Source organism: Electrona antarctica (genome assembly GCF_951216825.1).
Source record: "Electrona antarctica genome assembly, chromosome: 20".
In the NCBI taxonomy this organism is placed as follows: domain Eukaryota; kingdom Metazoa; phylum Chordata; class Actinopteri; order Myctophiformes; family Myctophidae; genus Electrona; species Electrona antarctica.
The window spans coordinates 15,846,638-15,977,143 of record NC_136801.1 but is presented as its reverse complement, the minus strand read 5'-3'; the positions used below and the strand labels follow the sequence as shown (position 1 = coordinate 15,977,143).

At 42.8% G+C, this 130,506-nt stretch overlaps 9 protein-coding genes and 4 long non-coding RNA genes across 20 annotated transcripts in view; 12 read left to right on the top strand and 1 right to left on the bottom strand.

Annotated features, from left to right (window-relative positions):
- Nucleotides 1–9,033: 9,033 nt before the first annotated feature.
- Nucleotides 9,034–14,800, top strand: LOC306912723 (V-set domain-containing T-cell activation inhibitor 1-like). 4 transcript variants are annotated; one of them, XM_079489161.1, is made up of 8 exons: nt 9,034–9,139; nt 9,739–9,895; nt 10,045–10,142; nt 10,782–11,108; nt 11,389–11,658; nt 12,045–12,380; nt 12,739–12,837; nt 13,090–14,800. In XM_079489161.1, exons 3-8 carry the CDS (start codon nt 10,076–10,078, stop codon nt 13,194–13,196), a joined length of 1,206 nt encoding a protein of 401 aa, XP_079345287.1. In that variant the 5' UTR covers nt 9,034–9,139; nt 9,739–9,895; nt 10,045–10,075; the 3' UTR covers nt 13,197–14,800. The 4 variants fall into 4 exon arrangements, with proteins under 4 accessions (XP_079345287.1, XP_079345288.1, XP_079345286.1 ...); XM_079489162.1 differs by lacking the exon at nt 9,739–9,895 and having other exon boundaries at nt 9,056–9,139; XM_079489160.1 differs by lacking the exon at nt 9,034–9,139 and having other exon boundaries at nt 9,583–9,895.
- A 206-nt stretch (nt 14,801–15,006) lies between these two features.
- Nucleotides 15,007–28,720, top strand: klhl15 (kelch-like family member 15). 3 transcript variants are annotated; one of them, XM_079489425.1, is made up of 9 exons: nt 15,007–15,257; nt 17,697–17,806; nt 19,309–19,447; nt 19,978–20,166; nt 22,559–22,783; nt 23,591–23,752; nt 24,877–25,086; nt 25,570–25,760; nt 25,962–28,720. In XM_079489425.1, the coding sequence occupies exons 2-9, from the start codon at nt 17,787–17,789 to the stop codon at nt 26,860–26,862; spliced, it is 2,037 nt and encodes a 678-aa protein (XP_079345551.1). In that variant the 5' UTR covers nt 15,007–15,257; nt 17,697–17,786; the 3' UTR covers nt 26,863–28,720. The 3 variants fall into 3 exon arrangements, with proteins under 3 accessions (XP_079345551.1, XP_079345553.1, XP_079345552.1); XM_079489427.1 differs by lacking the exon at nt 17,697–17,806 and adding an exon at nt 15,951–16,038; XM_079489426.1 differs by lacking the exon at nt 17,697–17,806.
- A 3,261-nt stretch (nt 28,721–31,981) lies between these two features.
- On the top strand, nt 31,982–44,459 carry apoob (apolipoprotein O, b). The gene is made up of 9 exons (XM_079489151.1): nt 31,982–32,061; nt 32,453–32,572; nt 33,811–33,936; nt 35,038–35,070; nt 35,828–35,882; nt 37,201–37,296; nt 38,420–38,511; nt 41,866–41,955; nt 43,215–44,459. Exons 1-9 carry the CDS (start codon nt 32,044–32,046, stop codon nt 43,257–43,259), a joined length of 675 nt encoding a protein of 224 aa, XP_079345277.1. The 5' UTR covers nt 31,982–32,043; the 3' UTR covers nt 43,260–44,459.
- A 3,395-nt stretch (nt 44,460–47,854) lies between these two features.
- LOC306912680 (diamine acetyltransferase 1-like) lies at nt 47,855–51,139 on the bottom strand. Its single transcript, XM_079489086.1, has 6 exons — nt 50,878–51,139; nt 49,876–49,927; nt 49,620–49,694; nt 49,307–49,408; nt 49,101–49,141; nt 47,855–48,990 (listed from the first exon to the last, which is right to left on the bottom strand). The coding sequence occupies exons 1-6, from the start codon at nt 50,941–50,943 to the stop codon at nt 48,814–48,816; spliced, it is 513 nt and encodes a 170-aa protein (XP_079345212.1). The 5' UTR covers nt 50,944–51,139; the 3' UTR covers nt 47,855–48,813.
- Nucleotides 51,140–51,758: 619 nt separating this feature from the next.
- Nucleotides 51,759–68,607, top strand: acot9.1 (acyl-CoA thioesterase 9, tandem duplicate 1). Its single transcript, XM_079489551.1, has 16 exons — nt 51,759–51,865; nt 53,314–53,393; nt 54,646–54,672; nt 55,987–56,032; nt 57,190–57,360; nt 57,990–58,027; nt 58,368–58,451; nt 58,877–58,980; nt 59,420–59,493; nt 60,369–60,436; nt 61,136–61,247; nt 61,352–61,442; nt 62,018–62,103; nt 65,786–65,873; nt 66,775–66,925; nt 67,458–68,607. Exons 1-16 carry the CDS (start codon nt 51,852–51,854, stop codon nt 67,511–67,513), a joined length of 1,290 nt encoding a protein of 429 aa, XP_079345677.1. The 5' UTR covers nt 51,759–51,851; the 3' UTR covers nt 67,514–68,607.
- LOC306913042 lies at nt 63,041–65,346 on the top strand. The gene is made up of 2 exons (XR_013788468.1): nt 63,041–64,854; nt 64,983–65,346. It is a non-coding gene; the product is annotated as an uncharacterized lncRNA (long non-coding RNA).
- A 9,679-nt stretch (nt 68,608–78,286) lies between the features above and the next one.
- LOC306912791 (acyl-coenzyme A thioesterase 9, mitochondrial-like) lies at nt 78,287–87,725 on the top strand (the record flags this gene model as incomplete). The annotated part of the gene is made up of 8 exons (XM_079489247.1): nt 78,287–78,324; nt 79,043–79,110; nt 80,647–80,758; nt 80,863–80,953; nt 81,527–81,612; nt 85,326–85,413; nt 86,380–86,530; nt 86,961–87,725. 8 exons carry the CDS (start codon nt 78,287–78,289, stop codon nt 87,014–87,016), a joined length of 690 nt encoding a protein of 229 aa, XP_079345373.1. The 3' UTR covers nt 87,017–87,725.
- LOC306912975 lies at nt 82,351–84,886 on the top strand. The gene is made up of 2 exons (XR_013788458.1): nt 82,351–84,392; nt 84,521–84,886. It is a non-coding gene; the product is annotated as an uncharacterized lncRNA (long non-coding RNA).
- Nucleotides 87,726–93,257: 5,532 nt separating the features above from the next.
- Nucleotides 93,258–103,390, top strand: LOC306912887 (acyl-coenzyme A thioesterase 9, mitochondrial-like; the record flags this gene model as incomplete). The annotated part of the gene is made up of 8 exons (XM_079489341.1): nt 93,258–93,271; nt 95,184–95,251; nt 96,232–96,343; nt 96,448–96,538; nt 97,112–97,197; nt 100,955–101,042; nt 101,930–102,080; nt 102,626–103,390. The coding sequence occupies 8 exons, from the start codon at nt 93,258–93,260 to the stop codon at nt 102,679–102,681; spliced, it is 666 nt and encodes a 221-aa protein (XP_079345467.1). The 3' UTR covers nt 102,682–103,390.
- On the top strand, nt 98,025–100,515 carry LOC306912733. The gene is made up of 2 exons (XR_013788434.1): nt 98,025–100,025; nt 100,154–100,515. It is a non-coding gene; the product is annotated as an uncharacterized lncRNA (long non-coding RNA).
- A 6,900-nt stretch (nt 103,391–110,290) lies between the features above and the next one.
- LOC306912886 (acyl-coenzyme A thioesterase 9, mitochondrial-like) lies at nt 110,291–118,990 on the top strand (the record flags this gene model as incomplete). Its single annotated transcript, XM_079489340.1, has 8 exons — nt 110,291–110,304; nt 111,530–111,597; nt 112,328–112,439; nt 112,544–112,634; nt 113,208–113,293; nt 113,440–113,503; nt 117,631–117,892; nt 118,179–118,990. The coding sequence occupies 7 exons, from the start codon at nt 110,291–110,293 to the stop codon at nt 117,793–117,795; spliced, it is 600 nt and encodes a 199-aa protein (XP_079345466.1). The 3' UTR covers nt 117,796–117,892; nt 118,179–118,990.
- LOC306913184 lies at nt 114,121–116,584 on the top strand. The gene is made up of 2 exons (XR_013788505.1): nt 114,121–116,092; nt 116,222–116,584. It is a non-coding gene; the product is annotated as an uncharacterized lncRNA (long non-coding RNA).
- Nucleotides 118,991–123,587: 4,597 nt separating the features above from the next.
- Nucleotides 123,588–130,506, top strand: part of pdha1b (pyruvate dehydrogenase E1 subunit alpha 1b) — a 20,748-nt gene continuing 13,829 nt past the window's right edge. The window contains exons 1-4 of one of the 3 annotated variants that reach the window (XM_079489063.1): nt 123,599–123,786; nt 125,000–125,020; nt 127,000–127,149; nt 128,293–128,352. In XM_079489063.1, coding sequence (XP_079345189.1) covers nt 123,727–123,786; nt 125,000–125,020; nt 127,000–127,149; nt 128,293–128,352 — 291 coding nt within the window. In that variant the 5' untranslated portion in view covers nt 123,599–123,726. Of the gene's footprint in view, nt 123,787–124,999; nt 125,021–126,999; nt 127,150–128,292; nt 128,353–130,506 lie in introns of those variants that run through there. The other 2 variants (XM_079489061.1, XM_079489062.1) reach the window with 2 other exon arrangements.

The window sequence follows — 130,506 nt, the reverse complement described above, 5'->3', positions numbered from 1 at the left end:
TCGGTTTTATGTTCTTACTATCTGATATCACTTCCACACATTACAATGCCCCAGTTCAATGCAGCACGCTCAAACCGCCTGTTCTCTCAGGGCTTCAACTCATCTTTCTACTGTGAATGGTACTTTAAATATGGTCTGTTGAAAGCCTTTGTACACAACACATTGAACAGTGCAAGTTAATCTCTTCTGTCCCTTTACCACATAGTCATTGAGGGGCCAAGAGAGCGGTTTGAGGACAGAAGAAAAGTTATACTCTGTGTACTGAGATGGATGACTGAGCTAGTTCTAAGGGAAGCCATTGGTGTTTGACATGGGCTGCAGAGCAAGGGTAATGAGTGCAAGGTCTCAATCTGGAAAGAATGTTAAGAGCTGCTAAAACTTTTGATGCCATTTAATGTAGTCTTCCATTTCACTTTGTTAACATCATGTTACCTGTAATGAAAATGGAAAAGACAAAACTGACTTTGATGTCTACTCATGCCAACTGTGCATCAACATTTCCACTCCATAGTGTACTTAAAATTATTTGTAGTTTTTTCATATTGCTGAATATTTCCGTTACCGAAGTGACATAATTTGAGCTATTTTAGTGTCCTGCATGCCCTTGGTTCTGCTGGTTGAACTTAGTCAAGTAAGTCCCATTGTATGTGCAGCCAACATGATGAGACGATCAAACAAACGTGTCTGTAGCCAAGGGTCAGTCCCAGCACTAGGGGATTTCATAATGGTGAGGACAGAATGAGCAGCCAATGGGATTCATGAGAATGCCATGGCATTCATTCAAGAGCCCCGTCTCTGCCCCCCCCCCCCCCCTCCACGGCCCAGTCCACTGCTTAGGAATAATCACTGCTTTGTGCAGGCCTGTGGAATCCAGGACGAAAACGCAAGACTCAATTATAGAGAGGGAGTCCAAAAAAGCCCGGTAACCGCAGCAACCACGGAGGGCCTTTAAAGGGAAGGCAGAAAGCCGACCCGTCTTTGCAAGAGCACGGTGCGTTACAAACAGAAACCAGCACTGTGGTATACACCCACTCCTGAGGCAGCAGCTGCAACACTGTGCACATGACTGTAAGGGCCAAACCAAAGACATGTCAAACGGCCAACTCCAGTGTCTTTGCTGTATCACGGTATCCCTGTCTCTGATGTCAGTTCTACACATTTATTTCAGTCTGCTTTAGAAGCAATAAGATGCATTTGTATCACCAACGTTTATCAGCATAGGTTAGTGAAATCCTCACCTACCTAACGTTAGGTGAGGATTTAAGTTTCCATTAAAAAATAAAACGACCAGTGTTTGAAACATTTAGGAAAAGATTATGTTTTGTAAATTGTTATAGGCCTATATATAAATGAATACAGCCATAATGAAAAGAAGAAAAAAAAATCAATATTCTTCAGGGACAGATTTAATATCTTGACGAACATGCCCCAGTTTTCTGCTGAAACCCAACCATGATGCCGTGCTTGCGTCCAGGGCAGTGACACACGACGAATGCTGCCTCTCCTCCAAAGACAATAGGAGCTGGGACTGGGAGGAGTGTAGTAGTGTCTGCGAAAACATTTCCAAGCCTGGAAGGCCTGGACTTTATTAGCTGAGAGCTCCAAGCCGCCGCTCCCCGGCCCGTAACTCAATGCACCTCTCTCTGCATGGGGAATGAGTGGGAGGGTGGGGGAGGTGTATTTGAGGTTCTGGCAAACACATGCAGGGCTTGGGATGAGGAGGTTGTGTCTGTGTGTGTGCGTGTGCGTGTGCGTGTGCGTGTGCGTGTGCGTGTGTGCTTCAGCTGACAGGCCGCTGATCATCATGAGATACAGCCCCTGCTGGGTGAGTGCGGGCCGAGGTCCAAGAGCTTGTGGGAGTGCTTGGAGAGAGAGAGAGCAAGTAGAGGCCTCAGAGCAGCTTCCATCTCAAACTGATTGGAGGTGAGTCGTGCTCAAAATGGCCACCCACTCTCATCTCATCCCAGGCCCAGCCCAATTCATACTACCAAATTCATGTTGTGAGTTGACCCTAAATATGACCTGTTTTCCCTCTATACCACCAACTATCTCAGGCCAAAATGTAAACCACTTAAGCCTTTATACTTGGTAAACTCATTCTTAGTTGACCTGGGCTGGTCAACTAGGACTTGGTCGGCTCTTTGCTGAAAATAGTCGATCTACAAGTTTACAACGTGCCGCAACGTGATGCATTGTGAGCTTATAGATTAGTTATTTTCAGCAAATGTTCCCCCGTGAATAGAGATGGTAAGTTCCAATTGAACACTGCACACAATATATATCTTATCTCATAAGCTAATAGGCAGATTGCAGATGAACCCTTCTGACCTTGGTGACGCCATGGCCTTCCCTCTAGTCTGGTGCCACTCATGGCACTATAGAGGGAACAGGGTTTATTGGGGGAAGAGGGTTTATGGGGGCAAATTTGTTTCACCTCTCATATCATATTTCCTGTAGCCTAATAACCAATAACGAAAGTAAATAATTAAAGTCACTATTCTTCTTAATAATAAACAAAATTTGTAAAGTGATATACTTTATAGCAGTGACTGAGACAACAGGCTGAAAATGTATTTACGTCCACCCAAATGGTTGTGGCACTGAGTCAAGTCACCTTTTGTGCAATCTGGTTCTCGAGTTTGACACCTCTGCTAGAGGTTGGCTTCTGTAAGCACAAACAACCGCTATGATTCTGTTACACACTTAGTGATTTGCCATCCATCCATAAGCCCTCTGGCACCAATGCACCTACTCTGTTTACCTACCAGTCAAACAAGACCTTCCTGTTGAGATAAAGTGTTGAGACACTGTGCAGTGTGCACGTGACAAGCACGGTAAACAAAACTATTCCACAGAACCCTTGTGTGGTGTGTGACAAAAGAGCTCGACATCCACAACAAGATGGATCAACTCTGTCCCTCCTCCCAAGTCAATGACCTGCTGAAGACCAACATTGCTAACCTAGAGATAGTAGCCTACTGTTGTGTGAAAGAATTGCAAGATCGAGTCCCAATGTCATATCAAATTATCTTGAGCCAGGGACCCCCAGAAGCAAAGATTTGAGTTAAAAATGTTTGCTTTAAAAATATATATCTGGCTTCAAAGATTTGCACAATTTTCTTTTAAATAGCGAAAGCAACCTAAAATGGCACAGATGCTTTCCCAAATGTTGATTTTTTTTTTTAAATAGCGAAAGCAACCTACAATGGCACAGATGCTTTCCCTTTTACTGAACACGGAATAATAAGAGAACAAAGAACACTGTCTCTCTGTACAGTCAGTAGCACTTATCAAACATTAGCCTTAACATGCTAAGCACCAGCTAGTATGTGTGTAAAGCCCATATGGCCTCATTTGTAAAGAGGCACATGGCTATAAAATCATCTGAGTTGGGTGATAATGTAAACCAGCTGGCCCTGCATGGGAATAGTTTCATTCCATACAGTGGATCATGCTCCCATGCATATCGATTACATGACCACCAAAGGTGACGATTGGAGCATCTACTTTAGCTCGTCATCAGGTGATATTGTTCTATTTTGTTTTCTTTGTCATGTGTTTTTCTGCCCTGCACCTAGTTTGAATGTTTGTGCCTTTGTAAACCTTTTGCAGGAGATAGTCTACAAACTTTATCAACTACAAATTACTTACTTGTATCTCTTGAGCGTAAATGCCTGAAACTGGGTGAGAGGGGGTAACATATAAGGGGAAGTGAGCAGAAGCGGTTGTAAAGGTACTAATTATTTTCTTTAACCAACAATAAAAACTAGTCTTGTACCATGTACCATTTGGAAATAGCAGATCTACAAGCTCACAACATGCCAAAATGCGACGTGTTGTGAGCTTGTAGATCTGCTATTTTCAAATAGTCAACGTATAGGTGGTTAACGTACGATTTTGTAATAATAATAAAAATCTACAAAATAACTTAGTAGCTAAAGTTTTCAAATGTGGTGAAAAAGTACATTTTGCTTTTGAGATGTAGTGGAATAGAAGTATGAAGTATTGAAAAATGGAAATATTCAAAATAATTAAATAGTCCCTCAAAATTGTAGTTGAGGTACTTGAGTAAATGTCCTTAGTAATACTTTCCAGTCCACCACTGGAAGTGAGAAAGGGTTCTTTAAAGGGGAATACCACTCATTTTCAACATTTTACTATGTCATTATACCTTAGAGCTGTTGTGTGGAAATAATAAAAAAAAAAGTCCCCCCATTGGTGAAGTACATCTTGATGACATCATCAAGATGTACTTCACCATGTAGGTTTCAATTGTGAGTTGTGACGTCAGCTCAGACACACAATGGAGTCACTATACCTCCAATGTCCTCCATGTTAAATACCTCAGGCCATGACTGGTGAAGCAACACTTCAACTGTTTAACTGCCAATTAGCGAGCACCAGTTCTGACATATAAAACCCCCACGGCAGAGCCGGATTTACCTTGCTGAGGGCCCCCGGGCTGGAGCAAATTTGAGGGGCCCCCTTGGGGCGCGCGGCGAAGCCGTGCGTCCCGCGATTTGGCCGAGCGGCGCAGCCGCGAGGCCGAAAAAAATTTGGGCTATTTTGTTTTCATTTTGGGGTACCCAGGCCCCTAAAAAGAGAGGCAGGCAGGCAGAAGCTCTCAATGGTTTAACCATAATACAACTAAATACAATAACAATACACACATTTCACTTGAATTGGATTTCACTTTACAATTAGGGGGCCCCCTAGTCGGGGGCCCCCGGGCTTCAGCCCACCCTAGCCCAACGGTAAGTCCGGCTCTGACGGTAGGTATAGAATGTAAAGCACGCACGAATGAGGGTGGTTATCTAAATTCCTCCATCCAACATATACCACGCAGATCTTTAGACAGATCATATCTATCTTGATTTAATAACCTGTAAGACGCCCTGAGGGCTAGAAGCCCTAAAAAGGGCGAGGTCGTGTGCACGCATCCGCCTGGGTGACGGCAGACTGCTGGGCGAGCGCTGGCGCTTTGGCATGGGGGGTCAGATCAACATATGGAATGAATTCTGTACTGGCCGTATATGGAGCGTGTCTTGAGTGTACAGGGTTTGATGAGGTCAAATCAACATATGGAATGTCAGAACAGGAAGGTCGGATAGGGAAGGATCAACATATGGGATGTCAGAACAGGAGATCTAAGGGTTTGAGGTCAGATGTAGAGTTGCTGGCCGGCTCCATATATGCAGATCTAGGTGATGATCCAGTCTTCTCCATGTATGGTTATCCAGGGTTAGATGAGGTCAGTGTCGTGATCTTCATATATGGAGATGGCTATATTTGGAGGCGTGATGCCACAAGGCGTGAACATATTTGGAGGAGTGATGCCACAAGGCGTGAACATATTTGGAGGAGTGATGCCACAAGGCGTGAACATATATGGAGGCGTGGGGTGTCTAACGGGCGGACGACAGATGCAGGTTTTCATAGTAAATGCGACCTACAGTCGCAATCAGGTGCAATATGCTCTTTCATGAATGACGAGCTAAAAATAATGACCTTTTATGTAAGGCGGTCTTATGAAAGGGTGATGAAAAACTGTCCATGCTGTAGTGTCACACGGATACATTTGGGTGCATACAATGAGAAACCCCTCCAGCGTTCTCTCCCATGCTGAAAGCATCCATTATCCATTTGGGCAGATATTTGTGCCAAATGGAGAGCGGGCCAGGTAGACATTAAGCCATCTGTCTAGCTACAGACTGAAGAATCCAACACAAACACCGGCTATAGCAACAGTCAACCCCACCCCACCCCACCACCCCTCCACTCCACCCCCACTCCTCGCACTCCCCTGGTCTATGTGTTTTCTTTCCACACCTTTCCACAGAGAGCGCTCTGTCCCTCTCCAGAAGAGCTCCTTTCAGTGGCTTTTGTTGGGGGATAAATCTGGCCACAGCGCTTTAGCTGACCAGTTGAGCTCTGGCTGATGAGTCTGCGGAAGGTTAGTTCCGGTAGGTTACGTAATCCTCAGCTCCATGCACTTTCACCCATGCTGCACACATTCCATTACATGTATACACACACGCGCACGCACACACACACACACACACACACACACACACACACACACACACACACACACACACACACACACACACACACACACACACACACACACACACACACACACACACACACACGCACAGGCATGTACATATACAAAGAGTATTTGTTTACAGCTCAATTCCAGAATTAGCTGTGGAAAGGCTTGGCAGTCGGGGCTAGATTGAGTCATCGTTCCTGCAGTTCTAAAGTGGCCTGAATCTATTGCCATCAGATGGATGTCATCTGACAAATTTATTGGATGTTGAAATCAGCAAAGATCTGACATGGCATCGTCCACCTGAATTAAATTATCACATTGACCCTATCCCTGACCCCTAATAGAATAAACTGTAACCGATGTTCTACCATTTATTTATCTCATTAATTCAGCAAGACAGCGTCCAAGTGTCTCTGGGCAGTGCAAGGGTTGAGTTACAATAACTTGGGGGGGGGTGATATTGGCAGTTGGCCTGCATGAGTACAACCATTATCTATTACAGAGGAGCTATTATCCGTCAAACTACTGTCCCTTTTCTACGCTCAGTAGGCCTATAATTGTCAAGCATTGACAGTACTGTACTGAATATTGTCAATGCTTGCACAGCAATGGCACACCTAAACTATTATTAATTTCATTGCAGCTGCCTTTCTTACATCACAGTGTTCTATTGGGTCACCCTGCCATGTTTTTACCCTTCTGTAGATTCTGTAGAAGTTACTACAACATTAGATGATGAAGATTAGGTTTAGCAGCACTTAACTGAAGGATCTCCATCAACATGATTCACACGTCTTTTATTCTGTTCCTTTGAAGTCTGACTAGGGAATATGTACAGACACTCTCTAATGTGTAATGTCACAACAAGTCTGTGCTTGTGATGTTCAGTCTCATGATGGAGTTAAGTCTTGACGACTTAACACTGGACACTTCTGGCCTAAGTGAATAACATCATTATTTTGGACAGAATTAAATGTTCCTCGAGTCTCGTGAGAGATAAATCGGAAAAGGAGGAAAGAGATGAGCAAAGGGCAGAAGCTTTCCCGGCAGGCACTAAAATGGATCTTTCCTGATTCCACTTTTTGAAGTTCAACCAAAGCCAACCATATCAGCCTAAATAAATATCAGCATGACCAATAAATTCATTCCATCTACAGTAGTATCCAAATTAAATGTCACCGACAGAAGCTCGTTCATCTGGCTGCAAGCTCATCTCTTCCACGTCTGACAGAAAAAGACACTGGTCGGGGAGAGAACGAACGCTGTGACATGGATGCCACAGCTGGGGTCTCCACGTTGGGTGCCGGGGTGTGGTGGAGACAAGGCTCCTCTTGTCTGATGTGGATGAGAGTGAGAGAAAGAGAGAGAGAGAAAGAGATGGGGCGCGGCGCGAACGATGTGGGTACAGTGATTCATCACAGCCTGTGTGAGTCAGGGAGACTGTGGCCCCTGTGAAGTCTGGGGTCAGGGTGCATCCCGGCACAGAGTGGAGACAGAGAGGCACTGCAGATAAGAGGCACTTTGATCCACAGCTCTCTCACAATGCCATCAAAGTGTATCGCCGAGTAGGCTTTGCCGTTATTCCAAAGCGCAGTATGAGAGCATGACGGCATACATCTACACAGCATGAATCAATGGACACCCGTCAGCATTTGGCACCGCAAACACATAAGGACTGTGTTTTACAGTATACTGTCTGTGATTTTCTGTATTAATTTGATATGTGGTTCCATTTGGGTCCACATTTACAGTGTTATGTTTTCTCCCCTCCCCCCCTTTTTTGTAAATTAATGCCCCACTTGATAATACTACAGTGTCACACAAACGCATACAAAATATAAGATCTACAAGTTCGAAACGCGGCACAAAGCGGTGCGTTTTGAGCTTGTCGATCTGCTATTTTTTGTCTAGTGGGAGGGAAAGTACTGATGTACTCAGGCCAGTACTGAAAAACCTCAGGCTCTGAGGTTTTTCAAGGTGGACACAGTATAATCCCATGTTCACTTGTAACGCTGTTAGCGTACAGTTGAATTAACTGTATATTGCATTAGTTTGGGGGCAGCACAGTCAGCAATGTGTGCAGTAGCATGAAGAGGCCATAGCGTCTATGAGTGGCAGCATTCCTGACATTAATCTAATAGAGAAACACAGAAAACGCACTCTGGGCTCAAATTGTCAGCCTACAAGGCCAAGACAGACACGAGCAGACCAATCAGAACCAATCAGAACCGTGATCTGTCCTGGTTGAGGGAGGGCTCCGCGGAGTGATTAGACAATGGAAAGTTGTTTGGCTGGCCACAGACAGACAGAGCAATCACGTTGGGTGATTTATACTTGATGAAAACCAACATCTTGTCATTTGTTGATCTGGCATCCTGTTTGTATAGATAGTTATAGTTTTTTATATATATTGTGTGTCTCTCACACTCCATTAATGGAGTTATATGTGTATAGATGTGCACATTGTCTCTCAGAGACAATTTCCACTACCACTACCATAACATCTTTGTTTCTGTTCTAACGGGATTACTATTAATACCTCCTTTCTTGGCAGTCTGAACAATGAACAACGGCAGTTTTGGCCAACATCGTGAATAATAAATAATATGTGGACATTTTGTACAAAGTATAATAAACCATCCTAATGTAAAGCACATTTTATGATGTGTTAGTTAAAGCATAGTTTTTGTATCCTGTTCAATGAGTTTCAAATGTATTGGGGACCAACACAGGTGTTTCAATTTGTGTAACAGTCTGATTGACGTAGAACTAATTAATTTGTTTGTAGCCTAACACCTGTTGGTCCCCAACATGGCAGGTGTAGGACTACATTTGAAACTCATGAGTTGATGGTAGAAATCACTGAGAGCCAGAGGATTCCAGAAGAGATGCAGCTTGAATGTTGGAAACAAGCCAACAACTGTTAATCAGCAGAAGAAAGAACAGTCCTGTCCTGAATAGCAGCATTGTTCTGGCGCAGGTCTGCAGTCAAACGTGTGTCAACACTGACCCCTTGTGGACTTAGAGCCTAATCACTGTTTGGACGTTAGAGTTGCATGAATAAAAACATTGGGATTGAGAAAGGTGAGAAGCCACCAAAACAGTAAGGTTTTATAGCATGAAATTAAACATAGGCCTATTACTATTTCAATAATGTTTTTCATGGTTTCCGAAGATGTATTTCTGTAATTCCCCACACTGACTTCTTATAGTTTTACAAAACTATGGCATTACATTCTATGGCTACTTTCTTGAAAATAATGTATGTCTGCATTTGATTTCATTAAACAGTAGGCCAACTGCTGTCTAGTAAATGCATGTGCCTCACCGGTTTTACAGGTTTATAGGGTGATATCAGGGCCTGTGCTCAGCTACTATAGAGATAGCTCTGGTCCATAGCCTTCTACTGCTTCTACGATTCTGCCCTTATACTGCAGGGCAGAATCGTAGAAGCAGTAGAAGGCTATGGACCAGAGCTACTATAGAGACAGCTAAACTGATACATTACTAATTAGAAAAGTGTGGTAAGGGTGTGCAGATCGCCAGGCCAGGTTGCCTGGCATCTCGTTTTTGTATGTTTTGTTTTGTTTTGTTTTTGTTTCTGTTTGTTTCTTGTCTTCATAGTATTGTCATTACAAGATTTTAAATCTTAAATTGTATTTCTGAATGGTATTTGATTGAAGATTAACAATGAGCAATGAGGGGTAGGACTAGACACATTTTAAACTTCATCGTATGCCATCTTGGAGTACTTTTCCACCACTGCATTGTGCTACCTGGAGCGACAGCTGAGGAGCAGCATGCACCTGTTGCATGTACCTGCATAGCCTAGAGGAGGAGGTGTGTTTCTGCTACTTCTCAGCTTTCATGTCCCTCCCCCATAAATAAATGCCATTCATTGGATACATAGCCTACCACAGAATGTAGCAAGCAAATATTTACCATACACCCATAAGCGTCTAAATTGAACTAAGCATCTTGTCCCACAGCAGAATAGCAGTGGATTTTTCCATTTCCATCATGGCATCAGCAGGTAGCATCACGCTCTGGACACTCCTGTCGGTTCTCGTGCTCACCGAAGGGAAAGGTGAGTGGTCGGATATCATGGTGACATGCCATGGTGTACTCTACAGCCTGGTTGCGTCCGGAACTACTAACGTAGCCTACTAAAGTATGCTATTTTCAGCCTACTATTATCTACTAAGCAGTAGGCTTTTACTTCGGTCATACTAGTATAAAGTAATTTGGCATACTAAATATGGCCTATGTAGCATGAGAGATGGCGATAAAGACCATATTAAAGCTCCAAAACAAAATAGCCTACTACTCACAGTAGCCTACTTAGGCTACTAGCTATTTTTGCCCACATGCCAGAGGAAAATACAATAGAGCACACGCATCCACTAACTACAGTAAACACAGGTGCCAGGCCGAGGCCAAAGATAGAAGAAAAAAGATAGGGTCCGCACACTGAAGTGCCTCAGTGCCTCACGGCTCTTCATCAGGTCTGGTGAAGAGCCTTTTAAGCTTTGGAGCTTTCAGTGTGTTTTTTCTTCCCACATGCCAGATGAGCCTCAAATATTGAACACAAATCGCCTATAGAAAATCAGACCCGTCTGAACTGAGTGGTGCTGTGTGTGTGTGTGTGTGTGTGTGTGTGTGTGTGTGTGTGTGTGTGTGTGTGTGTGTGTGTGTGTGTGTGTGTGTGTGTGTGTGTTTTTCTCAGAATTCATTGTAACATGTACACAGTCAGAAGAGTGCGTGCTGCCTTGCCAGTTCCAGTCTGACGGCAAAGGAGCGAGAGTTATGTGGTACAAGAAGAAGGCGGTGGTGAGCTGCACCCGCTATGGCGACACACATTTTGTCAACGGACACAACTCTCCATCGGATCTGTTCAAAGGCAGAACGGACCTGTACGCCGACCAGGTCCTGCAGGGCAACGCCACACTGCTGCTGAGGAACGTCACTCCACGTGACCAGGGAAAATACTTCTGCATCACCATGACAGCCCCTCGCACCGACGAATCTGGAATCATCTCTCTCATAATAATAAGTGAGCTTATCATTTCATTTTCATTGCTACAGGTTTCGAAACTGACTCATGTCTCTTAAGTGTTCTTTAGTTTGTTCGCTTTGAGTTAGTAAAGTTGAAACACTCCAGCAGTGAACTATAGGAGGACTGGGACTTGATCGTGGAATCTCTTTGCTGAAAGTCTAATGATTAGACCACTACACTACTACTCAGCAAAAGGGCTTTAGTGCTGTTGAAGCCTTATTTGTATGTTAGCCTTCAGTTAGTACATTTTAACTACTGTATTGTGCTTGCTTTGCAGGTCCGGTTCAGAACATTGATATACAGATGACAGGTGACACAATCTCCTGCAGTTCCAGGGGAATATATCCAGCTCCTAAGCTCATGTGGTCAACCAATCCCCCCTCTGATATCCAAGCCCTCCAGAACTCAACAAAAACCTTTAAAACCCAAGACGGATTCTATGACATCACTGGTTCTCAGAGGATTGTGGGGAACAATACAAATGTTACGTACATTTGTGCGATTACAAGTGACACAAGCACGAGAACAGCCGTTTTGAAAAACCAAGGTAAATAGTAGAGATATAAATATGAATTTCCTGTGTGTTGTAACACTGACACAATATACATAGATACAGCTTTGTCTGTATCTATGTTTGTGTACCTGTGTACGTGTCCGTGCACAGGTGAGCATGGTTACTATGGTCACTGACATTACGTCAGACCACAGCTGATCAGGCTAGATAAGACCTTGCACCACTCAGTTCACACGGGTGTGATTTTTAAATTAACCAGTAAGACACCCTGATGGCAGACTGCTGGGCTGGGATATATTGGTGTCAGAGCAGTCAACAACGGAAGACTTCTTTTTATGAATTGATTTTGTGTGAATTTTAGTAGTCTTGTGTTATGTTTTGTTAGTGTCATGTGAAAAATGAAAGTGCACTTTTTTCAGGTCCCATTCAGACATACCCAGCAGATTCTAGTGTGGTGATCCCCTGCAGCGTTCCCGACTCTGCCCTCCACAACTTCAACCTCACCTGGAGGTTCAGGAGGACCACCTTGAACCTCGACGAGCTCATCCTAACGGTGAACGTGTCCAGACAGACACTGTCACCGGTGAGTGTCGAGGAGAGGTGGAAGGCTTACGTTTCTCTGGGCTTTCTGACGTTTGGCCACCTGCAGCTGCGCGGCTTAACGTCAGAGCACCAGGGCACATATATATGTGAGCTCAGCACTGCCGAAGAGACGTATGTGACCTTGACCAACGTCACCACCACCAACAATGGAGGTAATCACCGAGTTGTTAAAGAAAAGAAGGGGTGGGGGGGGGATTAGCCGGGTAGCAGTATCATTATGACTGAATCTGAAAAACATAGCCAAACTCTATTGCTATTGCTATTAATTGAATGCATACTTTTATGCACTAAATTACATTTCTGCAGTGCAGAAAATTGTTACCAGGCGTTCAATGATCAGCATTCTTCAAAATGCAGCACATAAATTATCAAACAAACATATTTGACTTTGATTTGGATAATAATCCATAGTCTGTGTTCAAAGCTTCAATAGCAGATGGACATAAATGTGTGTGCCACACGTCATTTTGGAAATGAAAGATCTAACTTTACCTGGACTTGCTTTTTCAGATGGCCGAGACGATACGTTTCAATATGTCTTAATAATTGTTGTGATGGCTCACTTCCTGCTGCTCGCCTATGCCACTCTTGCAGTCTTGGGCTTTAAATGTAAGTAGGCCTACTACTACGGTATGTAGCCAAACCTGTCTGACACAAACAAAATGTTCAATAATGAACGTGTCTATTCTTCCACCTGAGTATTTAACTCAATCAGGAAACGATGACTATTTTGAATATATGGTTGTTAGAGATTTGGGTATAATTCTTATTGATCGAACATATAAACATAAGTCTAATGTCTTTTTGAAGAAGTAAACTGTTTCTATAACCTTTTTTCCTTTTGTATCTGTTCATCAACAGTAAAAAGGCAAGAGACATCAACAACATCAACAACTCCCAAAGAAACTGAAAGTCTGAGCGATCTCAGTGAAGAAGCAACTGTTGGAGGAGTGGACATACAGCAATGACATGCAGATATTTAACATTTCTAACTGCCTTTCTATATTATAATAATTATAATAACAATAATAATTATTATTATTATCATCCCCATACCTCAATGAGGCCTTACAACTAGAACTTTAGTCTAAAGTATAGTGGTATTAAGCGACAAATTGTCAAGGTTTATTGTGTTGATGACTGTTAAACTGCACTATGTAACTTTCCTCTTCTGCTCCGGATTTGAACCTGGTTTCCTGCGCAATTGCTGACATTTCTACCACCAAATATAGCCTGCCATGCACCAAGTTGTGTATTTAACTATTTATCCATAATTGTGGCTTCGCTGCAGAAGCAGCTATGGATCAAGAGAAAGGACCTCAACTGGGCTGCAAAATTAACATTGAGGGGTAAAAGCAGAGGGGGGCACACCTGGGACACCAGGTGTTGCCGTTGAGCCCTTTGGAGGTGTCGTGGGCCTATCAACAAAACACCAAATAGATGAAGTGCCCCTCGGGGCACAGGTCTCCACCAGGGCAGGTCAGGTTGTGGCCTCCTGGTGGTGCTATAATAGGCCAATGTGAAAAGGGTGCCATTTCTTCTTACGCTTTGGATGGCAATTGGATGATTTGAGGCATTTTGTTCCAAGAATGTGTTTTGCAAAAATCCACCTGTTGGTGGCGCTAAAACAGGCCAATGTGAAAAGGGTTGGATATATTCCTGAGGCTTTTTGTTCAAAACGGGCAAATCCTGCAAACTTTGAAAGCCAATGTTAGCCAATTAGGATGGAATATGAAATATCGGACAGATCGGTCTTGAACACAGGACTATAGAGATACTGTGTAACGATTTGCGTAATATCAGAAAATGTGTTTTACAAAATTCGGCCTCCAGGTGGCGCTATAACAGGCCATTCTTGATAATTTGGGGCAGAGGTTCATCGTTGGCATCGCGCTGGGCATCCAGGGAGTGTGTGTGCAAAATTTGGCATCGACCGGGTTAACGGTGCCGGAGATTAGCTGGTAACAGACGGACGGACGGACGGACGGACGGACGGACGGACGGACACACACACACACACACACACACACACACACACACACACACACACACACACACACACACACACACACACACACACACACACACACTCCCCATGCCTTCGGCCTGGTGGAGACAATGAAGGAGGGGCCGCTCAGCCGCGGCCCAGGCCAGCAGGCCTTATAACTGATTATTGTTGTTGACGGGTGTATATGTTTATAACTGAAGTATTGTTGATGAGTGACATGTGTATGTTTATAGTTTATAACTGAACTGAAGTATTGTTGTTTAGTGCAGATGGGTGTGTATGTTTATTGTTTATAACTGAAGTATTGTTGTTCTTGGGTCCGCCATCAGATTGAAAATGGCCTAGCCTTAATAATCATCATGAGGACTGCATCTTTTAAAAATATTAACTGGGCGGTACCATACAAAGCATCATATTTGAAAACAACGTTTAAGGAACAACAGCGTCTTCAATCTGTAGTTCAAGACTGAATTATTGTTGTTAATAGTGTTTATAACTGAAGTAGTTTTGTTGAGTGACACTGAGTGACAGGTGTGTGTATTAAAGCTTTTCTTTTTTTCTTTATTGCTCTGTAAAGCACTTTGAGCTGCATTTCATGCCATGAAAGGTGCTATACGAATAAATAAAGTTGCTATTATTATTATTATTATTATTATTATTAAGGTATAACTGAAGTAGCCTACTGCTTTTGAGTGACAGGTGGGTTCACTCACTGACTGCGGCGCAACGCCCTTCCAGTTCAGTTCCGCCCGAAAGGGAAATGACGCCGGTGCAGAAGATGGCGACCGCACAGTGTATAGACGGCTGTGGTTTGTTATCCATTTAAAAACTACGGCCGATTTCACGGGCTTCGAGGTGGGGAGCTGGCGAACGTCTCGCGGACAACATGTCGACGCTCTCCTGCCTCCCGTTCCCTTGATCCCGGGACTCGAACCAGGCAGCAACTCGATGTCTGACGGCTCCAGATCCGTCTGGTCCAAGAGGGGTTGTGGTGGGGATTCGCTGCATTCGCATCGCCGAGGTGAGACAGAGACGAGCGAATTGTTAGCTTTAATTTATTACACCGGTACTCTGTCGCAAGGCGGTGTCGCCGGCCGACAAGAACAGATCTCCAACGCGTGTCGGATGCGTTGTTGGCTTGGAGATCTGTCCTTGTCGGCCTGCGGCACCGTAGTACTACGGATTATAATAGGCATTTAGCAGCTTTAGCTGCTTTTAGTATAGGTAGGTTGCTTTGGTGGGAACCTCCACCAATACAATGAATAGAAATCAATGCATCTGAATTGCTCGCGTGAGTCAATAATCACACATATTTTATATTATAGAGAGCAGCTATTTTATATTATAGAGACCAGTTAGTAATGCAAAACCATTCATTTGAGCTGAGAGAGAGCTGTGATTATTATTTTTGTTCTGTGGAAAACAAAAACCGTTGTTCACTGAATGAAAATGTACCTCACATTGTGAGATGCCGTTTATTTGACCTGTTCACTAGGAAATAACTAAGCCCCCACTTATTTGCCGCGTCAGTGTTTTTAAACCTCAGTTTCATTTAAACATTAACATGGCTACAATAATTCTGATTGTGGGAGCACTGCCAACAATAGTAGGGTGCACGTTTGTTGTTTCTCCTTCTTGTCCTCTCCTCATTCGCCCTTTTTTCCTGTCAAGTTTATGTTCGCTGTGACGCTGTATGTCTCTCTTAACTTAACAGAACTAGGGAAACACAAACATAGGAAATGTGCGCGGCCCCTTAGCGCCCTGCTAGAGAAGCCTGTGATTGTTGGCCCAGGCTCCAAAAGGTAGGACCGTCCTTCCACATCACAGAGTGGACAACCCCGCTGTCACTTGTCCCCATCTCACCTGTCACGGTATGAGTCCCTGTCACTCATTGTCAGCCTCACACTACTGTATTGCAACTTTGTACTTGCAGCAGGGATCTTCAACGTTTTTCAGTCCAAGTACCCCCTTAGCTGATAGAGAGATGGAGCAGGGACCCCCAACAATTTGTTGCACAATCAACTTTTGCATAGGTTTCATAGATGTCTTGTCTTCATAGACTATAATCAGTGTTGTGTAAATCGATGTTTTCTATTTATTTCAGACTTTTGACAGCTTAAACCCTCAATACTTAGGCTCTGTACTTGGGTTTCTTCTTTTTTCTCTCTCAACAAACCTCTGTCGAAAGGCAAGGCTTTGTGAGCTTGTAGATCTGCTATTTTTGGCTAATGTTCATCTCGGAACAGAGTTAGGGTTCTAGTGGATAATGTAAAAAAAGGTTCCTATCACACAAAGATGAGTGTGATAGGAACTGTCACTGTAGTAACGCTGAGGACCCCCTAGGGGTCCCAGACCCCCTGTTGAAGGCTCCAGACTTAGAAGGTTAATTATGTTTTAGCTGTATTCCCTGTCATGTGTTTATGGGAAATTGGAATTGACTCAAATGGTTTTTTTTTAAACCAATTATTATTATACAATCATAATTTGAATTTGAACCTTTTTGATACACCTTGGGTTTGAAACCACAGCCAATACTGTATGCCCACGCAATTTAGGAGGAAAAAATCTACCATGTTCCATCTACAATGATTCTATCAGGTTCCCTGCCTGTTCAATGAGTTGGTAGCCGCAAGCAAATTAGATGCTATAATGCATTCGGTATCGGGTACGGTCGCCCCTAAACCATCTCGCCCCTCGATTTTTCCGCCGACCGCTCGGTCCGACGGTTCTTGTATTCTTCATTTTGTTTTACTGAGAATAAGGTTAGAAATAAGTTAGGGTTAGGCAAGGATTTACTGGGGTTAAGTTTAGGTATAGGGTTAGGTTTAGGCATAGTTTTATTGAGGTTAAGGTTAGGAATAAGGTTAGGTTAGGTTACTTTAGGAATACCATGCCCCTTTTGGGGCGAGTTGGTAAAGGGGCGAGTCGTTTGGTATTTGGTATCTGCATCTAAGTTGCAATACCAAACAGCCCATTCATCAACTTTAAACTATCTGTTTCAAAATTGCGCATACTGTATGGCTATGCAGGAGGTAGCAGGATGTTGAGTAATTTCCAAACTTGCTTCCAAACTCGAACTGACCGAGACAAAAAGGATAACCCAAGCTTTCCATACAGGTTCAATATTGGTGAGTTTAATATTGTTTAATACAATCAGATAAGACTTTTCTGTTGGATGAATGGCATGTCAAGGTTTGGTATTGTAACTTAGATTCAGATATATAGCATTATACAGTAGCAAGTTGCTTGCGGCCAACACTGGCCACGTGATTGCAACGTCCCAGATTCAAAACACCTCGCTGTGTTTCCTGTCTCCCTTCACTTACCTGTCCAACAATGCTGAAATGAAAAATGATCATCAATAAATGAATGATTAATATAATCATACAATGCCTTGCTGTTTAGACTAGCGTGTGTGGTCACACTTTAACGTGAGCATTGTTTTGGCTACGTCGTCTAGGTGATTGACCCCTCAGAAAAGGGATTTTGTTAGAATCTCCTGGACACAAGGGGCACTGTCCTCTGATTGGCTCGGACAACCCCCTCTGACATGCCCGTGGCCAATCAGAGGTGAGTGTGCATTGTGCGCGTGCTGTACTGTACGTGCGCGATTGTGGATAACTGTGCACGCCTCTGTGTACATTTTGTCTTTTTGTTCCTTTCTGTGGTGTGGTGCATGCGTTTTCATTTATTATGTGCAAGAAAATGATTTGAAATCGGGTTAAAGGTAGAATTGGTGCACATTTGAACATGTGTGTTGTCAGTGCATGTATGTCACAGTATGTGTAGGTGTGGAGAGAATTAGTTGAAATTAAGTAAGGATGTTTGTGTTGGGTTTCTGCGTGTATGCTTGCACTCATTCACGCATGTGTGTGGGCATTAGGCAAGGCATGCTGCTAATTATTTTGAACATGTGGGTGGGGTGGGGTTATTGTGTTCAGATGGTCACATCGGTTATGATGGTGTGTGGGATGGAGATGTTTTTATTTATATCAGGAAACGTGCATGTCCACATGTCCAGTGTGGAAAACCTCATATGTCCAAAACTAAAAAGTCCAAAAGTAGCAGATCGACAAGCTCAAAACGCGGTGCGAAAGAACTTGTGGATCTGCTACTTTATGTGACGCTGTAATATGATCAAGTATGGCGTTAATTTACGTAAAAACACAAAGTTTAAATATGGATAAGTAAGTGTTTTTTTTCTGCCCGACAACAACAATATGTTTATGTAAGCAATGAGCAGAAAAGGCCAATTACATCATACAGCGTATGTGTGAATTGTGATGCATACGGTGTGCATTCGACTCTCCGAGATGACTAGCTTGATCTGCTTGCAGTAGCTGAAGTGCTGAGTTGTTAAAACTGAATGTCCTATTGAGTGCCCTTCCGGACCTCATAGTCACAGCCCACTCCAGCACACCGTTTTTCTTCTGAGAGAGACTCTCCTTGTTTGTGCTGAAGTCATCTCTGTAGTCCCAATCCAGCCACATTTTCGTACCTTTAAACAGCACTGTCTCTAAACTTGTGCTTACAGAGAGTCAAGGGCTTGCAGTTTCTCATCACAAGTTAAAGCCGAAACAAGCTGATTTAACTAATTAACACCTTCAAGCCAGATAAGGGGAAATAAATGGACCTTTGTGACAACACTGGCAACTGTAGCTATCCTGCGAGTGCAAGCTATTCCTCTCGGCACTCAACAGCCCTTATGTTGTGTTATTTGGCACTGCCACATGAGTTGTTTTATAGTGCTGGATGGGCAGGGCAGTTTGAAATGATAGTAATCTTGATGACACATTTTTTAAGGGTCAGTTGGCCTTTTGTTTGTATAACACATAACACTAGTAACTAGTATGTGGTTTGCAGGAATAAGAAGAAGAATAAAATAATGCATTCCATATTGCATGTTTTAACCCATTTAGGATGGAAGGGAACCGCTTTTGAGGTTTTTACCTTTCAAGACGGGAACACCTTTTGGGTATTTTGCTATGTACAGTGATATATGGCTCACTCTGGCTCCCTCTCTCTCTCGCCATCCCTCTTCACTCCATCTGCTTCGGTGGCCTTCCTCCCAGGTGTGTTATGTCGGGGGGGGATGTGGAGGTGTACCTGTCACAGGTGCATGATGGGAGTGTGTCGTCAGGGTTCCGGGCCCTGTACGAGGAGCGGCTGCTGCTGGATGTCACCCTGCTCATAGAGGAGCACCACTTCCAGGTACACACACACACACACACACACACACACACACACACACACACACACACACACACACACACACACACACACACACACACACACACACACACACACACACACACACACACACACAGTGTGTATTACTATAATAGCCGAAAACAATGTGAGCTCGTATATATCATTTTTGCTATTTGTCTTAACTATAGAGTGTAGAGCTTAAGGTGTTCAAGCATGGCTTGATTTGAAAATGCAAACTAAATTAACTAACTAACCTGAATTCTAACCTGAATACAAAACTCTAGCTCTAAAGTAGCTCTAGTCAGGAGGACCAACAAAATGTCCTCATTTGATCTGTTATGAACCTAAGTTCTCGTATCAATTGATCCGCTTTGAACATTCGGTTCTCGTACGAGGATCGATGTCCTAATGCACTGTGTGAGGCTCACTTGCACAGACAAATATGAGACATTATTGAGGTGACTCTTCCCAACATTCTGGTGGCTGGATGAAGTTGAGTCTTGACAGCATTTCTTCTTTTTCCTCCTAAGGCCCACAAGGCCCTCCTGGCCACCCAGAGCGACTACTTCCGGGTCATGTTCACGGCGGACATGAGGGAGAGAGACCAGGACAAGATCCACATGAAGGGGCTGACGGCCGCCGGCTTCGGCCACGTGCTCCGCTTCATGTACTACGGCTCTCTGGAGCTCAGCATGCCCACCGTCCAAGAGATTCTGCAGGTAACTCAAATGTACAGCTCAATATGGGATGGTGGGGCACCTTCCTGTCAGTGGTTCTCAAACTTTTTCATGTCATGTTGGACCCCCAAATCGATATGTATTTGGCCACGGACTCCCATCTTAAAAGGTATTGTGCCAGGTGTTGTCACGGAAACAGTCGACAGCATGACGTCAGGCCATGACATCACGTCACCCTATAAAGTATGGCACACAGAGCATTAGAGCAGAGTTAGTACATCATTAAGAATATAAGAAAGCATAGGAAAGGAGGTATCTATTTTGTTATTATTTTTCAACAAATATCTTGCAAACATGCTTGACCTTTTCATGCCTATTTTTATCTCGATGTCTGACTTTATGCACATTCACTGTCTTGTCTTGTATTGTGTTCGATATGTTAACCTATGACCTAACTGTAAAGCACTTGATGTATGTCCTGCCTGTGAAGCACTTTGAGCTGCAACCCTGTATGAAAGGTGCTATATAAATAAAGCTTATTATTAGTATTATCTAGAGACAGGCTTTAGACTCAAACGTAACCAGCTCCGTTCCCTCCCCCGCTCGTATTCGGAGAGGCCTTATAGCCTAAGCCTTAGGCTATAAGGCCTCTCCGAATACGAGCCCTTATAGACTCCTCTGACGGTTCCTTATAAGTATAGGAGATCTCAGTTACACCAGAGACACCAGAAGAGAAGATATATGTAAAAGAAAAAAAAATCAAATTTTCAATACTTCCAAAATGATGTTAAAAAATATCTGCTATTTTTGAATAGCCAACATATAAGGGATAAAGTGGGGAAGATGATTTGTGATGCTACATTAACTACTTTTGCTGGGGACTCCCTGGATTCCTCCCCTGGAAAGGCAGGCAGCTCCAGTGACACTGGAAATAGTTGATCTGCAAGCTCACAACGTGTCGCAACTTTGTAGATCTGCTGTTTTCAATGTGAAATACAGCACGCATAAGGCAGTACGGCGTACAGGCTTTAGTTTAGACATACTATTGGTCCGACTGTCATTAGACCGACAACCTACCTCAAACACTAACCTAACCGCAAGCACGGGGGCAGCGCATGTTCGACCGCTTGTCCGACCGTTGTTTCCGCATGTTGGTCCATGGGTGTGTCTAATCTGATTGTGCATCCCCTCTTGTTTTAGCTTGCATGTCTAAATAGGATGCATTGAGGAAAGTGCTGATCATACAGTAGCTACTGCTGTTGCTGTGCCAGTATTGAAAACTAATTTTGAAGCCACTGCGCTCTTTTGGTTTCAGGTTGAGAAAATGTTATTCTCCACGAGCTCTCAAGCGCTAAATGCATTCTAAGCTTTTGTCACTGTCAAGAACCTACGCCTCCTTTCTGCACCTCCTTTCCACTGCAAACGGCAACAAAAGAGGCATCCAATATCCCTGCATACGAGGCTAATCCCTGGCCGTCACTCCACTCTTTTACTCTCTCACTTCTACTATGCCTCTGGGCTTTCTGTGTGTCTCTACTTCAAAAGGAATACTTCACCCAAAAAGCCAATCTAATATCTGTGGTCCCCGCTGCAAACCAAAGCAAAAACTATATATAAAGGAATTATATAAACTCGAAAACAACTCTCACAGTTTAATCAATCTCCATTAATTGTTTGGGTGAAGTATTCTTTTAACCCGTGTTTCTCCACCTACAGTATGCATGCCTGTGTAATTGTTGCCTCTCCTTCTGGTTCCTCTCCCTGGGCCAGTTAAATCCATGACTCCAGCTATCCTATATGCTTAACCAGCCGCTGTGGCACCTTTGCCCAAGACAAATAAGATACAGGTTTACTTCCCGTATCTGCATGAAGTAGGTGGCTTCTTTTTAGGACACTAGAAGCAGGTTGAAGTCTATCTTATTTCCAATTGAAGAGTGAATGTGAACTTCTGAGCAATTCTTTAGCCCTGTGGTCACTGAACTAAATATTGAACCCGATCGTCACAAGCCACACAATCTTACCCAAGATTTTCATTTCAACTTTATTATCAACATTTCAATGTCCCAGCCTTGCTGTGATTGGCCAGTAGTCGCTGTCATTGACAGTTCCCGTTTTTGCAACTATGCCTAACCCTAACCTCAGTAAAACTATGCCTAAACCTAACCTTAAAGGGATATTTCACTTTCAACTTTTGGTCATTTTATCGTCTACTCGGGTTTATGTGAGCACCGCAAACAGTTTATCAAATATCTAAATACTGATATCAAGCAACCTAATATTAATTTTAGCTGCCCCATCCGGGCGCCCCCTTCCTGAAATAATCCCTTTAACCCTAACCTCAGTAAAACTATGCCTTCTCAGGAGCCAATCATAAGGCGGGTCTAACCTAGAACATTGGTGGGATTCATAATCACGCGCCGCTCGCCCCCTGCAGGCAGCCATGTACGTGCAGCTGACGGAGGCGGTGGAGTTCTGCTGCTCCTTCCTGCTGGCCAAGATCTGCCTGGAGAACTGTGCCGAGGTGATGCGGCTCCTGGAGGACTTCAGCGTGGGCGTAGAGGGTGTCCAGGAGCAGCTCGACCACTTCCTCCTGCACAACTTTGTCCCCCTCATGAGCCGGCCCGACTTCCTGTCCTACCTCAGCCTGGAGAGATTGCAGGTGTGGTACATGGAAATGGTAGTTTTGAAAGTAACTTACATTTTCAGCGTGTCTTTAACTCATTAACTGCCAAATTTATTTCACCCCCTGTTCTCCCCTTGCCTGTTTTTTCGTACCTTTTCAAGACATGCGGCGTGCTTATCGTGTTTAGTTTTTATTCAAATTAAAATATAAATTTTTATTTTAATTATCGCTCCCCCGGTCGGGGGAAAAATATTCCATTTGGACCTGGCGTTCCTGAGCCGTTTGAAAACTGCATGCCTTGCTGAAAAACACAGTGGAAATCTGTTTCAGTGAAAAAAATAAACGGGGAGCAGCGGATCAGGATGTGATTTTGCGATTGCGTCTAGTTCCGTTTCCTGTGGGACTGAAACTCTGGTGTTTTTGATTGATTAATTGATTGAAACCTTTATTTATTCTCAAAGAGCATTGAGGTTCACCCTCATTTGCAATGCTGCCGAGATCACATACACAAAATCAACAATTAAGACATACAGATATAAAGCACAAAAACAAATCTACGAGTAAGGCATATAGATATAACGCACAGAAAAAGTGAAATAAAGCAACTGAAAGTGCATACGTTAAAAACAATTACATATTGAGGTAGGGAGATTTAAAAGCAGGTTATTAAATTGTCCATAGGATGTTGGGGTATTAATCTTTAGTGTTCCATGAAGTGGTTTACATAAGATGGTGCTCTTCGCTGACCTATGAAAACACACAGCTCAAGTTAACTGTTGCACTAAGAAGCAGTGTTTGGTGGATGAGGAGACCCATCAATGTGTGTGTGTCTCTCCCACCCAGGCCTACCTGGACAGTGATGCTCTGAGTCGGTTTCCAGAGATCGAGCTGTATGATGCCGTGCAGACCTGGCTGAGACACGACCGCCGCCGCTGGAGACACACAGACACCATCGTCCAGTCACTGCGCTTCTGTCTCATGACCCCCGCCAACATCTTTGAGAAGGTGAGGAACATGCTGCTGTTAGGTGTCAGGTGAAAAGAACTCCTCGTGCATAGAAGGAAGCATAAGGTCAGTCCGTTGCTCTCCCCAGGTTGGCAGAGGGAGTGTAGCGCCCAGGATTACATTAGATAATTGACACTGGGTGAAAAAAATGGGTTGCAAAATCGTGGGATTTAAAAAAAATGAAAAATCATGATGCTGTTTAATGCCAATAACTACTACTATAATATCGGTCAGATTTCTGATTTTGGCTGTTGGATAGTATATTTTGTCAAACAGACAGAGCACATGCTTTGAATAATTCCTATAAAAAGGGGCTTATAAGAGGACGTACGGGGTGTCTGTGTGTCAAAGTGGTGAACTCGTATACTGCCAGAGGAAATAAATATAGCCCCTTGCCAGCGTTTTTTCGTTCGTGGACCAGACACATTGCAAGATGCTGTACTCGGTCATCAACCTTAAGCCATTCTAGCCTGTCAAAATGGGCAGGGGTGAGGTGGGTTTGGGGAGTGTGGCCAAGTAGTAACCTTACCAGTTTGTTTTGGGAAGTCTGGAGCCTTGTTTTTAGGGCCTTTTGAGGTGTCCGTTGTACCTACCAAGAGGTGCATGCATACTAGTCGAAGAAACCTTGTACAAGGGCTCCTGTTAGGGTCTTCAAGGTGTTTTTGTTGACAGTGTATAGGAATCTTGTTCTTTGGTTGACTTTTTTAATTACGTTGGTGGCCATTTTAATATCACCGGAAAGATTTGCCCCCAGGATAGAACCTAGGTAGGTAATTTCACCTTTCCATGTGATAATATTGTCACCCACTCTAACCAAGAAGCCATCTGCCTTGCTGAGATTACTATTTGAATGGATTCAGTTCCTTACATTTCAAGTAGTCACAGAATATTTATCTACAGTACGATTGACCCAGTGATAAACACAGAGGTTTTCTCTGTTCTTGAGTTTGCGATCATGTGGTCTCCTGTTTCCTTGTATGACCGAGGGTTAAATGTTGACTCATATGTTAGAGAAGAGCGCCGTCTAGCGTGAACACACAACACGCATCAAAACAGGATTGTTGGTTGTGTGTCCACCACAACCAGCACACACTTGGCACTCAGGTTGTACGTTGCTTTTGCAGGTGAAGACGTCGGAGTTCTACCGTTACTCCAGACAGCTGCGGCAGGAGGTGGACCAGGCGCTCAGCTACTTCCACGACGTCAACCAGCAGCCCCTGGTGGACACGCGCTCCAACCACATCCGCTCGGTGCGCCAGCAGACCGCCGTCTTCCGAGGCATGATCGGACACAGCATGGTCAACAGCAAGATCCTGCTGCTGCACCGACCCAAGGTGCCTGCGTGTTTGTAAAAAATAGGAGTTCATGGATTAAAGCTCTGTCATCACGACTGATTTCAGTCATGTGGATTCCAGTCAAGCATGTCTTCTATGGAAGATGTTGCTCGGCTATGTAGAACAGCAAGAAAATGGGTTTCGATAATACCTAAACATAATTAATAATTTTTGGCTTTATTCCATGGGAGTTCTCGGAGAAATTGGGAATTATACTCATACTCTCTGCAGGGTGGAAACCTCACTTTTCAGAATTCTAGTTAAGAACAGCAAAGGTAGTAGATCGACAAGCTCGAAACACGGCGATGCTCGAAACAATGCTTTTGTGTGTATTATCAAGTAGGGCGTTAATGTACAAATAAACGCCAAAAGTTAGAATATGGAGATCGGAGGTTTCTGCCAGACAGCAACGAAATCCTGCTTATTGTGTGTGTTTTGTATGTAATCTAACAGGACCACTGTGCCTGTGTCGTACTGTTCTAGGTGTGGTGGGAGCTGGAGGGCCCTCAGGTTCCACTGCGGCCGGACTGCCTGGCCATCGTTAACAACTTTGCCTTCCTGCTGGGTGGAGAGGAGCTTGGGCCGGACGGGGAGTTCCACGCATCCTCCAAGGTCTACCGCTACGACCCGCGGCAGAACTCCTGGCTGCGCATGGCCGACATGTCTGTGCCCAGGTTAGAGGGAGCCTCACATCCCTGTCTGTATGCCAGACCTATTGCTTCGTTTAGAGCAAAGGTTCAAATTGACTTCATACGACCTCCATTTGTTGAGGAAGGGAAGGATAGGATTCACGCCAATATCATGTAATTACAATAAAAGGCCACCCTTTTCCCAGTATACGTAAACAAAAAAATCCTGTTTTTGTTTGTCTCCAGGTCGGAGTTCGCTGTCGGCGTCATCGGCAAGTTCATCTACGCGGTGGCGGGGCGCACGCGAGACGAGACCTTCTACTCTACGGAGCGCTACGACATCACGGAGGACCGCTGGGAGTTCGTGGACCCGTACCCTGTCAACAAGTACGGCCACGAGGGCACGGTGCTCAACGGTAAACTGTACATCACCGGCGGCATCACCTCGTCCTCCACCTCCAAGCAGGTGTGCGTGTTCGATCCTGGGCGGGAGGGGGGAGGAGGAGGAGGAGGAGGAGGAGGAGGAGGTGGTGGTGGTGGTGGTGGTGGTGGTGGTGGTGGTGGCAGTGGGGGAGCTGGAGGAGGCATAGGGGTGTGCGGAGGAGGTGGAAGCTCCGTGGGGAGCACCCCGGACCCGCTCAGCAGGACGCGCGGTGGCCGCAGCCCGCTCCTCCCCTCCTCCTCCTCCTCCTCGTCGGGCGGTGGTGGTGGCGCCGGGCACCACGCCAGCTGCTGGGAGAATAAGTCCAAGATGAACTACGCCCGCTGCTTCCACAAGATGATCTCGCACAACGGCAAGCTGTACGTGTTCGGCGGCGTGTGCGTGGTCCTGCGCGCCTCCTTCGAGTCGCAGGGCTGCCCGTCCACGGAGGTGTACGACCCAGAGACGGACGAGTGGACCATCCTGGCGTCCATGCCCATCGGGCGCAGCGGGCACGGCGTGGCGGTGCTGGACCAGCAGATCATGGTGCTGGGCGGCCTGTGCTACAACGGCCACTACAGTGACTCCATCCTCACCTTCGACTCCGACGACAACAAGTGGAAGGAGGACGAGTATCCCAGGATGCCTTGCAAACTGGACGGCCTGCAGGTGTGCAGTCTGCACTTCCCCGAGTACGTGCTGGAGCACGTGAGACGCTGCAGCTGAGCCCCCCCCCCCCCCCTTCCCCCACCTCCCCTCTTCATCCATCCTCGCCATGCCTCAGCTCCTTTTTTTTAAGATAGAGGAATGCCCCGCCCCACCTCTTCGTCCCCAGTGGTGGACAAAGTACTCAATCTCAGTATTTGACTCAAAGTAGTATAGATACTCCTGGTCAAATATTACTCCACTACTAAGTGAAAGTTGCTCTGTCAAATTTGAGCACTTTCTTAAAATAATAACAACAATAATACTTATGTATTAAAGGGATATTTCACTATCAAACATGTTTGGGGTCATTTTAACATCTACTCAGGCTTTTGTTTCACCCCAGACAGTTTTGAGGTTGCTTTATTCAGTATTTAGATATTTGATATTCATTTAACAAAACATTATAATATATACTATATATGATATACTATTCCTATACAAACCCTTTGTAACTTCAAACTCTATTTTAACCATGTTAGACTAATTGAAAACACATGTTCTTGGTTCAGTGTTAATTTTGTTGACTAAGACTAAAAGACAAAGAAAAACACGTTCTCCGCACGTACTAGGACAATATCAGTCACCAGAACCAAGGACATGTGTTTTCAATTCCTCTAACATGGTTCAACTGGAGTTTGAAGTTACAATGGGTTTGTATAGGAAGTGGGTGTGTCAAATATCGAAATACTGAATCAAGCAACTTAAAAAACTGTCTGGGGTTCACAAAAGCCAGATAAGTTAAAATCACATTAGAAAGTGAAATATCCAAAAAATAGTAAAAAGGCATGCGCTTTTGAATGAAGTATTCAAAAGTACAAATTACACGGTACATTTTCTTTTTAATAGCAATGCATTGTTTAGATAAATGATCACAACAATCAATAATAGTGAAAAAGTAGTATCTCTACCAGCTCAACACGTACCGATGTGACGCGTTGCAAGCTTGTAAATTGCTATTTTCACTACATTTAGTAACAGTAACAGTTGGACATCCGACAGACTATAATGAATTTTGGACTATCCACCACTGGTCTCCCCATCACCCTGCTCTCCTTTCAGCGAGGACTGACTCCTTCCAGTGGGAGGAGCCCAGGTTGTTTACAGGTGTGAGACTATAATGAGCTAATGTCGTGCAAAGCTTTTAAAACTAGAGACCCTGTGTGCTTATTTTAGGGTGAGGAGGAGGACATGGTCCTGGCCTGTCGCAGCAGTGTCCCTCAAACAAAGGGAAAAGTGGGGGTGCGTGCGGCGTCCGTGGCTTGAGGTCACGCCAAACGGGGTCAGAAGAACATTTTCGCATTTAGCTTTCTCAAGAAAAATAAGGGAAAAGAAGAAAAAAAATTGAGGAGTAAAAAAAAAGGAAGTCAATTCTGCTGGTATAATTCTTGGACTTACAGTCAAGTTTCCTGTTCTCATACTCATCTACTATATATTTAAGGCTATCAGACAGTCTTTTAGTCCTCACTTTTAATGTTAACTTCCCTTATATTCACCATACTGTGCTCATGTTCACGTAAAAACGCCATGGCGTCTTGTCTGTCCCGCCCAACCTTCCTTTCTCTGTCTCGGTTCGAAACGCATTTGTGGGTGGGTGTGTGTGTGAGTGAGTGAGCGAGCGTGTTGTGTGTGTGTCTGCATATGTGAATGTGTGTATGCACACACCTAGGCAGCTGGATGAACATTTGACAAAGCAACACTACTGTTTTCCTTTCTTATTTTAATTTTGTTTAAAGGGGTGAAGAAGATGGTGTTTGTGACGATGTCCTGCACTGCAGTTACACTGGTCTGCCTCCTGTGCTGCTGACGAGGGACATAATCTTGCAGTTTGGCCACAGATCACAGAATAAGATATCATTAATTGTGCATATCATTGTTGTTAATTGTGCATTATTATCGTCGTTGTCGGGCAGAAACCGATCTCCATATTCTACGTTTTTGTGTTTTTTCCCCCCCCGTAAATTAACGCCCTACTTGATCATACTACGGCGACACACAAATTCATAAAACCAATTGCACATCTGCAAGCTCGAAACGCTGCGTAAATCAATGTGTTTTGAGCTTGTAGATCTGCTATTTTGTATTTGAATCCTGAGAAGTTTTGGACATATGAGGCTTCACTTTCCACCCGACAGACGATATGGAGATAGTTTTTGGGGGACTACACGTATGCAGTAGAACTCAACCCCTAGCAAACCAGTTATTGCTATGGCTTTATACAGCTATATTTATTGTCTACACAGCTAAATCCTCAGCGTGAGATCAACCCTGAGATATAAACTGACACTGAGGATGTTGTGTACATTCTCTGTACTTGCTCACTTCTTACGGTGGCTCTTGGGTTTGGTCTCGTTCAGGATCGCTGTTTTTTTTCATCCAATAATTGTGGCATTATTACAAGATGTGGTAATAGACATAGCAGACCTGTTGAAGTGCTCTTCTTGTACAACTACTGTATGTAAGAAGAGTGCTTCATAGCAAACACAACTTGGCGATGGTGATATATAGGCACCCATAGAGCCCACATGTCCAAGCAATCAAGTTTTTTGCCGGTGCCTTGATCCAGCAAAACCCTTTTTGATATCCAGCTATGTGTTTAGGACCTAGTCGTCGTCATCTCTCTGCCTGTTTTGTTTTCCGCCACTATTTATTTATTTATTTGTCTTCTTTTCATAAGCCAACTGTGAAAAAGGGCTAAAGCATTAACTCATGCAGTTCAGTCTTTCAGCCATGCTTTTTATTTTATTTTTTATTTATGCATCTCTTTCACCAAGCTATGCAGCAAGTACAGCAAAGTGATTTAATTTGATATGATTTGCTATGTAAATCAAAATTTCCTTTTTATTTATTTTTTGCATTGAGGGAGACTGCGACTGTTATTTTGTGCTTCTAATGTCTGCTGTTGCCTGTTATCTGCTCCTCTGTCTCAACAGTGCTGCACATGGCTGGTAGAATCTAGTCCCTGTCCTCTCCAACTCAACAATACAACACACAGCTATTAGAAGGAGGCCTGTGTTTTTATCTCTACTCCTGTCCTTGCGTAGGAAACTTGCGTAGTTCCCTGGCAATTAATAGAAGGGGATACATATTACAAAGCCAGGGTTTATGCTTTCAGTTGAAAATGTTACTTTTGCCGAGTGGCACTTGGTCGTTGAGGCAGACTTAAGAAGCAGGCCGTACAAACCGAGCTAACCTACATTGGGTATAGTTTAGTGCAGTGGTTCTTAACTCTAGTCCTGAGAGCATACACTTATGATAGGTTTTCACTTATACCGTCTATTTAATTGCTAATTTAAGGCTTCGTGTTCCCGATCTAAATTACCACCTGTGCCTGATAAGGCAGACGGCTACGAGGAAAACCATGGATCACCAGCCTGCACATGATCAGAGTTGAGAACCACTGATCTAGAAATCTTTATATGCTCTGACTATTATCAGCAAAACAAACGCTTGTGTACTTTTGACTCCTGGCTAACTATACCAATGATGTCCCTTTATGAACAAGTTCTGCTTTCTAGAACTCATGAGTCCTGCAGCAAAGCAGTGCAGTGTTTATGCAGTAGTAGATAGAGTTATGGCTGGAATGGTCATTCCAGTCATGTTGCTACATATCATGACCACGATTATTGCTGAGGACTAACTGGTCTCTGTGAATTTGGATAGAGAAAAACAAATTGAATGTGTCTGCCTATATTTATGGCCAAATTCTAGGGTTATTGAATACATTTGTGACATACACAGGATTAATTGTGCAGCCCCGGTAGTAGCACGTTAACATGCCTATCTGTGTGTGTGTGTGGATGTTCTAGGTGGGTCGCAGGCTCTCTGCACTGTCATAACTGTTAGAAACAGTTTGTATAATGTTTGCACTTTGCAGGTAAATGCTCTCAGTTCTAAGAAGGCCTGTGTTGATGATGATGCTGTCTCAGATCACATGGGAGGGCTGTCACGATAATTAATTGTCACACAACTAATTGCAATTTAAGTGTGTCTTTTCGTCGAAACACTGGGGCATATTCGAATGATAGTTAATTACATTTCCGTTTGGCCTTTTAGGCTTTGAAGTTGCACATGGCAGATATGAGAAATAACCTAAATATACAAAGAATTGACTGACATATTTAATCATTTTATACTTTCATAAATGTTTAAAAAATAGTGGAAATGGACAAATAGTGGAAATCGGCTATTTCCCCTATCTTGAAAATGTTTCAAAATGTATGATCATTTTTCATATGGGAACAATTACGACGATTATTACGATCTCAAATAATTGCTACTGGGCCATTTATGTAATAATTGTGCCAGCCCTAATCATGTGTCACGGAGGACATGAGGTGTGCATGGTCATGTCATTTTGTTGCACCATCAAGAAAGGCTTTGACAAATCAGGAATGAAAACATGCACGAATCTTGTTACTCCACACCATGTGATCTGGCACTGAATGTTGTCAAAGGCACGTTGGGTTGAAGAAAAGTGGTCTCTTTTCCATGTCTCTGTCTGGAACGTGTCCTAGTACGTTTATGTCTGATCTCTACACTCAATATCTCATGAACATTTGAATATGCCAAAATGTTGGGAAAACGTGTAACTGATGCTGCTGTCTTCAGTCTCTAGGCCCATTCTGGCATAGGCTAGTGCAGCATTTTTTATTTGATTTGTATTTATTTTTTTGTCACCAGTCTTCAATCTTGCAGTAGGATTTAAAATATATATATATAATATTGAGGTTACAAACAATACTGTTACAACGCCTGTATCTGGAAAAAAAATGAACTCAGATTTGCATAATAACCACAATCTGAGCAGTGACTATTTGGAACAATTTGTAATTTCTTTTAAAAGAAATAAATGTTCATATTGTTAAACTTTCACTGTGTGTGGGGTGTGTGTGTGGGGGGGATGTAACGGGTTATGTGAGCACCAAGGAAGAGTGTACACTTATGTGTGAAATTGGCTATATTTGGAAAATGTAAGATTGGAGCATTCTTATTCGACAATTATTAATATTTCTACAATTGTTTCAAAACCTTTATATCCAGTAATTTGGGGGCATAAACAAGAATTTGAAGGATACATTTAGGTCTGATAATGATGCAACACGTATACTTCTCGTGTGTGTGTGTGTGTACTGTGTGTTGTGGTCCTCGTGACTTACCATACGTACGTAGATAACCGATAGTCGTCACTCGTGCAAGAAGATGTCAAATGTGAAAGTGGTGAGTTAAGCTGATTCATTCAACCTTTCTGTTTGTCAACGGAATGTCCTTATAGTGACACAGGTGAATGTGGACAACATGATCCATTCCGCCTTTATACGTAGGGACATGATGATGGAACTGTTGAAATGAGTAGATTCAACCTTTGGCTAGCCTTTCGAGCTAACGCTAGCAATGTTGTCAGTCACTACCACAGTGTTAGTAACACTACGTGTGAAGGCTCACGTGCTCATCATCACACGAAGGGACTGCGAAGTTGTTGTTGTTTTTAGACCGTTTTAATGATATTAACATTTATCTTTAGTAAATTGATTCACAATACTAGTGGTAGCATCATTCTATGGTGCGTCTATCAGTAAGGACTTGTTCTGTTTTATCAACTTGCCACTAGGTGTCGCTGCCGCTCGTGGTTTCTGGTCTGATGGGTTTGACCAGTGGAACAGTGCTGGCTGCCAGTGTCAGTGAGGTGAAGAAGAAAAACAACATAGTGCAAGCTGTCAGCATCCACGAGGTGGGTTCCTGTCAGGATTAATGGACTTGTTCCTCTTCACGGTATCACTAAGCTGTATTATTTGTTTACTCTTACACCTTATCCACACTGAGCTATAGCCTACAACAACATCAATGAGCATCGATTGACATTGATGGACACCAGCGACGGCTCCAGAAAAGTGTGACTGGGGGTGCTATGGGGGGGGGGTGTTATTTAGAGGGGGGGCTAATGAATCTTGGTTTACATTGAAGTCAGTCAATTGGGCTTGTTTTGAGGTGGGGGTTAGGGGGGCTAAGCCTCCACCAGAGGGGGCTAAAGCCAAGAATCAAATGAAGAATGATTTTGGGACATGTGTGTGTGTGTGTGTGTGTGTGTGTGTGTGTGTGTGTGTGTGTGTGTGTGTGTGTTTATATGTCGTGACGTGAAAACCGGTTCTGGGGGAGTGTGAATTTTGTGAAAACACCTTCCAGACACGCAGGGCACAGAGAGAATAGATGTGTATTCATCTGTCTGATACACTGTCCGTCAGCCTTGAATAAGGCAAAATACATAGCAAATAATACACAAAAAGCTGCTTGATTGAGGGGAGGCAAAATTGTACAGTAAATCTGCTTTCAAGGCTGAAAATGAGGGGCTCTCCCTTAGGGTAACTGGGAGACGGTTCCAGTCCAGATTGTGGGGCTCTCCCTTAGGGTAACTGGGAGACGGTTCCAGTCCAAACAACCATTGATGGAGAGGACTTTTTTTAATTACGTTTTTTTAAGATTCATATTTGGGGATTTTATGCCAGTAGGCATAAAAGCCCCGGTGAGATGGGGAGTGACACGCAGCAAAGGTCATCGCGATTGGGATTTGAACCTGCGACGCGCTGTCAGGCGACATTTCAGCCAAGGTACCCGGTCCTTCACGCTGCCGCCTCCACTCGGCAGACCCCAGCATAAAAGACAACACTTGCCACCGCCGTGTGATAGAATGTGTGGCATTTTACTGCACACGTCAAAGGATCTGATCCTCCTCAGGGGACAGGTGTGTGTGTGTGTGTGTGTGTGTGTGTGTGTGTGTGACCATTTTAATTCTAGTGCAAACAAGATCTGATTGAAGTATTTATTAACAGTTTTCAGTATTACAGTACATTTCAAGCACAACTCAATACAACAAACTGTGAGTGGACGACCAATAAAGCACTAGACTTGTTTACAAGAGGGTCCACATTGTTAAATTCCTTGTTCAATTCATCGTGTGTGTGTGTGTTTCAGCTCCCATCACTGTACACTGCTCCAGAAGAAGCACATTCCAGCTACTTGGAGCCCAAGGCGGGACCAGTAGAAGAGAGCATGTCATCGCTGAGGAAATGTGCTGAGCCCTACACAACACTGGGTCTGGTATGTTTCCATCTGGAAAAACCCCAAGGGACCAGCAACACAGCCCTGATGGCTAAATATAACCATTTAGGGGAGGGTTTTTAAGGAGTGTTTTATTTCAGAATCGTGAAAACCCCCTAGTTTGACACATCACATGCTACTTAAAGCACAATGAATCCCTTTATATAGGTTATTAATGGTATGGTCACATATGAACCCCAATTAAAAAAAAATAGACAATATTTTAGGCCAATACAATATACTATACCAAATTTCCCACTCCATACCCCCGACTGCCGGACTACTATATCGTTGCTATCGGGCAGAAACTGCTTATCTCCATATTCTAACTTTTTGTGTTTTTTCGTAAATTAACGGCCTACTTGACATACTGCAGCGTTACTCAAACAAAAGTATCAAAAGTACCATATCTACAACAAGCTCGATTTGCGTTGTGAAGTGACATGCTTTGAGCGTTTAGATTGCCTACTTTGGCTATTTTTTAAATTAAAATCCTGAAAGGTAACAGTTTTGGACATGATTAGGTTTTCACCCGACAGACGATAAATACTATACTTGTATCGGATAGCTAAAGTTCAAGCACAATGACAAAACCCTACACAAGAATAATGTGCAACATTGGATTATTAGACACTATTGGCCCTATTTTGCAAGTCTCGCGTACCAGGTCTTATTTGGCTGTTTTGAATGGCCAAACAGCATTGGCCACGCCTCCAGGTCTTAAAGCTCCACTTCACCACTTTTCAACCTGTCTTCTTCATATAATTGGTCCTCACTAATGATCATGATATAAAAAAAAATCTACTCAGTCTGTGTCTCAAAGGAGGGCTGTGGGCAGTTCAGAAACCCGTCTTTTAAGTGAAGTCATAAGACATGGTACATAAGACACGCATCAGCCCTATATGTCACTTGGAGTAATTGGCTAGTAATTGGCTAGTAATATAGAATACTAGCTATTAAACGTGTTTCTTCTTGGCTGTTTTGGATTGACTGTTATACACCAGCCTCACACTCACAACTAATGGGCTTATATGGAAAGTTCAATTACAAAATGATGAAGTTAAAAAAGAACCTGTAAAATTGTTTTGGTTTTTCTTACAGGAAACATATGAAGCTGCCATGAGGAAAGCTCAGGTATGACTTTCACACCCGACTCTAAACCTGGCTTTTTTGGTGCATGTCATTATAGGCAAAACATTTCCAACACAAACATTCAATATTAAATAAAAAAAAAGGCACATCTACAGGTTTATCACCTATCGCATAGTGACGCGTTATGAGCTTCTACAGTATATCAGCTATTCGACCCACAATGATTAATGCTGCATTCACATGGGCTCATGGGAAAACATGCAGTAAAGGCCGTCGGGATCGGGAGTCAAACCCGCGGCACACTGCCAGACTGGATTTACCAGCCAAGGTGCCTGGACCACTGAACCATGGCCCGGGCTAAATGATCAACTTTTCATTGTCGATTTCGACCTTTGTTGTGCTGCTTCCTATTGTGCGTGTGTGCTGCTGCTGTTTTCCTTTTTTTTCTGTTGAGATTTGTCCCACGTTATGGAGCTACATAACATCCGGTTCTGGATTCCGTCCGGTACTACCATAAAAAAGATAAAACGTTTTTATTTTGAATGGAAATGCCATCTGCTGTTACGTTACCGGTTCTGGCTGCCGTGCCGTCACGTCCCAATTGCCGCCCTGCTCCCGTCCACTTAAATGACTCCTGGTTTGCTGTCTACCGCTTTCTTTTCTTCCTTTTTTGTATTTTTTATATTGCAAACATAGAATGGAAAATCAAGATGAGAGGAGTACTTTTAGAACAAGTCAAAGAACTGCGGGCCAGTGGAACTGACTCACTGTCTCTGTCTTGACCTTCAATCCACCCCAGGAATTATACACAACAGCCGAGCCTACTGTGAGCACATCCATTAGAACAGTGAGAGGTGAGCACACACACACACACACACACACACACACACACACGTTACAATGTTAAAGGCAAAGCCCTACATCTTACAATTATATGAGAGGCATAGCAACATCTCAAGGGTCGTGGGCGGTAGCTGCAGTGTAGCCTTTGTGGCAGTATGCTGCAGCTAGCCTGGATGGACCTAGACCATGGGTTTTCAACAGGTGATCCGTGGACCACTGGTGGTCCGTGAAGGTGTTGCATGTGGTCCCTGACCATGCATTTAGTAATGTAGGAAAGTGAAGATTTGAATTTATTGTATTGACCACAAGTTGAGAAACAATGCAGTAAATGATCTGGTGACAAATGATGACGCGTCGATGTTGTCAGTTACTGGGAAGTCGGATGTCAAGAACTTCCACAGAAAAGTGAGTTAGAATCTCAAGGGAAACCGGATTGCCTGGTTGAGTCACCATTAAGGAAATGTGCCCATAATCAATCGCAAGTGTCTGCTTACTCATAGAATAAGTTACACTGAACAGAAACATGAGTTCAATATGGAAGGTTAATTTCTTTCCCCCACACCACGACCATATCCCCCTTCCCAACACAACAATGGCTCCCAGGTTCATTCTCAGTCAGGGTGGTGTTCCCCAGGTTGATTCTCAGTCAGGGTGGTGGTCCCCAGGTTGATTCTCAGTTCTCAGTCAGGGTGGTGGTCCCCAGGTTGATTCTCAGTCAGGGTGGTGGTCCCTGGTTCATAATCTGTTGAAAACCCCTGACCTAGACTATAACAGAGGCGGCTCACAGAAGCCTGCCGCTGGCAGTTACAGGTGTGAGCATGCATCCAGCTGATTGACGCTCATGTATAATACTGCACACACACACACACACACACGTCTCACACACACACGCTCGCACGCACGTGTTCTTTAGGGGACTTTGCCAGTCACTTTCAGTTCAGCACAGCAAAGGGATGTTAATGTTACTTGCATCAAGGCAAGTAGGCCATGTTCTGTTTCTGCATCAAATAGAACTCACTTAATCTAAGATACCATCAAAGCCAAGAATTTCTACAGGCGACCCTCTCTGGTATTAAATATATATATATATATATATATATATATATATATATATATATATATATATATAAAATTTATTTTACACGATATCAGTGTTCTGAATTAAGAGATACAACTGATTTTTAATTGAATCGTGACCCCAAGAATCAGAATTGAATCGTGCTTATGCTATTTCTGATATTTGGACTATGTGTTGTTGTGACATTTTCACAGTGGTTATGAGTGACAAACGGGTTGCAGGTTCACATTCACTTCCTCTTTTCTTGTCAGGTGCGTATGACTTCATCAGTGACCCTCCACCTGAACTCTACGCCCCTGTTGGGGGAGTCGGTTTCTCCGGATTCCTAGGGCTCTATCTGGCCAAAGGTAACGCAGCATTGTAAAAGCTCATTATAATTGAGTATTTTTAATTCTATGTACCGCTATGTTCTATCGCTCTGACTGTACCATTTTTGCACCTTTCATCTATTTTCCTAACCATCCCGAAAACATCTCATAATCCTGGGCAAAACAGAACTTTAACCCATTTTGACCTGAGATCAGATTCTAAAAATGTCTTCTACATCCTGACAGTTTTCTGAAAAAGCTATGTTTCTATGTCAGTCGTTCTTCGATTTTTCAAAAATAGCAGACCTAGAGGTAGGAGCTTGTAGATCTGCTATTTTTCAATAGCTAAAGCATAACATAATGCTAACACGAAAAGGGGTTCCCGCCCAAAATGGGTTAAATGAATAATAATAAAATAATTGAGAATGGAAGTATGTTCCATGGTATGTTTTCGTGCTTTTATTTTCTGTGTTATTGTTTTATGCAAAATACCAGTAATTTCTACTACTGGTAGATGGAGTGAATTATGTACTACAGAAATCTGACTATTGGCTTTATGCTAAATATGTCGGTAGTATATTGAATTAGCACTTTACTATACATGGTGTATACTAGTTACTAGAAAATGAGGACAGATTTTGAATAGCCTGTGGCGTTGTTCCTGCAGTTTATGGCCCTCCAGACAGTATAGCCATGTGAACTTCATAGAATGAGTTAATCATTAATTCACCTTGATCTACTGAGAAATAAGACTCAAGTGTTCCTTACAGTGTTAATTTTGTTGACTACCTTTTTTTACGGAAACTAGACTTTCGGGATGGACTAGTGGAGAAGTAGAACTAAGATAGGTGATTTTATGAGTAGAACTAAGATAGGTGATTTTATGTTCGGCTTGCGCTCGGTGTCACACTCCGAAAATAGCTGATATTACAAATTGTAGATCAGCTATTTTGGCGCACATCAACGTATAAATCAGGCATTACGACGCCATCATGGCCCGCCAAAATAAAATGTTGTTGACTAAAATCATATGATATCTAGTCAACTAAAAGTCAACTAAAAGTAAAAACATTTCTGATGACTAAAATGTGAGAAACGAAATTGGCATTTTATTCAAAAGACTGACTAAAACAAAATTAACTTGTTGTCACATGGTGGTCAGGTTCCAGGGTGAAGAGACTGCTGTTTCCTGTTGGTCTGATGGCTCTGACCGCCTCCATGTTTTACCCTCAGCAGGCTGCCTCCTTATTCAAGGTGAACAACAACACAGCCATCCTAACATCATCATCATCATCATACAAATACATTCTACATGGATTAAACCAGTGGTTGATTTGTTCCCAAACTTTTCCATGTCAAGGACCCCCAAATTGACACTAATTAGCCCGCGGACCCCCCCATTTGAAAATATATGCCATAAGAGAAGATTTGTACTGCTCTAGCAGTGATTCTCAACCATTTTATTGTCGAGGACCCCCAGTTTGACATGAATTTGGCTACGGACCCCCATCTAATGACATTTCTATCTCTGGGACCCCCAATTTACATTGTAAAATCTATGTTAATTTAGTACAGACCCATAAGGGTCAATTTGGTTCCAAACTATCATTTAGCTGGGGACCCCCTGGAACTCCCTCAAGGTCCCCTGGGGGTCCCCGGACCCCACTTTGGGAACCACTGGATTAAACAATGCAGCAAACTTATAACAACACCATAAGCTCAACAATCAGTGGTTCTCAAACATTTAGAAATGGTAGTATCTGGCGATCTTGGAATGCTGGGAATGAAGAAAGCTCCAGACAAGAAGAGGTAGGTCCCAGCAATGTTAATGTTGTTGACTAAGACTAAAAGACTAAGATTTTGATATTTTGTCGACTAAAAGTAAATGGTGTGTTCAAAAGAGAAAATCTGAATTTGCTGTCAAAATTAACACTGGGTCCCAAGCACTCCGAAAATGTGCAACATTCTTTTCTCACTCAACAGTATACAAACTAACACAGTAAGTGTATACATTAGTGTATCTATTCTGTACGTTTCTACAAGCTCACAACGCAAACTTTGAAAAGGAATTAAAATGTGAAAACAAGTAAAACTAAATGTTATGCCTCCACTCCACTGCTTGTCAGGTTATGGTGTGCTCCCCAGTTCAAATATGATTATTTTGGGGTGTCCGGTGTCCCCAGTTCAAATATGATTATTTTGGAGTGTCCCCAGTTCAAATATGATTATTTTGGAGTGTCCCCAGTTCAAATATGATTATTTTAGGGTGTCCCCAGTTCAAATATGATTATTTTGGGGGGTTGCTGCCTGAAACGGTTTAACAACCACTGACCTCGATAACCTACTGCTCCATATTTAAGGCGTGTGTCCACTGCCCTCTACACTAGTGTACACAGCTTGTGCGTCATGTGACTGTCATAGGTGGAAAGCCTCAGGACAGCAGCATGTAAACAATGATGACCTTTATGTTTAAACAAATACTGATCCCATTCTATAAAGCCCCAGGGTACAACGACACGCAGGCAGGGAAAACACTATCTTAATGTATGTTTGGATGCATGACCTGCGGGTGCAGGTCATGCATCTAAACTTAGGATGCATGACCTGCACCCGCAGGCGTGGGTTTGCGGTTTGTGGGTTGTCGTCTTAACATGCTGTGTTAGACACATACTAACTACAGTAGGTTAGCAGGGCAAATGGCATGCTGTGTGTGTTTGTGTGTGTGTGTGTGTGAGAGAGAGAGAGAGATTAACCTCTCTTGCCCCCCATAGGAAAGGGCTGTGGTTTCCTTTAGGAAGCTCTGGCTGTGAAACACATTTCTGGGCCGAGTCTGCTGTACTTTTCCTCCCCCAGAGGTTGTTTGGTATTTCACCGGGATGGGAATGTTTGGCTTGGAAATGAAAAAGGTTTATAATTTTAGCTCCAACATTTTCACCGGCCATCTGTGCCGTTTTCGTTTATGCGCACCCAGACACCGGACACACACACACACACACACACACACACACACCTGCAAGGGATCAAACGGATGGGAGGATGAATTATAAAAACACAGGAGCTGAAGATAGACCGAGAAGGGCGTCAAAGTGATGAGTGTGCAGGATACCACCACAGAGAGCGTGCAAAGGTTTCATCTTTTCGTCAAAACACAGGAGGACTGTTTTTGAGTTGTTTTTTATGTGATGCTGCTGTGCCGTTTAACGATGGTATTTTGGGGATTTATTGGTGTAAAATCATTCACCTGCCAGTACATCTGTCAAGACAGCATTGTGTGTTTAATTATGATGAAGCTAGATAATGTTTTCTTTTCTACCAGCCACAGCAGGTGCTTAATGTAACATAGTCTATACCTATAAAGATGAATACATAAAATAAATTCCATAATGGGAAACAAACTAAATACTATTTTAAGCTTGTCATTATAGACTAAATAGAAACTCAGGAGGAGATAATGAGTCAAACAACAATTTTTCCTGTTAGTGTACCGAGTGACCGTGGCCATGGCATCAACAATGCTTACTCGGATGAGAGTAAATTGCTTAATTGGTTCTAAGATATCATATATCGGTCACCATTCAACAGTGGACTGAATGTACTGCAACTACATGTTGTACTTCTGTGGTCGAGCGGATAATGGTGAGTTCGGGCTGGGAGCTGAACGCATGGACACGCAATATAGTTTAGTTTTTCATCGCTGGTGATGTGTGCAGGGGTGTAGCATGCAGATGAGTTGATGGTAGGGTGGTAGGAAGACAATAGAGACACACAGGGATTACAAATTTAACGCCCCCAAATGAGACGGCGGCCCCACTTCTGGTCCGTTAGAACGGTGTACTGCAGGCCAGCCCATAGAAGTCCATTGAAATTCAAACTAGTTAGCCTACTTTTAAAATAATACGAAATTAACTGAAGACCATGATTTGAATAAAAATATGTTTCCAAATGTATGAAGTGTCTTTGTCAACATATATTGTTGTTTTGAGGATGTATTTCACATTTAATTTACCAATTGAATGAGTTACCCATAATGTTAACGGAGCCGAGTGGAGACGGCAGGCAGAGAACCTGACGCTTTTAAGGGACGTCACTGTGCGACCCTTTTAACTTGAGATTTACAATGCTAGCACTTTTGAATCTCTGATGGAGTATATTATAGTAATTGTGGGTTGTATATTCAGATGGCAGGTATGTGACATTGAAAAGGACAAATCAAATGTATGGAAAACTTTATTAGAACACAATAAAATCGCTACAGCCTCAGTAATGGACCAGCGAAATTAGGGTATTTTATGATGCCTCTCATAGGGATTGCATTGACAGCTGCAGTACACCATTGAAACGGACCAGTAGTGGGGCCACTGTCTCATTTGGGGGCGTGAGATTTGTAGTCCGCGTGTGTCTCTATAGCCAGCAGTTAGCGGTACTTCACTCCCCATCAGAGGTGCAACCCAACCTCTGCCTGGTCTCTCCATTCAGTAGAATGCGTTGATACTGTGCGTGCATGCGTGCACGTGTGTTTTGAAGTGAAACTGTCTGGGGGCATTGTTGTTGTCAAACCACAGCCGCTGATGATGATGATGTTCTCTTCTTTGTTGTTGTTCTGTCAAGGTGAGCAAGGACTCTGTGAACTCCTGGGCTCAGCAGGGTCGTGTTGCCGTGGACAGCCTGTGGAACCAGCAGTTGTTTGGTAAACAGGAGGTCAGTAATTTGAGTCATTATATGATGTTATGAACTGTTTTATTAGTGTTTGACCGGATCAGCCAGTTCAGCAGAGTTCGCCATGGTTGTCCGTCTGCATTTAAATGGTTAAAACATACCGGTAATAATAAATGGTGCATTTATATAGCGCCTTTATCCAAGGCGCTTTACATAGATTGTGCATTACATTCACCCGTTCATACACCAGTGGCAGAGGAAACCATGAAAGGCAACAACTTGCTCATCTGGAACAATTAGGGGTTCAGCATTTTGCTCAAGGACACTTGAGCAAACCTTCCGGTTCCCAAGTGGCCGCTCTACCCCTGAGCCACTGCCGCCCCATGCCCCATAATGGCGTCTGTGACTTGGTTAGATAATTGGGTTGAAATGCTTTTATTTATTTTTAGCCGTGGTCAGCATTCAGCCATTAGACAGTATTGTTGATAGATGAAATGCTATTAAGCCGTCAGTCACTCTGTAATCTTAGTTCCCATAATTGTTTTGCCAGCTCTTGCATTGCAAACGGAATGTAGGCACTCTGTAGAGTGTAGAATGATTGATGTCCTCCCAGATAATGTATACCGTATATATATTTTTTTTAATAAAAAAGATAATCTGTTGCAAAGGCTATATTGTCATCCAAAACCTGCCTATAGTAACTACATTTTAGAGGATTTCTTTGTGTTAGCTTAGGCCTACTGCAGGTGACTTGAATGCTAGGTGCAATGTTGAGTACAGGGCTACAGGCCTACCAAAGTGTGCCTGCATTATTGATATTGATGGTAATGGTATCTATTATTAGCCTGCTTGAGGCAACATTTATGTTGATGGATAACAATAAAAGATCCATCAAAATTCATTTTGGACACTTACACATCCCTAATAGAAACGGTGCCTAAGTAAAAGTATTTAACGAAACCATACACCAAACCCATGCCTAAACAAGCTGCAAGCTATAACTACAGTATTTGATTTGCCCTCCACCATCAAATGGCGTAGAACTCGGAAGTGTCTTACAGCTGAATAACAAAAGAGTGAGTCATACTTCATATATAGATAGTCATATCGTCTCTGTCGGGTGGAAACCTCATGTGTCTAAAACTATTGATTAAAATTTCAAAAATAGCCAAGCTCAAATCGAGCTTGTGGCACAAACTTGTGAAGAAACGATCACTCTTATTCATCTCTGAGTTTCTGAAACGTATTGGAATGTTCCCGCTCACTCAGTCTGCACTTGCACTGTCTTATCTTTTTTTTAGTCTGACAAGAAGGAGAAGGCAGAGAGCAGCGACAGCACCAGCTGAGGCAACAGAGAGCATCTCGTATCAGATATGATATCGTCCTGCTGCCACCCTGACCTGTAGTTACGTACAGTAGTACACACCATTTCCCATATAACCTGCCACCTTCCACAGTCATACGTAGAGAAAGTATTTGATTTATTAGATTAAATTGCTGTGTATATATATATATCTGATGGTGCCAAAGAGTTGGACGGTTTGCATCTCTCCATATATCAGTATATGAACTTGTGAGCAGCAGTGTCAAATTAATACACATATTGTTCAAAAATGTGTAGCTTGCGGTACTCTAATATATAACACCATATATCTATTATGAAAGACATATTTTGCTTGTCGTTTTGACCATGTTAAAAAAAAACATGTATTTATTTACCGTTATGTTTCTGCCGATTAGAATTTGTCACATAATGCACTGAAGTATGTTATTTAATGTCTTTATGTTGCACTTAACCTTGACTGACTGAGTAAACCATGTATTGAATGACAGTGTTTAACCATCCCGTGTATAAAGAGATTACGTTTTGGTCCCAGTACCATGGAAACAAAGATTATGTGTGTCCAGTGTTGTTTTTAATGGTTTCATCTTACTGGCTGGTACAATGTAACATAGTGTTTGGCGGCCTGATCAAACACAAGGCATTTTATAGCAGCTTTTGTAGTCGTTCTCAATGTGAGTGAAGCGTTTTGGTAGCGTTTGTGCTGCTTGATGCCCCGGGACTACATGAGACGAGCGGTATCGTTGTGTGAAATTGAATATCACTTGACTCCACCCAAAACACCACAACCACCGAAACCACCGTCTCAGTAGTAGTGTGAATTTGTTACATCAGACACATGAAAGGAAAAAATAAAAATTGCAGCAAGATGGCAGAAAAAAAGTATATTGTTGCTGTCGGGCAGAAACCTCTTTATCTCCATATTTAAACCTTTTGTGAATTAATGCCCTACTATTCCAGTGGTATTTAACCATTTTCATATCAAGGTCGATTATTTATTTACCATTTGAGCCACGGACCACCGTTTGATGAGATTGAGCCTCTCGCACCCAAAACTAAAATATAGTAGTTATAGTGCTCAGTGTGAATGGCCCTTTAGGCTGCTCCCCAGACAGACGGGTATATGCATGCATAGTTGCATACATAAAGTACCTACATGCATAAATATATACATACACACTCGGCCAGTCATTGGAGTGGTGAGGTACCGCTCAAAAAACTATATGCAATCACTATGTTTTTATTTGTTTTCTTATTAGATCCACATTAGCTACTGTAACAGCTACTTCTCCACCAATGCACATTTATACGTACTCTTAACCCGGAGTGGAGTGTGCTAAACGCAGAGAAAACCGAGGTCATAACCTATAATATCCACCCCTAACACTAGAAGGGGGGTCAACTCCACACAGAAGGACCTTAAAGTGAGGAAAGCGCTGGCATGGACCAGTGTGTGGAAATCCAACCTCCCCCGACACGTCACGATCAGTCTCTTCTCTGCTACTGTGGAGTCCGTTCTCCGTTACTCTTCTAATTGAATAATATTCCTATAGAGATGGGCAACCACACGGTGGACCCTCTTGTAACAAGTGTAATGCTTTATGGTGTCGTTCACTCACAGTTAACAGTTTTTGTATTGAGGTGTGCTTGAAATGTACTGTAATTCTGCAAACTGTTAATAAATACTTCAATCAATCAATCTCTTTGTAGTTTTTGTTTTCATGAAGAGAAAAAGAGGATGGGGGACAGGGAGAGAAAGAAGAAAGAAAGAATAGTGGAATAGTCGAAGTACATTTTTGAAAATTGGAAATATTCCAATAAAGTAAAAATACCTTAGAATTGTACTTAAGTACAGTACTTACAGTAAATGCATAGTCAGCAGAAATGTCAAACTTGTCAAGTAGACTACTACACGAATATGAGTTATAGATCGTCAATGGTATGGTCCCTCATGCTCATGGCACTAGTTGATGTACACAGGAAGCCAGCCTGGCTTTACCACATTGACATTTGTGCAGCCTTGTTCATATAACCAATATTCCAACACAGTTCTTATTGATAGGTAAAGATTGACATGGGAGTTGTCGTAACTTTAAATCATGTTACTGTGTGTACAAAATACAAATCTTGCCTCCTAACCCGTTATGTTCTGCAATGCATTTACAACAGGGATCTCCCATGTCTCACAATAATTAAAGAAGTGCTATGTCATTGCTGTCAGCGTTTAGAATAGAATACTTTATTGGCCACTCTTAAAAGCACAGTATTGCCAATTAAAAGTGCCCAAATGGATCGATCACACAAAAAGAGCTGAAGCTAAGTTTCCATTGTGCTCCATTATACAAGCCTGTGCAAGACACTGAACAGACACCAGACACCGTACAAAAACACAATAATTATGTTAATGACTAGTATTTCTAGAATGGATAGTATTCGATGCTCTGGCAAATTGCATAGGTGGAGCTAAAGTTAACCCCCCGGCCCCAAGGCATTTGTACAAAACAACAGAAGGAATGGAAGCAGACAAAAACAAAGCCAAATAGCCCACTGTGTATTTACCCCTCCCTTAATCATCATAAACACATGTTAAACAACCATTAAAACAAGTCCATACAAGCACGTCTTCGTGTATCCTGAAGTCACCTCGGGTTTGTATATCGTTGCTGTCAGGCAATAACCTCTAATCTCCATAATTACATTTTTTCGTTTTTACTTTTTTCATAAATGAATGCCCTACTTCATACAACAGCATCACACAAAAGTAGCAGATCCACAAGCTCGAAACGTGGCATGAAGCGACATCTTTTGAGCTTATAGATCTGCTATCTGAATTTGAATCCTGAAAAGTAGCAGTTTTGGACATGAGGTTTCCACCAAACAGAGATGATATACTTGTTAGTAGTAGTACAGTAGTAGCCCCCCTGTCGCCATGGGAGAATGGTTCATCTTTAACCAGATTCTAATGGCTTGACATAAACAAAACCCAGGACAGGATCAAAGGCCACGGTTTGAATAGTCTAGACATGCTATAAACTCACAGATTTCTCAGTTTACCCAGTCTACTGGGAGTTTGGGTCAGTGCACTCAAATGATCATAGTCTGTCAATGTTGACACCTAAATGGCATTCCTGAAGTTTGGCTTGAATGAGATTAGGTTAGGCAGGTAGGGCATTGGTTCTCAAAGTGGGATCAGGGGACCCCCAGGGGTCCATGGGTATCTACAAGCTACACTACGAGCTTGGACATCTGCTATTTTTGGAATGTTTTGAAAAATATGTTTGGAAAATGTTGAATAATATAATATATATATATTTTGTTTTTACATAAATCTCTTCGGAGGGTCCCTGGCACAAATAATTTTCAGATGGTTTCCGCAGCAAATACAATATCAATTTGAGGGGTACTTGACACGAAAAAGTTTGAGAACCACTGGGTTAGGGGCTTTTTTAATGGGATAATCTTCTCGCTATATCTAACACAATCTGTTGTCTTGGTTTAATTTCTATTAATATTTTAAACAATGTTCAATATGACTCAACGGGATGGGGTTCATACATCAGAGGACGCCACTGTCGCCAAGTAGCCTAAATCTGTTGTGAAAATTCAACTCAGTACTTTCCCGCTGAGGACGATCTCTAACCACTTTGACAATCTGAATTTGATGGTGACTTAATTCAGTGGTTCTCAAACTTTTACATTTCAAGGACCCACAGTTTGATATGCATTAGTACATGGATGCTATTTTTAGCACACAGCTAAGTATAAATCAGGCATTATGACACCATCACAGCCTAAATCAACTATATTTAGTTGACCAAAATCTTAGTTTTAGTCAAATAAAACATTTCAATTTGACTAAATCGGGATTTTATTCAAAAGACTGACTGCCTAAACTGTTGCTGTCAAAATCAACACTGCTCTGGTGTTTCTTTTAATGGAAAGAGCTAGAATGAGCGGTGGTGGCTGTCCTTAATATTTTGGTCTTTCGTTTTATGGTGAATAGTATAAATGTAATGGAGTTGTGGCAGTTCTGCACCAATTGTTTTGGCACAGAGGATAACCTGCTCCAGAAATTAAACAATCGGCAATTGTTATGAATCCTCGGGGCATATAGTCCTGTTTTGACTGGGTTGAGTTTCAAGTGCTTTCAAAACAGTAAGTTCAGCCAAATGTAGGACTACTTTGAAGAGAACATTGTGCAGTTCCGTGCACACGTGCAGTCTGGTTCTGAATGAGGTTACACCAAGGTTGGGATGTAAATTTAGCTGTTATACCCAAACTATGGTGAGAGATCAGATGTAGTGGGGAGGGGTGGCTGGGTGGGGATGACTTGTTTGTGACTTATCTACCAACAGACTCTTTTTAGAGGCACAGGACACGTTACAGCTTATGCATGCTCACAAGGTTTAGATTAGATGCCATTGCTACATAATGTTTATACTCTTAGATGTCGACACCTTAGGTGCTAGACCATCTTTCCCCTAATGGTTTTGTATATGTTGCAGTTGCTGACACTGCATTAGCATTCACATAATCATGGGTCTTTCCACACATGAATTGATCAAAAAGTGTTAGTGTAATGAATTACAGTAAAAGATGTGTTGATCAGTTTCCCCATTTATTAGCCGTAACAAAATGAAAATTATTCAATCATGTTCAAAAAGAGATTCAGGAGAGTTACCAACACACAATATGAATCATCGCTGTGATAACAGCAAGACATTACGTTAATAGAGAGGCTTACATACTCATAAAAATAGTTAATATGCTTAAAGGGGAATACCACTCATTTAACATTTTACTATGTCATTAATATACCTTAGAGCTGTGTGGGAAAAAAAAAAAAAAAGTTAGCTCTAAGGTATATTATTGAAAATGTGTGGAATGCCCCTTTAACTACATTAGCATTAGTGCATGCTGAAACCTACCAAAGTGATACAATAAAAATCTGCCTTTCACACTAAACTATGGTAAGTCAGTTCTGACACCCTTGTTCGACAGGCACGAGTCAGTCACATATAGAGTTAAGCCATGCCCGTGCAAATGACCAACTCCATTATATGGGGAAGAAAGGTGGATACTAAGGAAGTGTGGGCACCTCAATCTAAAATTGGCCATTTTGTCCAAAATGTAAAAAACGTATATAAAAAAACAAAAAGTGGTCTGAAATGTATACATGTACATACAGTATCCTTCAACTTCTTGTTTATGATTGGATAAACAGTTGGATAAACATATTTTCCAAATATTTTAGTTTAACATTTGGGGGGGGGGGGGGGGGGGGGGGGGGAAATTGCCGACCTTTCCTTAGTGCCCACCCTTCTCGTTACCCACGGGGGTACATAACCAGGTATCCAAAGACACAAATCTCAGATCTGCCCGTTTTAACAGATCATCATCAAGCCCTGATTGGAAGCCACTGAACAAAGCCAAATGACAGACACATCAGAACAGTGCCAGGTTTGAACGACGTCGCTATGCACTTTCTTATCACACTCCCCCAACTTTGAACCCGCGTGTGACCTCCAGCAGCGCTGCTCGAGCCTGCAGGGGCCAGGTCACTCCTCTGCGGGGGTGGACATCTTCACGAGGCTGTCGCTGTCGAACCTGAAGAGCCTCCAGCCCTCCTCCTGAGAGAGATCCTCGGCACCGCGGCGCTTGTAGAACTCGATGGACTTCTTGTTGTCCTCGGCCACGATGAAGTGCATGCTGCTGCAGCGCGTCTTCATTGCAGTCTGGAAGTTTGGACAGAGGACATTAACGAGTCAAAAGGTGCAATACCAAGTCACGGTTGTGCAATACGTAATAATGTTAATACAGTACAAATAGATAAAAGTATACTCACAAGACTGAGGTGCTTCAACACCTCTGATCCGATTCCCAACCCTGGATGGGGGAAAGAAATGGGGGTGCGGGGGTACGCAAGTTAACAAAAGCAATTAAATGGCCACTGGCAACCTGAGACAAGTGTCAGTCAGATGGTAAATATGTATTAGAGTAAAATATAGATTTACTCCATGGCAGGTTATAGACAATTATGAAAAGACTCGCCTCTGTACTCATGCATGATAAAGAAGTCTTCCAGGTAGAGCAGTTTGCCGATCCAGGGGTCATACGTGAAGTAGTACATCGCAAACCCAATTACCTTTGGACCTGAAAAGAGGACCACATACACAGATTACACACAAACATATCAGCTTTGCTGCTACCGGTGCTTTTACTCCTCACATGATGCATGCCTGTGTGTGTAGATACCATGTGGGTTTTTTAAGGGTACTTGAATAATTGTAATTAGTTACTTTCCACTGTAATGGTGGCTGCAGTTTACTATGTGTGTGCAATGTGCATGTAGAGATCTCCTTACCGCTCTCCTCTCCTTGGCTCTCTGCCACAATGCAGTGGTAAAATGGCTGGTCACCGAATCCATCCTCGAGAAGTTCTACAACAGCCGAACAGCGACGTTTGTAAATACTTTGACACGTGTGTACAGGGGTGGGCGACATGGTGATAAATATTGTTGAGACGATATATACACACACACACACACGATTGTCACATGTTCCATTTGTTTACATGTTGCTTAAGTTATAGATGGGGGAGAAAAAAATGTAAACGCTCACCTTTCTCAGTCAGACGAACTTGATCTTCCATATCTTCGTATTTTGCAAGTTCCTAAAAATAAACAGAAATCCAGAACACCCAAATTAATCCTGGGAACCTCAATATCATGCATTGTTGTCTGTGGTAAATAAAATACGTTTATAAAGCTATATACCAAAAACTAACTTTAAAAACTAAACCTTAACCTGGCCTTTTGGCATTACATGCAAACATTATTCATTTAATTGGCCTGTAGTAGGCCCAGTATTTCTCGAAAACACCAGATTTAAATGGTTTAAACCTAGCTGCGAGATTGACCATATTTGGCATTCCTGTATCCGGGTAGACCGGCATCATAAATGAGGAAATGAGTCAGTTGAGGGCCAAGGCAGCAAAGAGCTTCCTCAAGCATTCGTCATCACATCATAGTACACGTCCGCCGCAGTGTTGCCAGATTCTGTGCCACAGTGCCAGGGACCCAATACTGTGTAGCCTAGTTTCATTATATATATTTTTTTTTTTAAATATTTATTTTAAAAATAGCCGACTACAACCAAACAGTAACAGATGCACGTGTTGTGAGCTTGTAGATCTGCCATTTTCAAAGCAAATCTAGGGGGGAAATATTTATCAGGTTAATAATAGGCAACTACTGGCTTAAACATTAGGAAACAAGCCAAAATAAGCAACAACACTTTAGAAACACGCCCAAAGTAGTTTATAACAAGCAGACATGGCACCACTGGGTGGACCAGTGGCGTCGAACGGTCCCCTGTGGGTACATTTCTTCATCATGGAGGATTAGAGGTTTTATCTTATCTCATCTCTGTGACACGCCGACCCAACGGCAGGCAGCCATCCATGCACTCGCAAACCATAGTATGTATGAACTTCCAAGATGGGGAGGACAACTTGCTAGACCGCCTCCTCCAAAATAACCTCACATGATCACATCTATTCCAACTCCAGACCTCAGCAGCAACAGCAGCACCCGGTCCCGACTCCTCCCGAGGCCTACTAACCTTTATGAGTCGCAATATGTCAGGCACGTCCTTGGGTTCAGCTTTCCGTAACTTATACTTGTCCATTTTCTTCTTTTACTTTTTTTTCCTTTTCTTACGAGACCTCTGTATGTGAAGTGATGCAGGAGAATTTTCTTCATTCGCTTATAGGGGGGTCACCCTCCACTATGGGCCTAGGGATCCGTGCGGGTCTGTCGGTGGAATAGCATGCAGCAAAAAGAATATGTCAAGATCAGCTGGACTGAGGTGTCCTTTGTTTCTGTTTGCACTTTATAGCGGACCGGCGGGGCGGTGCTATCCACCCGGAACTCTGTCATACCGTCATACCAATCAGGGCGACGGTGTGGACACACGTCACTTGTTGTTGGAAATAACCTAACTATGGAAATTTACACGGCGGTTCGAAATAAGAACTAAAAAAAAGGATTGATTGCTTTATTGATTGATTTATTATTTTTTATTTCACAGTATGTAGAATGGGTACATTTCAAACGAAAGCACAAGTCAATACAAAACTGCTACTTTGAGGACGTAACCATGAAAAGCAGTCCCCCAGGCCTTTCAATTAATTAGAAGACGTATATACACTTCTATGAAAAAACAGGAAATCTTCATATGAAGAAAGTAAAAAAGGGAAATACAGTATGGACGAAAAAAATGCCCTTAGTTTTTGTTTATTTATATATGTTTGTTTTGGGAATTATATGAGTTACCTGTGTTGACTGTTACCTAGTTACGATTAGTTACCTTTTCAATCGTACACCTGACAAATAGCCAAGTATAAAAATAAAAATAAAATCAAACTAGAACTAATAGTGGACTTGACCTACGTCATTAGTGGGCGGGGCTCTACTGACACAACCAGGAAGCACCCGTTCAGACAGTCACTGCTGTGGAAAAATAAATCACCAAAATCACCCTGGTCCGTCTCATCTGGTCTGTGTTAGCTAGTATCAACCCTGTGCTGTGCAGAGATGCTGTCACCAAGGTTAGTGTGATATATTATTATAGATGTACTGTTATGTTGAGTAGGATATAAGGGATGTTGATCAACTTTACTTTCATACCAGTGCCAGTGGAGCCCCCTCTGGGGGAGGCATACTATGGTCCGACGGAGCATTGGTTCGATATGCGTCCGCACCTCGGACTAGCGCCTGCTCCCGTGCTTGCGGTTTGACCTACTGTATTACTGTGTTATGAGGATAATCATGATTGTGTATGAGTTAGGGTTAATGTATGGTTATGGTATGGGTTTATAATTGTCTCAACTAATTACATATTGTCTGAAGCTATGTATATAGACGTACAGAAATTAACTGCACAATGTACTATACTGTACCCCACATGGGTGGAGACTGTTTACACAGAGGGTGTAGCAGCAGGGGCGTGGCAGCTTCTTTTTGAATTACTCATTGAAACTCCATTCTTAATATATACCACTGACTGATAGAGCAGCTTGCTAACCACGTTCATACGGTATACAGTACAGGCAGCTGTCAGGACCTGTCTATCGACAGGATGAAGACGAGACATCTCCTCATGTCCCCTCTAATCTGTGCCTCTGCCAAGAGATGGCAAACATGTGTGCTGTCCAGCCTGTAGACGTTGTTTATAATTAGAACAGGATGTAGGCTCATAATGTAGTTGTTAAGTATAGGACTACATAGTCTCGCATAGCCAGAAAACTATTTATTCCACAACATCCGAATGCTAGAGCATTGGTTCTCAAACTTTTTCATGTCAAGGACCCCAAAAATTGACACATTATTATCCCACAGACTCCCATTTGAAAAGATATGCCCGGGACCCCATAACAGAAGATTTTTTACAGCTATAGCAGTGATTCTCAACCCTTTTAATATGAAGGACCACCAGTTTGATATGCATGAGGTCATGCACCGCCATGATGACATTTATCTGTGGGAGCCCACTGTAAAATCAGTGTTAATTTAACTCAAATGGCCCCGGTCCATTTTGTTCCATTTGTATACACTGTGGGTTACAGGCCGATAAGGGTCCATTTGGTTCCTAACTATCATGTAGGTGCGGTCCATTTGGTTCCTATTCCTAACTATCTATCTAGCTGGACCCCCTGGAACCCCCTCAAGGAACCCTAGGGGTCCCAGGACCCCACTTTGAGAACCTATGCTATATAGAGTCTGGAACTACACCTGAAATCCGAGCCAATAAACTGGCATATGTTCGTCATTTCCGTTCACGCCGGATTATAGGATACATTTCCGACTGTAAAGACAAAACGGAAGTGTGTGTGTGTGGGGACTGGAGGGGGCTTCTGCCTTCCCCCTTGATCATCAACAGAGCTTCCGTGCTCAAGACCAGACTGTATGACCGGAAGCATTTGAAAATTGTGGGAGGCAACAGTCTGGCCACACAAGAGAGACTAAAGTATACTTGATGCCATGGTCCCTGGTCCAGGTTGCTGCTGTCCAGTGCGTCCAGGGCCTTATGTGTGAGGGCCTTGTCTCAGCAGGGCATGGCTCCGGACATGATGGAAGGTAGGTGGAAAACACACACCCTAGTGATTGGATAATCGGCATGAACATTTTTCATTTGAATGATTGTCCCCACACACACACATACACGCACGCACACACACAACACAACACACACACACACACACACACACACACACACACACACACACACACACACACACACACACACACACACACACACACACACACACACACACACACAAACATACACACACACAGATGTCCGACTGTGATGGAGGCTACATGGAAATCTCTCAATTTCTAATCAGTGACAATTAATAACTACATAAACATAAAGCCAGATTGATATACTTTGTTGTACAACAGTGTCATATGCCAAAAGTAGCAGATCTGGCTTGTAAGCTTGTTAGTTCTTCTATAATATTTTAAGCATAATTCTTCACTGTTTGCAGATCAGTCAGATGCATGCGCATAATGTACAGGCCAGTGGTTCTCAAACATTTCAGGCCGTGGACCCCCACAATATTTAGATTTGAACAATTTAACTTGGGACCCCCTACCCTGACAAGCTCTTGGAATTGTAGGAGTTGATGGATTACATTTTGTTTGACTGGGCTATTTTCACGATTTTATGCCTTTTCTTAGATCATAATTTGATAATGTAATTTTAGAGATATTAAAAAGGTCTTAAAAGTCCTTAAATTGCCACTTTAGAAATAGAAAACTTATACTGTATGTTGGATTGTTTGCTGTTGAGTGAGAAAACAATCAAATCATCTGGGGACCCCCAAAATCCTTTGGGGACACACATGTGGTTCCCGACCCCTAGTTTGAGAACCACTGGTGTAGACCAATGATATGGAAGTGTTTTGACATGCCAGGCCAGTGTCATTTGATTTGTTTGCGTTGTGGCCACAGAATGTGCGTTGCGTTGTGCAAACAGTGGGCAAGTTTAGGGGAGGGGATTGGGTTGTTTTTGACGAGGACAAATCGTATTGCTGGCATTTGTAATCAATGGTCTGTGACAAGTTACAACACTACTATAGCAGCCTTGACGAGGTATCTTAGGTTGTCAGACCTTTTCTCTGGACATATGGCATTCTCAACCACATTATTTGGGCTAAATACATTCCCACTTTAGGAACCACTAACTACATAAAACTACATTAATGTTTCTTTGACTAGTTTGACTGAATCTATTGAACACTGTCTGATACATTGTCCCCTCCATCCAGTCATACCATCTGACCCCTCGCCCCTTCACATTTGATTTTGTTTTGTTTCTCCACAGGAGATGCAAACTTACATATGGCCAATGGTGTGTGTTGGTAAATCAAGCTGAATCTTAACCAGCTAAAACTCCTCTACCTGACTCCTAATTTGCTCCTAATTCTGTAGCATTTCCTCTGCATGATGCTGCATTAATTCCTAAGTACTTTTTTTTCTCTCACTTGAATGCAGTTTTGGTTTCTCACTTGAATGCAGTTTTGGTTTCATGCACAGGCTTACCTCCTTTAAGCTTTGGTGGACTCTGTCTGAACTTTGAACTAGTGAAAGGCTGTCAACACGTGACCTCATATTGTACACAGTACACACATGTAAACTCGCTCCCAAACAAACTAAATATCCTCCCCCAGTCAGAGCGATAGTCTCACTAGTCTGAGCCTTCACTCCACATCAAGTTTCGCAGCCTATTTTAAATAAAGATTTAACAGTATTATTAATTCTCAAATAAATGAATCTAGATTGGTTCATTATAGCTATATCTATATGGCTTTTCTTCCTACTTTAAAAAACAACAACAATGATCACACATTGAATTGGCAAACCTGGCCCCACAAGTGGCAGGGCCATACAAACACACATATCAACACTTTGGTGCCAATAAACATCCCAAAAACTACTTGCTGAATTGTCATGGAATTTTCTGTGTATCTCCTTGAACCTCAGAAAATGGCCTCTTTTGGTGACCCTGTGGCCTTTCCTCTAGTACTGCTAGTGGTCTAATAGCCTTTGGCACCCGTTGACATGCAGCTTGGACACTAGAGGCTGCTAGCACTGCTTTTAGACATCTTTTTCATCTTTAGCTACAATGTCCTTATCTTAGTGACAGATTACTGTTGGTTTTCTGGCTGCTCTGTTGTTGACTTGGGGCTGCCTCAACGTTTCCACCTACTTTCACAATCCTGTTTTCTATTGACTCACGATTAGGACATCAATAGTTGCAGTCTTAAGACAAAGAGGAAGTTGTTACATAATAATACAACACTTGTTTTATGATTCATGAAAAATTGTTACTTGTTTCTAATCTAAAATAAACTCAATCTTGTGTTTTACCATAGAAACGTAAGATTATTGTGAATAGATATGAATCGTTCAGTGAATTGTTTACACCTAACCTTTATGCATACGTACACACCTAACCACAGTAAAGTGAGACTGCAGCTTACTGATGTTTTGACTGAGGCTAAATGAAACGAGTAAATTACATTATGACAAATAACAGTTTATAGTACATTATACACAAACTCCACCACATCTAAACACACACACACACACACACATACACACACACACTTATACATTAAAATGTCACAAAGAGAAAGTCCTTATTGGCTCTTTTGTTTTCTAGTTCGCAACAGATTGAGGGCAATCGTGGGAGCTTCTACTAACTGGAGGTACTGAAACAATCGTGTATTTAAAAAAAAAAAAAACTACTGAATATCTTTTTTTTTAAATCCTAGACAGATGTTTTTGAGAGTGTCCAGTGTTTTATTTATAATCCAAATCTATACCATTTGTGCCATATAGATAACAGCGACTATATAGTATTGTCTTTTTGTAACCATTTGCAATGATCAGACTTCCTGTAAAAGTTACTGTATAATTTGGCGCGCTGCAGGAGTAACTGCCATGTGGACACACGCCTGAATTTCATCAGAAGATTATTCTTATTATGCATTATGAAATATACAGTCAGTCATGCACTACAGAGGGCCAAATGTGCAGGTCTTCATTCCACACCCTCCTCTTGTTTAAAGCCCAATTTGGGATGAATTATTTTGAACATATAAATTGGAATTATTTACATACATTCTTTAGAGAGTTTGATTTGTAGATAACTTTCTGACCCATCATAGATAAACATAGGGCAGCTTTACTCCAATATTTAAACTAACATGGAAAAAGGAGAGGAAGGAGCGCATCTGTTTGGCCAGAGTAGGAATCTTCAATCAACAAGGTTCTCTTTAGTACAACTGGGTGACAGAATTGATGCAAAAAAAGAAGATAGGAAAGTAAAAAGCCTTTAATAAGGTGGCTAATGCATTTGCAAAAGTTAAAAAATATTTTAACTTTGCGGACTCGGTCACCCTAGCCTAGAGAATGAAAACATCAGCTTATTACAGTACATAATGAAATGACCGGCCTGCATAGTTGGACAAACGTGACAAACGGTTGGACACCACTGTCATAAAGTTTACAATATCATAAAGATTGTGGTTGACCTGGTTTGACGACCTTGTAGCCTGCGAACAGACCATACAAGCTTATGGAATATTCCAAAACCATTTATGACCTTTGAATGATTTCCCAGGGAATGCCATGGGGGTGAGGGGTCATGAGTCAAACCAGGGCAAGTGGTGTCTCGCCATCTCATCCGACATGCTCTGACTACCATCCTCTCTTGACTCTCATCTCATTCTCTGACTCTCATCTCACCTCTGACTCGCATCTCTCATCTCACCTCTCTGACTCTCACTCATCTAATCCCATCCTCTGATTCTAATCTCACATCTTTGATTCTAATGATTTCATGCTCTCTGACTCCCTGCAGAGACCACCAGCAGGCCTTGGTGGACCGCGTGGCCTTGTCATCCCAGCTGGCCAAGTCTCAGAGTGACCTGCCTGTCAGGCGGATGAAGGACAGCTATGTGGAGGCCCACCTGCCCCTCGGGTCTCAGCCTGAGCTCAGAGAGAAGTACCTCACCTTCCACAACAGTGTCAGGTACTATCAGTATTTCTCTATCGGCTGAGCCTAGGGCTGTCACGAGTATGAAATTTAACTTGGCGATTAATTGATTTAATTGCGTCACTAGTCGCTGAACATCTGAACAGAAACGCGAATAGACCTGTTCTGGAACAATATGAATAAAAATACATTTGTTTGGCTTTTAGGCTTTGTAAACACTATCTACTTTCTATCTCAAATTATTGCGATTAGGTGATTATGTAATAATTGTGACAGGCCTGCCTGAGCCACAGTGACACAGCTACGAGGAAATGTAATGTTGACATAGATTTGCTAAAGCAAGTGTAGTCACTGTCAGTAATATGAGTTACTGTGCTGCTGAAGTAGACGGGAACACAGATAAAAGCCAATAAAATTAGCAAAGTGTTCGTCTGCACCTGCCCAACACTCACGCATGCGTGCTTACACACACACACACACACACACACACACACACACACACACACACACACACATTTTACAACTCAGAGTTTACAAAGTGCTGTAGAGAATAATAAAACTAAATACACTGTAGCTAAACAGAGAACAGCAAACACGAAAAATACAACTTAGATGTTTAGTAGACAACACTGCTTCTAAATGCACATGTATCTCTTGGTGTGCAGGTTTGGAAGAATCCTGGAGGATCTTGATAGTTTAGCAGGTACCATATATTATACATATGTTAACAAAGTTAATGTTATACTGGATATTGTTTCTGTCGGCTTATCTCCATATTCTTTTTTTATTAATTAACTCCCTATTTGATCACACGATGTACAAACTTGAACGAGCTTGTAGATCTGCTACTTTTGAATTTGAATCTTGAAAGTCACCGTTTTGGAGCATATGAGGTTTCCACCCGACAGAGACGATATTCTTACAAAACTGTATATTCGCTTTCTGAGTTTCTGTTGGTGGTAACATAAATACAGTTATTGTTATATTATATTCCCTGTCTCGGTTGATGAATCAGAACTGTTATCTTCTTTCCTTCTTCTCAGTACTGATCAGTTACTCTCACACCCACAATGAAGCGCTGCCACGGTCTCCACTGTCCATTGTTACAGCCCTGGTGGACAAGATAGGTATGGAACTCGGATACCACAAGACAACAGCACCACACGCACACTGCAGTCAAAGGCTTTTTCAATGAGTAATAATGTTGAGAATAAAATTATGATTATTTTGGGGGGTGTCGTGTCGCTGCCTGAATAGGTTTGAGAACGCCTGTTCTACACGGCCGCTGTCTTCACCGATGGTGATGGAGACCGTCCCAGCCAGTATCTACGTATCTCTGCTCTAGGGGACAACATGGCTAAAGCTAAAATCGTCTCCAAACTGCTTGAGTTACAGGGTGATTAACATTAGAAATAGTAGATGCAGGGCTATTATTATAAAATATACTGAACTGCTAATTTAAATTATGTCTTCAGCTCCATCAAGCCATCTGCTGCTAAAGACCTCGCCCTTGTGGCTGAAGGTAATTATAGTGTATGTTTTGTGATGACAGACATGAGGAAGCATATCGTCTACCCTGACTGTGACATCAAGTTCACCGGCCATGTGACGTGGGTGGGGAAGACTTCCATTGAAGCCAAGATGCACATGTCTCAGGTACACACACACACACACACAGTCATACTCTCACACACACAGTCACACTCTCACACACACACAATAATGCTACAATTCTTTGTTTCCTATATTTAGTATTTTGTTTTTTAAGATTGTTTATTTAATTAATTGACATTTTTTAATAAAATAAATACAAAATCAAACATTTTTCAAAATAATTTAATTAATTAATTCTATAAATTAGGGGAAATTAATAATTGGGGGGAAAAAGCGACTTGTGAGCTCGTAGATCGGCTATTTCCTGTAATTTGTGTCCAGAGGAGTCACATTCTGGGCCTCGTGCTAAAAAAGTTTGGGGAACACAGAAACAGCCGATATCAGTCAATCACCCTCTCTGTCCTTTTACCTGTACCCTTACCCAGGGCTGGGTATACAGTAATATGATAATCATAAATGTCATTCTTGTTATGTTTTCCAGTACCACGATGGAGCTTACTGTCCCATTCTGGATGCTACATTTGTCATGGTGGCCAGAGATCCAGAGAACAAGAGGTAGTTTAGTTAGTTATAAGCATGTGACCTGTGTACTCATGTAGACTTCCTCTTCTGTTTTAGTTTCTCTCGCTTCTTGATATCGCTCACTCTCTTCCCTTTTCAACATGGATTGTTTTTTCAATATCACCATACTTGTGATTTCAGTCATGCTTTTCTGGGATTCTGTCCAACTGTAATGGTGGTAGCTCTTCACTGGGGTAAATATCAAATGTTATTAAGAGAAGAGGTAGATTCTACAAATATCTAATCTTCTAAATCCTAAGGATGGGGGTTGCCGGTTAAAATGCCTCCCCACAGTTCAGTCTGGGTACCTGGCGGCCTGGCCTACACCATAGGCGTATCTACAATAAGGCGAGGGCAGGCGTCCGCCTGTCCAAATCCATTTCTGGCCTGGCCAAAATCCATACAATGAGAAAAAAGTTCTAACTATTCGATTTCCCCCTTAAATAAACATTTTCAACTTAATTCAAGTGCTTATTGTCTCGGGCGAAAACCGGAAACTGTTACTTTTCAGGATTAAAATGTAAAAATAGAAGATCTACTTTTGATACTTTTGTGTGACACTAGTATCATCAGGGCATTTTTTTAAAAGCATAAACATTTAGAATATGGAGATAAGAGGTTTCTTTCTGCCCGACAGCAATGATATGAAAGTGCTTAGTAACTAAGCACTTTCATATAATTTCATATCATCTAAGCCTTAGTTAATTAAACGTGTAATATAACCATGACGTCACCATCTGACCACACCCACCATTACCGTCCCCCTGCGTCGCATATCAATCTGCCCTCTCTGGACTGAGGGCTGCACTTTTATTCTGCTTTACTTACTTTACTACTGCTTAAATGTACTATTTCTGTTGTACCCTCAGGGCAGCTTTTGTGAATCCATTGAAGCCTGAGGGGCCAGAAGAGGAGAAACTGTTTCAGGAAGGAGAGTGTAAGAGGCAATTAACATGACTGTCTATGTTGGCAACAATCTGTCAGTCTTCACCACATAAGCCCTATATACTTTGTCCTACGTAGGGAAGATGTCAGAACCTTCCCTAAAACAGGCTTATGCCGTCTCTGTACGTCTGTCTGTGTGTAATCCACGTAACTCGAGAACCGTTCGCCCCACCGACTTCAAATTTGTCACACGCGTTCCACACCACCACAGGGGGTGCAGTGGCCGGTTTCTCTGCCCGGGCTCTGGACAGGGCCCCTGCCCAGGGTCCATATATGGAGCTGGCCTGTTCTGACGTCTGCATATACTCCATATTTGGGCATGCCTGATAAAGAACTCCACATATGGGCATAAAAGGGACACAGACATAATATCTGGGTGGGGCATGCATTTCCAACTTGCATCGTTCCAAGTAGGCCAGTGCTCAACGGGCACCACTGTAGAGGCCCCACGGGCACCACTCTAGTTTAGATAAATAAGCCACACTGTGTGTGTGTGTGTGTGTGTGTGTGTGTGTGTGTGTGTGTGTGTGTGTGTGTGTGTGTGTGTGTGTGTGTGTGTGTGTGTGTGTGTGTGTGTGTGTGTGTGTGTGTGTGTGTGTGTGTGTGTGTGTGTGTGTGTGTGTGTGTGTGTGTGTGTGTGTGTGTGTGTGTGTGACTTGTAACCTCCTCTTCCTCTCTCACGTGTGTTCAGACAATAAGACCCATCGTGTGGAGCTGAGTACTGCGTCGCTATTGAAGGTGGCTCCTACAGCCGAAGAGAGGAAGATCGTACACAGTCTGTTCCTCAACACCCTGGATTCGAAGTACGAAATCCAAACCTGGACATACACACACAACCATAAACACAGATGGAGTCACATGCATCTTACACAGTGGTGTGTGTGTGGGTGTATGCTCTCTCTTCTAGGACAGTGAGTTTCCGGAGTCGGGTTCTGCCTCCTAATTCCGTGTGGATGGAAGATGCCAAAGTCAAAGGTTTGGAGATCTGCCATCCTCAGGTGAGATACAGGAAGGCTCAGTTATAAAATGATTAAAACCGGTAAAGCATCTGTTTTTTTAGGTCTTATTTTGTACTTTGGCTATTCAAAAATCAATATTCAAGCTCATAGCACGCCACTTCATGCCACAACGAGCTTGTGTGTGTGTGTATATACACTTATACAGTATATATATTGACACATATATAAAGCAAACATTTTTAACTCAAATCTTTGCTTCTGGCACAAATATTTTAAGAATTTTTGCTGATATAGCAACATAAAATAAAGTCTCTCACCCCCCCAACCTAGACATGAAGGTGTTGAGGGTGTGAATTGCTGCCCTGTCTGTCCACTTGCCCAGTGGGGCAAGTGGACCAGTCTTTTGTTGCGCAATATCAGTCGCCTAATCACCGCGACAGCACTCTTTACATGCAGTTTGTGATGCTCCAACAGTATAGACATGTTTGGAGTAGTTTCTGGGGGGAGGTGATGAAGTGACTCACTATAATGTTGTAGATCTGCTATTTTTGGATACCTAACATCTTTTTCCTGGTTTTAATGGGTTAATGACTCTATACTGGTGTGTTCTCTAGGAGAGGAACATTTTCAACAGGATCTTCGGAGGTTTCTTGATGAGGAAAGCCTATGAGCTGGGCTGGGCCAACGCCTGCATCTATGGGTGAGTGTTCATGTGAGAGACAGGCCTGGTGTCACAGGTCCCTTAACTGGACCACCGTGCCCCCTTATGTGATTATTATTATATATATTTGTTGTCAATAATAAAATATAAAACTACCTATTGTGTGCTGGATTGGTTTTCTAGTGATATTTGGCAGCTGGCAGGGGGCGATTACAGGCAAGAGCACATGTTAACCACTAAAGCCCTTGTGAGATGGAGGATGGCTGATTTAAGCAGTCACACCTGGCCTGAGTCAAACTAGAACTGGACTCAGAGATGGGTGTGGCTGCGCACCTGTTGTGCATGGACTTGATCAAGGCACAACAGGATAAATCAGTCATCTCCACAAACACTCAAGAGAGAGTGTCTGTCCGGACAGTGGAGAGCTATCTCCTCTCCTGTGTAAAATGTCCTATGTTGTGTTATTCCTTGCACATAGAGGAATACACCAGTCTACTTGAGAACAAGTGCCTGTGTCGTGTCCTTCCGTGCCCTCGGTTGTGACCCGCTTGGTCACAGCCCTATTTAAACTTTAGCTATTTTCAAAATATTTTTATTTTATTTTGCACTTAAAAGTATATTTTGATACCAATACTTTTGTACTTTTACTCAAGTACATTTTTTATTCTGGACATTTACTAGCCTAGAACAATAGATAAGTGGGCTCCTTGTCATTGGCTCCTAGTCCTTTGTGTATAGGCAGCCAACCACCACGTTCAATCTGTCCATTGATTGGTGGGGCGCGCCCATATGTATGCAAATGTGAGGCTTAGTGTTCATGGGGCCTTACCTGCCAGGTTCAGTATAAAAGGGGCACAACATCAGCTTAACATTAACAACACTTGTGTACATTTGACTGCAACATGAATCCACCACCAGCACCAGGACTCACCCAGGACCAGAGAACGCTACAATTCTCCCCCGCCACCAAGAAGACCTTGATGCCACCAGCGCCACTAACCAGACATGCAAACAGCAAGGAGCATCTATCATGCATGACCATGTGGAAAGAACAGGAAATACGGCATTCCACAGGCACAGGAGGTTCAACACTTTTGGATCAGCTTTCACAAAACCGCATGTGTGTGCCAGGTACCCATGTGTCTGCTATTATAGACATGACTGAATTCATTGTTTCAAATGAACTGCCATTGAGGGGTGCCATTGGTGCAGTGGATCAGAGTGGCCAAGTTGGCTGTGGACTGTTTCCTTCGCTATTTGATTACACTCTGAGAATAAAACCAGAGCTGGCAGATGGTTTCAAATCGGCTCCTAAACATTCTACATATACACCACATGACGTTCATAATGACATAATTGAACTGATGAGTACGATCGTGAAAGAGCAAATCGTTAAAGATGTTGGGGAGTCCTGTTTTACTATCAAGGTGGACACCACCAAGGACCCTCTAGGCAGTGAGAATGTCTCACTAGTTATTCGATATGTGGACGAGAAGTACAAAGTGCAAGAGAGGCTCATGGCGATGTTGACTACAGACCACTGTGATGCCCTGTCACTCACTACCTTGGTGCTTGATGAGCTGTCAAGTGTTGGTCTAGACACAAAGAAGATTCTAACCCAGTGTTACGACGGGTTCAGTGTGATGTCTGGAAGTGAAGGAGGCATGCAGAGACTTGTGCAAAAAGAACTAAACAGAGAAGTGCCCTACGTGCATTGTTTTAGCCATCAATTGCATTCGGTGGTCGTGCATGCCATCTCATCAGAGAGCATAGTTTCTGATTTTTTCGACACCTGCACTACACTGTATAACTTTCTAAGAAAGCCCACTGTAGCTGCACAGTATAAAGGAGAAAAGCTTAATAGGCTCCTGGATCAACAGTGGACTGGGCATCTGGACACAGTTTCTGCTGTGTTGAAATCACACACCATGCTTGTGGAGTTTCTTGAAGAACTCAGAATCGGAACAAGTGCTGATGTCAAAATTGAAGCTTTTGGGATTCACATGGCCCTTACACAACCCATGTTCAAATTCCTTGCCTGTGCGGTGTACGAAGTGCTGAGGCTGATGGACCCACCTAACCGGATGTTACAAACCGAAGGAACAGATCTACTCATTGCAGTTCGTCTCCTTCAGAATTCCACTAAGTGCATTAAACGTCTACGGTCGGATGCAGAATTGGATGCAGAATTTGAGAAACTGTGGGCTGACAGTGTAGGTGTCAGCAGTTTTCAACAGGAGTGCAAGCGGCTGTTTATTGGCATTCTCGACTCTGTTCTTGGTGAAATGGCTGTGCGTTTCAGCAGACAAAATAGCAAGTACGTGCAAGCTTTGCATGCACTCAATCCTACCAGCAAGAACTTTTTGAATTGCAGAAAAGTGAAGCCACTACTGGATTTAACGAAGACTGAAATGGACGAGTCACAGTTTATCATTGCACGTGCATTTTTTGAAACTAAGCGCACAGGCCAGGACCAGAAGAAAGTGACTTTGGGCCAACTTGTTTCAGAATACTCCAGCTTTTTGGAATCCATGCCAGTGGTGCTGACTGCATTCAAACATGCACTGACATTTGGGGCCTCAACTGCCATGTGCGAGAATTCCTTCTCGACGTTGAAGAATGTCTTTTATGAGCACAGATGCAGCATTCTGCACAAACGGAAAGCCCATCTGATCCAACTGGCATTTGAGAATGACCTCAGTACTAAATTCAGAGACGAATGGAAGGAGAAACTGCTGAGGAGGTTCCACTCTCATCCAAGAGAAGAATGCTCTTCTGAGTAAAGCCACGGTAAGCTAAATAAACATTGCATTTCGGTTTATAAGGATTAAAGCATAACCTTAAAGAATGACATGCTTAATATAATAGTAAAATGTCTAAATATTAATGTTTTTTCCCCTCTTTCTTTTCTCTAACAGAAATCCTCATTCGCTGACCAAGGTGCTGAAGAGGGCAGGAGCATAAGAAATGATCATGGATTGTCAGTTTGTTGTTGATGATTTTTTGCTTCTTTTTTTTTCTTTTTTTGAGAAGCAGTCCTTGTAGTTTTATAGATATTATTAAATTGTTCTGAGAAGAAATGTTGCTAATTGCCCAAAGGTGTAATCACAAGATTGCTGCTATATGTTTTTAAAAACGACATGTGATATAGCTCTGTTTAACGCAATGCTGTACCCCCTCCAACTGTAGCTATTATACTTTACCCATTTTCTTAAACTGTTTTTATTATATTTTGATGTAAACATATGTTTTCTCATGCAAATAAAGCTCATTTGAATTGAATTGAGTGCCATTTCTTCAGTGGGCTGCCACAGTAACATGCAGACAGACGGCATTAAACAGGGATAATGAAACATATTTCCATCATTCATCACTCAAATATCTTTCTAGTTTTGGAAAACCTTGGCTGTTTAACCACTTGAATCATATCGTCTGTCAGGTGGAAACTGACCCAACAGAGACTGTTACTTTTCAGGATTCAAATAAAAAAACCTGCTAAGCTAGCAGATCTACAAGCTCGTTGTGGACCTGCTACTTTTTATGCTTTTGTGTGATACTGTAGTATGTGCAAGTACCGGCAGCAATAAAATACTGCATACATGTACTTTGTTGACCAAAGTCCTTCAGGGATCTATATTAGCCCCCCTGCTTTTCCCTCTATACCAAATAGGTCTCAAGTTAAATTACATTTTTTCCATGTGGATCTTGTCTATGAATACAGAGGCTGTCGTCCCAACCTGGTAGCGGTTGATGATATTCTGTTCCAGAGGCCTGTGGAGATTGGCTCCCTGCTGCTTCTCTCATCACAGGTGTGTGTGTGTGTGTGTGTGTGTGTGAGAGAGAGAGAGAGATTGTGTGTGCATGCGCACACATGTTTGCAATTAGCTCAGGGTGACTGGTCATTGGTCAATACCAGAATGTGTATAACAGTATAAGGTTTTTTGTGCATGGATTGATTGATTCATTGATTGATTATAAAAATGTAAACGGCACAGAGGTACAGTAAAACATTTACCCAAAAAGGATGACACAAAAAAGTCCTGGTCCTATGTATAGTCTACATTCATGTCCACTGAATACATTGTAGCAGACCGTTGTACTAACTAACCTATTGTAAAACATCTCAAAATATTGAGTTCCAGGGACCCCGAAGCAAAGATTTTAGTTAAAAATGTTCGCTTTAAAACTTATATATTCAAGGATTTGCACACATTTGAGCTTGTATATCTGCTATTTTTGAATATCCAACCAATGTGCTATATTGATATAACTAAAATCTAAAATTACATGGATGCTTTCCCGGTTTTAACGGGTTTAAGCACATTCTGAGTTGGACCATTACGGCTTTGTCTGTCTGGGACTACCTTTTACGCAGAGCCTCGGTTTCGAGGAAAACCTTGGCTGTTTAACCACTTGAACCATCAGGTTTCGGGCGCTGATGGGACGCTTGTTTTACAGCGCCGGCTACTACTTACCTCAAACCGCAAGCACAGAGCAGCGCATCCCTCACCAACCTTAATCCGGTCGTTTTAACAGACCCCTCACCAACCTTAATCCGGTCGTTTTAACTGACCCCTCACCAACCTTAATCTTGTCGTTTTAACGGACCCCTCACCAACCTTAATCCGGTCGCCTGTAAAACAAGCGCCCCCTCAGTGACCATTGACTACCAGGCTCTGCGTAAAAGGTCATCCCCTGTCTGTCTGGCAGGTGTGCTACACGGAAGGGAAGAACATCCAGGTCAGAGTTCACACAGAGGTCATGGACCCGCTGACCCGACAGCACAACACCACCAACGTGTTCCACTTCACCTTCGCCACGGATACCGACGTCCCCAACATCGTCCCCAAGACCTACGGAGGTTAGGCCACACCCACTGCAACACACAGACACTACACATTTTAATAACGTGTCACACTGTGGCACACCAAACTGTAGCACGTAGGGCAGAACCATATCAAGTAGATCCATTGCATCTCAGGTTTGCCCTTTTCTTTTCTTTTTTGAGTTGACCTTGAAAGGTACTGTACCACCACACAACTAGAACTAGTTTGATCATGTTTGTAGATATTTTGATTATGTTTATCAATCTTGGTCACTGGTCGTCTTGAAGGTTTGTGGAAACAAAAATAATATAGTAGGTTTTTTTTACTATTCTAAACTTCAGCAGAAGTTCTAAATGTTAGATAACGGCATTTGGTGTTTAAGTTTTATGAGTACAACTGCAGTGCATAAATATATACCATTTTGACAGAGCTCTGACCTTTGAGATTTGGTTTTATTATACTTTATCAGTGAATTGCTGTTTAGTTATGTCAGTTTGATTACACCCATTGAAATGTGACAGTGTATAGCGTTGTCAATCATTGTGATATTTATTTTATCTTTTATAGAGTCTATGCTGTACTTGGATGGGAAGAGGCACTTTAATCAGACCTTGGAGCACTGAGCCAAGAACCTACTGTACCATTCATTACACAACACTCTGACTGTCAAGGCCTTATAAGCATATCCAGACATTGCACTGTCAATGTGTGTGTATAAACACATGCATTGTTCTTGGAGTTTATTCTCGATGCAAAATGTATATTTTACCTTGTTTTTTTTATGGCCAAAATATATAATATGCCTGATGATTATGTTTGATGTTCAGCTTTACACTTTATATCAATGGATTCAGTTTACATTTCGGAGAAAATTGAAAGGACCATTATAGCAATGCGGGTGCCTTTTTATTTAATTTAAATTATATCAAACACTTGCTGATTATACTCATTGTTGGTCTGGGGAGGGAGGGTCTACCTACCTACCTACCTACCTACCTACCTACCTACCTACTAACTACAGTGAGAGATTTCATGCCTAATGTAATGATAAAGAGAGAGGAGGAGAAAAAAAAGAAATCTAGCAACATTGTTCATAGAAGTGCCCCATCTCTGGCTGTAACTACGAATTACTACGAAGCCAGTCATTGTTTGTATTGTTTAAAGGTTATGTTTATGTATGTTACACAGCTTCTACGCACAGTAATTTTCTTTCTTAGTTCTTTTTTCTTATATTCACTTTTATAATGGACACTTATCTTTTGTTTGAGAAGGTTTTTATGGTGGTTATGAGTTGGAGGACGGAGGACATTTCTGCTGCATCTCTGATGCAATAAATAATTGTCTTTGATATGTCATGTTATTGTCTTTGCATTTCCCTTTAATATTAATGCTATAAATTATCATCATCATTCTAACAAACAAGTAGCCTTATTGGCCATGTAATTTACAGTTTACTTGACAGTGTTATACAGCATTGTTGACATGTTTTATCTCTCAGCATGGATCTGATATCTGTAGGGAAGTAATAAACAAAGTAGGCACATGATGTTATACACAATGTAAAGTTAAAAACATTGCCAGCTTGTGGTCATAAAATGTAATGGAAACGGCCACTGCAATAGTGTGTGTTTGATGTCTTATTCAGGTACCAGCTATAATGTGAACACCTCAGTAGCCCTTGAATCATAACCTTTGTGAAACCAGCTAATAACTTCCGGATTCGGTTTTGGCCACTATGAGGATTTCACTGCCTCATCAGGGGTTATTTTATGAGATACAAAATTACAAATGATCACTTGGAACCGATTTTGTGAGACCAAACTCTTCAATTAATGTGGTTAAGGCTAGAGCTCCAAATTATGCGTTAGAAAGAAATTAAACTGAAACAAAGTTGACTGACTCACTTCACTTTAACCACTTTGAACTGTCCTGACAGATTTGTATAGTGTGTGAGCTCTCCTTCGATCTGTGGCATGACCAAATGTATAATTTATTTTGATTCTAGAAGAAGATAGGAGATCCTGACTATCTTTATTTTCACAGCAAGAGAAAAAAAAGAGCAGATTATTTTTTATGTCACTGGAAATTATGCACACACACACACGAGCAGCACAGTGGGTAGAATGTCAAAGCAGTCATCTGCTGTGACTCAGCAGCTACATTAATATACAGGGCTGTATTTTGCGTGTCTTAAGTACCAGGTCTTATTACTTAACTTAAGACCTGGAGGCGTGATCAATGCCATTTGGCTATTCTGAGTGGCCAAAGAGCATTGACCACGCCTCCAGGTCTTAAGTTAAGTAATAAGACATTTCACAGCCCAATGTTACAGACAAAATACATACAGCCCAATGTCTACAGGGGGGAAGGTATGGGTCACAGGCCACCCTGCCTCACCTCATCTCTGGACACTTGACAGCAGAGCATTCCTGGCTGGAAGTAGGGTGGATTTTTTGTATGGGTCTTGTGTGGGAGTGAAACGAGGCAATGAAGCGCAGCCAAAGGTTCTTTGAAGAGGGAGGAGGTGGATGTGGGTATAGCCTTTGAGAACTCTAAGCATTGTACAATGGTAACGGAGGACATGACTAGGAAGACTGAGTCGGTACAAAATATTGTTGGGCGGCGGTGGCTCAGGAGTAGAGTGGCTGGATGGCAACCACAAGGTTGCCAGTTCAAACCCGGGCTCCCCCAGAGTTAGCGTCGAAGTGTCCTTGAGCAAGACACTGAACCCCTAATTGCTCCTGATGTGCTGGCTGGTGCCTTGCATGGTTTCCGCCGCCATCGGTGTATGAATGTGTGTGAATGGGTGAATGTAATGCACAATCTATGTAAAGCGCCCTGGATAAAGGCGCTATATAAATGCACCATTTACCATTTTATTTTATTTACCATTGTTAGGGGAGGGACATCACTGTAGGGTACAGCATTTTACAATAGGAGAAATCGGGTGATTATGACATGGTTGAGGCCCAGTACTGTCTTAGCACATAGGGACTTGCATTGTGTCTTAGAATGAGGATGTGGTGAATCCATACAGCATGCTCTAGCTCTAGTGCACAATGATGATTTATTGTATAGTATGGTATGTTTTTACATGTTTTGATGAATTGAACCCTGACCACAATGGAAACGAGACCATTTTTTGTGTTATCTGTTTAGAATTATTGTTTAACTGTAGCCTACCTCTGTACTGTTTGCATAGGGGCCTACTCTTAATAACGTATTCAATCAATCAATCAATAAACAGAGAAATGTGCTGTTCAGTCCATGGATGGATTATGGACCAGGCCAGCCGCCACATGGCAGCGAGGCCCATCGACAATTAAAGTCCCATCTGACTAATGAGGCTGACAAGTATTTAAGATATAGCCTATTTATTTTTTAACTTGTGAATAAATATCATACTGCTAGGTTATAGACTGTAAACCTATACTGTAATTACATCTCTACAGCTGTTGACCTACACGTGCCTTCATTACAACTTGACATGACCCTCTCTGGTTTAGCATGGGTTCGGGAGGTGTAGGGGGCCCTGGCTAAAATATAATTAATCTGTCCTGGCCTCCTTGTGTCTTAATCTGTCCCTGGTTCAGTGGTGCTAGCTAGACGCAGACTACTAAGGAATCCTGCATTTCAAAAATTCTGAGTTGTGGAGCATCAAGTGCAGTGGTGAAATCTGTGATGGATTTGTTTCCTCTTCTCTATAAATAATGGGCAATACCTAGAACCAACAGTGGGAGGCAGCAATACGCCATTGAGAAACGAACTAATAAAAGGAAGAGAAGTGGGCACTGGGCACTGGGTGGGCGCATACATAGTGGAACTATTATCTTTATAGCTACGAACCACACGGGGGGATTTTCCATACGGACACCAACACGGAAGTATATACTCTATAGCCAAATTCCAATACCCAAAATCTCGGCCACTCGCTCACTCCCACTCGATCACTCGGGGTCATTCCAGCTTGACCCGGAAATGGTTAACGTTCCGATTGTTAAAGTGTTCCATCGAGGAGGAGAGTGGAGTCGAGTGGAGGAGCCGAGTGGGCTCTCCGAGACCGCATAGAGCGAGTGTACATCAGGTGCAGGCTCGGTGGGGTATGTTGTCTCCTCGCTGCGGATTTCCGCATCACGTGTACATGTTTTTTTCCTTCTCCAGTGACATAAGTCCGCCTCCTCCACATGTGGCACAGAAAACACTGCTTGAAACCCGAAACTATGCACCCCCACCCCCCATCCACTAGCTGCCGGCCGCTGCGGCTGATGAGACGCTGTCGCTGACCCAACACACACATTGCACACACACTCACACACATTAAACTAAAAAGCTTTGCTGTTTGTTGAAGAGACACATTTTCGCTGAATTAATAGAGCTTCAGAATGATACAGTAGCCTTAGCCTATAGCCTATGTGAAAGTGAAAGGACCACAACAAGCCACTGGCTTTATTGCGTTGTGTGATATAAGCATAATAAAAGTAGGCTATATTGTGCGCACCTCAAAAGCTATAGTTAATTTCTCTCTGTGCATGCCTGAATGCACAGACTGCTATGAATGACGGTGACAAAAATGTATTTATTTATATGTGGACTGAACTGAACTGAATATGTAAGTCAGAGAGACTACCTATAATTCCTGTTATAGTGTCCGTTATTTGCAAAGACCGTCGGAGGAAGGACTGTCCGAGGAGGGGGGTTATTTATACGAGCAAAAAGGAACGCGGGCTGCGGGCAGGTCAGGAATTCCCTTCACATTCACAATCATATAATATAAAAGTGTGTGCATCCTGGCGCTTATTCACTATTTCAGGAATAAATAGCCTTGTTGCACATGTTACCAATACATACACATTGGCCTCGGTTACATGCACAAAAATGAATTGTCTATTCTGTAGACTGTACGGCTCTGGGTTCAGAGTTCCAGTGATCCAGCTGTGTGACACTGTATTGTTCCACCACTTTTGCTTTGGCAATGTAAACGTATGTTTTCCCATGCCAATAAAGCCCTTTGAATTGAATTGAATTGAATTGATTCACGTCATAAGTGATCGCGGAATGTGCCGTCGCTTTGAAATGACAGCGGAGTACATTCCGATTCTAGAGGCAAATCCATTCCACCGTCTCCACCACTCTGTCCTCGCATCGAATCCTCTCCTCCTCCACTCCTCCTCACTGGGGGCGGAGCCGAGGAGCGAGTGGAGGACACGAGGGGAGTGAGCGAGTGTGAAAGTTGCGGTATTGGAATTTGGCTTAAGGGAAGTACCAGCTCAGTCATCCTCTGGCTCCGTTCTTTTGGCAAATCTAGAATTTCCTGTTTGAGAGCTAGCAAATTTAAGACATCCGGTTGCTTTCAGAATAAAAGTGCCGTTAATTAAATAATTATTACATTACATTATTAGTATTATTATTACATTACAGGTATTGTAAAGACACACATTATGTTTCTGTGTAAAAAATAAGTAATTAAATAACGTAAAAAAGGTATCTAAATGCTAAAATCTAAATCTAAATAAAAATGCTATTCACTGGAGTGCATGGACTTTATAAAGTGGACACTGGACAAAAGACGGCTCCGCGAGGCAACTGTTGTGACATATGCACGCGTTCACGGAGATGTCCTCTACCACACCCCACTCTCCGCTAAGCGGGAGAGGTGTAAAATTCCAAGCAGCAGACCTTCTACTGCTGTCAAATGTAAAAATTGTGCCGTGTCCAGACCCAGAGTGGACACTGGACAAAAGACGGCTCCGCGAGGCAACTGTTGTGACATACGCACGCGTTCAGGGAGATGTCCTCTACCACACCCCACTCTCCGCTAAGCGGGATAGGTGTAAAATTCCGAGCAGCAGACCTTCTACTGCTGTCAACGGTAAAAAAAAAGTGCCGTTTCCAGACCCAGAGTGGACACTGGACAAAAGACGGCTCCGCGAGGCAACTGTTGTGACATACGCACGCGTTCAAGGAGATGTCCTCTACCACACCCCACTCTCCGCTAAGCGGGATAGGTGTAAAATTCCGAGCAGCAGACCTTCTACTGCTGTCAACGGTAAAAAAAGTGCCGTTTCCAGACCCAGAGTGGACACTGGACAAAAGACGGCTCCGCGAGGCAACTGTTGTGACATATGCACGCGTTCAGGGAGATGTCCTCTACCACACCCCACTCTCCGCTAAGCGGGAGAGGTGTAAAATTCCAAGCAGCAGACCTTCTACTGCTGTCAAATGTAAAAATTGTGCCGTGTCCAGACCCAGAGTGGACACTGGACAAAAGACGGCTCCGCGAGGCAACTGTTGTGACATACGCACACGTTCAGGGAGATGTCCTCTACCACACCCCACTCTCCGCTAAGCGGGATAGGTGTAAAATTCCGAGCAGCAGACCTTCTACTGCTGTCAACGGTAAAAAAGTGCCGTTTCCAGACCCAGAGTGGACACTGGACAAAAGACGGCTCCGCGAGGCAACTGTTGTGACATACGCACGCGTTGAGGGAGATGTCCTCTACCACACCCCACTCTCCGCTAAGCGGGATAGGTGTAAAATTCCGAGCAGCAGACCTTCTACTGCTGTCAACGGTAAAAAAAAAAGTGCCGTTTCCAGACCCAGAGTGGACACTGGACAAAAGACGGCTCCGCGAGGCAACTGTAGTGACATACGCACGCGTTCAGGGAGATGTCCTCTACCACACCCCACTCTCCGCTAAGCGGGATAGGTGCAAAAAAGTGCCGTTTCCAGACCCAGAGTGGACACTGGACAAAAGACGGCTCCGCGAGGCAACTGTTTGACATACGCACGCGTTCAGGGAGATGTCCTCTACCACACCCCACTCTCCGCTAAGCGGGATAGGTGTAAAATTCCGAGCAGCAGACCTTCTACTGCTGTCAACGGTAAAAAAAAGTGCCGTTTCCAGACCCAGAGTGGACACTGGACAAAAGACGGCTCCGCGAGGCAACTGTTGTGACATACGCACGCGTTCAGGGAGACCTCCTCTACAACACCACACCCTCCGCTAAGCGGGATAGGTGTAAAATTCCGAGCAGCAGACCTTCTACTGCTGTCAACGGTAAAAAAAAGTGCCGTTTCCATACCCAGAGTGGACGCTGGACAAAAGACGGCTCCGCGAGGCAACTATTGTGACATACGCACGCGTTCAGGGAGATGTCCTCTACCACACCCCACTCTCCGCTAAGCGGGATAGGTGTAAAATTCCGAGCAGCAGACCTTCTACTGCTGTCAACGGTAAAAAAAAAAGTGCCGTTTCCAGACCCAGAGTGGACACTGGACAAAAGACGGCTCCGCGAGGCAACTGTTGTGACATACGCACGCGTTCAGGGAGACCTCCTCTACAACACCACACCCTCCGCTAAGCAGCAGACGTGTAAAACAAAAATTGGCACGCCATACAGCGAGGTGAAAGGTCACTGTTTTTTTGGCAAATCTAAGCTAGCAAATATAAGACTAAAGTGGACGCTGGAAAAATCCCTGCTATGTTTCCACCTGGTGTGTGTGTGTGTGTGTGGGCAGTAATGGCTGTACTCAAGTGTGCATGCATGCCGTTAACAACTTGTCAAACAGTAGTGGTAGTACTTAACTATGACTGTTAATGGTCGATCTACATAGTACTTCACAGTAATCGTTAAGTACTACCATTACCATTCATGCAGACATTAGTGTTCCAACACCAGTAATGACCAAAGTAATTAGTATTAGCAATTGCAATTGCATGCATGTGTGAAACATTGATAGCTCTAAATTAGGGCGTGTTTGACAAGTTGTTAACAGCATGCATGCACACTTGAGTACAGCCATTACTGCCCACACACACACACCAGGTGGAAAGTAACCAAGTACTTTTACTTGGTTACTTTTCAATTTTGAGGTATTTGTACTTTACTTGAGTATTTCCAATTTCTAGTACTTTTACGTCTACTCCCCTACATCTTGGAGCCAAAATGTGTACTTTACTTCACTACAATCATTTTAAAACTTGTTACTACTAGTTACTTTGGAGATTTTAATTTTGATTAGAAAACATACATTAACCACTTCAACCCTATACATTTTGGCCATTTGAAAATAGCGACGCATTGAGAGCTTGTAGATCGGCTATTTTCAATAGATTTTCTACACATGCTACAGTTTCCGGGTCAGGTTGAACGCCGCTCAGGATACAGTTCTCACACAGAGGTCATTGAGGTCAATCTGACGACATCCCAAACCCAGTAGCATGTGTGTCCATTGCAAGGCTTCTTCTATTTTATGTCATTACATACTTATTATTTAATTAGAAATATAGCTTTTGTCATAAAACAGAGATTTTAACCTGGTGTGTGTATGTGTATGTGTGTGTAGGCTATAGTGTAGTGCAGAGGTACCCACACTTTTTTGATCTAAGAACATCTACAAACCAAACATTATACAACATAGATCTACCAACCAACCAAGGCATTATAAGACAAAATATATAAAGATAAGATATGAGTTGATTTCATCCCCAACCCAACCCATCTTTCTTCTGGCTGTCCACCACTGGCTGGGCGGTGCCCAGGTAATGAGGTGACAACGATCAATCGTTGTATTACAAATGGAATGTCTTTGTTTCAATGATCAGCTCCCATTTGTTGTCATCAAACATGGGAGTGTCCTCCAGTTTTAATATAAATTGAGGTCAGATAGAACTGACTTTTAATTCCAAGTGACTTGCAAAGTTGCATGTAACATGGCAGTTTTTGGCAAGCGTCACACAGTGCTGCAATGGCCACACTCTGAGGTTTCCAACAAGTGTCACAGGACAGTGATTCCGTCAGTGGACATCATCCAGGACAAAGAGGTACGTCTCATAGTAGCTGTCATTTAAAAAAGTGTCTGTACTGGCTATATATGGAGCGTGTCTTGAGTGTCATCAACAACATATGGAATTTTAAAATGCATGTTGTAGTTCCTTTAAAAGGTAACTAGTAATGGGTAATATATTACTCAGAGGTCAGAGGTCAGATCAACATATGCAATTAATGAGTGTACAGGGTTTGATCAACAACATATGGAATTTTAAAATGCAATATGAGAATCCTTTCCTAAATTCTGTGATATCTTGCATTCTAAATGGATTTTGACTGTCTGTTTCTTTGCGCAGTTTGTTTTGATCATGGTAGAGGACATCTCCCTGAACGTGTGCGTATGTCACAACAGTTGCCTCGCGGAGCCGTCTTTTGTCCAGTGTCCACTCTGGGTCTGGAAACGGCACTTTTTTTTTACCGTTGACAGCAGTAGAAGGTCTGCTGCTCGGAATTTTACACCTCTCCCGCTTAGCGGAGAGTGGGGTGTGGTAGAGGACATCTCCCTGAACGCGTGCGTATGTCACAACAGTTGCCTCGCGGAGCCGTCTTTTGTCCAGTGTCCACTCTGGGTCTGGAATCTGCACTTTTTTTTACCGTTGACAGCAGTAGAAGGTCTGCTGCTCGGAATTTTACACCTATCCCGCTTAGCGGAGAGTGGGGTGTGGTAGAGGACATCTCCCTGAACGCGTGCGTATGTCACAACAGTTGCCTCGCGGAGCCGTCTTTTGTCCAGTGTCCACTCTGGGTCTGGAAACGGCACTTTTTTTTTACCGTTGACAGCAGTAGAAGGTCTGCTGCTCGGAATTTTACACCTATCCCGCTTAGCGGAGAGTGGGGTGTGGTAGAGGACATCTCCCTCAACGCGTGCGTATGTCACAACAGTTGCCTCGCGGAGCCGTCTTTTGTCCAGTGTCCACTCTGGGTCTGGAAACGGCACTTTTTTTTTACCGTTGACAGCAGTAGAAGGTCTGCTGCTCGGAATTTTACACCTATCCCGCTTAGCGGAGAGTGGGGTGTGGTAGAGGACATCTCCCTGAACGCGTGCGTATGTCACAACAGTTGCCTCGCGGAGCCGTCTTTTGTCCAGTGTCCACTCTGGGTCTGGAAACGGCACTTTTTTTTACCGTTGACAGCAGTAGAAGGTCTGCTGCTCGGAATTTTACACCTATCCCGCTTAGCGGAGAGTGGGGTGTGGTAGAGGACATCTCCCTGAACGCGTGCGTATGTCACAACAGTTGCCTCGCGGAGCCGTCTTTTGTCCAGTGTCCACTCTGGGTCTGGAAACGGCACTTTTTTTACCGTTGACAGCAGTAGAAGGTCTGCTGCTCGGAATTTTACACCTATCCCGCTTAGCGGAGAATTATTTTTAAAGATTGTTTATTTAATTGACAAAAATAAAAGAAATACAAAATCAAACATTTTTCAAAATAATTTAATTCATTAATTCTATAAATTAGGGGAAATTAATAATCGGGGGGGAAAAGCGACTTGTGAGCTCGTAGATCACAAGTACACACGTCCTTTGAATCCGTCGGTTGGATTCCCTAGGACGTATTCGCATGGGTAACAAGACAACTCACCCCTAAACGTGAAGACATCTCACCCCCGCTTTTTTAGGGGTGAGATGTCTTCACTTTCCGGGGTGAGATGTCTTCACTTTTGGCCACTTTCGGGGTGAGATGTCTTCACGTTTAGGGGTGAGTTGTCAGGACAACTCACCAAAAGTCTGACTGAATATGTAGCCTTTGAGCTATACTTTACTGAATATTTCACAAGAATATAACACAAGAGTCAAATGTACGGTCAAATGTAATGTAGTTTATTTAAATATAGAAACATTGTAAACAAAGTTCAAACAGCAGTTTGTACAAAAAATATAAAAAAAAGGTAAACATCAAAAGTTTAGAAAAACATCAGTTTGTACAAAAAAATATAGAAAAAAGTTAAGTATAGAAAAAATGTAAACTAAAAAATATAGTAAAAAGTTGTCATACAAAATAAAAAAAACATCAGTTTGCTACAAAAACACTAAAAAGTTGTCATATCTACAAAAATAAAGAAAAAAGTTGTGCTGTGTGCAGTGCAGTGTGCTGTCCCATTTTGGTCAAAAGTTGTGCACTAAAAAGTTGTCATATCTACAAAAAGAAAGAAAAAAGTTGTGCTGTGTGCCCCCCCCATCCCCCCCTCAATGCTGCATAGAGAGAGAGAGAGAGAGAGAGAGAGAGAGAGAGACGCTCTACTCCTTACAAGTGTTTCACCGGATTTTACTGTTAAATAAATAAATAATTAGCCGTGACTGCGCACGTCTGTAGGAACCGATAGTTAGATCCGAAATTGAATTATGCCTACTGTAATGGGTGCCACGGAAAGTACAGACAACTCACCCCGCAATGTCAGAAAGTGAAGACAGCTCACCCCGGAAAGTAAAGACATCTCACCGGGGTGAGATGTCTTCACTTTCCGGGGTGAGCTGTCTTCACTTTCCGGGGTGAGCTGTCCGGGGTGAGCTGTCCGGACAACTCACCCCGACATGTCAAAAAGTGAAGACAACTCACCGGGGTGAGATGTCTCGTATTCTGGGCATGCCGGATGGACGGAACCTGTAGGTTACCACATCTCTCTGAATGTGTTATTCAAAAAACGTTATTGAAATAATAATATCCATTTTAGGATTAAAATAATAGAAACAAGTTTCTCTCTCAGTGTGACACTTCTACAAGTTAACCTGCGATCTCTGCCATGTTTAGGCTATATACACGCACTGTTGCAAAGTGACAACGTTACTGTTTAAACCAGAAAAGAGTGGTTCAGCTGTTCAAGAGCAAATCTCTATCTCCCTTATTTTCTTTACTCTGCAATACTAAAGTAACATAATAAAATAATGCAATGTTTCATGGAGTTCTAACTATTCGATTTCCCCCTTAAATAAACATTTTCAACTTAATTCAAGTGCTTATTGTCTCGGGCGAAAACCGGAAACTGTTAATTTTAAGGATTAAAATGTAAAAATAGAAGATCTACTTTTGATATTTTTGTGTGACACTAGTATCATCAGGGCATTATTTTTTTTTAAAAAGCATACAAATTTAGAATATGGAGATAAGAGGTTTATTTCTGCCCGACAGCAATGATATGAAAGTGCTTAGTTAATTAAACGTGTAATATAACCATGACCGTGACGTCACCATCTGGCCACACCCACCATTACCGTCCCCCTGCGTCGCATATCAATCTGCCCTCTCTGGACTGAGGGCTGCACTTTTATTCTGCTTTACTTACTTTACTACTGCTTAAATGTACTATTTCTGTTGTACCCCCAGGGCAGCTTTTGTGAATCCATTGAAGCCTGAGGGGCCAGAAGAGGAGAAACTGTTTCAGGAAGGAGAGTGTAAGAGGCAATTGAGTGATGGACGTGCATGTAAACGTGACTGTCTATGTTGGCAACAATCTGTCAGTCTTCACCACATAAGCCCTATATACTTTGTCCTACGTAGGGAAGATGTCAGAACCTTCCCTAAAACAGGCTTATGCCGTCTCTGTACGTCTGTCTGTGTGTAATCCACGTAACTCGAGAACCGTTCGCCCCACCGACTTCAAATTTGTCACACGCGTTCCACACCACCACAGGGGGTGCGGTGCAGTGGCCGGTTTCTCTGCCCGGGCTCTGGACAGGGCCCCTGCCCAGGGTCCATATATGGAGCTGGCCTGTTCTGACGTCTGCATATACTCCATATTTGGGCATGCCTGATAAAGAACTCCACATATGGGCATAAAAGGGACACAGACATAATATCTGGGTGGGGCATGCATTTCCAACTTGCATCGTTCCAAGTAGGCCAGCTCAACGGGCACCACTCTAGTTTAGATAAATGAGCCAGGTTCATTGGTAGACCTGGCATCCTATTTCTATTGTGTGTTTAGTTTCAATGTACAAACTGTGTGTGTGTGTGTGTGTGTGTGTGTGTGTGTGTGTGTGTGTGTGTGTGTGTGTGGACATGCTCAAAATAGGGACAGCAGGTTGAAGGTGGTTATGCCCAATTTATACATGTAACTAGAAAAAGTGCCCTTCTGGGCACAGGTCTCCACCAGGAGGATAGGACTGTGTGAGATGTTTGGCAAAATGTTTAGTAGTAATATAAACATGTTTGCCTTGTATGGCAATTGGATGATTTGAGGCATTTTGTTCCAATCAACCTGTTTTGCAAAAATCAACCTGTTGGTGGCGCTATAACAGGCCAATGTGAAAAGGGTGGGATATATTCCTCAGCCTAGTAAGAAAATGTGTGAAAGATTTCACGTAAATTGCATGCTGTGTTCATGATTTGAGGCTTTTGTTCAAAACGGGGCAATCTTGCAAACTGTGAAAGGCAATTATAGCCAATTAGGGTGGAATATGAAATATCGGACAGATCCGACTTGAGCACATGACCATAGAGATACTGTGTAACGATTTGTGAGATTTTTGGACAGAATCTGGAGGAGTAATATCCAAAAATGTGTTTTAGAAAAGTCGGCCTCCTGGTGGCGCTATAAAAGGCAGATGCGGAAAATGCAGGTCAAAGGTTTGTCCTTGGCCTCTAGGGAGTGTGCATGCAACGTTTCACGCAGATCGGTGCAATTTTAGGTAACAAATGTGAAAAGCTGCCTCATGGTGGCGCTATAACAGGCCGTTCTGGAAAATGCGGGGCAGAGGTTCATCGTTGGCATCCAGGGAGTGTGTGTGCAAAGTTTGGCATCGACCGGGTTAACGGTGCCGGAGATTAGCTGGTAACGGACGGACGGAAGGACACACGGACGGACACACACACGGACGGACGGACACACACACGGACGGAGTGCAAAACATACTCTCTCACCATGCCTTCGGCCTGGTGGAGACAATTATAAACTTGTAACCTCCTCTTCCTCTCTCACGTGTGTTCAGACAATAAGACCCATCGTGTGGAGCTGAGTACTGCGTCGCTATTGAAGGTGGCTCCTACAGCCGAAGAGAGGAAGATCGTACACAGTCTGTTCCTCAACACCCTGGATTCTAAGTACGAAATCCAAACCTGGACATACACGCACAACCATAAACACAGATGGAGTCACATGCATCTTACACAGTGGTGTGTGTGTGGGTGTATGCTCTCTCTTCTAGGACAGTGAGTTTCCGGAGTCGGGTTCTGCCTCCTAATTCCGTGTGGATGGAAGATGCCAAAGTCAAAGGTTTGGAGATCTGCCATCCTCAGGTGAGATACAGGAAGGCTCAGTTATAAAATGATTAAAACCGGTAAAGCATCTGTTTTTTTAGGTCTTATTTTGTACTTTGGCTATTCAAAAATCAATATTCAAGCTCATAGCACGCCACTTCATGCCACAACGAGCTTGTGTGTGTGTATATACACTTATACAGTATATATATTGACACATATATAAAGCAAACATTTTTAACTCAAATCTTTGCTTCTGGCACAAATATTTTAAGAATTTTTGCTGATATAGCAACATAAAATAAAGTCTCTCACCCCCCCAACCTAGACATGAAGGTGTTGAGGGTGTGAATTGCTGCCCTGTCTGTCCACTTGCCCAGTGGGGCAAGTGGACCAGTCTTTTGTTGCGCAATATCAGTCGCCTAATCACAGCGACAGCACTCTTTACATGCAGTTTGTGATGCTCCAACAGTATAGACATGTTTGGAGTAGTTTCTGGGGGGAGGTGATGAAGTGACTCACTATAATCTTGTAGATCTGCTATTTTTGGATACCTAACATCTTTTTCCTGGTTTTAATGGGTTAATGACTCTATACTGGTGTGTTCTCTAGGAGAGGAACATTTTCAACAGGATCTTCGGAGGTTTCTTGATGAGGAAAGCCTATGAGCTGGGCTGGGCCAACGCCTGCATCTATGGGTGAGTGTTCATGTGAGAGACAGGCCTGGTGTCACAGGTCCCTTAACTGGACCACCGTGCCCCCTTATGTGATTATTATTATATATATATTTGTTGTCAATAATAAAATTTAAAACTACCTATTGTGTGCTGGATTGGTTTTCTAGTGATATTTGGCAGCTGGCAGGGGGCGATTACAGGCAAGAGCACATGTTAACCACTAAAGCCCTTGTGAGATGGAGGATGGCTGATTTAAGCAGTCACACCTGGCCTGAGTCAAACTAGAACTGGACTCAGAGATGGGTGTGGCTGCGCACCTGTTGTGCATGGACTTGATCAAGGCACAACAGGATAAATCAGTCATCTCCACAAACACTCAAGAGAGAGTGTCTGTCCGGACAGTGGAGAGCTATCTCCTCTCCTGTGTAAAATGTCCTATGTTGTGTTATTCCTTGCACATAGAGGAATAAACCAGTCTACTTGAGAACAAGTGCCTGTGTTGTGTCCTTCCGTGCCCTGGGTTGTGACCCGCTTGGTCACAGCCCTATTTAAACTTTAGCTATTTTCAAAATATTTTTATTTTATTTTGCACTTAAAAGTATATTTTGATACCAATACTTTTGTACTTTTACTCAAGTACATTTTTTATTCTGGACATTTACTAGCCTAGAACAATAGATAAGTGGGCTCCTTGTCATTGGCTCCTAGTCCTTTGTGTATAGGCAGCCAACCACCACGTTCAATCTGTCCATTGATTGGTGGGGCGTGCCCATATGTATGCAAATGTAAGGCTTAGTGTTCATGGGGCCTTACCTGCCAGGTTCAGTATAAAAGGGGCACAACATCAGCTTAACATTAACAACACTTGTGTACATTTGACTGCAACTTGAATCCACCACCAGCAAAGAAGAGACTCACCCAGGGCCAGAGAACGCTACAATTCTCCCCTGCCACCAAGAAGACCTTGATGCCACCAGCGCCACTAACCAGACATGCAAACAGCAAGGAGCATCTATCATGCATGACCATGTGGAAAGAACAGGAAATACAGCATTCCACAGGCACAGGAGGTTCAACACTTTTGGATCAGCTTTCACAAAACCGCATGTGTGTGCCAGGTACCCATGTGTCTGCTATTATAGACATGACTGAATTCATTGTTTCAAATGAACTGCCATTGAGGGGTGCCATTGGTGCAGTGGATCAGAGTGGACAAGTTGGCTGTGGACTGTTTCCTTCGCTATTTGATTACACTCTGAGAATAAAACCAGAGCTGGCAGATCTTTTCAAATCGGCTCCTAAACATTCTACATATACACCGCATGACGTTCATAATGACATAATTGAACTGATGAGTACGATCGTGAAAGAGCAAATTGTTAAAGATGTTGGGGAGTCCTGTTTTACTATCAAGGTGGACACCACCAAGGACCCTATAGGCAGTGAGAATGTCTCACTAGTTATTCGATATGTGGACGAGAAGTACAAAGTGCAAGAGAGGCTCATGGCGATATTGACTACAGACAACTGTGATGCCCTGTCACTCACTACCTTGGTGCTTGATGAGCTGTCAAGTGTTGGTCTAGACACAAAGAAGATTCTAACCCAGTGTTACGACGGGTTCAGTGTGATGTCTGGAAGTGAAGGAGGCATGCAGAGACTTGTGCAAAATGAACTAAACAGAAAAGTGCCCTACGTGCATTGTTTTAGCCATCAATTGCATTCGGTGGTCGTGCATGCCATCTCATCAGAGAGCATAGTTTCTGATTTTTTCGACACCTGCACTACACTGTATAACTTTCTAAGAAAGCCCACTGTAGCTGCACAGTATAAAGGAGAAAAGCTTAATAGGCTCCTGGATCAACAGTGGACTGGGCATCTGGACACAGTTTCTGCTGTGTTGAAATCACACACCATGCTTGTGGAGTTTCTTGAAGAACTCAGAATCGGAACAAGTCAAAATGTCAAAATTGAAGCTTTTGGGATTCACATGGCCGTCACACATCCCATGTTCAAATTCCTTGCCTGTGCGGTGTACAAAGTGCTGGGGCTGATGGACCCACCTAACCGGATGTTACAAACAGAAGGATCAGATCTACTCATTGCATTTCTTATCCTTCAGCGTTCCACTAACTACATTGAACATCTACGGTCGGATGCAGAATTTGAGAAACTGTGGGCTGACAGTGTAGCTGATGATGCAACACCGGGTCCTTCATGTCCAAAACGGCAACGACAGGAGAAACAGGAGTGCAAGAGGCTGTTTATGGGCATTCTCAACTCTGTTCTTGGTGAAATGGCTGTGCGTTTCAGCAAACAAAATTGCAAGTACGTGCAAGCTTTGGATGCACTCGATCCTACCAGCAAGAACTTTTTGAATTCCAGAAAAGTGAAGCCACTACTGGATTTAACGAAGACTCAAATGGACGAGTCACAGTTTAACGCTACACGTGCGTTTTTTGAAACTAGGCGCACAGGCCAGGACCAGAAGAAAGTGACTTTGGGTCAACTTGTTTCAGAATACTCCAGCTTTTTGAAATACATGCCAGTGGTGCTGACTGCATTCAAACATGCACTGACATTTGGGGCCTCAACTGCCATGTGTGAGAATTCCTTCTCGACGTTGAAGAATGTCTTTTATGAGCACAGATGCAGCATTCTGCACAAACGGAAAGCCCATCTGATCCAACTGGCATTTGAGAATGACCTCAGTACTAAATTCAGAGACGAATGGAAGGAGAAACTGCTGAGGAGGTTCCACTCTCATCCAAGAGAAGAATGCTCTTCTGAGTAAAGCCACGGTAAGCTAAATAAACATTGCATTTCGGTTTATAAGGATTAAAGCATAACCTTAAAGAATGACATGCTTAATATAATAGTAAAATGTCTCAATATTAATGTTTTTTCCCCTCTTTCTTTTCTCTAACAGAAATCCTCATTCGCTGACCAAGGTGCTGAAGAGGGCAGGAGCATAAGAAATGATCATGGATTGTCAGTTTGTTGTTGATGATTTTTTGCTTCTTTTTTTTCTTCTTTTTTTGAGAAGCAGTCCTTGTAGTTTTATAGATATTATTAAATTGTTCTGAGAAGAAATGTTGCTAATTGCCCAAAGGTGTAATCACAAGATTGCTGCTATATGTTTTTAAAAACGACATGTGATATAGCTCTGTTTAACACAATGCTGTACCCCCTCCAACTGTAGCTATTATACTTTACCCATTTTCTTAAACTGTTTTTATTATATTTTGATGTAAACATATGTTTTCTCATGCAAATAAAGCTCATTTGAATTGAATTGAGTGCCATTTCTTCAGTGGGCTGCCACAGTAACATGCAGACAGACGGCATTAAACAGGGATAATGAAACATATTTCCATCATTCATCACTCAAATATCTTTCTAGTTTTGAAAAACCTTGGCTGTTTAACCACTTGAATCATATCGTCTGTCAGGTGGAAACTGACCCAACAGAGACTGTTACTTTTCAGGATTCAAATAAAAAAACCTGCTAAGCTAGCAGATCTACAAGCTCGTTGTGGACCTGCTACTTTTTATGCTTTTGTGTGATACTGTAGTATGTGCAAGTACCGGCAGCAATAAAATACTGCATACATGTACTTTGTTGACCAGAGTCCTTCAGGGATCTATATTAGCCCCCCTGCTTTTCCCTCTATACCAAATAGGTCTCAAGTTAAATTACATTTTTTCCATGTGGATCTTGTCTATGAATACAGAGGCTGTCGTCCCAACCTGGTAGCGGTTGATGATATTCTGTTCCAGAGGCCTGTGGAGATTGGCTCCCTGCTGCTCCTCTCATCGTGTGTGTGTGTGTGTGTGTGTGTGTGTGTGTGTGTGTGTGTGTGTGTGTGTGTGTGTGTGTGTGTGTGTGTGTGTGTGTGTGTGTGTGTGTGTGTGTGTGTGTGAGAGATTGTGTGCGTATGCGCACACATGTTTGCAATAAGCTCAGGGTGACTGGTCATTGGTCAATACCAGAATGTGTATAACAGTATAAGGTTTTTTGTGCATGGATTGATTGATTCATTGATTGATTATAAAAATGTAAACGGCACAGAGGTACAGTAAAACATTTACCCAAAAAGGATGACACAAAAAAGTCCTGGTCCTATGTATTGTCTACATTCATGTCCACTGAATACATTGTAGCAGACCGTTGTACTAACTAACCTATTGTAAAACATCTCAAAATATTGAGTTCCAGGGGCCCCCGAAGCAAAGATTTTAGTTAAAAATGTTCGCTTTAAAACTTATATATTCAAGGATTTGCACACATTTGAGCTTGTATATCTGCTATTTTTGAATATCCAACCAATGTGCTATATTGATATAACTAAAATCTAAAATTACATGGATGCTTTCCCGGTTTTAACGGGTTTAAGCACATTCTGAGTTGGACCATTACTGCTTTGTCTGTCTGGGACTACCTTTTACGCAGAGCCTCGGTTTCGAGGAAAACCTTGGCTGTTTAACCACTTGAACCATCAGGTTTCGGGCGCTGATGGGACGCTTGTTTTACAGCGCCGGCTACTACTTACCTCAAACCGCAAGCACAGAGCAGCGCATCCCTCACCAACCTTAATCCGGTCGTTTTAACAGACCCCTCACCAACCTTAATCCGGTCGTTTTAACTGACCCCTCACCAACCTTAATCTTGTCGTTTTAACAGACCCCTCACCAACCTTAATCCGGTCGCCTGTAAAACAAGCGCCCCCTCAGTGACCATTGACTACCAGGCTCTGCGTAAAAGGTCACCCCCTGTCTGTCTGGCAGGTGTGCTACACGGAAGGGAAGAACATCCAGGTCAGAGTTCACACAGAGGTCATGGACCCGCTGACCCGACAGCACAACACCACCAACGTGTTCCACTTCACCTTCGCCACGGATACCGACGTCCCCAACATCGTCCCCAAGACCTACGGAGGTTAGGCCACACCCACTGCAACAAACAGACACTACACATTTTAATAACGTGTCCTGTACCACCACACAACTAGGACTGTTTGATCATGTTTGTAGATATTTTGATTATGTTTATCAATCTTGGTCACTGGTCGTCTTGAAGGTTTGTGGAAACAAAAATAATATAGTATTTTTTTTTACTATTCTAAACTTCAGCAGAAGTTCTAAATGTTAGATAACGGCATTTGGTGTTTAAGTTTTATGAGTACAACTGCAGTGCATAAATATATACCATTTTGACAGAGCTCTGACCTTTGAGATTTTGTTTTATTATACTTTATCAGTGAATTGCTGTTTTGTTATGTCAGTTTGATTACACCAGTTACCCCATTGAAATGTGACAGTGTATATAGCGTTGTCAATCATTGTGATATTTATTTTATCTTTTATAGAGTCTATGCTGTACTTGGATGGGAAGAGGCACTTTAATCAGACCTTGGAGCACTGAGCCAAGAACCTACTGTACCATTCATTACACAACACTCTGACTGTCAAGGCCTTATAAGCATATCCAGACATTGCACTGTCAATGTGTGTGTATAAACACATGCATTTTTCTTGGAGTTTATTCTCGATGCAAAATGTATATTTTACCTTGTTTTTTGTATGGCCAAAATATATAATATGCCTGGTGATTATGTTTGATGTTCAGCTTTACACTTTATATCTATGGATTCAGTTTACATTTCGGAGACAATTTAAAGGACCATTATAGCAATGCGTGTGCCTTTTTATTTAAATTATATCAAACACTTGCTGATTATACTCATTGTTGGTCTGGGGAGGGAGGGTCTACCTACCTACCTACCTACCTACCTACCTACTAACTACAGTGAGAAGTTTCATGCCTATGTAATGATAAAAAGAGAGAGGAGAAAAAAAAGAAATCTAGCAACATTGTTCATAGAAGTGCCCCATCTCTGGCTGTAACTACGAATTACTACGAAGCCAGTCATTGTTTGTATTGTTTAAAGGTTATGTTATGTATGTTACACAGCTTCTACGCACAGTAATTTTCTTTCTTAGTTCTTTTTTCTTATATTCACTTTTATAATGGACACTTATCTTTTGTTTGAGAAGGTTTTTATGGTGGTTATGAGTTGGAGGACGGAGGACATTTCTGCTGCATCTCTGATGCAATAAATAATTGTCTTTGATATGTCATGTTATTGTCTTTGCATTTCCCTTTAATATTAATGCTATAAATTATCATCATCATTCTAACAAACAAGTAGCCTTATTGGCCAATGTAGTTTACAGTTTACTTGACAGTTTTATATAGCATTGTTGACATGTTTTATCTCTCAGCATGGATCTGATATCTGTAGGGAAGTAATAAACAAAGTAGGCACATGATGTTGTACACAATGTAAAGTTAAAAACATTGCCAGCTTGTGGTCATAAAATGTAATGGAAACGGCCACTGCAATAGTGTGTGTTTGATGTCTTATTCAGGTACCAGCTATAATGTGAACACCTCAGTAGCCCTTGAATCATAACCTTTGTGAAACCAGCTAATAACTTCCGGATTCGGTTTTGGCCACTATGAGGATTTCACTGCCTCATCAGGGGTTATTTTATGAGATACAAAATTACAAATGATCACTTGGAACCGATTTTGTGAGACCAAACTCTTCAATTCATGTGGTTAAGGCTAGAGCTCCAAATTATGCGTTAGAAAGAAATTAAACTGAAACAAAGTTGACTGACTCACTTCACTTTAACCACTTTGAACTGTCCTGACAGATTTGTATAGTGTGTGAGCTCTCCTTCGATCTGTGGCATGACCAAATGTATAATTTATTTTGATTATAGAAGAAGATAGGAGATCCTGACTATCTTTATTTTCACAGCAAGAGAAAAAAAAGAGCAGATTTTATGCACACACACACACACACGAGCAGCACAGTGGGTAGAATGTCAAAGCAGTCATCTGCTGTGACTCAGCTACATTAATATACAGGGCTGTATTTTGCGTGTCTTAAGTACCAGGTCTTATTACTTAACTTAAGACCTGGAGGCGTGATCAATGCCATTTGGCTATTCTGAGTGGCCAAAGAGCATTGACCACGCCTCCAGGTCTTAAGTTAAGTAATAAGACATTTCACAGCCCAATGTTACAGACAAAATACATACAGCCCAATGTCTACAGGGGGGAAGGTATGGGTCACAGGCCACCCTGCCTCACCTCATCTCTGGACACTTGACAGCAGAGCATTCCTGGCTGGAAGTAGGGTGGATTTTTTGTATGGGTCTTGTGTGGGAGTGAAACGAGGCAATGAAGCGCAGCCAAAGGTTCTTTGAAGAGGGAGGAGGTGGATGTGGGTATAGCCTTTGAGAACTCTAAGCATTGTACAATGGTAACGGAGGACATGACTAGGAAGACTGAGTCGGTACAAAATATTGTTGGGCGGCGGTGGCTCAGGAGTAGAGTGGCTGGATGGCAACCACAAGGTTGCCAGTTCAAACCCGGGCTCCCCCAGAGTTAGCGTCGAAGTGTCCTTGAGCAAGACACTGAACCCCTAATTGCTCCTGATGTGCTGGCTGGTGCCTTGCATGGTTTCCGCCGCCATCGGTGTATGAATGTGTGTGAATGGGTGAATGTAATGCACAATCTATGTAAAGCGCCCTGGATAAAGGCGCTATATAAATGCACCATTTACCATTTTATTTTATTTACCATTGTTCGGGGAGGGACATCACTGTAGGGTACAGCATTTTACAATAGGAGAAATCGGGTGATTATGACATGGTTGAGGCCCAGTACTGTCTTAGCACATAGGGACTTGCATTGTGTCTTAGAATGAGGATGTGGTGAATCCATACAGCATGCTCTAGCTCTAGTGCACAATGATGATTTATTGTATAGTATGGTATGTTTTTACATGTTTTGATGAATTGAACCCTGACCACAATGGAAACGAGACCATTTTTTGTGTTATCTGTTTAGAATTATTGTTTAACTGTAGCCTACCTCTGTACTGTTTGCATAGGGGCCTACTCTTAATAACGTATTCAATCAATCAATCAATCAATAAACTGAGAGAAATGTGCTGTTCAGTCCATGGATGGATTATGGACCAGGCCAGCCGCCACATGGCAGCGAGGCCCATCGACAATTAAAGTCCCATCTGACTAATGAGGCTGACAAGTATTTAAGATATAGCCTATTTATTTTTTAACTTGTGAATAAATATCATACTGCTAGGTTATAGACTGTAAACCTATACTGTAATTACATCTCTACAGCTGTTGACCTACACGTGCCTTCATTACAACTTGACATGACCCTCTCTGGTTTAGCATGGGTTCGGGAGGTGTAGGGGGCCCTGGCTAAAATATAATTAATCTGTCCTGGCCTCCTTGTGTCTTAATCTGTCCCTGGTTCAGTGGTGCTAGCTAGACGCAGACTACTAAGGAATCCTGCATTTCAAAAATTCTGAGTTGTGGAGCATCAAGTGCAGTGGTGAAATCTGTGATGGATTTGTTTCCTCTTCTCTATAAATAATGGGCAATACCTAGAACCAACAGTGGGAGGCAGCAATACGCCATTGAGAAACGAACTAATAAAAGGAAGAGAAGTGGGCACTGGGCACTGGGTGGGCGCATACATAGTGGAACTATTATCTTTATAGCTACGAACCACACGGGGGGATTTTCCATACGGACACCAACACGGAAGTACCAGCTCAGTCATCCTCTGGCTCTGGCTCCGTTCTTTTGGCAAATCTAGAACTTCCTGTTTGAGAGCTAGCAATTTTAAGACATCCGGTTGCTTTCAGAATAAAAGTGCCGTTAATTAAATAATTATTACATTACATTATTAGTATTATTATTACATTACAGGTATTGTAAAGACACACATTATGTTTCTGTGTAAAAAATAAGTAATTAAATAACGTAAAAAAGGTATCTAAATGCTAAAATCTAAATCTAAATAAAAATGCTATTCACTGGAGTGCATGGACTTTATAAAGTGGACACTGGACAAAAGACGGCTCCGCGAGGCAACTGTTGTGACATATGCACGCGTTCAGGGAGATGTCCTCTACCACACCCCACTCTCCGCTAAGCGGGAGAGGTGTAAAATTCCAAGCAGCAGACCTTCTACTGCTGTCAAATGTAAAAATTGTGCCGTGTCCAGACCCAGAGTGGACACTGGACAAAAGACGGCTCCGCGAGGCAACTGTTGTGACATACGCACGCGTTCAGGGAGATGTCCTCTACCACACCCCACTCTCCGCTAAGCGGGATAGGTGTAAAATTCCGAGCAGCAGACCTTCTACTGCTGTCAACGGTAAAAAAAAAAGTGCCGTTTCCAGACCCAGAGTGGACACTGGACAAAAGACGGCTCCGCAAGGCAACTGTTGTGACATACGCACGCGTTCAGGGAGATGTCCTCTACCACACCCCACTCTCCGCTAAGCGGGATAGGTGTAAAATTCCGAGCAGCAGACCTTCTACTGCTGTCAACGGTAAAAAAAAAAAGTGCCGTTTCCAGACCCAGAGTGGACACTGGACAAAAGACGGCTCCGCGAGGCAACTGTAGTGACATACGCACGCGTTCAGGGAGATGTCCTCTACCACACCCCACTCTCCGCTAAGCGGGATAGGTGTAAAATTCATTGAGGTCAATCTGACGACATCCCAAACCCAGTAGCATGTGTGTCCATTGCAAGGCTTCTTCTATTTTATGTCATTACATACTTATTATTTAATTAGAAATATAGCTTTTGTCATAAAACAAAGTACATCAACATGATCTAAGAACATCTACAAACCAAACATTATACAACATAGATCTACCAACCAACCAAGGCATTATAAGACAAAATATATAAAGATAAGATATGAGTTGATTTCATCCCCAACCCAACCCATCTTTCTTCTGGCTGTCCACCACTGGCTGGGCGGTGCCCAGGTAATGAGGTGACAACGATCAATCGTTGTATTACAAATGGAATGTCTTTGTTTCAATGATCAGCTCCCATTTGTTGTCATCAAACATGGGAGTGTCCTCCAGTTTTAATATAAATTGAGGTCAGATAGAACTGACTTTTAATTCCAAGTGACTTGCAAAGTTGCATGTAACATGGCAGTTTTTGGCAAGCGTCACACAGTGCTGCAATGGCCACACTCTGAGGTTTCCAACAAGTGTCACAGGACAGTGATTCCGTCAGTGGACATCATCCAGGACAAAGAGGTACGTCTCATAGTAGCTGTCATTTAAAAAAGTGTCTGTACTGGCTATATATGGAGCGTGTCTTGAGTGTCATCAACAACATATGGAATTTTAAAATGCATGTTGTAGTTCCTTTAAAAGGTAACTAGTAATGGGTAATATATTACTCAGAGGTCAGAGGTCAGATCAACATATGCAATTAATGAGTGTACAGGGTTTGATCAACAACATATGGAATTTTAAAATGCAATATGAGAATCCTTTCCTAAATTCTGTGATATCTTGCATTCTAAATGGATTTTGACTGTCTGTTTCTTTGCGCGGTTTGTTTTGATCATGGTAGAGGACATCTCCCTGAACGTGTGCGTATGTCACAACAGTTGCCTCGCGGAGCCGTCTTTTGTCCAGTGTCCACTCTGGGTCTGGAAACGGCACTTTTTTTTTACCGTTGACAGCAGTAGAAGGTCTGCTGCTCGGAATTTTACACCTCTCCCGCTTAGCGGAGAGTGGGGTGTGGTAGAGGACATCTCCCTGAACGCGTGCGTATGTCACAACAGTTGCCTCGCGGAGCCGTCTTTTGTCCAGTGTCCACTCTGGGTCTGGAAACTGCACTTTTTTTTTTTACCGTTGACAGCAGTAGAAGGTCTGCTGCTTGGAATTTTACACCTATCCCGCTTAGCGGAGAGTGGGGTGTGGTAGAGGACATCTCCCTGAACGCGTGCGTATGTCACAACAGTTGCCTCGCGGAGCCGTCTTTTGTCCAGTGTCCACTCTGGGTCTGGAAACGGCACTTTTTTACCGTTGACAGCAGTAGAAGGTCTGCTGCTCGGAATTTTACACCTATCCCGCTTAGCGGAGAGTGGGGTGTGGTAGAGGACATCTCCCTCAACGCGTGCGTATGTCACAACAGTTGCCTCGCGGAGCCGTCTTTTGTCCAGTGTCCACTCTGGGTCTGGAAACGGCACTTTTTTTACCGTTGACAGCAGTAGAAGGTCTGCTGCTCGGAATTTTCAAATGTTATTAAGAGAAGAGGTAGATTCTACAATTATCTAATCTTCTAAATCCTAAGGATGGGGGTTGCCGGTTAAAATACCTCCCCACAGTTCAGTCTGGGTACCTGGCGGCCTGGCCTACACAAATTCACACCGCCAACGACGGTGTGAATGACTCTTTCACCCTGAATGCCATAACAGTGCCAGGTGAAACCCATCAACTGCTGATTTGTGTGTAGGCAACAAAACAATATAAAACAACTATCCCGTTTTGCATAGAGACACATCAACTCCACCATGTAGCTGATACACATACATACATATACCAGAGAGGATTTTTCGAAAAATGAATGAACCAAAGCAAGCAGAAACCCGCCTACCAGTGACATCATCAATGGGGAATCCAGGCTGCAGGCTTTCTATTTCTGGAAAGTTAGCATGCTATAATGGAAGCCATAGTTCTTTCTTTCAATAAAAAAGTAATATTGTTTGTGGGGGGGGGAATCCTGCCTACGATGTCACTGGTGTGGTAGGTGGATTTCTGAAATGTCCACATTCCTCCTATGAGACACAGACGGAGTAGAAAACCATTTATCATGGGCAATTATGAGGATAAAAATGAATGAACCAATTCAAGTCTTTTCGTTTTACACAATCAACCCCGGGATTCCTTCAAAATAGGAGCTCTGGGTTGCCGGGAAGACATGGCCGCTTTTACTCTGTAAAGCCCCCCCCCCCCCCCCCCCCCCTTCTGCTCCGGAAAAAAACAGATTTTGTTTTGCTTGCTTACCTCTCTCGTTTTAATATTATCGCTAAATAATCCATCGCGTTCTTATTTTGAACGAGAGGCAGTTGATAAGTTGATAATGAAGAGTATATCCATCAGATGTAACCAGGACCGCTGGTGAACGAAGAGTGCCTTAGGGTCTAACTCAAAAAAATAATATTATTCTCTCGCCTGATATCATTGAATATGCGCTAGGACGTGTACACACGTCCTTTGAATCCGTCGGTTGGATTCCCTAGGACGTATGGGCATGCCGGATGGACGGAACCTGTAGGTTACCACATCTCTCTGAATGTGTTATTCAAAAAACGTTATTGAAATAATAATATCCATTTTAGGATTAAAATAATAGAAACAAGTTTCTCTCTCAGTGTGACACTTCTACAAGTTAACCTGCGATCTCTGCCATGTTTAGGCTATATACACGCACTGTTGCAAAGTGACAACGTTACTGTTTAAACCAGAAAAGAGTGGTTCAGCTGTTCAAGAGCAAATCTCTATCTCCCTTATTTTTTTTACTCTGCAATACTAAAGTAACATAATAAAATAATGCAATGTTTCATGGAGTTCTAACTATTCGATTTCCCCCTTAAATAAACATTTTCAACTTAATTCAAGTGCTTATTGTCTCGGGCGAAAACCGGAAACTGTTAATTTTCAGGATTAAAATGTAAAAATAGAAGATCTACTTTTGATATTTTTGTGTGACACTAGTATCATCAGGGCATTATTTTTTTTTCAAAAGCATACAAATTTAGAATATGGAGATAAGAGGTTTATTTCTGCCCGACAGCAATGATATGAAAGTGCTTAGTTAATTAAACGTGTAATATAACCATGACCGTGACGTCACCATCTGGCCACACCCACCATTACCGTCCCCCTGCGTCGCATATCAATCTGCCCTCTCTGGACTGAGGGCTGCACTTTTATTCTGCTTTACTTACTTTACTACTGCTTAAATGTACTATTTCTGTTGTACCCCCAGGGCAGCTTTTGTGAATCCATTGAAGCCTGAGGGGCCAGAAGAGGAGAAACTGTTTCAGGAAGGAGAGTGTAAGAGGCAATTGAGTGATGGACGTGCATGTAAACGTGACTGTCTATGTTGGCAACAATCTGTCAGTCTTCACCACATAAGCCCTATATACTTTGTCCTACGTAGGGAAGATGTCAGAACCTTCCCTAAAACAGGCTTATGCCGTCTCTGTACGTCTGTCTGTGTGTAATCCACGTAACTCGAGAACCGTTCGCCCCACCGACTTCAAATTTGTCACACGCGTTCCACACCACCACAGGGGGTGCGGTGCAGTGGCCGGTTTCTCTGCCCGGGCTCTGGACAGGGCCCCTGCCCAGGGTCCATATATGGAGCTGGCCTGTTCTGACGTCTGCATATACTCCATATTTGGGCATGCCTGATAAAGAACTCCACATATGGGCATAAAAGGGACACAGACATAATATCTGGGTGGGGCATGCATTTCCAACTTGCATCGTTCCAAGTAGGCCAGTGCTCAACGGGCACCACTGTAGAGGCCCCACGGGCACCACTCTAGTTTAGATAAATGAGCCAGGTTCATTGGTAGACCTGGCATCCTATTTCTAGTAGTACTTACTTTACTACTGCTTAAATGTACTATTTCTGTTGTACCCCCAGGGCAGCTTTTGTGAATCCATTGAAGCCTGAGGGGCCAGAAGAGGAGAAACTGTTTCAGGAAGGAGAGTGTAAGAGGCAATTTCCAACTTGCATCGTTCCAAGTAGGCCAGTGCTCAACGGGCACCACTGTAGAGGCCCCACGGGCACCACTCTAGTTTAGATAAATGAGCCAGGTTCATTGGTAGACCTGGCATCCTATTTCTAGTAGTACTTACTTTACTACTGCTTAAATGTACTATTTCTGTTGTACCCCCAGGGCAGCTTTTGTGAATCCATTGAAGCCTGAGGGGCCAGAAGAGAAGAAACTGTTTCAGGAAGGAGAGTGTAAGAGGCAATTGAGTGATGGACGTGCATGTAAACGTGACTGTCTATGTTGGCAACAATCTGTCAGTCTTCACCACATAAGCCCTATATACTTTGTCCTACGTAGGGAAGATGTCAGAACCTTCCCTAAAACAGGCTTATGCCGTCTCTGTACGTCTGTCTGTGTGTAATCCACGTAACTCGAGAACCGTTCGCCCCACCGACTTCAAATTTGTCACACGCGTTCCACACCACCACAGGGGGTGCGGTGCAGTGGCCGGTTTCTCTGCCCGGGCTCTGGACAGGGCCCCTGCCCAGGGTCCATATATGGAGCTGGCCTGTTCTGACGTCTGCATATACTCCATATTTGGACATGCCTGATAAAGAACTCCACATATGGGCATAAAAGGGACACAGACATAATATCTGGGTGGGGCATGCATCGTTCCAAGTAGGCCAGTGCTCAACGGGCACCACTGTAGAGGCCCCACGGGCACCACTCTAGTTTAGATAAATTAGCCAGGTTCATTGGTAGACCTGGCATCCTATTTCTATTGTGTGTTTAGTTTCAATGTACAAACTGTGTGTGTGTGTGTGTGTGTGTGTGTGTGTGTGTGTGTGTGTGTGTGTGTGTGTGTGTGTGGACATGCTCAAAATAGGGACAGCAGGTTGAAGGTGGTTATGCCCAATTTATACATGTAATTATAAACTTGTAACCTCCTCTTCCTCTCTCACGTGTGTTCAGACAATAAGACCCATCGTGTGGAGCTGAGTACTGCGTCGCTATTGAAGGTGGCTCCTACAGCCGAAGAGAGGAAGATCGTACACAGTCTGTTCCTCAACACCCTGGATTCTAAGTACGAAATCCAAACCTGGACATACACGCACAACCATAAACACAGATGGAGTCACATGCATCTTACACAGTGGTGTGTGTGTGGGTGTATGCTCTCTCTTCTAGGACAGTGAGTTTCCGGAGTCGGGTTCTGCCTCCTAATTCCGTGTGGATGGAAGATGCCAAAGTCAAAGGTTTGGAGATCTGCCATCCTCAGGTGAGATACAGGAAGGCTCAGTTATAAAATGATTAAAACCGGTAAAGCATCTGTTTTTTTAGGTCTTATTTTGTACTTTGGCTATTCAAAAATCAATATTCAAGCTCATAGCACGCCACTTCATGCCACAACGAGCTTGTGTGTGTGTATATACACTTATACAGTATATATATTGACACATATATAAAGCAAACATTTTTAACTCAAATCTTTGCTTCTGGCACAAATATTTTAAGAATTTTTGCTGATATAGCAACATAAAATAAAGTCTCTCACCCCCCCAACCTAGACATGAAGGTGTTGAGGGTGTGAATTGCTGCCCTGTCTGTCCACTTGCCCAGTGGGGCAAGTGGACCAGTCTTTTGTTGCGCAATATCAGTCGCCTAATCACAGCGACAGCACTCTTTACATGCAGTTTGTGATGCTCCAACAATATAGACATGTTTGGAGTAGTTTCTGGGGGGAGGTGATGAAGTGACTCACTATAATCTTGTAGATCTGCTATTTTTGGATACCTAACATCTTTTTCCTGGTTTTAATGGGTTAATGACTCTATACTGGTGTGTTCTCTAGGAGAGGAACATTTTCAACAGGATCTTCGGAGGTTTCTTGATGAGGAAAGCCTATGAGCTGGGCTGGGCCAACGCCTGCATCTATGGGTGAGTGTTCATGTGAGAGACAGGCCTGGTGTCACAGGTCCCTTAACTGGACCACCGTGCCCCCTTATGTGATTATTATTATATATATATTTGTTGTCAATAATAAAATATAAAACTACCTATTGTGTGCTGGATTGGTTTTCTAGTGATATTTGGCAGCTGGCAGGGGGCGATTACAGGCAAGAGCACATGTTAACCACTAAAGCCCTTGTGAGATGGAGGATGGCTGATTTAAGCAGTCACACCTGGCCTGAGTCAAACTAGAACTGGACTCAGAGATGGGTGTGGCTGCGCACCTGTTGTGCATGGACTTGATCAAGGCACAACAGGATAAATCAGTCATCTCCACAAACACTCAAGAGAGAGTGTCTGTCCGGACAGTGGAGAGCTATCTCCTCTCCTGTGTAAAATGTCCTATGTTGTGTTATTCCTTGCACATAGAGGAATAAACCAGTCTACTTGAGAACAACTGCCTGTGTCGTGTCCTTCCGTGCCCTGGGTTGTGACCCGCTTGGTCACAGCCCTATTTAAACTTCAGCTATTTTCAAAATATTATATATATATATATATAATTTATTTTGCACTTAAAAGTATATTTTGATACCAATACTTTTGTACTTTTACTCAAGTACATTTTTTATTCTGGACATTTACTTGTAACAAAGTATTTCTACATATCAGTATTGAAGAAAAAGAAAGAAAGAAAGTCCAAAAAACTAGCCTAGAACAATAGATAAGTGGGCTCCTTGTCATTGGCTCCTAGTCCTTTGTGTATAGGCAGCCAACCACCACGTTCAATCTGTCCATTGATTGGTGGGGCGCGCCCATATGTATGCAAATGTAAGGCTTAGTGTTCATGGGGCCTTACCTGCCAGGTTCAGTATAAAAGGGGCACAACATCAGCTTAACATTAACAACACAAAGAAGAGACTCACCCAGGGCCAGAGAACGCTACAATTCTCCCCCGCCACCAAGAAGACCTTGATGCCACCAGCGCCACTAACCAGACATGCAAACGGCAAGGAGCATCTATGATCTATCATGCATGACCATGTGGAAAGAACAGGAAATACGGCATTCCACAGGCACAGGAGGTTCAACACTTTTGGATCAGCTTTCACAAAACCGCATGTGTGTGCCAGGTACCCATGTGTCTGCTATTATAGACATGACTGAATTCATTGTTTCAAATGAACTGCCATTGAGGGGTGCCATTGGTGCAGTGGATCAGAGTGGCCAAGTTGGCTGTGGACTGTTTCCTTCGCTATTTGATTACACTCTGAGAATAAAACCAGAGCTGGCAGATCTTTTCAAATCGGCTCCTAAACATTCTACATATACACCGCATGACGTTCATAATTACATAATTGAACTGATGAGTACGATCGTGAAAGAGCAAATTGTTAAAGATGTTGGGGAGTCCTGTTTTACTATCAAGGTGGACACCACCAAGGACCCTATAGGCCGTGAGAATGTCTCACTAGTTATTCGATATGTGGACGAGAAGTACAAAGTGCAAGAGAGGCTCATGGCGATATTGACTACAGACAACTGTGATGCCCTGTCACTCACTACCTTGGTGCTTGATGAGCTGTCAAGTGTTGGTCTAGACACAAAGAAGATTCTAACCCAGTGTTACGACGGGGTCAGTGTGATGTCTGGAAGAGAAGGAGGCATGCAGAGACTTGTGCAAAATGAACTAAACAGAGAAGTGCCCTACGTGCATTGTTTTAGCCATCAATTGCATTCGGTGGTCGTGCATGCCATCTCATCAGAGAGCATAGTTTCTGATTTCTTCGACACCTGCACTACACTGTATAACTTTCTAAGAAAGCCCACTGTAGCTGCACAGTATAAAGGAGAAAAGCTTAATAGGCTCCTGGATCAACAGTGGACTGGGCATCTGGACACAGTTTCTGCTGTGTTGAAATCACACACCATGCTTGTGGAGTTTCTTGAAGAACTCGGAAGAATCGGAACAAGTGTTGATGTCAAATTTGAAGCTGTTGGGATTCACATGAACGTCACACATCCCATGTTCAAATTCATTGCCTGTGCGGTGTACAAAGTGCTGGGGCTGATGGACCAACCTAACCGGATGTTACAAACAGAAGGAACAGATCTACTCATTGCATTTCTTATCCTTCAGAGATCCACTAACTGCATTGAACATCTACGGTCGGATGCAGAATTTGAGAAACTGTGGGCTGACAGTGTAGCTGATGATGCAACACCGGGTCCTTCATGTCCAAAACGGCAACGACAGGAGAAACAGGAGTGCAAGAGGCTGTTTATGGGCATTCTCAACTCTGTTCTTGGTGAAATGGCTGTGCGTTTCAGCAAACAAAATAGCAAGTACGTGCAAGCTTTGGATGCACTCGATCCTACCAGCAAGAACTTTTTGAATTCCAGAAAAGTGAAGCCACTACTGGATTTAACGAAGACTCAAATGGACGAGTCACAGTTTAACGCTACACGTGCGTTTTTTGAAACTAGGCGCACAGGCCAGGACCATAAGAAAGTGACTTTGGGCCAACTTGTTTCAGAATACTCCAGCTTTTTGAAATCCATGCCAGTGGTGCTGACTGCATTCAAACATGCACTGACATTTGGGGCCTCAACTGCCATGTGCGAGAATTCCTTCTCGACGTTGAAGAATGTCTTTTATGAGCACAGATGCAGCATTCTGCACAAACGGAAAGCCCATCTGATCCAACTGGCATTTGAGAATGACCTCGGTACTAAATTCAGAGACGAATGGAAGGAGAAACTGCTGAGGAGGTTCCACTCTCATCCAAGAGAAGAATGCTCTTCTGAGTAAAGCCACGGTAAGCTAAATAAACATTGCATTTCGGTTTATAAGGATTAAAGCATAACCTTAAAGAATGACATGCTTAATATAATAGTAAAATGTCTAAATATTAATGTTTTTTCCCCTCTTTCTTTTCTCTAACAGAAATCCTCATTCGCTGACCAAGGTGCTGAAGAGGGCAGGAGCATAAGAAATGATCATGGATTGTCAGTTTGTTGTTGATGATTTTTTGCTTCTTTTTTTTTCTTTTTTTTGAGCAGTCCTTGTAGTTTTATAGATATTATTAAATTGTTCTGAGAAGAAATGTTGCTAATTGCCCAAAGGTGTAATCACAAGATTGCTGCTATATGTTTTTAAAAACGACATGTGATATAGCTCTGTTTAACACAATGCTGTACCCCCTCCAACTGTAGCTATTATACTTTACCCATTTTCTTAAACTGTTTTTATTATATTTTGATGTAAACATATGTTTTCTCATGCAAATAAAGCTCATTTGAATTGAATTGAGTGCCATTTCTTCAGTGGGCTGCCACAGTAACATGCAGACAGACGGCATTAAACAGGGATAATGAAACATATTTCCATCATTCATCACTCAAATATCTTTCTAGTTTTGGAAAACCTTGGCTGTTTAACCACTTGAATCATATCGTCTGTCAGGTGGAAACTGACCCAACAGAGACTGTTACTTTTCAGGATTCAAATAAAAAAACCTGCTAAGCTAGCAGATCTACAAGCTCGTTGTGGACCTGCTACTTTTTATGCTTTTGTGTGATACTGTAGTATGTGCAAGTACCGACAGCAATAAAATACTGCATACATGTACTTTGTTGACCAGAGTCCTTCAGGGATCTATATTAGCCCCCCTGCTTTTCCCTCTATACCAAATAGGTCTCAAGTTAAATTACATTTTTTCCATGTGGATCTTGTCTATGAATACAGAGGCTGTCGTCCCAACCTGGTAGCGGTTGATGATATTCTGTTCCAGAGGCCTGTGGAGATTGGCTCCCTGCTGCTTCTCTCATCACAGGTGTGTGTGTGTGTGAGAGAGAGAGAGATTGTGTGCGCATGCGCACACATGTTTGCAATAAGCTCAGGGTGACTGGTCATTGGTCAATACCAGAATGTGTATAACAGTATAAGGTTTTTTGTGCATGGATTGATTGATTCATTGATTGATTATAAAAATGTAAACGGCACAGAGGTACAGTAAAACATTTACCCAAAAAGGATGACACAAAAAAGTCCTGGTCCTATGTATAGTCTACATTCATGTCCACTGAATACATTGTAGCAGACCGTTGTACTAACTAACCTATTGTAAAACATCTCAAAATATTGAGTTCCAGGGACCCCGAAGCAAAGATTTTAGTTAAAAATGTTCGCTTTAAAACTTATATATTCAAGGATTTGCACACATTTGAGCTTGTATATCTGCTATTTTTGAATATCCAACCAATGTGCTATATTGATATAACTAAAATCTAAAATTACATGGATGCTTTCCCGGTTTTAACGGGTTTAAGCACATTCTGAGTTGGACCATTACGGCTTTGTCTGTCTGGGACTACCTTTTACGCAGAGCCTCGGTTTCGAGGAAAACCTTGGCTGTTTAACCACTTGAACCATCAGGTTTCGGGCGCTGATGGGACGCTTGTTTTACAGCGCCGGCTACTACTTACCTCAAACCGCAAGCACAGAGCAGCGCATCCCTCACCAACCTTAATCCGGTCGTTTTAACAGACCCCTCACCAACCTTAATCCGGTCGTTTTAACTGACCCCTCACCAACCTTAATCTTGTCGTTTTAACGGACCCCTCACCAACCTTAATCCGGTCGCCTGTAAAACAAGCGCCCCCTCAGTGACCATTGACTACCAGGCTCTGCGTAAAAGGTCATCCCCTGTCTGTCTGGCAGGTGTGCTACACGGAAGGGAAGAACATCCAGGTCAGAGTTCACACAGAGGTCATGGACCCGCTGACCCGACAGCACAACACCACCAACGTGTTCCACTTCACCTTCGCCACGGATACCGACGTCCCCAACATCGTCCCCAAGACCTACGGAGGTTAGGCCACACCCACTGCAACACACAGACACTACACATTTTAATAACGTGTCACACTGTGGCACACCAAACTGTAGCACGTAGGGCAGAACCATATCAAGTAGATCCATTGCATCTCAGGTTTGCCCTTTTCTTTTCTTTTTTGAGTTGACCTTGAAAGGTACTGTACCACCACACAACTAGAACTAGTTTGATCATGTTTGTAGATATTTTGATTATGTTTATCAATCTTGGTCACTGGTCGTCTTGAAGGTTTGTGGAAACAAAAATAATATAGTAGGTTTTTTTTACTATTCTAAACTTCAGCAGAAGTTCTAAATGTTAGATAACGGCATTTGGTGTTTAAGTTTTATGAGTACAACTGCAGTGCATAAATATATACCATTTTGACAGAGCTCTGACCTTTGAGATTTTGTTTTATTATACTTTATCAGTGAATTGCTGTTTAGTTATGTCAGTTTGATTACACCAGTTACCCCATTGAAATGTGACAGTGTATATAGCGTTGTCAATCATTGTGATATTTATTTTTTTATCTTTTATAGAGTCTATGCTGTACTTGGATGGGAAGAGGCACTTTAATCAGACCTTGGAGCACTGAGCCAAGAACCTACTGTACCATTCATTACACAACACTCTGACTGTCAAGGCCTTATAAGCATATCCAGACATTGCACTGTCAATGTGTGTGTATAAACACATGCATTTTTCTTGGAGTTTATTCTCGATGCAAAATGTATATTTTACCTTGTTTTTTTTATGGCCAAAATATATAATATGCCTGGTGATTATGTTTGATGTTCAGCTTTACACTTTATATCAATGGATTCAGTTTACATTTCGGAGAAAATTGAAAGGACCATTATAGCAATGCGTGTGCCTTTTTATTTAAATTATATCAAACACTTGCTGATTATACTCATTGTTGGTCTGGGGAGGGAGGGTCTACCTACCTACCTACCTACCTACCTACCTACTAACTACAGTGAGAAGTTTCATGCCTATGTAATGATAAAAAGAGAGAGGAGAAAAAAAAGAAATCTAGCAACATTGTTCATAGAAGTGCCCCATCTCTGGCTGTAACTACGAATTACTACGAAGCCAGTCATTGTTTGTATTGTTTAAAGGTTATGTTATGTATGTTACACAGCTTCTACGCACAGTAATTTTCTTTCTTAGTTCTTTTTTCTTATATTCACTTTTATAATGGACACTTATCTTTTGTTTGAGAAGGTTTTTATGGTGGTTATGAGTTGGAGGACGGAGGACATTTCTGCTGCATCTCTGATGCAATAAATAATTGTCTTTGATATGTCATGTTATTGTCTTTGCATTTCCCTTTAATATTAATGCTATAAATTATCATCATCATTCTAACAAACAAGTAGCCTTATTGGCCAATGTAGTTTACAGTTTACTTGACAGTTTTATATAGCATTGTTGACATGTTTTATCTCTCAGCATGGATCTGATATCTGTAGGGAAGTAATAAACAAAGTAGGCACATGATGTTGTACACAATGTAAAGTTAAAAACATTGTCAGCTTGTGGTCATAAAATGTAATGGAAACGGCCACTGCAATAGTGTGTGTTTGATGTCTTATTCAGGTACCAGCTATAATGTGAACACCTCAGTAGCCCTTGAATCATAACCTTTGTGAAACCAGCTAATAACTTCCGGATTCGGTTTTGGCCACTATGAGGATTTCACTGCCTCATCAGGGGTTATTTTATGAGATACAAAATTACAAATGATCACTTGGAACCGATTTTGTGAGACCAAACTCTTCAATTCATGTGGTTAAGGCTAGAGCTCCAAATTATGCGTTAGAAAGAAATTAAACTGAAACAAAGTTGACTGACTCACTTCACTTTAACCACTTTGAACTGTCCTGACAGATTTGTATAGTGTGTGAGCTCTCCTTCGATCTGTGGCATGACCAAATGTATAATTTATTTTGATTATAGAAGAAGATAGGAGATCCTGACTATCTTTATTTTCACAGCAAGAGAAAAAAAAGAGCAGATTATTTTTTTATGTCACTGGAAATTATGCACACACACACACACGAGCAGCACAGTGGGTAGAATGTCAAAGCAGTCATCTGCTGTGACTCAGCTACATTAATATACAGGGCTGTATTTTGCGTGTCTTAAGTACCAGGTCTTATTACTTAACTTAAGACCTGGAGGCGTGATCAATGCCATTTGGCTATTCTGAGTGGCCAAAGAGCATTGACCACGCCTCCAGGTCTTAAGTTAAGTAATAAGACATTTCACAGCCCAATGTTACAGACAAAATACATACAGCCCAATGTCTACAGGGGGGAAGGTATGGGTCACAGGCCACCCTGCCTCACCTCATCTCTGGACACTTGACAGCAGAGCATTCCTGGCTGGAAGTAGGGTGGATTTTTTGTATGGGTCTTGTGTGGGAGTGAAACGAGGCAATGAAGCGCAGCCAAAGGTTCTTTGAAGAGGGAGGAGGTGGATGTGGGTATAGCCTTTGAGAACTCTAAGCATTGTACAATGGTAACGGAGGACATGACTAGGAAGACTGAGTCGGTACAAAATATTGTTGGGCGGCGGTGGCTCAGGAGTAGAGTGGCTGGATGGCAACCACAAGGTTGCCAGTTCAAACCCGGGCTCCCCCAGAGTTAGCGTCGAAGTGTCCTTGAGCAAGACACTGAACCCCTAATTGCTCCTGATGTGCTGGCTGGTGCCTTGCATGGTTTCCGCCGCCATCGGTGTATGAATGTGTGTGAATGGGTGAATGTAATGCACAATCTATGTAAAGCGCCCTGGATAAAGGCGCTATATAAATGCACCATTTACCATTTTATTTTATTTACCATTGTTAGGGGAGGGACATCACTGTAGGGTACAGCATTTTACAATAGGAGAAATCGGGTGATTATGACATGGTTGAGGCCCAGTACTGTCTTAGCACATAGGGACTTGCATTGTGTCTTAGAATGAGGATGTGGTGAATCCATACAGCATGCTCTAGCTCTAGTGCACAATGATGATTTATTGTATAGTATGGTATGTTTTTACATGTTTTGATGAATTGAACCCTGACCACAATGGAAACGAGACCATTTTTTGTGTTATCTGTTTAGAATTATTGTTTAACTGTAGCCTACCTCTGTACTGTTTGCATAGGGGCCTACTCTTAATAACGTATTCAATCAATCAATCAATAAACTGAGAGAAATGTGCTGTTCAGTCCATGGATGGATTATGGACCAGGCCAGCCGCCACATGGCAGCGAGGCCCATCGACAATTAAAGTCCCATCTGACTAATGAGGCTGACAAGTATTTAAGATATAGCCTATTTATTTTTTAACTTGTGAATAAATATCATACTGCTAGGTTATAGACTGTAAACCTATACTGTAATTACATCTCTACAGCTGTTGACCTACACGTGCCTTCATTACAACTTGACATGACCCTCTCTGGTTTAGCATGGGTTCGGGAGGTGTAGGGGGCCCTGGCTAAAATATAATTAATCTGTCCTGGCCTCCTTGTGTCTTAATCTGTCCCTGGTTCAGTGGTGCTAGCTAGACGCAGACTACTAAGGAATCCTGCATTTCAAAAATTCTGAGTTGTGGAGCATCAAGTGCAGTGGTGAAATCTGTGATGGATTTGTTTCCTCTTCTCTATAAATAATGGGCAATACCTAGAACCAACAGTGGGAGGCAGCAATACGCCATTGAGAAACGAACTAATAAAAGGAAGAGAAGTGGGCACTGGGCACTGGGTGGGCGCATACATAGTGGAACTATTATCTTTATAGCTACGAACCACACGGGGGGATTTTCCATACGGACACCAACACGGAAGTACCAGCTCAGTCATCCTCTGGCTCTGGCTCATACTCTATGCTCTGGCTCCGTTCTTTTGGCAAATCTAGAACTTCCTGTTTGAGAGCTAGCAAATTTAAGACATCCGGTTGCTTTCAGAATAAGTGCCGTTAATTAAATAATTATTACATTACATTATTAGTATTATTATTACATTACAGGTATTGTAAAGACACACATTATGTTTCTGTGTAAAAAATAAGTAATTAAATAACGTAAAAAAGGTATCTAAATGCTAAAATCTAAATCTAAATAAAAATGCTATTCACTGGAGTGCATGGACTTTATAAAGTGGACACTGGACAAAAGACGGCTCCGCGAGGCAACTGTTGTGACATATGCACGCGTTCAGGGAGATGTCCTCTACCACACCCCACTCTCCGCTAAGCGGGAGAGGTGTAAAATTCCAAGCAGCAGACCTTCTACTGCTGTCAAATGTAAAAATTGTGCCGTGTCCAGACCCAGAGTGGACACTGGACAAAAGACGGCTCCGCGAGGCAACTGTTGTGACATACGCACGCGTTCAGGGAGATGTCCTCTACCACACCCCACTCTCCGCTAAGCGGGATAGGTGTAAAATTCCGAGCAGCAGACCTTCTACTGCTGTCAACGGTAAAAAAAAAAGTGCCGTTTCCAGACCCAGAGTGGACACTGGACAAAAGACGGCTCCGCAAGGCAACTGTTGTGACATACGCACGCGTTCAGGGAGATGTCCTCTACCACACCCCACTCTCCGCTAAGCGGGATAGGTGTAAAATTCCGAGCAGCAGACCTTCTACTGCTGTCAACGGTAAAAAAAAAAAAGTGCCGTTTCCAGACCCAGAGTGGACACTGGACAAAAGACGGCTCCGCGAGGCAACTGTAGTGACATACGCACGCGTTCAGGGAGATGTCCTCTACCACACCCCACTCTCCGCTAAGCGGGATAGGTGTAAAATTCCGAGCAGCAGACCTTCTACTGCTGTCAACGGTAAAAAAAGTGCCGTTTCCAGACCCAGAGTGTACACTGGACAAAAGACGGCTCCGCGAGGCAACTGTTGTGACATACGCACGCGTTCAGGGAGACCTCCTCTACAACACCACACCCTCCGCTAAGCGGGATAGGTGTAAAATTCCGAGCAGCAGACCTTCTACTGCTGTCAACGGTAAAAAAAAAAGTGCCGTTTCCAGACCCAGAGTGGACACTGGACAAAAGACGGCTCCGCGAGGCAACTATTGTGACATACGCACGCGTTCAGGGAGATGTCCTCTACCACACCCCACTCTCCGCTAAGCGGGATAGGTGTAAAATTCCGAGCAGCAGACCTTCTACTGCTGTCAACGGTAAAAAAAAAAGTGCCGTTTCCAGACCCAGAGTGGACACTGGACAAAAGACGGCTCCGCGAGGCAACTGTTGTGACATACGCACGCGTTCAGGGAGACCTCCTCTACAACACCACACCCTCCGCTAAGCAGCAGAGGTGTAAAACTAAAATTGGCACGCCATACAGCGAGGTGAAAGGTCACTGTTTTTTTGGCAAATCTAAGCTAGCAAATATAAGACTAAAGTGGACGCTGGAAAAATCCCTGCTATGTTTCCACCTGGTGTGTGTGTGTGTGTGTGTGGGCAGTAATGGCTGTACTCAAGTGTGCATGCATGCCGTTAACAACTTGTCAAACAGTAGTGGTAGTACTTAACTATGACTGTTAATGGTCGATCTACATAGTACTTCACAGTAATCGTTAAGTACTACCATTACCATTCATGCAGACATTAGTGTTCCAACACCAGTAATGACCAAAGTAATTAGTATTAGCAATTGCAATTGCATGCATGTGTGAAACATTGATAGCTCTAAATTAGGGCGTGTTTGACAAGTTGTTAACAGCATGCATGCACACTTGAGTACAGCCATTACTGCCCACACACACACACCAGGTGGAAAGTAACCAAGTACTTTTACTTGGTTACTTTTCAATTTTGAGGTATTTGTACTTTACTTGAGTATTTCCAATTTCTAGTACTTTTACGTCTACTCCCCTACATCTTGGAGCCAAAATGTGTACTTTACTTCACTACAATCATTTTAAAACTTGTTACTACTAGTTACTTTGGAGATTTTAATTTTGATTAGAAAACATACATTAACCACTTCAACCCTATACATTTTGGCCATTTGAAAATAGCGACGCATTGAGAGCTTGTAGATCGGCTATTTTCAATAGATTTTCTACACATGCTACAGTTTCCGGGTCAGGTTGAACGCCGCTCAGGATACAGTTCTCACACAGAGGTCATTGAGGTCAATCTGACGACATCCCAAACCCAGTAGCATGTGTGTCCATTGCAAGGCTTCTTCTATTTTATGTCATTACATACTTATTATTTAATTAGAAATATAGCTTTTGTCATAAAACAAAGTACATCAACATGATCTAAGAACATCTACAAACCAAACATTATACAACATAGATCTACCAACCAACCAAGGCATTATAAGACAAAATATATAAAGATAAGATATGAGTTGATTTCATCCCCAACCCAACCCATCTTTCTTCTGGCTGTCCACCACTGGCTGGGCGGTGCCCAGGTAATGAGGTGACAACGATCAATCGTTGTATTACAAATGGAATGTCTTTGTTTCAATGATCAGCTCCCATTTGTTGTCATCAAACATGGGAGTGTCCTCCAGTTTTAATATAAATTGAGGTCAGATAGAACTGACTTTTAATTCCAAGTGACTTGCAAAGTTGCATGTAACATGGCAGTTTTTGGCAAGCGTCACACAGTGCTGCAATGGCCACACTCTGAGGTTTCCAACAAGTGTCACAGGACAGTGATTCCGTCAGTGGACATCATCCAGGACAAAGAGGTACGTCTCATAGTAGCTGTCATTTAAAAAAGTGTCTGTACTGGCTATATATGGAGCGTGTCTTGAGTGTCATCAACAACATATGGAATTTTAAAATGCATGTTGTAGTTCCTTTAAAAGGTAACTAGTAATGGGTAATATATTACTCAGAGGTCAGAGGTCAGATCAACATATGCAATTAATGAGTGTACAGGGTTTGATCAACAACATATGGAATTTTAAAATGCAATATGAGAATCCTTTCCTAAATTCTGTGATATCTTGCATTCTAAATGGATTTTGACTGTCTGTTTCTTTGCGCGGTTTGTTTTGATCATGGTAGAGGACATCTCCCTGAACGTGTGCGTATGTCACAACAGTTGCCTCGCGGAGCCGTCTTTTGTCCAGTGTCCACTCTGGGTCTGGAAACGGCACTTTTTTTTTACCGTTGACAGCAGTAGAAGGTCTGCTGCTCGGAATTTTACACCTCTCCCGCTTAGCGGAGAGTGGGGTGTGGTAGAGGACATCTCCCTGAACGCGTGCGTATGTCACAACAGTTGCCTCGCGGAGCCGTCTTTTGTCCAGTGTCCACTCTGGGTCTGGAAACTGCACTTTTTTTTTACCGTTGACAGCAGTAGAAGGTCTGCTGCTCGGAATTTTACACCTATCCCGCTTAGCGGAGAGTGGGGTGTGGTAGAGGACATCTCCCTGAACGCGTGCGTATGTCACAACAGTTGCCTCGCGGAGCCGTCTTTTGTCCAGTGTCCACTCTGGGTCTGGAAACGGCACTTTTTTACCGTTGACAGCAGTAGAAGGTCTGCTGCTCGGAATTTTACACCTATCCCGCTTAGCGGAGAGTGGGGTGTGGTAGAGGACATCTCCCTCAACGCGTGCGTATGTCACAACAGTTGCCTCGCGGAGCTGTCTTTTGTCCAGTGTCCACTCTGGGTCTGGAAACGGCACTTTTTTTTTACCGTTGACAGCAGTAGAAGGTCTGCTGCTCGGAATTTTCAAATGTTATTAAGAGAAGAGGTAGATTCTACAATTATCTAATCTTCTAAATCCTAAGGATGGGGGTTGCCGGTTAAAATACCTCCCCACAGTTCAGTCTGGGTACCTGGCGGCCTGGCCTACACAAATTCACACCGCCAACGACGGTGTGAATGACTCTTTCACCCTGAATGCCATAACAGTGCCAGGTGAAACCCATCAACTGCTGATTTGTGTGTAGGCAACAAAACAATATAAAACAACTATCCCGTTTTGCATAGAGACACATCAACTCCACCATGTAGCTGATACACATACATACATATACCAGAGAGGATTTTTCGAAAAATGAATGAACCAAAGCAAGCAGAAACCCGCCTACCAGTGACATCATCAATGGGGAATCCAGGCTGCAGGCTTTCTATTTCTGGAAAGTTAGCATGCTATAATGGAAGCCATAGTTCTTTCTTTCAATAAAAAAGTAATATTGTTTGTGGGGGGGGAATCCTGCCTACGATGTCACTGGTGTGGTAGGTGGATTTCTGAAATGTCCACATTCCTCCTATGAGACACAGACGGAGTAGAAAACCATTTATCATGGGCAATTATGAGGATAAAAATGAATGAACCAATTAAAGTCTTTTCGTTTTACACAATCAACCCCGGGATTCCTTCAAAATAGGAGCTCTGGGTTGCCGGGAAGACATGGCCGCTTTTACTCTGTAAAGCCCCCCCCCCCCCTTCTGTTCCGGAAAAAAACAGATTTCGTTTTGCTTGCTTACCTCTCTCGTTTTAATATTATCGCTAAATAATCCATCGCGTTCTTATTTTGAACGAGAGGCAGTTGATAAGTTGATAATGAAGAGTATATCCATCAGATGTAACCAGGACCGCTGGTGAACGAAGAGTGCCTTAGGGTCTAACTCAAAAAAATAATATTATTCTCTCGCCTGATATCATTGAATATGCGCTAGGACGTGTACACACGTCCTTTGAATCCGTCGGTTGGATTCCCTAGGACGTATGGGCATGCCGGATGGACGGAACCTGTAGGTTACCACATCTCTCTGAATGTGTTATTCAAAAAACGTTATTGAAATAATAATATCCATTTTAGGATTAAAATAATAGAAACAAGTTTCTCTCTCAGTGTGACACTTCTACAAGTTAACCTGCGATCTCTGCCATGTTTAGGCACTGTTGCAAAGTGACAACGTTACTGTTTAAACCAGAAAAGAGTGGTTCAGCTGTTCAAGAGCAAATCTCTATCTCCCTTATTTTTTTTACTCTGCAATACTAAAGTAACATAATAAAATAATGCAATGTTTCATGGAGTTCTAACTATTCGATTTCCCCCTTAAATAAACATTTTCAACTTAATTCAAGTGCTTATTGTCTCGGGCGAAAACCGGAAACTGTTAATTTTCAGGATTAAAATGTAAAAATAGAAGATCTACTTTTGATATTTTTGTGTGACACTAGTATCATCAGGGCATTTTTTTTTTTTTAAAGCATACAAATTTAGAATATGGAGATAAGAGGTTTATTTCTGCCCGACAGCAATGATATGAAAGTGCTTAGTTAATTAAACGTGTAATATAACCATGACCGTGACGTCACCATCTGGCCACACCCACCATTACCGTCCCCCTGCGTCGCATATCAATCTGCCCTCTCTGGACTGAGGGCTGCACTTTTATTCTGCTTTACTTACTTTACTACTGCTTAAATGTACTATTTCTGTTGTACCCCCAGGGCAGCTTTTGTGAATCCATTGAAGCCTGAGGGGCCAGAAGAGGAGAAACTGTTTCAGGAAGGAGAGTGTAAGAGGCAATTGAGTGATGGACGTGCATGTAAACGTGACTGTCTATGTTGGCAACAATCTGTCAGTCTTCACCACATAAGCCCTATATACTTTGTCCTACGTAGGGAAGATGTCAGAACCTTCCCTAAAACAGGCTTATGCCGTCTCTGTACGTCTGTCTGTGTGTAATCCACGTAACTCGAGAACCGTTCGCCCCACCGACTTCAAATTTGTCACACGCGTTCCACACCACCACAGGGGGTGCGGTGCAGTGGCCGGTTTCTCTGCCCGGGCTCTGGACAGGGCCCCTGCCCAGGGTCCATATATGGAGCTGGCCTGTTCTGACGTCTGCATATACTCCATATTTGGGCATGCCTGATAAAGAACTCCACATATGGGCATAAAAGGGACACAGACATAATATCTGGGTGGGGCATGCATCGTTCCAAGTAGGCCAGTGCTCAACGGGCACCACTGTAGAGGCCCCACGGGCACCACTCTAGTTTAGATAAATGAGCCAGGTTCATTGGTAGACCTGGCATCCTATTTCTATTGTGTGTTTAGTTTCAATGTACAAACTGTGTGTGTGTGTGTGTGTGTGTGTGTGTGTGTGTGTGTGTGTGTGTGTGTGTGTGTGTGTGTGTGTGGACATGCTCAAAATAGGGACAGCAGGTTGAAGGTGGTTATGCCCAATTTATACATGTAATTATAAACTTGTAACCTCCTCTTCCTCTCTCACGTGTGTTCAGACAATAAGACCCATCGTGTGGAGCTGAGTACTGCGTCGCTATTGAAGGTGGCTCCTACAGCCGAAGAGAGGAAGATCGTACACAGTCTGTTCCTCAACACCCTGGATTCTAAGTACGAAATCCAAACCTGGACATACACGCACAACCATAAACACAGATGGAGTCACATGCATCTTACACAGTGGTGTGTGTGTGGGTGTATGCTCTCTCTTCTAGGACAGTGAGTTTCCGGAGTCGGGTTCTGCCTCCTAATTCCGTGTGGATGGAAGATGCCAAAGTCAAAGGTTTGGAGATCTGCCATCCTCAGGTGAGATACAGGAAGGCTCAGTTATAAAATGATTAAAACCGGTAAAGCATCTGTTTTTTTAGGTCTTATTTTGTACTTTGGCTATTCAAAAATCAATATTCAAGCTCATAGCACGCCACTTCATGCCACAACGAGCTTGTGTGTGTGTATATACACTTATACAGTATATATATTGACACATATATAAAGCAAACATTTTTAACTCAAATCTTTGCTTCTGGCACAAATATTTTAAGAATTTTTGCTGATATAGCAACATAAAATAAAGTCTCTCACCCCCCCAACCTAGACATGAAGGTGTTGAGGGTGTGAATTGCTGCCCTGTCTGTCCACTTGCCCAGTGGGGCAAGTGGACCAGTCTTTTGTTGCGCAATATCAGTCGCCTAATCACAGCGACAGCACTCTTTACATGCAGTTTGTGATGCTCCAACAATATAGACATGTTTGGAGTAGTTTCTGGGGGGAGGTGATGAAGTGACTCACTATAATCTTGTAGATCTGCTATTTTTGGATACCTAACATCTTTTTCCTGGTTTTAATGGGTTAATGACTCTATACTGGTGTGTTCTCTAGGAGAGGAACATTTTCAACAGGATCTTCGGAGGTTTCTTGATGAGGAAAGCCTATGAGCTGGGCTGGGCCAACGCCTGCATCTATGGGTGAGTGTTCATGTGAGAGACAGGCCTGGTGTCACAGGTCCCTTAACTGGACCACCGTGCCCCCTTATGTGATTATTATTATATATATATTTGTTGTCAATAATAAAATATAAAACTACCTATTGTGTGCTGGATTGGTTTTCTAGTGATATTTGGCAGCTGGCAGGGGGCGATTACAGGCAAGAGCACATGTTAACCACTAAAGCCCTTGTGAGATGGAGGATGGCTGATTTAAGCAGTCACACCTGGCCTGAGTCAAACTAGAACTGGACTCAGAGACGGGTGTGGCTGCGCACCTGTTGTGCATGGACTTGATCAAGGCACAACAGGATAAATCAGTCATCTCCACAAACACTCAAGAGAGAGTGTCTGTCCGGACAGTGGAGAGCTATCTCCTCTCCTGTGTAAAATGTCCTATGTTGTGTTATTCCTTGCACATAGAGGAATAAACCAGTCTACTTGAGAACAACTGCCTGTGTCGTGTCCTTCCGTGCCCTGGGTTGTGACCCGCTTGGTCACAGCCCTATTTAAACTTCAGCTATTTTCAAAATATTATATATATATATATATAATTTATTTTGCACTTAAAAGTATATTTTGATACCAATACTTTTGTACTTTTACTCAAGTACATTTTTTATTCTGGACATTTACTTGTAACAAAGTATTTCTACATATCAGTATTGAAGAAAAAGAAAGAAAGAAAGTCCAAAAAACTAGCCTAGAACAATAGATAAGTGGGCTCCTTGTCATTGGCTCCTAGTCCTTTGTGTATAGGCAGCCAACCACCACGTTCAATCTGTCCATTGATTGGTGGGGCGCGCCCATATGTATGCAAATGTAAGGCTTAGTGTTCATGGGGCCTTACCTGCCAGGTTCAGTATAAAAGGGGCACAACATCAGCTTAACATTAACAACACAAAGAAGAGACTCACCCAGGGCCAGAGAACGCTACAATTCTCCCCCGCCACCAAGAAGACCTTGATGCCACCAGCGCCACTAACCAGACATGCAAACGGCAAGGAGCATCTATGATCTATCATGCATGACCATGTGGAAAGAACAGGAAATACGGCATTCCACAGGCACAGGAGGTTCAACACTTTTGGATCAGCTTTCACAAAACCGCATGTGTGTGCCAGGTACCCATGTGTCTGCTATTATAGACATGACTGAATTCATTGTTTCAAATGAACTGCCATTGAGGGGTGCCATTGGTGCAGTGGATCAGAGTGGCCAAGTTGGCTGTGGACTGTTTCCTTCGCTATTTGATTACACTCTGAGAATAAAACCAGAGCTGGCAGATCTTTTCAAATCGGCTCCTAAACATTCTACATATACACCGCATGACGTTCATAATTACATAATTGAACTGATGAGTACGATCGTGAAAGAGCAAATTGTTAAAGATGTTGGGGAGTCCTGTTTTACTATCAAGGTGGACACCACCAAGGACCCTATAGGCCGTGAGAATGTCTCACTAGTTATTCGATATGTGGACGAGAAGTACAAAGTGCAAGAGAGGCTCATGGCGATGTTGACTACAGACAACTGTGATGCCCTGTCACTCACTACCTTGGTGCTTGATGAGCTGTCAAGTGTTGGTCTAGACACAAAGAAGATTCTAACCCAGTGTTACGACGGGTTCAGTGTGATGTCTGGAAGTGAAGGAGGCATGCAGAGACTTGTGCAAAATGAACTAAACAGAAAAGTGCCCTACGTGCATTGTTTTAGCCATCAATTGCATTCGGTGGTCGTGCATGCCATCTCATCAGAGAGCGTAGTTTCTGATTTTTTTCGACACCTGCACTACACTGTATAACTTTCTAAGAAAGCCCACTGTAGCTGCACAGTATAAAGGAGAAAAGCTTAATAGGCTCCTGGATCAACAGTGGACTGGGCATCTGGACAGAGTTTCTGCTGTGTTGAAATCACACACCATGCTTGTGGAGTTTCTTGAAGAACTCAGAATCGGAACAAGTGCTGATGTCAAACTTGAAGCTTTTGGGATTCACATGGCCGTCACACATCCCATGTTCAAATTCCTTGCCTGTGCGGTGTACAAAGTGCTGGGGCTGATGGACCCACCTAACCGGATGTTACAAACGGAAGGAACAGATCTACGCATTGCAGTTCGTCAAGTTCAGAGTTCCACTAACTGCATTAAACGTCTACGGTCGGATGCAGAATTTGAGAAACTGTGGGCTGACAGCAGGTTGCACTCCTGTTTCAGGATTCAGCAACAGGAGTGCAAGCGGCTGTTTATTGGCATTCTCGACTCTGTTCTTGGTGAAATGGCTGTGCGTTTCAGCAGACAAAATAGCAAGTACGTGCAAGCTTTGCATGCACTCGATCCTACCAGCAAGAACTTTTTGAATTCCAGAAAAGTGAAGCCACTACTGGATTTAACGAAGACTCAAATGGATGAGTCACAGTTTATCAATGCACGTGCATTTTTTGAAACTAAGCTCACAGGCCAGGACCAGAAGAAAGTGACTTTGGGCCAACTTGTTTCAGAATACTCCAGCTTTTTGAAATCCATGCCAGTGGTGCTGACTGCATTCAAACATGCACTGACATTTGGGGCCTCAACTGCCATGTGTGAGAATTCCTTCTCGACGTTGAAGAATGTCTTTTATGAGCACAGATGCAGCATTCTGCACAAACGGAAAGCCCATCTGATCCAACTGGCATTTGAGAATGACCTCGGTACTAAATTCAGAGACGAATGGAAGGAGAAACTGCTGAGGAGGTTCCACTCTCATCCAAGAGAAGAATTCTCTTCTGAGTAAAGCCACGGTAAGCTAAATAAACATTGCATTTCGGTTTATAAGGATTAAAGCATAACCTTAAAGAATGACATGCTTAATATAATAGTAAAATGTCTAAATATTAATGTTTTTTTCCCCTCTTTCTTTTCTCTAACAGAAATCCTCATTCGCTGACCAAGGTGCTGAAGAGGGCAGGAGCATAAGAAATGATCATGGATTGTCAGTTTGTTGTTGATGATTTTTTGCTTCTTTTTTTTTCTTTTTTTTGAGAAGCAGTCCTTGTAGTTTTATAGATATTATTAAATTGTTCTGAGAAGAAATGTTGCTAATTGCCCAAAGGTGTAATCACAAGATTGCTGCTATATGTTTTTAAAAACGACATGTGATATAGCTCTGTTTAACACAATGCTGTACCCCCTCCAACTGTAGCTATTATACTTTACCCATTTTCTTAAACTGTTTTTATTATATTTTGATGTAAACATGTTTTCTCATGCAAATAAAGCTCATTTGAATTGAATTGAGTGCCATTTCTTCAGTGGGCTGCCACAGTAACATGCAGACAGACGGCATTAAACAGGGATAATGAAACATATTTCCATCATTCATCACTCAAATATCTTTCTAGTTTTGGAAAACCTTGGCTGTTTAACCACTTGAATCATATCGTCTGTCAGGTGGAAACTGACCCAACAGAGACTGTTACTTTTCAGGATTCAAATAAAAAAACCTGCTAAGCTAGCAGATCTACAAGCTCGTTGTGGACCTGCTACTTTTTATGCTTTTGTGTGATACTGTAGTATGTGCAAGTACCGACAGCAATAAAATACTGCATACATGTACTTTGTTGACCAGAGTCCTTCAGGGATCTATATTAGCCCCCCTGCTTTTCCCTGCTGGTCCTATGTATAGTCTACATTCATGTCCACTGAATACATTGTAGCAGACCGTTGTACTAACTAACCTATTGTAAAACATCTCAAAATATTGAGTTCCAGGGACCCCGAAGCAAAGATTTTAGTTTAAAATGTTCGCTTTAAAACTTATATATTCAAGGATTTGCACACATTTGAGCTTGTATATCTGCTATTTTTGAATATCCAACCAATGTGCTATATTGATATAACTAAAATCTAAAATTACATGGATGCTTTCCCGGTTTTAACGGGTTTAAGCACATTCTGAGTTGGACCATTACGGCTTTGTCTGTCTGGGACTACCTTTTACGCAGAGCCTCGGTTTCGAGGAAAACCTTGGCTGTTTAACCACTTGAACCATCAGGTTTCGGGCGCTGATGGGACGCTTGTTTTACAGCGCCGGCTACTACTTACCTCAAACCGCAAGCACAGAGCAGCGCATCCCTCACCAACCTTAATCCGGTCGTTTTAACAGACCCCTCACCAACCTTAATCCGGTCGTTTTAACTGACCCCTCACCAACCTTAATCTTGTCGTTTTAACGGACCCCTCACCAACCTTAATCCGGTCGCCTGTAAAACAAGCGCCCCCTCAGTGACCATTGACTACCAGGCTCTGCGTAAAAGGTCACCCCCTGTCTGTCTGGCAGGTGTGCTACACGGAAGGGAAGAACATCCAGGTCAGAGTTCACACAGAGGTCATGGACCCGCTGACCCGACAGCACAACACCACCAACGTGTTCCACTTCACCTTCGCCACGGATACCGACGTCCCCAACATCGTCCCCAAGACCTACGGACACTACACATTTTAATAACGTGTCCTGTACAACCACACAACTAGGACTGTTTGATCATGTTTGTAGATATTTTGATTATGTTTATCAATCTTGGTCACTGGTCGTCTTGAAGGTTTGTGGAAACAAAAATAATATAGTTTTTTTTTTACTATTCTAAACTTCAGCAGAAGTTCTAAATGTTAGATAACGGCATTTGGTGTTTAAGTTTTATGAGTACAACTGCAGTGCATAAATATATACCATTTTGACAGAGCTCTGACCTTTGAGATTTTGTTTTATTATACTTTATCAGTGAATTGCTGTTTAGTTATGTCAGTTTGATTACACCAGTTACCCCATTGAAATGTGACAGTGTATAGCGTTGTCAATCATTGTGATATTTATTTTATCTTTTATAGAGTCTATGCTGTACTTGGATGGGAAGAGGCACTTTAATCAGACCTTGGAGCACTGAGCCAAGAACCTACTGTACCATTCATTACACAACACTCTGACTGTCAAGGCCTTATAAGCATATCCAGACATTGCACTGTCAATGTGTGTGTATAAACACATGCATTGTTCTTGGAGTTTATTCTCGATGCAAAATGTATATTTTACCTTGTTTTTTTTATGGCCAAAATATATAATATGCCTGGTGATTATGTTTGATGTTCAGCTTTACACTTTATATCTATGGATTCAGTTTACATTTCGGAGACAATTTAAAGGACCATTATAGCAATGCGTGTGCCTTTTTATTTAAATTATATCAAACACTTGCTGATTATACTCATTGTTGGTCTGGGGAGGGAGGGTCTACCTACCTACCTACCTACCTACCTACCTACCTACCTACCTACCTACCTACCTACCTACCTACTAACTACAGTGAGAAGTTTCATGCCTATGTAATGATAAAGAGAGAGAGGAGAAAAAAAGAAGAAATCTAGCAACATTGTTCATAGAAGTGCCCCATCTCTGGCTGTAACTACGAATTACTACGAAGCCAGTCATTGTTTGTATTGTTTAAAGGTTATGTTTTGTATGTTACACAGCTTCTACGCACAGTAATTTTCTTTCTTTCTTAGTTATTTTTTCTTATATTCACTTTTATAATGGACACTTTTATCTTTTGTTTGAGAAGGTTTTTATGGTGGTTATGAGTTGGAGGACGGAGGACATTTCTGCTGCATCTCTGATGCAATAAATAATTGTCTTTGATATGTCATGTTATTGTCTTTGCATTTCCATTTAATATTAATGCTATAAATTATCATCATTCTAACAAACAAGTAGCCTTATTGGCCATGTAGTTTACAGTTTACTTGACAGTTTTATATAGCATTGTTGACATGTTTTATCTCAGCATGGATCTGATATCTGTAGGGAAGTAATAAACAAAGTAGGCACATGATGTTATGGCCTCACAATGTAAAGTTAAAAACATTGCCAGCTTGTGGTCATAAAATGTAATGGAAACGGCCACTGCAATAGTGTTAGTTGAATGATACCTGTAACATTTTCCAGTGATTCTGTGGTTTACTTTACAGCAGGGGTGGGCAACTTTGAGAATGGAGAGGGCCACTATATTTCCACACTCACTCCAGAGGGCCACATTGCATATATTACTGTCGTAGCAAAAATAGCCAATCTACAAGCTCAAAACGTGTCGCACTGCGACATGTTTTGAGTTTGTAGATCAGCTATTGTTGCTATATTTGAACTGAAATCCTGATTTTTTCTTAGCTATTTTTTAATTGGAATCCTGACAAAAATGTAAAAAGAACCACCGCTCATCCGCTGAAAAAACTGGAGCCACAAAGGGAACATAAAAATAAAGGGAAGCTCCGCACACTCAATGTATTTATTTAGCAAGCTTTCGGTCTACTGACCTTCTTCGGGCATCTGAAGAAGGTCAGTAGACCGAAAGCTTGCTAAATAAATACATTGTGCGCAGATCTGAGTGCAGAGCTTCCCTTTATTTTTAATTGGAATCCTGAAAAGTAACACATTAAATTTCCAATGCCTTTTAATTATAGTTATGTTAACTTTATGAACTAAATAGAAATACATTGGACATAAAAAAGACAAACGTTTTAATACTACTCATTACGCTACTAATTTAGACTGAAGCAAGTCATGTTTGAAACTAACAGCTGAAATCAATAATATATCAGTATTCTGATATGAACCTGAGGGCTACATTAAGTGATGGTGGGGCCACCTAGCCTGATTATCAGACTGTAGCTTTCTTGAAGACTCAGTCCACTCAGAGAGTGGGCGGGGTCTTTGGGCTGGATCCAGGCTAGGGGCCACCCCCAGGCTGGCAGTTGCCTGTGTATGCTATAGTTTACAGAATGCTACATTTGATGTCTTATTCAGGTACCAGCTATAATGTGAACACCTCAGTAGCCCTTGAATCATAACCTTTGTGAAACCAGTGAATAACTTATAGTTCCTGATTCGGTTTTGGCCACTACCAGGATTTCACTGCCTCATCAGGGGTTATTTTCTGAGATCCAAAATTACAAATGATCACTTGGAACCCATTTTGTGAGACCAAACTCTTCAATTCATGTGGTTAAGGCTAGAGCTCCAAAGTATGCGTTAGAAAGAAATTAAACTGAAACAAAGTTGACCGACTCACTTCACTTTAACCACTTTGAACTGTCCTGACAGATTTGTATAGTGTGTGAGCTCTCCATCGATCTGTGGCATGCTGCATGACCAAATGTATAATTTATTTTGATTATAGAAGAAGATAGGAGATCCTGGCTATCTTTATTTTCACAGCAAGAGAAAAAAAGAGCAGATTTTTTTTGTTTTGTCAGTATGGCTGGTAACACAAAAATATCCATTTATGTCACTGGAAATTATGCACACACACACACACACACACACGCGCACAAGCAGCACAGTGGATAGAAGGTCAAAGCAGTCATCTGCTGTGACTCAGCAGCTACAGGGGGGAAGGTATGGGTCACAGGCCACCCTGCCTCACCTCATCTGGACACTTGACAACAGAGCATTCCTGGCTGGAAGTAGGGTGGATTTTTTTGTGTGGGAGTGAAACAAGGCAATGAAGCACAGCCAAAGGTTCTTTGAAGAGGGAGGAGGTGGATGTGGGTATAGCCTTTGAGAACTCTAAGCATCGTACAATGGTAATGGAGGACATGACTACTAGGAAGACTGAGTCGGTACAAAATATTGTTAGGGGAGGGACATCACTGTAGGGTACAGCATTTTACAATAGGAGAAATCGGGTGATTATGACATGATTGAGGCCCAGTACTGTCTCACATAGGGACTCTTGCATTGTGTCTTAGAATGAGGATGTGGTGAATCCATACAGCATGCTCTAGCTCTAGCCCCATCTGTGACCTTATCTGTGAGGTCACAGATGAGGGCTAAGTGCGCAATGATGATTTCTTGTATAGTATGGTATGTTTTTACATGTCTTGATGAATTGAACCCTGACCACAATGGAAACAAGCCCATTTTTTGTGGGTTATCTGTTTAGAATTATTGTTTAACTGTAGCCTACCTCTGTACTGTTTGCATAGGGGCCTACTCTTAATAACGTATTCAATCAATCAATCAATAAACAGAGAAATGTGCTGTTCAGTCCATGGATGGATTATGGACCAGGCCAGCCGCCACATGACAGTGAGGCCCATCGACAATTAAAGTCCCATCTGACTAATGAGGCTGACAAGTATTTAAGATATAGCCTATATATTTTTTAACTTGCAAATAAATATCATACTGCTAGGTTATAGACTGTAAACCTATTACATGTCTACAGCTGTTGACCTACACATGCCTTCATTACAACTTGACATGACCCGGGACAGGTCCCCCTAGATTTCAAACTGGCCAAAGTAACCCCCCTGCACAAGAAAGGGAGTAAATTAGACCCCGGCAACTACCGCCCTATTTCTATTCTAAGCTCCATCTCGAAAGTGATGGAAAAAATAGTCTATGAACAGGTTGAAAAGTATCTTGCCACTAATAAATTATTGTACGAGTTCCAATCTGGCTTCAGAACATCCCACTCCACTGACACATGCCTTCTCTATTTGAGCGACCACATCAAACAAGAGGTGGACGCTGGTAAATACTGCGGCATGGTCATGCTGGACCTCCAAAAGGCTTTTGACACAGTGAACCACTCCATACTGGTTAACAAGCTAAAAGCAATTGGTTTCGATAGCACATCAGCGAGCTGGATGCAATCCTACCTGGAGGGGAGAGAACAGATGGTGGAAGTGAACGGAACACTGTCCCCCCCCCTCCCAGTGAGCTGTGGCGTTCCACAAGGAAGCATACTAGGGCCTCTACTGTTCCTAATATATGTTAACGACATGACTTCAGCTTGTGACTGCAACTTGTTCCTGTTCGCAGATGACTCGGCACTGCTGGTCTCGGACAGGGACAAACTGCAGGTTGAAAATGCCCTCAGCTCTGAACTCGGTAGAATCTGCACCTGGCTCGCTGATAACAAACTATCCTTACACCTGGGAAAAACTGAATCCATTCTCTTTGGATCTAATAGTAATCTCAGCAAGGCAAATGGCTTCTTGGTTAGAGTGGGTGACAATGTTATCACACGTAAAGATGAAATTACCTACCTAGGTTCCATCCTGGAGGCTAATCTTTCCGGTGATAAAATGGCCACCAACGTAATCAAAAAAGTCAACCAAAGAACAAGATTCCTTTACAGGATTTCCTCACTGGTCGACAAAAACACCTTGAAGACCTTAACAGGAGCCCTTGTACAAGGCTTCTTTGACTATGCATGCACCTCCTGGTACCACAGCACCTCAAAGGCCCTTAAAACTAGGCTCCAGACCTCCCAAAACAAACTGGTCAGGCTCCTACTTGGCCTCACCCCCCGAACCCACCTCACCCCTGCCCACTTTGACAGACTGGCATGGCTTAGGGTCGGCGACAGAGTACAGCATCTTGCAATGGGTCTGGTCCACAAGATTCGATACTCCACCAAGATACCCATGTACCTGTGTAGATACTTCCTTAATGTTAACGAAGTCCACACCCACAACACCAGAGGGAGTGCAACGAATCATGTTCAACCCAGATTCGGCACAAACAAGGGACTAAATTATTTTCGCTCCTATGCCACCAAAATGTGGAACGCCCTACCAACAGTCATTAAGACATGCGAATCCCTTGACTCCTTCAAAAGGGCACCTACGGATGGCTGCAATTCGAAACTGGCCCCCGTAAAATCTGAATCCCCCCCCACCGCCCCCCCCCCCCCCTTTTTCCCCTCACTGTATATGTTTCTTTTCCCTTTTTACCTCCATTATGATGAATTCCTGTACTGTTCTTTGTCTATATAGAAGTGTCTATTTGTACGTCTCTAAATGTTTTGATGATTTGAACATGGTGGACCCTGTTGTAAACAAGTGTAATGCTTAATTGGGTCGTCCACTCACAGTTAACAGCCTTTGTATTGAGTTTGTGCTTGAAATGTACTGTAATTCTGCAAACTGTTAATACAATTTTCAATCAATCAATCAAAAAACCCTCTCTGGTTTAGCATGGGTTCGGGAGGTGTCGGGGGCCCTGGCTAAAATATAATGAATCTGTCCTGGCCTCCTTGTGTCTTCACCTGGTTCAGTGGTGCAGGGTTGTGGGGCATCAGCATCAAGTGCAGTGGTGAAATCTGTGATGGATTTGTTTCCTCTTCTCTATAAATAATGGGCAATACCTAGAACCAACAGTGGGAGGCAGCAATACGCCATGGAGAAACGAACTAATAAAAGGAAGAGAAGTGGGCAGTGGGCACTGGGTGGGCGCATACATAGTGGAACCATTATCTTTATAGCTACGAACCACACGGGGGGATTTTCCATACGGACACCAACACGGAAGTAGCAGCTCAGTCATCTTCTGATGTTCAAATCCCGTCCTCTTTAGGTCGTCGGTGTGTCCAGTAGCATGAAAACTATGCTCGCACTAATTTCTAACGTGTTATGCAGGATTACTGGGAAGAACGCGGTGAGTTCAATGGGAAGAAGAGGTATTTCCGAGAATTAGGGCGAGAATTCAGCACACACATTTTTTGCACGATGCTGACCTTGCGAACTGGTTTGAACCCGGGGTGGTGTCGGGGCTTGTTTCACTGTTGCTGAGCAACGTGCGTGCATGGTGTACTGTGGTCTGTTAATGTGCACCAGGATAATGATGATAATAATGTATTGTTGCATGAATTAACACGCCGGTTGCTTTGTGAAATGTGACATTGATCAGCTTATTGAGGCGGGAAGGAAGGTGGCATTTGGAGGTAGTGGTTCATGGGTGCTATTTCAGTCTAATCCGCCTTGGGTGCTAGGCCAGCTTCCAACTCTGAATGGAAATTATTGCTTGTGATGTGAGCACTGATTAACTAGTTGTTGCATTAGTGGAGGACAATACTTCCCTGGCTGGGTTCCTCTGCATTTGACCTCTCAGTGTGCATCTGGTTGTCTGCTGCCTCGTCGTCTTAGACTTGTCTCCAAGTACTATGATAATTAAAGGGGGTACTGACAACGGGTACGGGGTACAATGGGTAAATTGCATAAACATTACTACTGTGCCATGTGCTCCCAATGGGCAATGCCCTCTATACAGTACCCGGGCCCCACCCAAGACGTATCTCAACTCCAGACAGATTTGTTTGTTCCACTCTCCCACAGGTGTGGAGAGCCACCTTTTAAGAATGGGTTCATGCATGTCTTTTGTGCATGCAGGACAAAGTCCCAAGTCCCTAACATGCATGTCTATTGATGCATGCAGGACAAAGTCCCAAGTCCCTAACATGCATGTCTGTTGATGCAGTCCCTACTCCCTAACATGCATGTGGATCAGATGCATCATGCTGGACAACAAAGTCCCTAACATGCATGTCTGTTGATGCAGTCCCTACTCCCTAACATGCATGTGGATCAGATGCATCATGCAGGACAACAAAGTCCCTAAACATGCATGTCTTGTGGATGCGTCATGCAGGACAATGTTGCTTGTATCTGTGGTGGTGTGTTGGCGAAAAGCGCAGTATCAGAAATATGGCTAGTGTTAAACAATCCTCAAGCTGTCCCGACTCCCTAGCTCCTTCATTCTTGCTTGCTTTCGCTTATACAATATATATTTATATATTTGTCTTTCAAATGTTCCTGTATTGCTCTCCTGAGTCTCCTCTCTCCCTCCCTCCTTCCCAATGGCTGTGTTCTAGGCAGCCCAGACAGTATCGGAGGTAAGCAATTTTCACCGATCATGTTCTTGTAGGTTTGATTCGTACTTTATCTACCACTGTGCATGGCTTTCCCATGGAACACGCGTTTCATATTCATGAAAATTATCCTTAAGTTTCAATGTGCATGGGTAAAGGCTCTCAAGAATCACCATTACATATTTTATAGTTGATGATTGTCATACAATTAATTGCAATAAAACATTTAATTGTTTTGGCATTAAACATTGGAACATATACATAAAAAAGGCTTCAGTTCATAATCAATTGCACAGGGCAGATAACATGACAAATAATAACTTAAATATACAAAGAATTTACTGACTTTTATACTATAACAAAAAATATATAGCTGATCTACAAGTTGTAAACTTGTAGATTTTTGGAAACAAAAAAAAAATGTTTTTTTTTTGGGCTTCCGCCTTATTTTATATATTTTTTATAGAGACAGTAGGCTGACAGGAAATGGGGGGAGAGAGATGGGAGAGTGACATGCAGTAAAGGCTGTCAGGATCGGGAGTCGAACCCGCGGCACACTGCCAGACTGGATTACCAGCCAAGGTGCCTGGACCGCTGAGCCACGGCCCAGGCCGTATGAACACTTTTCAACATGAAAACGATTGTGCAAAAAACAATTGTGGCGCCCGCTGGCCTAAAGGGTGGGTACCAAGGGGGCAGGCAGACTTTCCAACGTTGAAGCTCTGGGTCCTAGTGGTAGGAGGAGGGACTACAGGCGGACCCGTGGATTCATGACCGGGAAACCCCGTGCAGCTGGGCTTTAACGTTGAGCGCTCGGTTGCCCTACGTCACTCAGGACCTCAAAGTTGAGGTCCTGGGAGGGACTTCCGGCAGTCTTCCGGGTGCTTCAAAACGCCACTGAGCAACTTCCACTGACATGAATAGCTGGGGGGGCGGAGCTTCGCGCCAGTTCAGTCTCTATTATATATATACTCTATGGTGGGTACTCGCCTGGTTCCCCGGGCCTGTTCGGAAATCGCGCTAAGTATGGAGGAGTCCAGGCGCATGCCACATATAGGCTCTGGCCTGACAGCGCGTTTGAGTCCCGTTCATGTCTCTCCCCATCTCTCTCTGCCTCTTTCCTGTCAGTCTTCACTTGAAACTAGTAGTTGAATGAATTTCTCTTATGAGCATGCTGCTGCACTACTTCAGTCACAGTGTAATGAATGTATGCATTCATGCAGAGTGTGAATGTGATATTTCACATAATGACACATTGGTATAATATTTAGGTGTAGTCTTGTAGTCAAATATGATTGAGCGCCTCAGTAGCCCACCAGCAGCACTGTCTCATCTCATCAATCATCATCACTGATTTGACCGAAGCTGGCTTTATTTTAATACCAACAATGTTAATGTCTCAGACAGTAGCGATGGCTCAACAAGTTGCTTGAAATAGATGTTCAAATGGTAGGATATACCAAGTGAAATATTACTTCAACTTAAGACACTGTCTTTGGGCTGATGTTTGTATGTTCCCTGTCTGTGACTGTAGCTCGTAGAATCTGCTGCTCCCTCCTCACTTCTTCAGTTCCTGCCGTTCTAATTGCTAGAACTCTCTCATTGTAGCCCAGTAGCTTGCTTCTCTGGCCAATAGGCCTATCTCACAGCCCCCTTTCCACGCCCACTTCCGGTAGATAGTGGTGTCATTTAACATTAGGCATTTACACTTTCTTTCTCTGGAGAATCTAAGTACATTTCCTAATGTTAAAATGTCAAAGACCGATAATAATATGAAGAAAACACAATGGTATAACAACTCAAATAAGTAGAATAAACCTTACCTTTACAAAACAGTAGTTTGTGGCTTGTGAAAATACCTCTTTTAACATGGAAGCCTATGGACAGCAAAACAAATAACACCACTAGCTCCAAAAGGGGGCGTGGAAAGGGGGCGGGGAAATGCTGTGAGATAGGCCAGTGGCAATGCTTCGGTCTGAATGATTGGCTCCTGTGTTCCCCAGTTGCTGATTGACCTGTCAGAGTACGTCAGTTTAACCTCACCTGTGACGCCTGCCATGGCGACTACCCAGCGGCAGCCGCCTAAACCACCACCAGTCAGTACTAGTGCTCCACAGCTAGTTAGTGTCCAGGCCGACCCACTAGCCAGCCCTGTAAGAATTTCACAATGTAATTTACTTGTGCTTGCTTATTTGGCAGAGTGGGAAACTAACATTAATTGTCTACAAGCCGTTGTGGAAGGTAAATTGCACTTTTATCCATATCATCAGTTCTAAATACAACAGCACCACTAAATGAAGACATGGGGACATATAGAAGTGGCTTACAGTGTCGACTTTCTCTTCAGTCAAGGTCAAAGTTTAGCAGCATTGGCGGTCTATTCTATTAATATCACACATTCAGACCTTGATTTTTCATTGCCCTTGAACAATGAGGTCTTTTCTTTGTCCCTGTTTTTACTAAGCCTCAGTTCCCCACTTGTTTCCCTGTTTCTTTTAAAGACCCTGTTAAATTTTCTTTGTAATTGAAGTACTCCTTGTTCTTATTATTGGGTGTTTTAAATGTATTTTTTTGTGGCTTTCGCCTTTATTTTGTATTTTTTATGGAGGAATAGACAGTAGGCAGACAGGAAATGGGGAGAGAGATGGGGGGGGGGGTGACATGCAGTAAAGGCCGTCAGGATCGGGAGTCGAACCCGCGGCACACTGCCAGACTGGATTTCCAGCCATGGTGCCTGGACCGCTGAGCCACGGCCCAGGCCTTGTTGGGTGTTTTATTATATTTATATATTTATAATTTATTGTCTTGTATGTATGCATTGACCTGACCAAAAAGATTTCCCAGAAAATATGTTTCTGAACAGTGGCGTTTCACTGGGAGGACGTGAGGCGAGGGTGTCTCCATCTCCAATAGTATGAGTGCAGCGATAAAGAACACAATGGCCCGCCAGCCATGACTGGACGAACCTCAGAGGATGGCACCCCTGTGCCATCCAGATACCATGGTTAACAGAAAGTCTATCAGCCAGACAGAAGTTCACAGAACATAATTAGATTTGATCCATAAAATAGAAGCTCCATCCCCCGGTGTAACCTAACCCGAGAAACGGCCCTAGTCAGATCTGAACTGTTCTAAATCCATACCCAACTAACCCTCCACCTGGTATAAAGAAGCAGGCAGCCTCCAGGCTGTCTTTGTGTGCATGGCTATACATTTGTGTTGTGGTCGACATGTGTAACTGCAGTATTATGTGTATGAGCTTGTATGTGTTTTTGTTTGTTGTTTCCGTCTCTCAGGGGGCCAAAGTAGTGATTTCCTCGCGCTCCTTCACCTCCCAGGCAACATTTGACATCAAGGTACAGTACTGAAAAGACATTGCCAATAATAAATTAACCTTTTTTATTACATAATACATCTACAACTCAGTTTAGTCTGTTTTTACGGCGTGGCTCTGCAAGAGCAGTCTATGGCAGGGTCTGTGTATGAGTGTCTGGGGATAATCTATTAAACCGCAGGAGCGTGGGCGCCACACTTTGGGCCTCATTCACAACGGCGTTTACGCTCATAAAGTGACGTTACGTGAGCGGAGCGTGAGCGGACAGGCATTTACGTGGATTCCCACATTACGTGGGAATTCATGAACTTGAACGTGAACTTGACTGTGACGTTGTTTGGTCAGAAACTCCGCTAAAAGCTGCGCCAGCTCAGAGGGTCGTGTACTGCTTGCGTAGATTTATTCAGAAGGCTTTAGTCTTCATGCTGACTCAATTAAAAGTCCCCAAACCTCAGATAAAATATGTAGGCATGTGTCTGTCCCATTGGTCAGCACATACAAAAATGATAGCCTATATAAAAGCCAAGTATCACTTGTATGCCTATATGCATGCATTCTAGAGGCAAGTTAGCCTAGAGTCCCATACAGAAACTGCCCCCGAGCCCGACACCTTTTTATTTATTTATTAGGATATTTCTAGCATGCGCGATTGGGGCTGCTCACTCGGCAGCCTTCTACTCGCAGTGCAACGCGTTGTTGTGAGCTTGTAGATCGGCTCTCGCAGACTAGTGCTGCATGTTAAAAAACAAACTCACAATTATAATAAGAACATACACTTATCTGCATTCTGCACTGTACGAATCCAACGTTCTTTAGTGTAGTAATGTCTGCAGTATAGGCCTATTTAAATTGTTTCGTTATGGAGCTCCTTTGAGTCAGTCTGACTGTCGGTGTGTGTGTGTGTGTGTGTGTGTGTGTGTGCGGGGGGGGGGGGGAATTAGCCCTATATAAAAAATAGAAGACCACATTAGCCTATTTGAATGAATGGCATCAGCGTGTTTGAAAGTCGGCCAGTCATATCATAGTTTTAAGCCAGCTCACCTCCACTCGCGCTTGTTCACAAACCTGACGGACAGACAGACAAGAAAGGCTGTTGATGATAATTATTATTACCACTGTAACTCGCTGATCAGCATGTTGACAGAGACTCAGCCAATTCAAGTTTCACGTAGGCCTAAATGCCTTTGCTGCAAGCACCTATCTGCCTCCATTTGCGTCGTGGTAATAATTTATAATATGTATATTGATCACATGCGGACGCCACACAGAATAGCCAACTCTTACCTGCAGCTGAGGAAACATACAACGTAGTTGGATCGGATGAAATATAGCCTTAAGTCCAAATCCCACAAGAAAAAAAAGAAAGAAAATATGTCCTGTGTCCATGCATGTCCATATATTTGCTTTCCAAATCCGACAGTGCAGGGCAGGGAATCAATCACCGCAGTAGACCTCAATAGGGCCTTTTATCATTGCCGAGTTTTAATATAGCATTTGGTCGTGTGGTGAACAGTACAAATTAACTTCTTTCTCATTATGTGAAAGTAACTGTAACATCAGTTAACTTATTAACGTTCTGACATTTAACAAGGAATGAAGCAATGCGTGCCAAGTTGGCAAGTTTCGTTTATAATTATATACATATAACTCGCGCTGTTTGCTTGAAGATCTGTCCGTGCAGACCCGCCTGTCAAAATTAATTGCTCTACAAGCTCATCGCGGCTGTTGTATATAATTTAAAACTTGGGAATCCTCTGCTCTGTGCAGTCTATGATGACATATTTCGATATTTCCTGTTGCCTTATATGGTCGTGGATGTTCCCTCTAACCAGGCGACACCAGGCGAATCGCTTGGAAAAAATGCGGAAAGGATGCACTCGCCGATCCGCACAAATTAAGTGATTACACCTGGTTCCCTGAATAACACGGGACTTAACCGTAGCGTGATCGGACGGATTTTCCGATATCTATACGCATGACCTTTACGCTTCCGTTACACTCTGGCGTATTTCTCCTTTGTGAATGAGGACCTCTGTGTGCACACTGCCAGTGAGTAGGACACAGAAGTACCCCCACAAATATTTTGACATTTGTTCTATACTTTCTGATATACTTACCAGTATTTAATACAATGTTATGGCAAAGATGACTGACGTCATGGATGAATGATGTCACA

What these genes read in the sequence shown, in the direction of transcription:
- LOC306912723 (XM_079489161.1), top strand. Translation starts at nt 10,076, where the DNA reads ATGGCATCAGCAGGTAGCATCACGCTCTGGACACTCCTGTCGGTTCTC. An exon ending in CGTGCTCACCGAAGGGAAAG is followed by an intron (nt 10,143 to 10,781) that starts GTGAGTGGTCGG and finishes TGTTTTTCTCAG; the next exon opens with AATTCATTGTAACATGTACA. An exon ending in TGCAGTCTTGGGCTTTAAAT is followed by an intron (nt 12,838 to 13,089) that starts GTAAGTAGGCCT and finishes GTTCATCAACAG; the next exon opens with TAAAAAGGCAAGAGACATCA.
- acot9.1 (XM_079489551.1), top strand. An exon ending in GGATCTTGATAGTTTAGCAG is followed by an intron (nt 58,028 to 58,367) that starts GTACCATATATT and finishes CCTTCTTCTCAG; the next exon opens with TACTGATCAGTTACTCTCAC. An exon ending in TGCTGCTTCTCTCATCACAG is followed by an intron (nt 65,874 to 66,774) that starts GTGTGTGTGTGT and finishes TCTGTCTGGCAG; the next exon opens with GTGTGCTACACGGAAGGGAA.
- apoob (XM_079489151.1), top strand. An exon ending in AGGGCTCTATCTGGCCAAAG is followed by an intron (nt 37,297 to 38,419) that starts GTAACGCAGCAT and finishes CATGGTGGTCAG; the next exon opens with GTTCCAGGGTGAAGAGACTG. An exon ending in AGTTGTTTGGTAAACAGGAG is followed by an intron (nt 41,956 to 43,214) that starts GTCAGTAATTTG and finishes TCTTTTTTTTAG; the next exon opens with TCTGACAAGAAGGAGAAGGC.
- klhl15 (XM_079489427.1), top strand. Translation starts at nt 15,185, where the DNA reads ATGTCTGACGGCTCCAGATCCGTCTGGTCCAAGAGGGGTTGTGGTGGG. An exon ending in CCGTCCAAGAGATTCTGCAG is followed by an intron (nt 20,167 to 22,558) that starts GTAACTCAAATG and finishes CGCCCCCTGCAG; the next exon opens with GCAGCCATGTACGTGCAGCT. An exon ending in TCAGCCTGGAGAGATTGCAG is followed by an intron (nt 22,784 to 23,590) that starts GTGTGGTACATG and finishes TCTCCCACCCAG; the next exon opens with GCCTACCTGGACAGTGATGC.
- LOC306912680 (XM_079489086.1), bottom strand. Translation starts at nt 50,943, where the DNA reads ATGGACAAGTATAAGTTACGGAAAGCTGAACCCAAGGACGTGCCTGAC. An exon ending in AGTTCGTCTGACTGAGAAAG is followed by an intron (nt 49,695 to 49,875) that starts GTGAGCGTTTAC and finishes CGGCTGTTGTAG; the next exon opens with AACTTCTCGAGGATGGATTC. An exon ending in TGTTGAAGCACCTCAGTCTT is followed by an intron (nt 48,991 to 49,100) that starts GTGAGTATACTT and finishes CCAAACTTCCAG; the next exon opens with ACTGCAATGAAGACGCGCTG.